Below are 121,896 nucleotides of genomic sequence, written 5' to 3' on the forward strand. Positions count from 1 at the left end.
TAAGTAACTTTCTTTGACATTTACCAAGTGTGAGAAACTGTGCTAAGTACTTTGCAGTGATAACTCATGTGCACTTTATAAGGCTATAAGGTGAATGTTGACTTGCCCATTTCACAGATGAACAAACTAAGCCCTAGAGAAAGGCAGTAATCTGCCTGAAGTCTTCCAGGAAGTAGAGTATCGTCTCAAACTCAGGTCCATCTGATTCTCTGTATCCCTCACCCAGGAAAGGCTTTTCAGAGGAGATGTGTGGCCTTGAAGGATGGATACAGATTAATGGGAGGGGAATTTTAGGCAGTGAGAAGAAAATTAACAAAGTCATGGAAGAGACCAGTATGGGGAGTGTCAGAAAATCCACCTGATGGAACAAAGGGTGTGCATAGAAAGAAGAGGAAAATGAGCTCAAAAGCCTTGGTTAGATCTTAAAAGTTTTCATTGTCTGAGTGTTCAGTCTTGTTGATTCTTTGTGACCCCATAGACTGTAGCCCACCAAGTTCCTCCGTCCATGGGATTCTCCAGGCAAGAATACTGGAGTGGGTTACCATTTCCTTCTCCAGATGATCTTCCTGACCCAGGGATCAAACCCTCATCTCTTGAGTCTCCTGAATTAGCAGGTGGATTCTTTACCATTTTGGCACCTATAAGAACAAAAATTTGATGTTTGGTGGTGGATGTTAACTAGACTTACTGTGGTGAGTATTCCACAACACATACAAATGTTGAATCATTATGTTGTACACCTAAAGCTAATAGAATGTTCTATGTTAATTGTATCTGAACTAAAAAACAGAAAAAAATAATAAAATTCTAAAAAAGAAAAAAAAAAGTTAGCTAGAAAATGCTCAAAAAGACATTACAAAAATGTTGGCAAATGCTGTTATAGAAATGTGTAATTGATGAAAATTTATGTTATTTTCTGGGAAAAAAAAAAAAAAGACTTGGTTGGGAAAAAAAAAAAAAAAAGACGTGTTTGGAATCAGATCATAGAAAGCCTTGAATGCCAAACCACAAAGTTTGGATTTCTTTAATAGAGGAATCATTAAAACTTTGTAAACAAGAAAGTAACAGCCTGGCAGTGCTTTAGAGCAAATAACTAAAGAGGATTAGTGCAGCGGGGGCAAAGAGGAAACCTCCAGTTACTGGGAAGCCATGTTTGTCCAGGTGGGAGACAGCAGTTGTTTGCTCCCACAATCCCTAAGGGATGCGGATGCTCGTCAGACCCAGGCTCCTAATTCTGCTACCCCAAAGCCATGACCACCACAGTGATCTTTCCAAGCAACGACCTTGAGGCCTTACTGCATCCAGATTTAACCCTTACAACAACAGGGGGTGGAATGGAAGGAGCAAGAGGGGCAGGCGGACCTCTGAGGGCCTTCTCAGCTTTCAGACTCCACGGAGCTAAAAACTCCGAGTGCTTTTATGGACATCATTACCCATACATTTCACCATTCAGTCACCAGTTTCCAGACTTGTTCCTACAAACAGGCCTGTTTCCAAAAGAACTTGAGAGTCTACAAAATTTTTATGAGTTTACAGCTATAGCAATTGCATAATAATGAGATTGGCGTGCAGGGATTACAGGAGGATTTCTTTTCGTATATTCCTTCAGGATAAATTTTTATCCATCTTCTTGGCTGTCTGCCTTTTGCAAAAATTCAGCTGTCCCCCCCTTATGTCCGAGAACACTTATTGTGGTGCGATACCACCCCAGGATCTTGTGCGGGATTGGGGATTTTTTTTTTTTTGCTGTGCTGAGTCTTTGTTGCTGTGAGGCCTTTTCCCTAGCTGCGGGGAGCAGGGGCTACACTTCAGTTGCAGGACACAGGCTTCTCGTTGCAGTGGCTACTCTTATTGTGGCCTTCCCTGACGGCTCAGACGGTGAAGAATCTCCCCACAATGCAGGAGACCAGGGTTCTCTTATTGAGGAGCACAGGCGCTAGGGTGCTTCGGTTTCAGTAGTTCGTACATGGGCTCAGTAGTTGCAATTTGTGAGCTGTAGCTCAGTCTCAATAGTTGTGGTTCACAGGCTTAGTTGCTCCACAGCATGTGGGATCTTCCCAGGTGGCAGGAGGATTCTTTACCGCTGAGCCACCAGGGGAGCCCCCTTGCGGTGCTTTGAATAATAGTTATTCGTACTGAGGTCCTATGACTCCCACCAGCTCCCACATGGGAAATGGCAGCCCACTCCAGTACTCTTTGCCTGAAGAATCCCATGGGCAGAGAAGCCTGGTGGGATGGGGGCCACAGGGTTGCAAAGAGTTGAACATGACTGAAGCGACTTAGCACTCAGCACTCAGCTCCCACAGAGGGTGAGCTTCAGAGAGCAGGAATGAAATCATGTAGATTTTCCAGTGCCTTACAACTCTAGTAGATCTGAATCAATCTACAAACACAGGTCTGCAGGAAATCTCACATTTTTCCATTTTATTTCGTACAACATAAATCTGATTCCAAGAGTTCGTGACAGCAGGAAGTTTAGTTTCAAAACTGATCAGGCTCCTACCCCCACTGTCACCAGAACTGGGGAGGTCTTCCTTCAGATCACTGTGCCCTCTCTTATAAATTGTCTGTCCCTTTGATGTCTGTGTACTCGGCTTTCCAGCCCTGCTTAGGAAGTGAGGATCACTGTCCAGCCGGGAAGCTGGGGTCCAAGTGGTCCTCAGCTGTCCTGTCCTCTGCAGTCTGGCCACAATGTTTCCACTTCTCACGGATGCCCTGGTGCCCTGGGGAAGTCGCCCACCAAAAGCCCTGCATTCTTGCCTTTCCCAGTGTCTACTCTTGGACTTGGGTTTAGGAAAGAAAGGAAGAAATATTATTTTCAAGAAATGTCTGCTTCCTGCTCTGCCTGTATAACCTTGAAACAAAGGAGCCCAAAGAGCCAGGCAACCTTCTTGCGATAAGTTGGGAGTAGAGAACAGACATGAATAGGTATTTCCCTAAGTTATTTTGACACATAACCCAACAGGCATTCAGCAGTGGTAGTGGAGTACATCTTCCGATAACTGATGAAACGGCATCTCCAAAGTTGCTCAGTTGATCACCAGAGCTTATCAGGCTTTTTATTAAGAAGCTACTATGTACCGGTACCTTGCCTATATTGTCTACATGTCCCCATTTTTCAGATGAGAGAGGTGGATCACTTACTTAACACCCTACAAGCACTGTAGGGCAGCATAGGTAGTTAAATTCCAGTTGTACTCATCTCCAAAACCCACACCCTTCCGACCCTGCCACATGGACTCTGGCAAGGATTCCTAATTCTCTAACTAGCAGTTCAGAGCCCTGGTATTGACTCATCCTAGAGTAGACATTTCCAATTAACATTTTTTTTAATTTATTTTGGTAAAGTAAAGTTGATTTACAATGCTGTGCCAATTTCTGCTGTATAGCAAAGTGATCAGTTATGCATACACACACATACATATAAACATTTTTCATATTCTTTTCCATGGTGATTTATCACAAGGTGTTGGGTCTAGTTCCCTGTGCCTTACGGCAGTGAGACCTTGTTGTTTATCCATCCTCTGTATAATAGTTGCCTCTGCTAACGCCAAACTCCTAATCTATTCCTCCCCAACCTCCTCCCCCTTGGCAACTTATAGATCTGTTCTCTACAACATTTGTTTGAAGTGGAGAGTTTTTTCTCCACGAACATAGTCTGACTCTGTTTGAAATACTGACAATCTCATGGAATGGCTTTATGCCCCATCTCATCAGCCATCTGTGAGGCAGCAGGGATGGAGACTTAATCCTATTTGAAAGATGAGAGCAAGGCAAAGTGACCTGTGCATAGCCAAAGGACTAGACGGGAGCTCAAAGTCCCACATGCATTTCTCAGTCTGTCTCCCCAGCAAGGGGGGGAGTTAGTCCTAATTAATCAGAAGTCATCTATAAGACAGCGTTAAATATTTGCACGTTTAGTGCCTGCTCATACGGCCTGTAACAGAAAATCATAGCTGACACTGTTGCCTTAAAACACATCCTGCTAGATGTACACAAATGATATTTGAGAGGTGTCATTAAAACTTCACTTGGTGGCCTTGCCAATTGCCAGCATCCTCAAACCAGTTTACTCTCTTAAACTAGTAAGTTATTTTTTTCAGTTTCTTTCTTGCACCCTTAAATTTTTTTGGAAAAAGACTTCTTTAGGTAATTTTGACCCCAGGCTGCTGTAAAATCTAATTTGAAATCGGTAGCTTCTCAGTGTAGGGATCCTTTGAGTTACCAACCCATTTTATTTTATCACGGGTGTTCATACCCATTCCTCCGATCCTTCGCCTCACCTCTTTTCCTTTCCGATAAAGACCACGTTCCTTGATATGATCCTGGATGGGGGGGGGGGAGGGTCTTGAAAATCTGTCTCTTGCCCCCTTCCTCATCCCCTTTACCCCTACTGCTGGCCTCCATATACCCATGTATACCAAATACCAGAGACTGGGTGCTTTAAACAACAGAAATTGATTTTCTCACAGTTCTGGAAGCTAGAAGTTCAAGACCAAGGTGCCATAGGTTTGATACCTTCTGAGGCCTCTCTCCTTGGCTTGCAGACAGCCGCTTTTTCACCGTGTCCTCATGTCCATTTTTCTGTAGAGAGCATGTGGTCAAGTTCCCCCTCTTACAAGAACACTGGTCAGATCAGATTAGGGCCCATCCTCAGGCCCTCATTTTATCTTGATCACTCCTTTAAAGGCCTTATCTCCAAGTACAGTCAGCTGGTGAGGTACGTCAACAGGTGACTTTCAGGGAAGCCCAGTTCTCTGCAGAACACCCCGAAAGCTATGCACAGTGAAGTCATCACAGGTTCCCAGGCCTTCCTTCTCTCTGTGTGACGCAGGTTTAAAGAGTCACGTCTATCCCTTTTGCATGAATTATGTTGAACCATATGCAACGGCTGACCTCCAACCATTCTATTGCGTGCGTGCTGTGAGCTAATCGTGTCTGATTCTTTGTGACCCTTTGGACAATAGTCTGCCAGATTCCTCAGTCCATGGGATTCCCCGGACAAGGATACTGGAATGAGCTGCCACGCCCTTCTCTAAGGGACCTTCCCAACCCAGGGATCAAACCTGCCTTGGCAGGCTCTTCACCGCTAGTGCCACCTGGGAAACCCTACACAAAATGGCAATTTTATATAACTCCAGTACAACCTAGAGACATAAAAACTCTCACTTCCTGAAAACAATTTAGGGACAAAGTCCTTATAATATTACAGAAATTATCATATTTCCATCCTCCTGTCTTTTCTTGAGTCTGAGATGAAATGGTCCCAGACAAACTCTGAGAATTTATCCACACTACAAACTCCACCTTCAGCTTCAACACCAATCATAGCAAAATGTTCATTTTTTGTAAGGCAGCCCTGGGCTTCCCTGGCTCAGCGGTAAAGAACTCACCTGTAATGCGGGAGACCTGGGTTCTCTCCCTGGGTCGGGAAGATCCCCTGGAGAAGGGAAAGGCTACCCACTCCAGTATTCTTGGGCTTCCCTTGTGGCTCAGCTGATACAGAATCTGCCTGCTGTGCAGGAGACCTCAGTTTGATCCCTGGGTTGGGAATATCCCTGGAGAAGGGAAAGGCTACCCACTCCAGTATTCTGGCCTGGAGAATTCCGTGGACTGTATAGTCCATGGGGTCACAAAGAATTGGATACTCTTTGCTACTTTCACTTTCCATTAAAATACCACCAGTCACCAGAAAGTTCTTTCTTATGCCAGAATCTTACCCTTTTAAATGTTTCTCCACTGGTCTTGTTCTATTTTTAGAAGTAGCAGGAATCCCACCACTTTCCTCTGGCTTCTTAAACATTTAAAGACCGTCACCATCTGCCTACCTAACCCTCTCCAGGGTCTCCCTGGATTTGCAGGGAGAAATTTCCCTGACACTATGTGGTTCACCAAACATACCCACGCCCCTCTGGAAATAACGTCCAGACCTCGACACCGGATACCAGATGACTTTCACAGTCAGTGCTAACTCCACATCAGTTTCCTGGGATGGGTGGCAGCTATGCAGAAACCTGTATGGAGAAATAATCTGAACCCAATCTAGGGTTCGCAGGAAAGAATGTAAAATTCAATTAGCGATAGCTTAAGGAGAAGCAGATACTCTCCAGAACTGCTTTAACTATTAATACTACACTGGACACTGTCTGACAGTCCAGGTCACAGGGAAGCTATGACTCTGTGATTTAAATACTCCATTTTCCTTAATGCTAAATTTGCATCAGCTTTGCTAGTCAGCCCATTTTGGAAAAAAAAGAAAAGATCAAGTATGTTGCTCGGATTATTTCTTTTCAGCACCGTCTCTTGCTATGTGGCACGGGCTCTAGGGTGTGGGTTTCATTAGTTACAGTTCCTAGGCTCTGGAGCACAGACTCCGTAAATGTGGCGCACGGGCTTAGTTGTCTGGAATATATGAGATCTTCCCAATCAGGGATCGAATTCATGTCTCCTGTGTTGGCAGGCAGATTCTTTACCACTGAGCCACCAGGGAAGCCCCAGATTATTTTTTCAATTTAGTTGTAGCAAAGCCGATTTTCATCCCTGCTGCGGTTCTGCTTTTCTTCCTGCTGCTACTGCTAAGTCGCTTCAGTCGTGTCCGACTCTGTGCGACCCCAGAGACGGCAGCCCACCCGGCTCTCCCATCCCTGGGATTCTCCAGACAAGAATGCTGGAGTGGGTTGCCATTTCCTTCTTCTATGTATGAAAGTGAAAAGTGAAAGTGAAGTCGTGTCCGACTCCTAGCGATCCCGTGGACTGCAGACTACCAGGCTCCTCCATCCATGGGACCTTCCCGGCAAGAGTACTAGAGTAGGTTGCCATTGCCTTCTCCGTAGTTAGCTAAAAAGAATGAGGAATCGGAAATTGTGACCTGCGGGTATGACATGTTCAGTCCTAATCCTTCCTGGCTGTGTGATTGTGGGCAAGTTATCTGAACACTCTGAGCCTCCATTCATCATTGAAAATGAGAAAAATAAGTACCTACTCCAGCGGATCCACTGGTATCTTAAGTAAAATAGTACTTGAGAAAACGATTGTAAGTCAGAAGATGAAATACACATACTAGTCAGTGTCAGGAGCTGTTGCTTTTGGCCAGCCAGCTCATTTTTGACCTCGGCCTCTTTGAGGGGATTTCTTCTCAATGGACAAACTGACAGCTTCTCTTGTTGCTGTTCAGTCACTCAGTAGTCTCCGACTCTTTGCGACCCCATGGACTGCAGCATGCCAGGCTCCTCTGTCCTTCTCTATCTCTTGTATTTTGCTCAGATTCATGTCCACTGTGTAGGTGATGCCATCCAACTATCTCATCCTCTACCGCCCGCCTCTTCTATAGCCTTCAATCTTTCCCAGCATCAGGGTCTTTTCTAATGAGTCGACTTTTGGGGATTAAAAACAAAAGTATAAGCAAGAGGCGTGGACACACACTAGGTACTCAGTGAATGGACTTGCGTGAGAATATATACTTGTCAAGGGAAAGAATTTTGGCCAAGACCGAAGTGTTTCCACTGAGTTGTCAAAGTGAAATCCAGAGTGCCTTTCCCTTGTTGTTTTGATTATTCAAGGTCAAAGATGTTTGGTTTGGGATGATTTGTGCTTGCCATCTGCTTACACAAATCGACATTGATGACCTAATGCTTTGCCAGAAAAGAAAATATACCCATCTTTCTGGATGTTGTCAGCCACACGTTATCATAACTCTATACCATACACTCCATCAGGGGCCACACCCGAAATCTACAATGTGGCCGAGACCCAGGGGGCCTGAAACCACACTCTCCAAACAACATGGGCGGTCATCATCCACCCCCATAGGGCTCTCCAGGGTTATTGTAGTTCTAAGGTACCAGATTTTCAAAAAAAATTTTTTGCAGGAAAATCCATGTACCTGGGGTTTTATGTGGCATGTTCCCATTTTAAAAACAATTGCTGTGAACTGTTACATCTGGAATGGATAAACAACAAGGTTTTAATTGATAGCACAGGGAACTGTATTCAATATCCTATGATAAGCTATAATGGGAAAGAACCTTAAAAAGAAGAATGTGTACAAGTGGAAAAAAAAATTTGATGTGTCTTAGACCTATAGAAAAGACAATGTCATATTGTTCCATTTAATACAATCTAGAGGCATAAAACGAGTTCCCATTTTCTTCTAAGCAAACCTTCATCAAATCTTCCCAACACACCAGTCAGGCTGGTAAGGTGTTTAACCCTATTTTACAAATGAGACCCAAAGCCTCGACATCAGTTAGCAGTGACACATATGTGGCTTCCCTGGGGCTCAGACAGTAAAGAATCTGCCTGCAAAGCAGGAGACCCAGTTTCAATCCCTGGGTAGGGAAGATCCCCTGGAGAAGGGAATGGCTATCCACTCCACCATTCTTGCCTGGAGAATTCTATGGACAGAGGAGCCTGAAGGGCTACAGTCTATAAGGTTGTAGAGTCAGACATGACTGATTTACAAGTAAAATCCAAAGCCTCACCATCAGTTAGCAGTGACGCACATGTACGTGAATACATGATCCCCTTGCCAACAGAGCCGAAGTCTTCCACCTCCTGAATTTCAGGAAGAAATTTAAAGTGTGTGTGGCTGCTCACATGCCCAGAGATGGGCAGATTGGGGTGAACAATGATTCTCCTGGCCTCTTCTGGTGACTTGAAAGCTCCATATGCCTCGTGGCGGTCCACTCAGGCAGTCACAACAGGGTAACACCATTGACTGAGGGCTTAAACAACAGAAATGTATTTCCTTGTGGTTCTGGAAGAGGGAAGTCCAAAACTCTCTTTCTGGCTTGCAAGTGATCACCTTCCCACTGTATCTTCATGTGGTGCAGAGAGAGAAAAAGAGAGAGAAATCTGCTGTGATGTCTCTTCCTCTTCTTGTAAGGACATAAGTTCTGTTGGATCAGGGCCCCATCTTTATGACCTCATTTAACCTTAATGACTTTCTTAAAGGTCTTGCCTCCAAGTTTAGTCACACTGAAGATTTTACGTTTCAACCTATGAATTTGGGGTGGGGGCACAACTAAATCCATAACACCCAACCTTCTTCTGTGGATAATCAGCCTCTCCTGCCTTTTTCTCTTTTCTACCCTCACCCTAAATCTTCCTAAATCCACCCAGCCTACATCATTCAGCCATTTCCCTCTTTCAACCCCATTCTTTGAGTCCTGCAATCCATTATTCAACACAGCTTCTCACTTGCTTAACCCCTCTTCACTCATTCTCTCTCTCTCTTTTTTTTTTTTTTGGCCCAACAGCATGTGGGATCTGTTCCCCAACCAGAGACTGAACCCACATTTCCTGCATTGGAAGTGCAGAGTCTTCACCACTGGACCACCAGGGAAGTCCTCACGCCTTCTCCACTTGTTTCTCTCTTCTTCTTTCTCAGCCTTTCTCTTTAATCCCAGCTATCGCCTTCTCCAAAGTCCTCCTTCCTCTTCATTTTCTTCTCCAGAACAACCCCCAGAGTGTAAATTCTGTGCTTTTGCCTGCTTGCCTCTGCACTTCAGACCCTGCAGTACGTGCACACCCTGAGTGGACTGCCCTTGCTACTGAGTCCAAGTCCTTGATCTTCTTACCATCCGAAAGGCTAATGAATAGGAGAGGAGATGTGGGGGCAAAGAATAGAGACTTTATTCCGAAAAACAGCTGACAGAGAAGGTGGCAGAAAATGTCTCAAAATAACCATCTTATTGGGGTCTGGACGCCAGGTTCTTTTACAGAACCGGAGAGAAGAGCAGTGAGGAACTGAAGTCAAAAGGCAATATAAAGAGGGCGAGGCGATGAGGAAGTCAAGTAAAAAGAGCCATCTGTCTTGCAAAACATCTCCAGGAATGACCAGCCTCTGGGAAGGGATGTGTTAACCTCATCTTTCTTGCAGCCATACACAGGCGGGCAGGGTCAGATTATCTCTCTGTGAGCCGAACAAAAGCATTGTAACAGTCAGGAAGAGGGGCAGGGTCCTCCGAGGCAGGCCATTATCCATGATTATAACAACAGAGCTCTGAAGCTTTGGCCGTCTGATGAGAAGAACTGATTCATCGGAAAAGACCTTGATTCTGGGAAAGATTGAGGGCAGGAAAAGAAGGGAGGGACAGAAGATGAAATGGTTGGATGGTCTCATGGACTTAATGGACATGAGTTTGAGCAAACTCCGGGAGATAGTGAAGGACAGGGAAGCCTGACGTGCTGCAGTTCATGGGTTCACAAACAGGCAGACATGACTCAGCGACTGAACAACAACAATGACAACAATAACACAAGCAACACACAGCAAGCCAAAGAAACAGTTCCAACGTGGAATCAGAATTGGTCCTTCTCTGCAACACCCTGAGCAGTGTCTGGGACGTAGCAGAAACCTTGTAAATGTCAGAATGCTCCAGCTATACAGGATTTGAGGCAAGCTAAAAGAATTGTGCAAAATGAAGCAGTTTAAGTGGAAATTAAAAAATCAAAGCCATGAGACAAAAGAAAACAAACTATGTGAACCATAAGGCCCAATCTGGTTATTGTGATTGAGCGTGAAATTTCACTTCCTGGCAGCCAAACCCAGAGTCCTTTCAGACTTCAAGTGACCCATGTGTTCTCTGAAGAAAGGAAATGAATTCCGTCCCTCCTGCCCTGACCCACGTCCTGCCCTGGAACAACTGTTTTCTCTATATCTCAGCTTTCCTTTCAACATTCCATTCATCTCGCACTGACTATCCAGCCCCGTATGGTGTTAAAAGCTCGCTCCAGTCCTGTTTAGAATGTTGTTTTGTGTCGTAAGGAATGCAAACCTGATAATGAAGGCAATTTGGCGTTGAAGTGGTTGCTAGGAGGTTCCTAAAGGAAAGCTGCAATCTTGGGTTGACCAGAAAGCTTACTGAATGAGGGTTCAAGCAACAGCTGTGTGATTCACAGAAGAAAAATATCAGATAAAGGAAAGAAGGGAGGGAAGAGAGGGCGGGAGGATAGGGTTCTCCAAATCCTCTTTTGAAAAGATTTATATTTATTTACTTTTGGCTTTTGGTTGGGCTGGTCTTCATTGCTGCATGCTAGCTTTTCTCTAGTTGGGCCGAGTGGGGGCTACTCTCTAGTTGGTGATGTACAGGCTTCTCACTGCCATGCTTTCTCTTGTTGTCCAGCACGGACTCTGGAACTCGGGCTTCAGTAGTTGCAACACAAGGGCTTTGTTGCTCCAAGGCATGTGGGATCTTCCCAGACCAGGGATCAAATCAGTGTCCTTTGCATTGCAAGGAGGATTCTTAACTATCCTACTACCAGGGAAGCCTCGGTCTCTGAATCCTTTTCTATTTTCCTCTAAAGATATTCAGTTTCCACATTTTCACTCCTGGTCCTTTTCTATGATTGTCACTTTCACTCTTAACACCTACAGAAAAACCCTTATTTCCATCTCAGACTACCCTCGCACCCCACCCCCACCTCTCATGAAAACCTAGTCCTTTATTTCTAGCACTTTCTCCTGAACATAGAATGTAAGTTCAGGTCAGTTCAATTGCTCAGTCGTGTCCATCTCTTTGTGACCCCATGGACTGCAGCACACCAGGTCTCCCTGTCCATCACCAACACCTGGAGTTTACCCAAACTCATGTCCATTGAGTCGGTGATGCCATCCAGCCATCTCATCCTCTGTCGTACCCTTCTCCTCCTGCCCTCAATCTTTCCCAGCATCAGGGTTTTTCCAATGAGTCAACTCGTCGCATCAGGTGGTCAAAGTATTGGAGTTTCAGCTTCAACATCAGTTCTTCCAATAAATATTCGGGACTGATTTCTTTTAGGATGGACTGGTTGGATTTCTTTGCACTCCAAGGGATTCTCAAGAGTCTTCTCCAACACCACAGTTCAAAAGCATCAATTCTTGGGTGCTCAGCTTTCTTTAGGGTCAACTCTCACTTCTATACATGACTACTGGAAAAACCGTAGGCTTGACTAGAAGGACCTTTGTTGGCAAAGTAATGTCTCTTTTTAACTTGTTTTAATGTCTTTTTAATATGCTGTCTAGGTTGGTCATAACTTTCCTTCCAAGGAGTAAGCATCTTTTAATTTCATGGCTGCAGTCACCATCTGGAGCGATTTTGGAGCCCAAAATAATAAAGCCTGCCACTGCTTCCACTGTTTCTCCATCTGTTTGCCATGAAGTGATGGGACCAGATGCCATCATCTTTGTTTTCTGAATGTTGAGCTTTAAGCCAACTTTTTCACTCTCCTCTTTCACTTTTATCAAGAGGCTTTTTAGTTCCTCTTCACCTTCTGCCATAACGGTGGTGTCATCTGCATATCTGAGGTTGTTGTTATTTCTCCCAGCAATTTGATTCCAGCTGTGCTTCTTCCAGCCTGGCATTTTGCATAATATACTCTGCATATAAGTTAAATAAGCAGGGTGACAATATACAGCCTTGATGTACCCCTTTTTCCTATTTGGAACCAGTCTGTTGTTCCATGTCCAGTTCTAACTGCTGCTTCCTGACCTGCATACAGATTTCTCACAGGAGGCAGGTCAGGTGGTCTGGTATTCCCATCTCTTTCAGAATTTTCCACAGTTTATTGTGATCCACACAGTGAAAGGCTTTGGCATAGTCAATGAAGCAGAAATAGATGTTTTTCTGGAATTCTCTTCCTTTTTGGATGGTCCAGCGGATGTTCGCAATTTGATCTCTGGTTCCTCTGCCTTTTCTGAAACCAGCTTGAACATCAGGAAGTTCACAGTTCACGTATTGCTGAAGCCTGGCTTGGAGAATTTTGAGCACTACTTTACTAGTGTGTGGGATGAGTGCGATTGTGTGGTAGTTTGAGCATTCTTTGGCATTGCCTTTCTTTGGGATTGGAATGAAAACTGACCTTTTCCAGTCCTGTGGCCACTGCTGAGTTTTCGAAATTTGCTGACATATTGAGTGCAGCACTTTCACAGCATCATCTTTCAGGATTTGAAATAGCTCAACTGGAATTCCATCACCTCAACTAGCTTTATTTGTAGTGATGTTTTATAAGGCTCACTTGACTTCACATTCCAGGATGTCTGGCTCTAGGTGAGTGATCACACCATCATGATCATCTGGGTCATGAGGATTTTTTTGTACAGTTCTTCCATGTATTCTTGCCACCTCTTCTTAATATCTTCTGCTTCTGTTAGGTCCATATCATTTCTGTCCTTTATTGAACCCATCTACCATCATCACAAAGATTCTGTGTTGTTACTAACTTAGCCATGACCCCAGGACATGTGTGATAACTGGTCAGTGCCTAAGACTATCACTGTTACTCTAGACTTTGGACAACATGTGTCAGTAGGGTCACTGTCAAGCTGAAATGGAGGTGGCATGACTGACCAGAGGATGAGAAGCATTAGACGAAAGCGCACAGACAAGGATGAAAAGCCTCACCCTGGAGACGGCAAAACTGATGGGAGATGTGAGAATGATTTCAGGTGTTTGTCAGTCTCCCTCAAGTAAGATTTTGGAAGCAATTCTCCAAGAAAAATCACTGCAGATGGTGATTGCAGCCATGAAATTAAAAGATGCTTACTCCTTGGAAGGAAAGTTATGACCAACCTAGACAGCATATTCAAAAGCAGAGACATTACTTTGCCAACAAAGGTCCATCTAGTCAAGGCTATGGTTTTTCCTGTGGTCATGTATGGATGTGAGACTTGGACTGTGAAGAAAGCTGAGCACCAAAGAATTGATGCTTTTGAACTGTGGTGCTGGAGAAGACTCTTGAGAGTCCCTTGGACTGCAAGGAGATCCAACCAGTGCATTATAAGGAGACTAGTCCTGGGTGTTCATTGGAAGGAATGATGTTGAGGCTGAAACTCCAATATTTTGGCCACTTCGTGCCAAGAGTTGACTCATTGGAAAAGACCCTGATGCTGGGAAGGATTGGAAGCAGGAGGAGAAGGGGATGACAGAAGATGAGCTGGCTGGATGGCTTCACCACATCGATGGATGTGAGTCTGAGTGAACTCCGGGAGATGGTGATGGACAGGGAGGCCTGGCGTGCTGCGATTCATGGGGTCGCAAAGAGTTGGACACGACTGAGCGACTGAACTGAACTGAACTGGCATCAATTTCTTCAGTTTCTAATCCAAGGAGGGTTTGACCTGAGTTAAAATCATAGTTCTGTCATTTTTCTAGGCTTGGGTCCTTGGGGAAGGAACTCTGTCCATCTCCACTTTTTTGATGTGAACAATTATGATAATAGCATACATCTGGCCGAGGTTGCCATGACCACATGATGTGGTGGTAAATCAGTCATAGCTAAGATGAGTATTCTTGGTACTTTTGTTGGAATACAATAGAAGAGAAAGCATTAGATAGAGAGGGCTATTATTTGGATCATAAGATCCAACGATTTCTTTCCTTTTCTCCTTCCCTCATTCTTTATGCATCATATCCATATTCAGTCATACCTTCAATTTCCATTCAGTAAGCTTTCTGATTAACCAGGAGTGGCGGATTTCCTTTAGCGATGCCAAAACAAAAGCTCCAGCTATAAATTGCCTTAATTACAGCACTTACATCCTTTATTACCTAAAGCCACACTCTAAAAGCAAGATTTGAATGAGACCCCAAAAGATATTCAGAAGATATGAAACAGAGCTTTGAAAAATTATGTAAATAAAAGAGAGAGGGAGAGAGTCCTAGCTGTGGTTCTCAACCTTCACTGCACCTTCATCACCCGCAAGGGAGCTTTGAAAAATCCCAGCGCCCAGACTGCAACCCAGACCATTACCTCAGAACCCCTGATGCTGGAATTTGGGCATAAATTATTTTTAAAGTCCCTCCGTTGATTCTAATGTGCAGCCAAGGTTGAGAACTGTTGTTTTAGAGAAAGTTAGTGGCCAGTGGTGTAGAAAGCGGCAGTTGCCAAGACTGGATGTGTACGCAAAGTGTGAGCACATCGATAACGTCCTAGACGCTGGCGAGACCTTTCAGGAGAGCTCTGGGGTCAGAAATCAGGCTTGAAAGGAAGGAGTGAGTGGCCAAGAAGAGTACACAGCAGGCGCAGCTTCATCCTTCCGCAAATGTGGTGGAACCCAGAAAGGGAGAGGGAGGAAGGTGGCTTGAGGAGTGAGCAGCAGCAAGACAAGTTTTTTCCAGAGAAGGGGAGATGTAAACAAGTTTCAGTCAAAGATGAGCCTACCACATCTTATACATTTGCAATTTAAGTTTGGGGATATCTTTAAGAAAATGCAAATAAAACTGCTATGCTGCTGCTAAGTCATTTCAGTCATGTCCAACTCTGTGCGACCCCATAGACAGCAGCCCACCAAGCTTCCCCGTCTCTGGGGTTCTCCAGGCAAGAACACTGGAGTGGGTTGCCATTTCCTTCTCCAATGCATGAAAGTGAAAAGTGAAAGTGAAGTCGCTCAGTCATGTCTGACTCTAGCGACACATGGACTGCAGCCTACCAGGCTCCTCCGTCCATGGGATTTTCAAGGCAAGAGTACCGGAGTGGGGTGCCATTGCCTTCTCTGAAAACTGCTATATGAGCCAGCAACCCCACTCCTGGGTGTATACCCCGAGACAATCATAAGTCAAAGACACATGTACTCCAATGTTCATTTCAGCACTATTTACAATAACCAGGAAGCGTCTTAGATGGCCATTGATAGAGGAATGGATAAAGAAGATGTGTGTATACACACACACACACACACACACACACAAAATAGAATGGAATACTGGAATATTACTTGGCGACAGGAATGAAATCCAGTCATTTGAAGAGATGTGGGTGAACCTAGAATCTGTCATACAGGAATAGAGATGCAGACATTGAGAACAGACTTGTTGACATGGGGAGGAGAGAGCAGGATAAACTGCGAGAGAAGCACTGACATTTATACGCCACCACGTGTAAACTAGACTGTGAGCAGGGAGCTTCTGTACAGTACCTGGAGCTCAGCTTGGCACTCTGTGATGACCCAGAGGGGCAGGACGGGGGGTAGTGGGATGGAGGCCCTAGAAGAAGGGCATATAAGTATACTGATAGCTGATGCACATTGTGGTTCAGCAAACACTGTACAACCCACTGCAGAAATCATGGGCTAGTCCATGGTGCTGCAAAGAGCTGACCATGCCTGAGTGGCCAAACAACAATATCAACAACTGCAAAGCCTAGCACAACATTGTAAAGCAATTATGGTCCAATTAGAAAGTCAGTACATTTTTAAAAAGTGAAATATAAATTTGGGAAAATAGTGAAAACATATTTACATCGACCCGGTAGATTTGATTTTGATGATTTCAGATACATCGCAGGCTCTTGACCAAGCATGCACTCTGCTTTATGCCTCGTGACTCCTTTCATTTTAATTGTCATTTGTTCAACTTTCTGCTTTCTGGTCAAACATGTCACTTGATGGCTTCTGTTAATCCTCACAGGAGCCCATAAAGAGGCTTCCTCACACTTTACAGATGAGGAAGCTTTCCAGATGAGGAACTGAGACTCAGAGAGGCCCCCTCCATTTCTCCAGAGTCATTAAGTGACAAACAGATTCACACTTGAATCTGAGTGACCCCAAAGCCCACGGCCTTTGTACCTCGCTTCTGTACTTCCAGAAAAAGCACAAATTGAATCCTTGGAGAATTGCATGCTTCCTTTGAAACCTACAAAAAGACAAAAACTATGCCCTGAAAGACTCTTGTGAAGAGTCTGGAGGAGACTCTTGCGAGTCCCTTGGACAGCAAGGAGATTAAACCAGTCCATCCTAAAGGAAATCAACCTGAATGTTAATTGGGAGGACTGATGCTGAAGCTGAAACTCCAATACTTTGGCCACCTCATGAAAAGAGCTGACTCATTGGAAAAGACCCTGATGCTGGGAAAGATTGAGGGCAGGAGGAGAAGGGGACAACAGAGGATGAGATGGTTGGATGGCATCACCAACTCAATGGACATGAATTTGAGAAAACTCTGGGAAATGGTGAAGGACAAGGAAGCCTGGAGTGCTGCAGTCCATGGGGTCACAAAGAGCTGGACATAATGAGCGACTGAAAATACAATGCCCAGAAGGGTGGTGTCCCAGCACCAGGGCCTCTGGATGAAATCAATGGAAAGTATATCAGAGGTTGCAGAAGCACTTGAGCAGGGTACAAAGCACTCCAGAGAGAGGCAGGCATGAGGTCTGTGCCATCAGTGACACAGGTGCCCAGGAAGATAGCTGAGGGGCAGCCAGAATTGGGGTTGCCCACAACTGACACGAACCTGAAAACACCGTGCCCTGAGCCCTGTGCTCAAGTGCAGCAGAGTTTGGGCAGGAACGGCCACTCTTAACATCGTTTTCCTCCACCATCTGTCCACGCCTTCCTCCTCCCCTGGACTTGTCATCCTTGCTAATTTCTGCCTACCGAATCATCCAACTTGCACCCACTCATTTGGCCACCTTCTCTTGCTGAAACTGAATCTCCACATCCCCTGATTATCCCTGGAAACTGATTAGTTTGCATTTGCAAGCAATATTTTCCTCCTAGTACATCCAGGGGCTTTCCAGATGGCTCAGAGGTAAAGAATTCACCTGCCAATGCAGGAGACTCAGGTTCTACCCTTGAATCAAGAAGATCCCCTGGAGGAGGGCATGGCAACCCACTCCAGTATTCTTGCCTGGAGAATCCTATGGACAGGGGAGCCTGGAGGGCTATAGTCCATGGGGTCGCAAAGAGTCAGACTGAACAACTGAACATCAATAAAAGTACGTCCAGGTATCTGGGGTCCAGAGGACTGCTTTGATTTCTGGGATCTTAGCTTAGAGGGGAATGGAATGTAATAAAAAGTATAATATGAGTTCCAAATAGCTGCATCATCTGTGTCAAAGAGATGCTTTCCATTTGGGCTGCCATCTGTAGATATTATTACCAGTTATCCTTATGCTCAGATGGGGGAGAGAGCAAAATATTGTTTTTCCTTCCAATCCAAAGGCCTGGAAATTGCTGATGCAATGTCCGGCAGGAAAGAGCCAGCAACATTTTGTGCTGCCTTTTTCAAACATATTTTAATATTGTATTTTAAAGGAAACTGGCCAGCAAGGTCATTCAAGGACACATTTTAGACTCTTTGAGAATCAAGTTGGGCAAGACCATAACAGACTGTTTAGTTTGGACAGACAAATTGCCAACATGTCCATAAAAGGAAGGGTTGGCTGAATATTTTCTTTTGGCTCTTATTTTCAGATTTTCTTCAAAAGTTAGTCTGACAAAAATTGAAGAGAAGCCATGCAATACACCCATGAAAACAAACACTTCAAATAGAGCTTGTATCTCAGAACAAATCATTCTGGGGAATTTGTGCTAATTTGGACGAGATTCTTGTATGTGAGGTGCCAGATTGATTACAAAATTCACTGAAAGGAAAGATGGGGCATTTTCTCAGTGTCCGCTGTGTGTCTAGAACGTGCCCAGCATCCTAACAGGTACTGGACAAGCACTGTACCAGTCAGTCCTCACAATTACACCTTCAGAATGGTTTTAGTCCCATTTGGGTGCATGCATGCTCAGTTCAATCACTCGCTCATGTCCCACTCTTTGCAACCCCATGAACTGTAGCCTGCCAGGCTCCTCTGTCTATGAGATTATCTGGGTACGATCCCTGGGGTGGGTTGCCATTTCCTCCTCCAGGGGATCTTCCCAACCCAGGAATCGAACCCACATCTTCTGTGTCTCCTGCATTGGCAGGTGAATTCTACACCACTGAGCCACCTGGGAAGCCCCATTAGCTCCATTTATCAAGAGAGAAAAATAAGTATGGCTAGTGTATGGGCGAGATATGAGCTGAAGAATTCAGACTGAAACTACTATTTATTCAAAATGTGTCTGAATCAATAAATGAATGAACCTTACAAAGTAACAAAAAAGAAGAGAAATATACAAGGACTCAATAAGCCCTGTATCCATTTCAACCCTTGGAAACTGGAAGCTGATGTCTCCTGCGAACCTAAACCTTCAGTCAAGGCACATCCCAATATGCATGGATCTCCCTTGAGAAGAGGCGCCAGCCCCTCTTCCTCCACAGCTGTTTTGTGGTGGACTAGTTAAGTGAGCTTAATGCTCATCACAACCCACTTTGCAACTAGGGACAATGAGTGTCAGAAGCCTTAAACATCAGAAGAGAGAAGGCTGGACAAGGTCTGGAAATGATAGGGACCCACACACCCAGTGGAGAACAGGAGAAAAAAAGATTTGCAGATGGAATCCCTTAGCCATGGTCAAGTAGCCCTGTTTGATCAGAGAAGAATATTCCGGAAGGAAAGTAATGAGATGCAAGTCAGACAAGGGCTGGATAGGGTTCAAACCGTGAAGGACTCAGAATATAGTAAGCCCCCTACATACTAAAATGTTTCATTCTGCAAGCATGTTTTTAAGTCCCATTTGTTCATAAGTCCAACCAAGTGAGCCCAGGTACCCAACTAGCGCAATCAGCTACGGAGCACTGCACTGTAATAAGTCCATAATACTTTTCACACAAATAATACATCAAAACACAAAAATGAAGAAAGCAATTTTAATCTTATGGTACAGTATCTTAAAAGTTCAGTGGTACAGGACAACAGCTCTCATACAGGGTCTGGCATTCGGTGATCAGGCAAGAAGAATTGCTGGCCAGAAGAGGGAAAGGAGACGGGGGCTGGTAGAGCTGAAGGATCGCCAGCAATAGGAGACGGAGGGTAAGCTGTGATTTCACTCACGCCTAACGTTTATGAAACTAGTGTTTGAAAGTTCACGACTTGAAGGTTCATATGTAGGGAACTTACTGTATGGGAGAGGTGATTTTGACTTTATTTTCAAAGAACTGGGACCCCATCAAAGGCTTCTGAGTGAGGGAGGCACATGGGGAACAGAGTTTGAGAAGAATTAAGCTGGCCATATGGGACTTCCCTGGTGGCTCAGACAGTAAAGAATCTTCCTGCAAAGCTGGAGACCCAGGTTCGATCCTTGGATAGGGAAGATTCCCTGGAGAAGGAAATGGCAACCCACTCCAGCATTCTTGCCTAGAGAATCCCATGGATAGAGGAACCTGGCTGGCTACAGTCAAAGAGTTGGACATGACTGAGCAACTTCACTTTCACTTTCTTTCACTTTCAAGCTGGCCATATGGGACTTCTCTGGTGGCTCGGACAGCAAAGAATCTGCCTGCGACGCAGGAGACCCAGGATCGATCCCTGGGCTGGGGAGATACTCTGGGGAAGAGAATGGCCACCGACTCCAGTATTCTTGCCTGGAGAATCCCACGGACAGAGGAGCCTGGAGGGCTACAGTCCACATGGTCACAAAGACTCAGACATGACTGAGTGACCAACACTAGCGCTTCAAGTTGGCCATGGTTTGAGAGAGGGACTGGAAGTGGGGAGGCCAGCCTGGGGACTTTCCTGAGAAGAATTCCGTGACACTCAAGGCTGAAGTCGTTGGGAGGCTCTGCGTGCCCTGCGTGCTGTGCCGTGCGCTGCTCGGTCCCATCATGCAACTTCAGGCTGTTTGTGCTCTAATGTGCTCCCGTGGAATGGCCTAATTACCCAGGCCTTTGATGTGGAAATGTCATCCTGACAGTGAGTGAATTCCAGGAACTCTTCCAACAGAGATCACCCACTAAAGAGAGAGGACCCCATGACCGGCATATTTACCTTAGGAAGTAAGGAGATGGTGATGAGAAGCAAACTGCTTGGGGGAAAAAATGTGCTTGCTTCTTTTTTTTTTTTTTTTTTTTGTAAAATGTTTATTTCATGTATTTATTTGGCTGCACTAGGTCTTCATTGCAGCACATGAGATCTTTCTTAGCTGTGGCATGCACACTCTTAGTTGTGGCCTGTGGGGTCTAGTTCTCTGACCAGGGACCCAACCTAGGGCCCCTGTGTTGGGAGCTCAGAGTCTTAGTCACTGTACTACTGGGGAAAGAATTCTTTTCCATAGAGACACTGTTGTTTCACCGCACCCCTGCTCACGTCTGCACCACTGAATTCTTGCTTTGCTCAGAGCTATCTCCAGAGACCCTTGAACTAGAAACATCCTAACTAAGCCTTGCTTATGGGGGCTGAGTGGATCTATGCATCTTGCAGGTTGTAAAAATACAATATGGGAGAAAAGCCTGGAGAAGATTGCATCTCAGCTCACTTAGACATCTGATCTTGGGCAAATTCATTTGGCTGCAGAACAGCCATAAGAGCATGAAGGTCGGATGAAATAATACAGATGACAGCGTTACAAAGTAAGGGGCTGACTACAGAGGTCCGCACGTGCCTCTCTCCAAGGCCAGGCAGGGAATGCAAATGAATGCAGGGGGCTGAGGGAAGACCTGAAAACCAGAGCTTCCATGCCCAGCCCAAACAGGGTACCAACTTCTCAGTCACACTCAATTTGCTCCCGAATGTAAAAATAATAACTAATTCAGATCATGTATAAAACCCCAAACAAAGCTGTGGATCAAACTTGGCTGCCAGTTTGCAGACATGGATCAGCTGATTGCAAACAGTTAAGCACAAATCCCAGCTCTGCCACGTGCTAGTTGTGTGTGTTTAGACACCTTTCGCACCTTCTCTAAATCTTACTTTTCTCATCAAAGAAACATGGATAAGAAGGGCAATGCAGAGAGCAACGGTGGAGATTAACTGAGATGGTGCACAGGGCTCCACAGTCAGCAGGTTAGAGCTGGGTATGGAAGCCCCTTGCTGTGCCAGACATTAACCCTTTAGTTACAGGTCTTCAGGGAGGTCTAGGGGGTGAGAGGTAGGCAGCACGGCTTTCACCAAAGCCTGTCATCCAGCTCTCTATCTCTTTAATGTTCAACAAGTGACCACAGTAATTTTTAATAACTGAAGTATAGCTGATTTGGAGAAGGCAATGGCACCCCACTCCAGTACTCTTGCCTGGAAAATCCCGTGGATGGAGGAGCCTGGTAGGCTGCAGTCCATGAGGTAGCGAAGATTTGGACACGACTGAGCGACTTCACTTTCACTTTTCACTTTCATGCATTGGAGAAGGAAATGGCAACCCACTCCAGTGTTCTTGCCTGGAGAATCCCAGGGACGGGGGAGCCCAGTGGGCTGCCGTCTATGGGGTCACACAGAGTCAGGCACCACTGAAGCGACTTGGCAACCGCAGCAGCATAGCTGGTTTACAATGCTATAGTAGTTCTGGGGGTATAGCAAAGTGATTCAGTGTTCTTTTTCAGATTCTTTTCCATCATAGGCTATCACAAGATGTTGAATATAGTTCTCTGTTCCATAGAGCAGGTCCTTGTTGTTTATCTGTTTTATATATAGCAGATTGTATCTGTTAATCCTAAGCTCCTAATTTATGCTTCACCCCCTTTCCCCTTTGGTAATCATAAGTTTGTTTCCTCTGTCTGTGAGTCTGTTTCTGTTCTGTAAATAAATTCATTCGTATCATTTTTTTAGATTCCACAAATAAGTAATAGTATAAGATATTCATCTTCCTTTGTCTGACATTCACTTAACATGATGATCTCAAGGTCATCCATGTTGCTGTGCAAACAGCATTATTTCATGCTTTGGTATGGCTGCGTAGTATTCCGTTTTGTATATGTATCCTATCTTCTTTATCCATTCGTCTGTTGATGGACACTCAGGTTGCTCACGTCTTAGCTATTGCAGATAGTGCTGCTATGGACATTGGGGGACATGCATCTTTTCAAATGAAAGTTTTGGTCTTTTCACATCAGTTGATTTTAAGGCTCCATTAAGGTTCACTCTGCTCCCCATCCAGAAAGACTTTCGTGTCACTCGAAACCGTGCTCTGTGTTAAGGGGGATAAAATATGAGGAAAACACAGGTCGTGACTACCAGAGGACGGACAGTATTTAAATGTCCAATTCTTTGCGACCCCATGGACTTCTGCCTGTCAGGCTCCTCTGTCCGTGGGATTCTCTAGGCAGGAATACTGGAGAGGGTTGCCATTCTCTTCTCCAGGGACTCTTCTCGATCCAGGGATCAAACCCACATCTCTTGTATCTCCTGCATTGGCAGGCGGATTCTTTACCACTATGCCACCTCAAAGCCCTCCGTCACAGCAAAGAGCAAGATCGCTAGACTTGGGTTGTCCCTGAGCCCTGACCTGGTTGGGTTTGGCCTCTTTCATCAAGGTCTGGCAGATGTAGGAGGGTGGTCTGGACCCTCTGAAAAGCCTCAGATATTCCACTTGGACAGCCAGCTCTCCTCTGAATCATCAGGGCTTTGGGGCTGAAGTGGGTGACCAGGCATATGAGAGCTGGGTTCTATGAACAAAAGCAATCCATCAGTCTTTTGTGAACATAGTATAGTCAGTTCTTGCTGTTCACAGTAGCTGTGTTCTATTTCAGGTCATTCCAAAGACTGAATTAGCAAGTTCATTACTCCTCGGGGAAAAACAGAGTTAGGTTCTTGCAAGCCTCTGGTCACAGCATTTTCAGCAATTGACCTACACATACCCTGGTGCGACATGTGTTTCTGTTTAAAGACACTTTATTTAGTACATATTGTTGATTCATTAGCATTGGATGCACAGCCACAGAGCTGTAACTCATGCCTGAAAGATGATTACCTAACACACATATTTTCCCCGTAAGGCATATCACAGCCTTCCTGCATTCAGGCACCACCAGACAGCGCTCCTCTGCTTGGGGACCATTTTAAACAGCAAAATCTCCAACAAAAACCAAAGAGCGTGGCAGCACAGACTGTAAAACACATACTCGTTTACAGTATGAGAGCTGACCTCCGCTGAGAACATGCATGTCAGGTGACTCAGATATTTTGCAGTTTTGTGCGTGTCTGAAAATGACCAAGAAAGCACTCTTGGTATTGATTTGCGAGTTGCAAACAAATACCAGCAAGTAGGTGAATTTGCAAATGAGGAATTAATACATAATGAGTATTGACTGTATCTAAAAGTTATTCACACACATCATTTGCATTTAAACTCAGCCTGGCAAGACTCTGGTCAATTTCTAACAACTCAATTTGTTGTTAAGATCTATGAGTACTAGCCTGGAGGACATCATGGCGATTATAAAAGATACAATGTTTGCAGTGTAGAATTGGTTTTTGTTGTTGTTGTTTCCCTCGAAAGGACACAGACACCAAACGAAATTATCCCTGTGGCATCTTAGCAAGATACTACATCAGCCCTTTGTTTATTTTAGCATGAAATTGATTTTGAAAAAAACTTCTTCCTATTAAGGCAGACTCTCTCCCTGGAACTTCTACAAATCGATCCTAGTTCTTGTGGCTCAGGAGGTAAAGAATCTACCTGCAATGCAGGAGACCTAGGTTTGATACCTGGCTTGGGAAGATACCCTGGAGAAGTAAATGGCAACCCACTCCAGTATTCTTGCTTGGAGAATTCTATGGACAGAGGAGACTGGCGGGCTACAGTTCTTGGGGTCACAAAGAATCAGACACGACTGAGCGACTCACACTTTCACTAACTAGCTGTGCTTGAGAACTTAGGATGGAGCCAAGCCTCCTTCTACACGGTGGTGTCTCAAATATCTGAAGATACAACCAGCTCCCTTTCAAGATGCACTTTCCCACTGCTGGCATCCCCATTTCTCCCAGTTACTCCAATTTCACCCTCTCTGTTGTTTTCTTTGAACAGTGTGTCTAATCTATCAGAAATCAACTGCCATGTCCTCCTTAGGCTCTAGAGTGAAATGAGTAGCCTAAACTCTGCTGTTAAAGTTGTTAATTTAAACAGCTTCTCTGATGAATACCATAGCAATCTATGTGAAACTTTTCAAAATAAGGACACTATTCCACGTCTTGAAATTTATACTAAGGAAATTTATACTAAGGAAATGTATATGCTCAATCACTAAGTTGAGTCTGACCCTTTTGCAACCTCATGGACTATAGCCCGCCAGGCTCCTCTGTCCATGGGATTTTTCAGGCAAGAATACTGGGATGGGTTACCATTTCCTACTCCAGGGAATCTTCCCAACCCAGAGATTGTACCCATGTCTCTCGCCTCTCCTGCATTGGCAGGCAGGTTCTTTACCACTGAGCCACCTTGGGAGTCTAAGGAAATTATTATGGACATGTGCTAACATTTAGTTATAGGGGATTCCCTGCAGTCCAGTAGTTAGGACTCTGCACTTTCACTGCCAAGGGCCAGGTTCAATCCCTGATCAGCGAACTAAAATCCCACAAGCCATGCAGGAGGACCAAAAATACACACACACACACACAAATTAAAAATAAGGTAAAACTTAGTTATGAAAAGATGTTCATTACAGGAACCTTTACTATCCCAACATATGGAAACAGCCAAGAATAGAACAATATTAAAGAAATTATGGCATATCCATACAACCATTAAAATGACAATATGAATAAATCTACATTGACTTACATAGGTACTTACATAATTGTAATACAAAAGATTGTAAAAGAGTGGTTATAACCTGGTTACATGTTATTAAAACATCCATCTATAAGAAAGGAGAACATTCCCAGGAATTTAGTAAAAGCTCTCGAAATTCAAAGTATTTCCCTTCTTCTTTATTTCTTCCTACACTATGTTATTACATTCATAGTAAGGAAAAACAATTCTGTTCAGTGTTCCAAAAGACTGCAATTAAAACAACACTTTGGTATTTCCCTGTTGCATTCAGAAAAAGGTCCAAACATCTGGCTTGGGACATAAGACTTCTTATGATCTTATCTCTCAGGTTCCATAAACTACCTGGCCTTACAAGTATTGATACTTTCCACATTGACCATAATGAACCACTTAAATGATGCCCAATTTTTATCCCTGCTTTCCGCCTTATGCCTTCTGCTTTGAGATATACTCTATTCCCCATCTCCCCAACTGGTCTGGGGAGATGGGGCTTCCCTGGTGGCTCAGATGGTAAAGAATCTGCCTGCAAGGAGACCTGGGTCTGATCCCTGGGTCAGGAATATCCCTTGGAGAAGAAAAAGGATACCCATGCCAGTATTCTTGCCTGGAGAATCCTCATGGACAGAGGAGCCGGGCAGGCTACAGTCCACGGGGGCTCAAAGAGTCAGACATGACTGGGCGACTAACACTTGAGCTTTCTTCCTTTGACGAGATTACCCAAATATTTTACTACTGGTAAAACCAGTCCTGGCTGGCTGACTCTGAAACCCACATTGCCTCCTCTGGATCCGAATGAAAAACTGAGACAGTCAATGTGATATTTTTCTAATTGTCTTGGTGCCATATTTAATCTCAGCATTGGCAAGTGAATTATTAATACTTGAGCATCTACAGTGTTGTCTGGAAGAGAAAGAAAACCCTAACATACAGTCCATTCCATTGACATATATACAGAGAGTTAAAATGATTTTTAAAATGTGGACTTTTTCCTTTTAAAGACAAAAGGTCCAGGGTATTTGGAGCTATATTTTACCCAGACATTAAAGTCTAGTTCTCAAGCCTACGTCCTGTGTGTCACGCTTCACTAATCTGGCCCACTCTGACTTCTTTGTCTCTTTTCATTATAAGAAGTTAATATTGAATTTCAAAACCCAAACATCATAAATAAATTCCAGATGCCTTCTCAAATCCCTAAATCTCCCATTAAAATAAGGAGAAACTTTGCTGTATGTGCGTTGTGGGTTACATTTTAATTCACTGAAATGCTGAAAGGATCGCTGAACAAGTCTTCAGCCTTTATTTCACCAAGAAAACACACGAACTTTTTGGACTTGCATCTGGTCCCATCACTTCATGGGAAATAGACGGGGAAACAGTGGAAACAGTGTCAGACTTTATTTTTCTGGGCTCCAGAATTACTGCAGATGGTGACTGCAGCCATGAAATTAAAAGACGCTTACTCCTTGGAAGGAAAGTTATGACCAACCTAGATAGCACATTGAAAAGCAGAGATATTACTTTACCAACAAAGGTCCATCTAGTCAAGGCTATGGTTTTTTCCTGTGGTCATGTATGGATGTGAGAGTTGGACTGTGAAGAAAGCTGAGCACCAAAGAATTGATGCTTTTGAACTGTGGTGTTGGAGAAGACTCTTGAGAGTCCCTTGGACTGCAAGGAGATCCAACCAGTCTATTCTAAAGGAGATCAGTCCTGGGTGTTCATTGGAAGGACTGATGCTGAAGCTGAAACTCCAATACTTTGGCCACCTCATGCAAAGAGTTGACTCATTGGAAAAGACTGATTCTGGGAGGGATTGGGGGCAGGAGGAGAAGGGGACAACAGAGGATGAGCTGGCTGGATGGCCTCACCAACTAGATGGACGTGAGTCTGAGTGGACTCCGGGAGTTGGTGATGGACAGGGAGGCCTGGCGTGCTACGATTCATGGGGTCACAAAGAGTCGGACACGACTGAGCGACTGAACTGAACTGACTGAAGGAGCAGAGTTCTCAAGATCCACAGCACAGCTGTCTGACATATGTTCTACTTTATTTCTCCCCTGAAGAGGTAAAATAACATCATCATTAAAGGTGGGGCCCCCAGAGTCAGGCTGCCTAGATTCCAATCCAACTGGGTGATTTGGGACAAGTCATTTAACCTCTCTGTTCCTCAGTTTTCTCATCTGAAAAATGGGGATAATCATCATACCCACCTCACAGGGTTGTTGAAGAGATAAGTGACTTAATAATTTGAAGTATTCAGCACAGTGCCAGCCACACAGCAAATTGTTTGCACCCATTATTACCTAGAGGTATATGGCAAGCTGATGGAACAGGTCTCTATGGCTAGAAATTTTTTTCCCTTCTTTTCCTCCTGATGAGCAGGGCTTAATCCAAGGTTAAGGAGGCTCTCATCTTTCCGTGAGTGCCTAATAAGGTAACTTCAGATCCCAGACCTTTCACCTAAGCCTGGTCCAGACCCGGACCTCCTTTCTTGTGTCCGCATCCCTGAACCTTGTGTCTTAGTCAAGCTATCCCACCAACTTTGCATCCAGGATAACTCCATTTTTGTAAATTGGAAAGCTCTGTACTAAGGAGAACCTAGCCTATAGCGCAGGGAACTCTAGTCAATGCTCTGCGGTGACCTCAAGGGGAAGGAAATCTAAAACAAAGGGGATATGTGCATAACTAATTCACTTTACTGTAGAGCAGAAACTAACAGCATCGTAAAGCAACTGTATGCAACGAAAATTAACTGAAAATGGAACTCCGTCCTCAGAGGATTTGCAGATGCAGTTCCACATCTCCAGTTAGTTCTAGGAGATCACGTATGTAAGATACCAGAGGCCAGTGCGTGCGTGTGTCACTGTGTGCTCGACCCCTGCACAGAGCACTGTGTGCTCGACCCCATGCACAGAGTCATGTCGACTCTGCAACACCGTGGACCCTGGCCGACCAGGCTCCACTGCCCATGTGTTTCTCTGCGCAAGAATACTGGAGTGGCTCTGACATGAAGCACAGCAGGGTCCTCTATGACCCACTTCCCCGAGTAATGGAAATAAAAGCAAAATAAACAAATGGGACCTAATTAAACTTAAAAGCTTTTGCACAACAAAGGAAACTATAAGGTGAAAAGACAACCTTCAGAATGGGAGAAAATAATAGCAAATGAAGCAACTGACAAAGAATTAATCTCAAAAATATACAAGCAGCACATGCAGCTCAATACCAGAAAAATAAATAACCCAATCAAAAAATGGGCCAAAGAACTAAACAGACATTTCTCCAAAGAAGATGTACAGATGGCTAACAAACACACGAAAGATGCTCAACATCACTCATTATCAGGGAAATGCAAATCAAAACCGCAATGAGGTACCACCTCACGCCTGTCAGAATGGCTGCGATTCAAAAGCCTACAAGCAATAAATGCTGGAGAGGGTGCGGAGAAAAGGGAACCCTCTTACTCTGTTGGTGGGAAAGAAAACTAGTACAGCCACTATGGAGAACAGTGTGGAGATTCCTTAAAAAACTGGAAATAGAACTGCCATACGACTCAGCAATCCCACTGCTGGACATTGCTGGAAACCAGAATTGAAAGAGACACGTGCATCCCAATGTTCACCGCAGCACTGTTTATAATAGCCTGGACATGGAAGCAACCTAGATGTACACTGGCAGATGAATGGATAAGAAAGCTGCGGTACATATATACAATGGAATATTACTCAGCTATTAAAAAGAACACGTTTGAATCAGTTCTAATGAGGTGGATGAAACTGGAGCCTACTATACAGAGTGAAGTAAGCCAGAAAGAAAAACACCAGTAAAGTATATTAACACATATATATAGAATTTATAAAGATGATAACAATGACCCTATACGCAAGACAGCAAAAGAGACACAGATATAAAGAACAGACTCTTGGGCTCTGTGGGAGAAGGCGAGGATGGGATGATTTGAGAGAATAGCATTGAAACATGTATATTACCATATGTGAAACAGATCGCCAGTCCAGGTTCAATGCCGGAGACAGGGCACTCAGGGCTGGTGCACTGGGATGACCCTGAAGGATGGGATGGGAAGGGAGGTGGGAGGGGGATTCAGGATGGGGGACACACGTACACCAATGACTGATTCATGTCAATGTATGGCAAAAAAATACCACAATATTGTAAAGTAATTAACTTCCAATTAAAATAAATTAATTTTAAAAAAAAGAATACTGGGGTGGGGCGCCATTGCCTCCTCCAGGAAATCTTTCCAACCCAGGGATCAAACCCAAGTCTCCTGTGTCTCCTGCATTGGCAGCCAGATTCCTTATAGCTTGAGCCATCAGAGAAGCCCCACCAAAGTGCCATAAGTGCTCAAAGCTGTTCGTTTTCTTCCTTCCTTTCCCTGCTGACGTCAATAATGATGCCTGTGTTTGCAAGAAGCATTTAATTATAACCATGAAAGACCTACCTGCACTGCTCACATTCAACAGAGAATCTACACGCCATATACCCTTCAGCATCTCAGCTTCACACCTCTAGACCTTGCATCCAGGGCAGAAGGCAGCTAGGCAATTTTGGTGCTACTCCACACTTAAGGTATCTTTTCACCTCTCAGTAGCAATGAAAGTTTGTGTCATATTTTAGTACCTACAGATCCCTTTCACATATTTCCCCTTTCTTTTGTATCGATTCTTTACGGAGGTATTTTTGTTGTTGCCATTGTCATCACTATTATAGCAATTTTGCAATGTAGAAAACCAAAGCCTAAAGAGATGAAAAGTGAATGTGACAGCCGCTCAGCCATGTCCAATTCTTTGTGACCCCATGAACTATACAGTCTATGGAGTTCTCCAGGCAGAATACTAGAGTGGTAGCCTTTCCCTTCTCCAGGGAATCTTCTCAATCCCAGATCTTCCCAGTCTGCCTGCATTGCAGGTGGATTCTTTACCAGCTGAGCCACAAGGAAGAGACTTTGTCAAACTCTACAGCTGGTAAGGGATCAGTGGGGATTTGAACCTGGATTCTCTGCCCTGAAAGTCTTTGCTTTTCTTCTACCAAATTTCACTGCTGACATAACAGGAGTGCAAGTCTCAAAAGAAGCCTCATGAATTCTTGGCTTATATCAGTTCCATTGGATGTCCTATTTTATTTTAAATTCTGATTTTTTTCTTCTGTTTTCTCTGATGTTGCCATGGTTGGCAAAACCAAGCTCAGCACAGTCATTTAGCCAGGTTGGAGCTGTTTTTGTAGGCTATCATAATTGTGTATTGGATGGCTGGTTTTAAAAAAAAGACATGTTTAATTGCTGTTTTCTTTCGAGCAGAATTCTGTTATACTGGCAGCCAAATAATGCCTCATCTAGAAAGAAAAATGAGCTATTCCAGAAAGTTTGTTCAAAGAGAGGCTGCATCTTTTGCAACCATGAAGTACAATACGCAAATGTGAAGGTTGTCCATATTCAGAACAGGACGAGGAGGGGCAGAAAAGCTGGGCTGTTAGAAAATGTTTGACCTCATGTAGCAGAAATGCAACTTCAGTGACCTGACTCAACAGTGGCTTGCTTATGGTACACCTATTTTTAAACAGAAGTGAGTTTAGAGATATGCAGTCACGGGTTGGTACAATGGCTTCACAAGGTCATCAGAGACCCAGGTTACTACTGCCTTTCTGCTCTTCCATCTTGGCCTATGGAACTCTTTATCACAATCACAAAATGTCAAGTTTACATCAATGTCATGACTGCCTTCTGCATGAAGGCAAAACACAAAGAGCAAAATCTGAACATGTGGCACCAGCTGTCTTTCTCCTTTAGGAGGTTTCCTGGCAACCTCTTCCATCAACCCTGCTGGGTGCATCATTGTTCCTGCTGGGTGGCTCACATGACCTTCCCTGGTCGCAGGGAGTCTGGGAAGATGGGTATTACTGGGTGCCATTTCTGCCCCCAAACAGACAAGGCCTCCGTTAGTAAAAACAAATAGCGAAATCGACACGGGGAATCAACTAAGAGTTTGCCAGGAGGATGACCATTGATTGGAGATCTGCAGTGCGTCAGACACAAACTAAGACAACGCTGATGCTGAGGCTCCAATACTCTGGCCACCTGATGCCGAGAGCCAGCTCATTGGAAAGGGCCCTGATGCTGGGAAAGACTGAAGGCAAGAGGAGAAGGGGGCCACAGGATGAGATGGTTGCATAGCATCACTGACTCAATGCACATGAATTTGCGCAAACTCCAGGAGATCGTGAAGGACAGGAAAGCCTGGTGTGCTGAAGTCCGTGGGGTCACAAAAAGTCAGACACGATATAGCAACTGAACAACAACAACACAATGCTAAGACAGAAAGAACATTATTCTTGCATTAGACCTAAAGAAAATTATATCCAGAGAGATGTAAAATGTGAAATGACATGCCTTTTCCTCAGAGGATCTCCATGTGAATTTTTCTCATGTGACAATGCCTGGCTCAGAAGAGATGCTCGAAAACGATTTCAAACGTTCCCCTTCTCTTTGTCCTCTTTCACAGATGAAATTAGAAACGCAGTACCAGCTTTCTCTTGGAGTGCTTTCATATGTGCATTGTCTAATTGGTCTTACTATGATCTAACTTGGGCTGCTGTTCTGGCCAGTGTGTCCATATCCGCAACTTCTGGCAAACAGCACTGCTGACGTTATTAGATCATGTCAGATCTTATCCTGCTTGATATAGTCCCTCTTTTGAATTTTCTCTCCAGAGCTGTCATGATATTGTTTTCACTTGTAACTTAATCAGCTAAGACATAAATAGCCTTTGGTTGGATTTTTAATCAGCATCTTCTGATTGGCACTTAGGAGCTCAATGTTATCTGTTGAACGAGTGAATCTCAGTTTCCTTGTTTGCCAGCTGCATGAGCTTGGGCATTTCAAACCTGCCGTGATGAGTTAAAAGAAAGGCTTGTTTTGAGGTTGCTGACCGTGCTTCAGCATTATAGCTGCGGTAGCTGAAGACTGCAGCCCACAGCCAGGGAGTGCATACCTTCACTCAGTCGTGTCTGACTCTTTGCGGCCCCACGGACTGTAACCTGCCAGGTTCCTCAGTCAATGGAATTTTCCAGGCAAAAATATTGGAGCAAGTGGGCATTCTCTCCTCTGGGGGATCTACCTGGCTCAGGAATCCAAACTGCACCTCTTGCATCTCTTGGATTGGCAGGCGGATTACCACTAGTGCCACCTGCGAAGAAGCAGGTAGTGAGGGAGGGAAATTCTTGCAAAAGAGACGATCAGCAGATAATGTCAAAGACAGGTACTATAGAATAGCATCCATGCTCTAACAAGCTTTGTTTTCTATGACTTGTTAAAATTAACAGACAATCCTGAATTGTGATAACCTCACATACAGTAAATGCTAAAAAGTGACACAGGAGCTTCTCCCAACACTACTCGGAGGTTTTTAGAGCATGCAGAACACCACCATGGAAAGAAACGTTTTCTGGGCAAAGCATCATTTTGTTGTATCAGCGGGCAAACACATAGGGTGCCTACCATAAAAGAAAATAACCAGAACGCTTTTCTCACTGACGAATGCATGACAAATGCATTAGGTTTGACTTATGGGAAGCAATTAAGCAACCTCTGTAGGGTAAAGAATTTTTCCTTTGTCAAAAATTGCATCTCTTGATTGTCAGTGAAAACCAAAGCTGGAGTAAATTTGGAAATCTGATATGTGGTCTCCTGGAGACCAGAATGTAAATTCACACCAGTGTAGTATGGGATTTCTGTCTTTCTTGATACATTTAGGTATCTGACCTCTCTTTACAATACATTCAGTGAAATGAATTTGGGACGCAGCAAGTAGGTGTTTGGCACCACATACAGCTTCCTACACACGGGGTATGAGTCATAACACAGTGTCTTTTCAAGGCATTTGTTAGGTAGCAAAGGGCAACTCTCAAGAGATTTCTTTTTGTCCGGCAGCATAAACAACTGGAAATGTATTCATGTACTTTAGAATCAAACAGACTTGGATTTGATTCCAGGTCTGCTATAGAATAAATGTGCAACAGGAGGCATACTACTTACCACCACTGAGTTTTTTCCTTATCTACAAAATGAAAATACTTAAATTGAACCAAGTGAAATTGCCATATTTGAAGTCAAGAGAAGTCAAATATCCATGATCTCATATGGTTCCTCCTATACCTGTGTCACAGGACCGAGTCCAGAATAGAAGACTAAGTCCATGTAAGTTTATGAGTCACAACTCTACTGTTATATGTGGGAGGCACCCAACTCAGACTAGCTTTAGAAAAGGGAATATATATCAAATCACCACAGTGTACACTGTAAATGTCTTTTGATTTTATTGGTCAATTATACATCAATAAAGCTAGAAGGTCTTTAAAAGGGGAGAGAATGCATTAGCTCATAAAATTGGACCATCTAGGGATGGTGTCGGCTTCAGGCATGGCAGGATCCAGGGGCTCAAAGGATGCTCTGTATCCCCATTCTCTCTGCTGCTCCACTTCCTTCGCATCTGTTGACCTGGTCATACATGATGGGCAGGATGACCAAAGATAGTCTTCACCAGAAGCAAAAGGAACTGTTCTCTCCCAAAGGCTGTCTTTCTTGTGTGACATGTTCGGCCCTCAACTAATCACCATTTCCATTGTGTCTGGTGCCAACTACTAGGCTTGGTCCAGCCTGGTTGACTTTCTCACTTCCAGAGAGATGACAGGAGCAAAGGGACCCATACACGAAGCCTGGTTAGAGCCACAGAAGTTAGGGAAACAGTTCCCAAAGAACACTGGAGTGCTAGGCAGGCAGGGGAAGAAAGTCCTCTACAGTATGTACAGCACTTAGTGCAGACGCTGGCAAGCAGAAGATGCCCTAAAATTAACTGGAGAGTTTCCTACACTACAGTCAGAGACACAAGACAAAGTGACCAACTTTTCTCAATTTGCCCACCACTTTCTTGGTATTAACACTCTAAATTTCACCCTGGAAAATTCCTCAGGCCCATGCAAAACATTTCAGTTCATCTGGACTATGCTTGGTTTAAAACAGAAAATCCCACAACTGGGGAATCTCCATAGTCCCAGGAAGACCTGCACAGCTGGTCACCCTGCTCCAAGATGGCACTTGTAAAGCGTAAATCTTAGCTGCAGTTGAGGTCTTGTTGGTACATACACAGTGGAATATTGCCTGCATTAATGCATGCTCAATCACTCAGTCGTGTTCAACTCTTTGGAACCCCATGGACTGTGTAGCCCACCAGGTTCCTCTGTCCATGGAATTTTCCAAGCAAGAATACTGGAGTGAGTTGCCATGCCCTCCTCCAGGGGATCTTCCCAACCCAGGGCTCAAACCTGAGTCTCCTGCATTGCAGAGGGTCTCCTGCACTACAGATGGCCTCCTGCATTGCAGGCAAATTCTTTACCATCTGAGCCACCAGGGAAGCCCTGTTAGGTCAGTTTCTTAGTTCTTGCATCAGCAGAAGAGTGATGTGGGTGGTACATCCAAACCATTGAAATTGTAGGTAGATAGTCCCATGGAAAAATGCAACTTCAAATTTTTATTTAAAGTTACAGCATCTGCCCCCTTTTCTGTGCCTTTCCTCTTCTGCTTTCTTCATTTCTTTTAGTGCTTTTCTTTCCCCCTTTCCTCTTCCCTTTCTTTCTTTCCTTTCTTCCCATCTTCCCTCTTTCTGGCCTTCCTCCCTTCTCTCTCTTATTTTCTTCATTTTCTTTTCCTTTCTTGTTTGGCAATATAGTCACCTTTCAAATAACATGTGATTTAGATTTTGTTTCTGATCTTCAGAGGAGCTGCTATGTGTTGTTTGACTGAAACATGCCAGCCTCAGTAAATACATTTATTGTGGTTAATCCACTAAGTGGAAACTTCCCTGTTGATTAGGACAAGAAGTACATGTGCAATTACCGTGGACTGGCTGAGACAGCATGGGCATGATGCTGAACGTGGAGAATGAGAAAACCAGGGGTCGAGGGAAGCAAAGCAAAGCAAAGCAGAGGGTGATGCTTGTGAAATAAGGAGCTTGAGATTGAATTCTTTCAAGGGACATTTTGGTTTATCTGTTTACACAGGAGTTACATCTACCACTAATGGAAATTGCTGAGATTTGGAAACTCTTTCTTCTTTCAAATCAATATTATCATTAATTAAGCAATGTAAACCAGGAAATCCTTCTTGGTTACAAACTATGCTTTGAAGCCAGGCCTGCATTTGAATGTCTTCAATCAAAACCTTAAAAGTAAGCTTAGGAAGAAAGCAATGTCTAGTCTTTGAAGGAGAGCTATCATTGGGGAAAACAAAGCCTTCTCAATTAAACTTTGGCAAGGAATGAGAGTTTTGTTATCCTTATTAAAGTGCTGAGGTTCTAAAGAATTAACTCCAATTTTGGAAGCAAATCCAAACGGTCCCTCGTGACAGGGCTTCCACCTACAGATCAGGATCATAGCCTTGGGACTTCCACTTTTACATTTGGGTTTTCCAGATAACAGCCTTCACATCACTTTCACAGTTTTTGTCATTATGTAGTACCACTAGTACCATTTATTTACAAAACATTTTCCTACAATTTTACTTTTTAAATTAGTTAGAATAAGATGATGTCGCCAATGCAGTTCATTAGGGCTCGTGCACAGCAGCATCCACTTAAGAAGGCTTTCTCATCTCTCCTTGCTATTCTTTGGAACTCTGCATTCAGATGGGCCTATCCATTCTTTTCTCTTCTGCCTTTCACTTCTCTTCTTTTCTCAGCTATTTGAGAGCTAAAAGTGCATTGCAGTAAATGATGTAATGTGACAAAGCCCTGGGCAAAGACAATGGATAGAAAAACAGGCAGAAAAAAACTACCATCGAGCAATATTTTTTTCTGGAGTATGGTTAATTTGCAGTGTTGTGTTACAGGGAGCCTAGCCTGGTGCTCTGTGATGACCTAGAGGGGTGAAATGGTGGGGCAGGAGGGAGGTTCAAGAGGGAGGGGATATAATTATATGTATGTAACTGACTCACATTGTTGTAAAATGAAAACAAACACTACATTGTACAGCAATTATCCTCCAATTAAAAAATTAATCAATTAAAAATGTGTTAATTTCTGCTGTATAGTAAAGTGGTTCAGTTCAGTTCAGTTCACTCACTCAGTCGTGTCTGACTCTTTGCTACCCCATGAATTGCAGCACGCCAGGCCTCCCTGTCCATCACCAACTCCCAGAGTTCACTCAGACTCACGTCCATCGAGTCAGTGATGCCATCCAGCCATCTCATCCTCGGTCGGCCCCTTCTCCTCCTGCCCCCAGTCCCTCCCAGCATCAAAGTCTTTTCCAATGAGTCAACTCTTCGCATGAGGTGGCCAAAGTACTGGAGTTTCAGCTTTAGCATCATTCCTTCCAAAGAAATCCCAGGGCTGATCTCCTTCAGAATGGACTGGTTGGATCTCCTTGCAGTCCAAGGGACTCTCAAGAGTCTTCTCCAACACCACAGTTCAAAAGCATCAATTCTTCAGTGCTCAGCCTTCTTCACAGTCCAACTCTCACATCCATACATGACCACTGGAAAAACCATAGCCTTGACTAGACAGACCTTAGTCCAGTTTCATATATACATATAGTGAACAAAGATGCTATGAAGATAGGGGTGCATCTATCTTTTAGATGTATAGTTTTGTATGGATATATGCAAGTGGGGTAGCTAGATCATATTTTTAGTTTTCTGAGAAACCTCTATACAGTTTTCCACAGTGGCTGCACCAGTTTACATTCCCACTAACAGAGAAGGAGCGTTGCCTTTTCCCACACCCTATCCAGTGTTTGTTATTTGTAGACTTTTCAATTATGGCCATTCTGACAAGTGTGAGGTGGTACCCCAGTGAACAACATTTTAGTTGAGTAAATGAATGAACATAATGGAATGTAAGAAATAAAACTTAACCACAAGGCTTTAAATATGAAATAAAACCAGAAAATTATCCATCAAACCAATCACAACCAATTGGGAAAAATCACTCCAGGTAGGAATTTAGGATGAAAAATCCAAGTCTTAAACAATCACTGAAAGAACTGTAGAGAATATATATGTAGGGTCAAATTTCACTGGTGGCTCAGACGGTAAAGCATCTGCCTACAATACGGGAGACCTGGGTTCAATCCCTGGGTTGGGAAGATCTCCTAGAAAAGGAAATGGCAACCCACTCCAGTATTCTTCCCTGGAAAATCCCATGGACGGAGGAGCCTGGCAAGCTACAGTCCATGGGGTCACAAAGAGTTGGACATGACTGAGGGACTCCACTTTCACTTTCATACAATATGCAAAGGAATCCATGAAAAAAAACTGTGCTCTGAATAAGTTCTGTAGTCTAGTTAATAGAGCACTGATGCCAGTTTCCAGTTGTGATACCCTATTACAGGGATGTATGTTGTCCTTGGGCTTCCCAAGTGGCTCAGTGGGTAGAGAATCCACCCGCAGTGCAGGAGATGCAGGTGATGCAGGAGGTGCAGGAGATGCGGGAGATGCAGGAGATGCAGGTCCAGTCCCTGGGTTGGGAAGATCCCCTGGAGGAGGGCATGGCAGCCCACTCCAGTATTCTTGCCTGGAGAATCCCATGGACAGAGGAGCCTGGTGAGCTACAGGGTTGCAAAGGGTAAGACATGACTAAGCAATTGAACACATATGCACACAAGATGTCCCTATTGAGGGAGGTTAGTTTTTGCTTTATTTGGGTTTTTACGTAGCTTTTCTCCTCACTTCCTCTGAATTAAAATCATCATTGTAAATGATTGCTTTACATTAGTTATTTATCATAACATTGATTATTACATAGTATGTTAGTTATAGTATATACACTGATTTGTGTATAATTATTTCTAAATAAAAAAGTTTTTTTACAAGGGGGCTGTGGAACCAGCTTAGAGGAAGAACATGCTGTTTTGCTGGAAACCCAGGAGGGCAGGAGTGCTAAGAAGCCACACTGATGTATGAGTAGAAAGGTCCAAGGGTGGATGATGCCAAGCTAAAATCATACACCCCAGACCACTGATATTCATAATAACAGATACCATAGATCCATAGATTTATAATCTAATCTTTGGAAAGGGGATTAGAAAAAGGAAATTAGACAAAATTTTCAGTTTATAAATAAAATAAATTCATAAATAATTCAAGTTCCCAGCATAGTTTCTTGGTATCTCTTCTAAGGTATCTTCACCCAAAAGAATTTATAGTAAGCAAGTTTTCATAGGATTTTTCCAGTTTATAAAACAATTCCACATGAATGCTTTTACTCACCCACCAAACCATGTTGAAATAGAAATAGATAATAATGAAAACACTGAATATTCGTCTAACTCTTTCATTTACGTTATCACATTTCCAGGCAACTCACCAGTAAAAGTGTGCATTTTGTAGTTCTCTGAAGAAAAATCACCATCTTTTCATGTCTTCGTGTATGTGGCTTCTTTAGCTGTTACAAATGTCTCCTGGAAGGCCCTGTGCCTCTTCATACTCTGTTCCACCAAGATGTTGCTTCCTCCTTTTCCTGAAAGAGACTGAGTCTGATAAGATATAAACAGGCATCCCCAGATGTGCTGCCCTTGGGAGAGTCCAGAGCTGACCAGCACACCAAGATCTATTCCTCAGCCGCCTCTCCCTACTCTAAGGACTTAATCCTTGGCCAGCCAAATCTAGCGCCCCCATGCCAAATAAAAAGGAGAAGAATAAAGTTGGTGGTAGGCAAGGACTTAATAAAGGTCCCAGTTAGAAGGAGCTCTCTCTCAGGCTTATTTGTGCCTGTCACACAACTGTAAATGAATTTGGTAGATTATTTCTACCATTAACTTTCCTTGAGTCACCTTTCCCTCCCCTGTAGGTCTTCATTTCAGTGTCCTGATGGCCACAGATATTTCAAGGGGCAAAACCTTGCTGCTCTCAGGGAGTTTACAGACCAGTAGGGAAACAAACTTTATGCAGATTATCTTAGAACTACTACATTTATGAAGCAACATTTATAAAGTTTTACAAAAGGGAAAAAACCATGAAAGGGCAATTTAGGATAATGTATAAGAGAGAGTAGAGAGAGCTAAGGCAGGTGAAGGGCAAATCAAAGAAAGCATCCTTGAGGGAGGAACACAAGTTGACTTTGAAGTGATGAGGGAGAAAATGTATCAATCTAGAGACTTCCCTGGTGGTCCAGTATTTAAGCCTCTACGCTCTCAATGCAGAGGGGCCAGGTTCAAACCCTGGTCAGGGAACTAGATCTTGCATCCACCAACTAAGACCTGGTACAGCCAACTTTTTTTTAAGTATCAACATAAAGGAGGCTGAGAAGAAAGAGAGAGAACCTTCTGGGCAGGCTTTCCAGAGCAGTCAGTCTAAACTCCATGGGGATCCCAAGGGAATCCTCAGAGCTGCCTCTACACTGCTGTCCTTCACAGAGTGCTATGGGTGACAATGTCATCTTTCCGGGCAACTGAGCTGGGAACTAGCAGGAAGGAGAAATGGAGGTTCATGGCCCTGAATCAAGGAGAGAAACAGAGATGGAGGCAGAATGTGTCATGGAAAGAGCAGGGCTTTGGTTACCAGAGTTCACACTTGGACACGGCCAACATCTTAGCTTTGTGACCTTGGAAAAGGTGCTATGACATCTCATAGTTGTTGTGAGGATTGACTGAGAATAGAAACAAACAGGACACTGTATCCAGTGCTGAAAAAACTTGTACAATGTGAGAGTTGCAAGTTAAGCTTTATTTGGGACAAAATGAGAACTGAAGCCCAGGAGACAGTGTTTCAGACAGCTTTGAGAAACTGCTCTGAGGAGGTGAGGGGAGGAGTTAGGACATATAAGGGTTTTGCAACAAAGAGTAAATAGTCAGAAACATCCAAAGAATACCTTTAATTAAACTGAAACCAGATATGTCAAGTTAAAGAATTTAGTGCTTTTCTACGTATGGGAAGGCGCAGGAGTCTGGGCTCACCGAGCTCATCCCTTGGATATTCACCTCAGTTACTGGGGTCAGTGTCCTGTATCTTCACATCCTGAGTTTCCTCAGGGCTCACCATTGGGAGTGGCTGCAGTCTGACGGCCGCCAGACGGCAGGTATTCTTCTCCTTCCTGAGTTCCCTCAGGGCTCACCAGCTCACCCTGATGATGGTGACATCCTTGTTTACTGATACAGCAGGAAATATTTTATTTCTTGAAATACTCCATTTCTCACCAGTAAGGACTCAATAAATGTTTGCTCTCTTCTCTCACTTTCTCCAGCTTCCATATGCACTGAATATATCCCCTGCCCTACAATCTACACACTGAAGCCCTAACCTCCAATGTGGCTGTATCTGGTGTATCTAGAGATAGGTCTTTAGGAGGTAATTAAGGTTAAATGAGGTCATAAGGGCTGGATGGGGGGCTGATCCAAAAGTGCCATGGCCTTATAAAAGAGAAAGAGAGAGAAAGGTCTCTCCCTTTCTCCTGTGTGAGCAGACACAGGAAGAGGCAGCCATCTTCAACTACAGTTGGGTTCCCATGAGAACCTGACTATGCAGGCACCTTGATCTCAAGTTTTCAGCCTCTTGAGCTGGAATGTCAATTGTCAGTTGACATTGTCAATTGCTGGACTTCCCATGTAGTCCAGAGGTTAAGAGTCCACCTGCCAATGCAGGGGACACAGGTTCGATCCCTAGACTGGAAAGATCCCAAATGCCTTGGAGCAACTAAGCTTGAGCACCACAGCTGCTGAAGCCAGTACATGTAAAGCTCATGCTCCGTAACAAGAGAAGCCGCCTCAGTGAGAAGCCCATGCGTTGCACCTAGAGAGTAGGCCACGCCTGTCGCAACTAGAGCAAGCCAGCACGCAGCAGCAAAAACCCAGTAGAGCCAGAAATAAATTAATAAAGAAAAATTTTTTTAATTCTGTTGTTGAAGCCACTAGCTTATGAAATTTTGTTATGGCAGCCGAAGCCAACTAAAACAAGTCTCCATTAGAAACTTGCTCTTAACAGATCATCAAGTTCAGATCATAACTGCAATGACATCCAACGAATGGATTTCTGAAAGGGCAAAAGAAGTGAGTGTAATCATTAAACTTGAGCTGGCTTCAGGCTTGAGCATTTTCCAAAGGTAAACATGAAAGTGATGGTCGTTCAGTCATTTCCTACTCTTTTCGACCCCATGACTGTATGTTCATGGAATTCTCCAGGCCAGAATACTGGAGTGAGTAGCCTTTCCTGTCTCCAGGGGATCTTCCAAACCCAGGGATCGAACCCAGGTCTTCCGCATTGCAGGCAGATTCATTGCCAGCTGAGCCACAGGGGAAGCTTCAATTCATTTGGTATTTGGCTGTGATGACTTCCAAAATAAAGACCCAATCTGGGTCAAGACTACAGATGATGCTTTCCTATCTGGTTGAACAGAAATGTTTTCTCCTTGTTTTTATTCTTACTGTTGCATGTGAAATGGAAATACACTTAGACTCTAAGAAAACAAGCAGTGGCCAGCATGGGGAGACAAGCATCAAGAGATGGGATGATGAGGGGAAAGGAGAAATATACTCCTTAAAAGGAGAAAAACAAAAAGTCAAGGGCCTGGGATCCCAGGCACTAAGAAGTGTGAACTGATCCAACAGATGAATGGGATGTGACTGTGGGACCATACCACTGTCAGTGTGTTCTCTGTAAAGTGCTGTGTTGGACACTGGCAAATACTGCTTTCCAATTCCAAAGCCTGCACAGGCTGACATGTAGCAGCTCAGTGAGGACCTCATTTGAATCTCACCACAGCCTACAGAGGCGAGCACAGCAGAGAGGTATCCTGTCCTCAGGGATGGAACTATGGTTGGAAATACTTAAATGAGGGTCCCATGGCTAATATGGCTGCCAGGGTGGCTTGGTGGTAAAGAATCTGCCTGCCAAGCAGGATGTGTGGGTTGGATCCCTGGGTTGGGAAGACCCCCACAAGAAGGAAATGGCAACCCACACCCAGTATTCTTGCCTGGGAAATTCCATGGACAGAGGAGCCTGGCAGGATACAATCCATGGGATTGCAAAGGGTCAGATGCAACTTAGCAACTAAATCACCACCACCCCTGGCTGGCAAGTGTAGAGGCAGCGGCCAGGCCCTGCTTTTCTGATTTCAGAACCAGCATCCTTTCCACGGCAAATGTTAAACTTTGCTCTACCTTGTCGTCTGATCTTGACCTGATTTTCCGAATCAAAAGTTTTCTCCATGCTCCATCCCATTTTCCAACCTATATTCTCCTCCCTCCAAGTCACTCGACGGCTTCTTCTAGCACAGAAAGTAATTTTGGTGGAACATGAGCATCACAAGATGAGAAGCATGTAATGTGGGCCAGGTTGGTAAAAATCCATCATATAGTGTAATTGCTTTCTTCCTTGATGAAGCTTATTCACAGTGATCACCATAGTAGTGGGTTGACCAAAAGGTTCATTCAGATTTTTCTGTAAGATGTTATAGAAAAACCTGAACAAAACTTTTGGCCAGCCCAACATATGACCAAGCAGGGAGAGCTGTTATTAGGATCCCCATTTTGTAGCTGGGAAAAGTGAGACAGAAAAACTAAGGACAGAAGTATCCAGTGACGTGTGCTAAACATCAAGTAAGCGAAAAAAAGTGAAAATGCTGGTCATTTAGTGGTGCCTGACGCTTCAGGACCCTGTGGACTGTAGCCTGCCAGGCTCCCCTGTCCATGGAATTCTCCAGGCAGAGTCTCCAGTCTCCGTGGTGGCTTTGAAGGTAAAGAATCTGCCTGCAATGTGGGAGACCTAGGTTTGACCCCTGTGTTGGGAAGGTCCCCTGGAGAAATGAATCACTAATCACTCCAGTATTCTTGCCTGGATGATTCCATAGACAGAGGAGCCTCGTGGGCTACAGTCCGTGGGGTCTCATGGTAAACATCAAGAGCCAGATTTCAAACCTTTGTATCTGTCTTCACCTCCAAACAGGGGACAGAGCTCTGGTTTGACCACCAGGAAGTCCTTTGGTTCCATTCCATCCCCTCACCACCCATGTGGTCCTAGTTTAGACTTGTTACCCCTCGATTTGATCTCCTCCCTCTGTAAACTAAAGGGGCTTGGTGGCCTGGTCTCCAAGAACAATCTCTAAAGAGGTTTGTGAGAAAACACTCACCACTCACCCTGAAGACTTGTCAAAGGTGCCCCCGGTTTTTCCCCAGCAAGAAACGTGAGACACCATTTCACTTGAATTTTACATTGTAGAGCAAATATCGTCTGGACTCTGCTGTTTCTCAAGTGCGATTCGGGGAGTGAGCCAACGGAGAGAGGAGGAGATTTGTTTTTGTTTGTGAGATTCACAAACCCTTCTTTCAGGCTCAGTCAAACCATTGGGAGGTCTGTGTAGGCCGCAGCATCTCCGCGTTGCGTGGGGCTGGCTGGTCTCTCTCTCCCCCTGCCTCTGCTCAAAGTCTGGGAAGATGCTTTGGAAATAAACCAGGAAATTACTTATCAATCTAAAGCCCCAAAGAGCTATGCGTCCTCCTCACTGCCAACGGGAAAAGGATTTCACGGGAAAGCTCCGCATCTGTGTGCAGTAGAGTTCAAAGACGCCAGCTGCCGGAAGGTCTTGCAAGGGATGTAAGTACAGCGTCCGCTCTTGCGATTCAAATGAACAACTGTAGGCATTTTTTCTCCCAGAGATGAGTCTTTTTTGGCTCGGGCGGGTGTTTCTCTTTCTCTGCTCTACTCTGAGGGTGAGAGGGTGTTTACTGACCCGGACTTACTCAATGACACATCTCCTCTGAGGGCTGCTCCTGCGGAACCGAAGAAAGCAAGCAAAAGTCGTCAGAATCGGCTTTGCTGGCTTCATTTTGCAAAAAACCCTGACTGGGTAGACATCCTCCCTCGTGGTTATAGATCCATAAACAAGAGGAGTGTGAGCTGCATGTGTGCACTTGTGGAACGAACGGAAGGGGCTCCATTGCCTCCCCCGAAACACAAAATTGTCACCGCCTCTGAGCCTAAATAATTTGAGTGAAAGGCGCTCCCTTTGTGTTGTAGGCTTTTGAGTACAGGAGAAAGAAAACGTTAGCCCTTTTATTCTCCTGTGGAGATTGCCTTGTGGCAGTATAAACTGTGTGCTCAATTTATGTTTGCAGACAAATGCTATACCACTGCGCTTATACCCTCCTCAATTTATTTTGGGCTAAGGGTACTGATTTATTTACTTTTATTTGTGTATTTACTTGTATTACTTTTATTTTATTACTAAAATAAATAATAAATGCATTATTATTTATTTTATTAAATAAATGTGCCTGTCTGCACGCGGCTGTAAGGGAGAGAATACATTCATCGCAATATATGAATGTAAATATCTAGCTTGCGTTAGTAAAACCATGGGTTTGTATAAATGTAATTGCATGAATGGATCATGTAGTTTCATAAATAACACATGGCTTTCAATCAGACTGTGGTTAGGATCTGAGAAGTCATTGACAGAATGTAGTTCTTTTAAAAGAAATAGCTCTGTTCTGATGGGCCTTTTTCCATGAGTTCCCACAGCTTTCCCTGGGACCTCATGTCCTTTTCCAGGGTCCCTCATCAAGAACCCCATGGCTGCGGGAACATATGTGGTGCAGGGAGTCATGAGATGGACGGCTGCACGCTTGGAATGTGAAAGGAAATTCTTCAAATATGGGGAACCGTGTACTGAGGCTTTGCCATGCATTTGGCACACTGCTTGCCATGTGTCTCGTGGTCTGCGGAGCAGGTGGCTCTGGTGAAAAGCGGTGTGTTTGGAACCAGAGCACTTGGCAGCTTGTCCCCAGTTAGCCTCTGTGTGACCCACTGTCAGTTATCTAACTCGTCTGTGCCTGAATGTCCTGTCCATAAAATAAAGGTAATGACAGTGGAGAACCCAAGTTTGATACTTGGATCAAAGGAAGATCCCCTGGAGAAGGGAATGGCAACCCACCCCTGTATTCTTGCTTGGAAAATTCCATGGACAGGAGAGCCTGGTAGGCAATGGTCCATGGGGTTGCAAAGAGTCGGGCATGACTGAGCAACTAACCTTAATTGATTAATTAATTAGTAGCATACAGAGAAGGCAATGACAACCCACTCCAGTACTCTTGCCTGGAAAATTCCATGGATGGAGGAGCCTGGTAGGCCACAGTCCATTGGGTCGCTAAGAGTCGGGCACGACAGCGACTTCACTTCACTTTCACTTTCACTATTCATGTGAAGCTTGAGAATGAATGGAAGTAATGTTTTCGTCTCTGTCATACACGAGCTACTGTTTTGTTGTTGTTCAGTCGCACAGTTGTGTCCAAATCTTTGTGACCCCATGGATTGTAGCCCACCAGGCTCCTCTGTCCATGGGATTCTACAGGCAAGGATACTGGGGTAGATAGATCCCTTCTCCAGGGGATCTTCCCAACCCAGGGATGGAACCCAGGTCTCCTGAGTTGCAGGCAGATGCTTTACCAGCTGAGCCACCAGGGAAGCCCAGTGAAAGATGGTGATGGTTATCCTCTAGAAGGCTCTCCCTGTATGCCTATTAACTAAGGCAGGTCCCCAGGTCCCTGCGTTAATAGTTCTTCAGAAGGTTTGGATGCATCCAAGCTGAGCACTTGCTGTCCTCAACATGTTTTGTAAACTGGACAACAATGGATCCCCACATCTCATACAAACTTCACCTGAAGGAGGTGAAAAGTTCTGTTAAGGACAAGAGAGCTCTTTTCCCCATTCAAATTTATGGATTACCCTGTGGTCAGAATCAATGTTATTTACTGCCTTGTTTCTATCCCAGTGTTTTCCTCATGTCTTGGCACACGTCACCTTCTAAGCCGTGACCATCTGAACTGCTTGTCATCAACCCCTCTGATTGCATCAGTCTCTGATGATTAGCAGAAGATACATTTCTTTCCCTTTGGAGGCTTTTTGTCACAAGTCAGTACAACTTGGTGGAATTCACCACCATATTCGAGTAGCATGAGCTGTGTCCATAATATGAGAAAATGATTTGATCAGCTTTACACAGAGAACCAGCAACATAGAATGTTTACTGTGCTGAATAAAGTATCATCAGATTGATTCCTCTGGAGACTAAGGGAGCACAGAAAGATACAAGCCAACAACAGGGGGATGTCATAACCCAGTCTGGGAGCTTCAGATGCCTCAGAAAGAGGCCGCAGAGGGCATGGGAGAACAGGAACCACTGAACGTTGAAAATAATTTCTGGTGATGGCAAACTTCAAGGTGTGAAGCAACATGTCCCTGGCTTTGTATTCTGGCTTCACCACTTTCTAACTCCAAGACTCGCTGGTGTGTCATCTCTCATGAGTGTGCAACAGACATAAACATCTCAGCATAGAACCCAGCATAGTAGGTGCTCAACGAACAGGGGTTCCTTTCCTCTCCATTGTGGTCCACTCAAGCCACAAATATTTATTGAGCACTTCAGTTCAGTTCAGTTCAGTTCAATTCAGTCGCTCAGTTGCATCTGACTCTTTGAGATTCCATGAACCGCAGCACGCCAGGCCTCCTTGTCCATCACCAACTCCTGGAGTCTACCCAAACTTCTGCCCATTGGGTCAGTGATGCCATCCAACCATCTCATCCTCTGTCGTCCCCTTCTCCTCCTGCCCTCAATCTTTCCCAGCATCAGGGTCTTTTCCAGTGAGTCAGCTCTTTGCATCAGGTGGCCAAAGTATTGGAGTTTCAGTTTCAACATCAGTCCTTCCAATGAACACCCAGGACTGATGTTCTTTAGGATGGACTGGTTGGATCTCCTATTGAGCACTTACTATGTGCCAAGTATTATTGTAGATAGAACAGTAAACAACAGCCTAAGCTTATGCCTCCGTATCTTTAGACGAGGAGATGACAGAATTACAAATCATAATGTAATTTGGGAAACTGAAAAGTGCTATGAAAAAAATAAAATCTGATCATGAGACAGACTAGCAAGGGCAGAAATGGGGCTATTTCTTCACCTAAGGTGGTCAGGCATTGCCTCACTGAGGAAGTGGTAGTTAGCATAGTCTGGAATCTTAAGGAAAACACCAAAGCCATGTTAGGCCACTAACTCACCACGTGACACCAGACAAGTCACTGAAACTTGTTAGGTCTGGGCTTCATGACCTACAAACTGCAGAGCTGGAGGAAACCTACGGGGCTTCTGTTAGTCCTGAAAGTCTGTTTTGTCGTTTTCTTTGCCTGTCTTGGGATCCTATGCCATGAGTAATTGTATGGGAAAAAAAAAGTCATTGAACTAAACTATACTACAGTTATTTCATTCTTTCATTCCATCTCCTGGGGATTTTTTCAGAAAGTTTTTCCTAACATAGATAAATGAGTAGGTCCTCAATGAATGAAGATTAATTAATGATTCTTTTCATAAAGCTCAAATCATCACAATTCCTAGGGATTACATTGCTGGAAAAGACAAGAACCACCGTATGGCAGATTTTTAGGGATGAATTGTGCAGCTTCCCAATGACTTCATGTGTGGCTTCAAGTCTGAAATCGCACACATGTCAGTGCAGCCAAGACGCGAAGCTGCCAGAAGTTGGTTGATCCAGCGCTCTACTAGCCAAGAGTCATGTGCATGGCTTTAAAAAACAATGCCTGGTCTGAAACATTTCCTTTCTTAAAATGGTGCAGCAGACCTCCTGTGGGGCTGAGACGGCATCCATCCAAAGCGAAGGTCACGGTGCAGATAACCTGTACCCGAGGAGTCATTGTCTCTAAATTCGCCAAATATTTGTGGCCAGAGTATTCTTGGCTGTAGTGATCCAGATGACTGTCTCATTACTCCACTTTACTGTGAGCACCACAGGATAAACCCCAACACGGGTCAACGGCTTAGAACGAGAGTTTTGTGTTCATAGCTAAAATGTACATGTCAATATTTTCGATTCTCAAACGCTGATATTTGGCGCTCAATTTATAAAATTGTGATCTGTCCAAATTGCAAACACATTTTTAAAAGTTGTTTTGAAGACACGGTCCAATATTAGAAAATCCAAAGTTAGAATCAAAAAGCTGAAGTATTAGAGCAAAGAGGATGAGACTGGGACATTGGAGTTAATTAACTGGTAGAGAGAGAGAAAGTCACTCAGTCGTGTCCAACTCTTTGCGACCCCATGGACTATACAGTCCATGGAATTTTCCAGGCCAGAGTACTGGAGTGGGTAGCCTTTCCCTTCTCCAAAGGATCTTCCCAACTCAGGCAGTGAACCCACGTCTCCTGCATTGCAGGCAGATTCTTTACCAGCTGAGCCGCAGGGAAGCCCTTGTAGCAGAGAGAGTTGTGGGCAACTTTGTGATGTTCCTTGAAGCTCTAAAATGATCGTAAGCAGGGAACTGCTGTCCAGTAGGGAGAGCAATGGGGTGGGGAACTGCTACTGTGCACTTACTTTTCTCAAATTCATTTTTATTGCAGTGTAGTTATTTTACAATGCTGTGTTAATATCTGCTGTACAGCAACGTGAATCAGCTATGCTTGTACATATATCCCCTCTTTTTCGGATTTCTTTCTCATTTAGGTCTCCATGGAGCACTGAGTAGAGTTCCCTGAGCTATAAAGTAGGTTCTCGTTAGTTATCTATTTTACGTTGTTGTTTAGTCACTAAGTTTTATCTGACTCTTTTGTGACCCTATGAACTATAGCCTGCCAGGCTTCTCTGTCCATGGGATTTCCCAGGCAAGAATACTGGAGTGGGTTGCCATTTCCTTCTTTAGAGGGTCTTTCTGACACAGGGATTGAACTGGCATCTCCTACCTTGACAGATGGGCTCCTTACCACTGAGCAACCAGGGAAACCCTATCTATTTTATACAGATTAAAAATGTCAATAGTGTATATGGGGCTTCCCAGGTGGTGCTAGTGATAAAGAATCCACCTGCCAATGCCGGAGATGCAAGAGACAAGGGTTTGATCCCTGGGTCGGGAAAATCCTCTGGAGTAGGGAAATGGCATTCCACTCATATTCTTGCCTGGAAAATTCCATGGGCAAAGGAGCCTGGCAGACTACAGTTCATGGAGTTGCAAAAAGTCAGACAACTGAGTGACTGAGCGCGCATGCACGCACGCACACACACACGCACCCACACAATTGTGTATATGTGTCAGTGCCAATCTCCTACTTCATCCCACCCTCCCTTCACCTCCTTGTGCACTTATGTTTAATGCGAATGATATTTCAGCCTTTTACGTACATTAGCTCCTTGCCACGATTCTACCATAGTGTGGCTTTGTCTCTGCTTACTTTACAGATGAGACTCTGAGACACAGCGTAGTTGAGTAACAGTAGTTAAGTTCATCAGCCAGTAAATGGTGGAACTACGACTTGAATCTAGGGCTGCCTTAGTCCGCAGCCAATCAGCATGCCACTTGACTACTCTGCTTCAGAAAGATAAAGGACTTTTTAATTCCCACATGCACTACACATCCTATTTAAGTTAAAAACAGAATTTACTGCAAGTTTTTAAACGTTGAAATGGCCTCCTGAGGGAAGAGGCAGAGGATTTGTCTTCTTTGGAGGTCTATTAAAACCAGATCAGTTAGCATATACATCTGGTATGACTCCAGTGTGGTCCTTTCCCAAGGTGAAAAGATAACAAAATGATTTCCCAAGTTTCCTTCTCGTTTTCCCATCCGAAGATGAACTCTATCACTTCAAGGCAGAAATGGGGGTGACAGGTTTAGTCCCCACTTCCTGCTCTCCCTCTCCTGCTCCATGCCAATGGCTTTGGCTAAAGGGATGGCTAGACTTTCTGGAAGAACTGTAGCCACTCAGTCACTGCTAGTCCTTTTCCCACAATTAGGGACAGATCTCAGCTCTCTCCTACTTTGTGCCCAACTAAATGAACACCATTCCAATGAATCTATTACCTAATTTGAGCCTGTGCTTCCAATGCTTCAGAACTATAAATCAGGACCAAAGTTGGAACATTGTTGGAAAGCAAGACTGTCTTTTAAAATTCTAGCTATTATGTATATCGGGTAGAATTGCATTTGTGAGTATTATAAAACCCAGTTTCTTTCACATGGAAGAGGTTTGTTTTTCTCACATAAGAAGAAGCTGAGAAGTAGGGGATCAAAAGATGGTGTAACATTCACTCATCACCAAGAAACCAGGATCCTTTTATATTCCTGTTTCATCAGTGTGAGCAGGTGGCTTTCATCCTCCTGAGAGCAAGATGGCTGCTGCAGCTCCAGGCATTGAGTGCATATCCCAGACAAGAAAGCAAAAACCTTCTTGTCAAACTTTGGCTTTTATTTGGGAAGGAAAACCCTCTTCTGGGACTTTTGTACTGTTTCCAGTCTTCCATGTAGAAAAAAGGCAGGGGAGAAGTGGATTAGGATGGGTTGCAAGTGAGCCAACCTAGAGTATTTGTCAAAATATGCTATAACTATGTTTGTAATTTGATACTACATTACATAAAAATTTTAGCTGCGTCTATTTTAGTATTCCACTGGAAGCATGAAAATAGTTTTTGAAAAAAAGTGGTAAGAAGTAGGTGGGGACAGCATTCTATCTGAAGTACTACAAAGTAATGGAAAGAAGTGGATTGGATGTCAGACCAAAGTGTGAATCCCAGCTCAATAAATAGTTAGATGTGGAATGTCTCTGGACCTCAATTTCTTTTATTCAAAATAAGAGTAATAATAGCTACCCATAGGATTGAATTAGAATTAAATTAAATAATATATAAGGAGTCTGACAGGTAATAGGCATTCAAGAAATAGTCGTTCTCTTCTCTTTTGCTTTGCACCGTTTATTCTGCAAGTGCAAAAACCTTTATAAAACCCAACTCAGCCAAGAGCTGACAGTTGAAGGCTCAACCCTTTGATTGCAAGAAATTAGAACAAAGCCGCTGAATGGTGTGTAGGCTTTCTCGATCAACACAGGCCAAGATTCTTTCATTTTGGGCTTCATCACATTATCTTAGCAAACCAGACAAAAATGTCTAAGCAATTTTGTTTTTCAAGCTGCTTCGTTTGCTTCAAAGTGCCATCTGCTTGTGACATGTTACAAAACCGAGTCAATAGAGCCATTTGGTGACCTTTTAAAAAGTGACTTCAGTGTTTGTTACCCAGGGATATGGTTCCTAGAATTTGTGCAGTTTGTTCTGTGTTATCGAGATGTGAACTAAAACCTTCACAGAGACGTTCAGCTGTTTCAATACATTACCCCCAGGAAGCCAGGTTTTAAATTGACTTTCTTTCTGTTTTAATTATCTGCCCATGTCACTCCAACCTTTCCAGTCAAAGATGGATGATTAGAGCTTATCACCTCATAGTCACCGCTGTGAAATTAAAACGAGGAAACGAAACAAACCGAAAAGAGCTCACAGATTTGCAGAGCCGGAATCTAGCCATCAGCCAAAGTCTGATTTCTGCACTATTTTAAGGCAGGGAAAAATGAGAGAATGCAATTTGAAGCCACAGATTCTTGTTCACATATGAATTCTGTGACTTTTAACAATCTATTTAAACTTATTTTTTGGATTCTTAGCTGGAAAAACAAAAAAGTGAACATGCTTGCCCCTCCTATCTCACCTGTTGATAAGATCAACTAGCAATGTGCTAGCTGCTGTCATTTAGTTGCTCAGTTGTGTCCTACTCTGTGACCTCATGGACTGTAGACCACCAGGCTCCTCTGTCCACGGAATTTCCCAGGTGAGAGTACTGGAAAGGGTTGCCATTTCCTTCTCCAGGTGATCTTCCTGACTCAGGGATCAAATCCACATCTCCTGCATTGCAGGCAGATTCTTTAGCATCTGAGCCACCAGGGAGACAACCATGTCCACACGTTGGGTCGCCTGGCCCCATAGTAGCTGTGCTTATACTCGAAAACTCCAGTCTTTACTGGAAATGTCCTCCTGAAAAGTTTTCCTGGAAACACTCCTTTCAAACCCTCCTGACACGGATTACTCAGTCCATAGAGCCTCAAAACCAGAACAGAAACCATGGAGACCCTCCACTGTCCTTATATGATCCCTGCCCTATTTAGATATTTCTGCAGACACCTCCCCCAAGCCTCTCACCCTTAATTAGGTCAGGCTCTAATTTCTAGCTGGTCTTGGCTAGAACACTCTAGAAACCAAGGAGATCTGGGAAATTTTTCACAAGGTTTGGGCCTTCACTTCGATGTAGTTAGGAAATAGTCATTACCACCTACTCCCAAGCACAGGACGGCTGGACGTACATAGATGCTTTTAGGGAGTAACCTCTGAAAAGTAGGTTTGCCCCCTTCACCCCTTCTGGTATAGTTCAGTCGCTAAGTCATCTCCTCTTGGGGTCTACAATATGCCATTAACCAACAAATTTTGTTTTCCTTAGAAGAACAGAGAGGCATGGTGGTTAGAGGTGGGTCACGGGAGCCAGGTCAAGGTTATTTCAAGGGCAGAAAGAGACTTGTGCCTTAGTACAGGCTGAGAGCAACCAGCCAGTGGTGGAAGTTGAAGATACAAGAGAATGAGAGAAGGTCATCCAGGTAAAGTGAGAGGTGGGTTCAAACAACCACCCCTGAAAGGCTTTGCTGTTGCAGTTGTTCAGTCACTAAGTTGTGTCTGACTCTTTGCAACCCTATGGACTATAGTATGCTAGGCTTCCCTGTCCTTCACTATGTCCAAGAGTTTGCTCAGATTTATGTCCACTGAGTCGGTGATGCCATCCAACCCTCTCATCCTCTGCCACCCTCTTCTCTCCCTGCCTTCAATCTTTTCCAGCGCCAGGGTCTTTTCCAGTGAGTCGGCTCTTTGCATCAGGTGGCCAAGTAGTGGAGCTTCAGCTTCTGCATCAGTCCTTCCAATAGATATTCAGGGTTGATTTCCTTTAGGATTAACTGGGAAAGGCTTGGGATTGAACAATCAGGAGTCCTGAGTCACACCTGTGTCCACTGAGACAGGCAGGAAGCAAGAGAGGATAGATGGGAATGTGAATAAATTAGGAAGGTCCTCTGTGTGTGTGTGTGTGTGTGTGTGTGTGTGTGCGCACACACATGCATGCACGTAGTCTCATCAGTCGTGTCTGACTCTTTGTGACCCCATGGACTGTAGACCACCAAGCTTCTCTGTGCATGGGATTTTCCCAGCAAGAATACTGGAGTGGGTTGCCATGCCCTTCTCCAGGGGATCTTCCTGACTCAGGGATCAAACCTTGGTCTCCTGCATTGCAGGTAGATTCTTTACTGACTGAGCCACCAGGGAAGCCCAAATTAAGGATAGGAGGGAAATTGAAGGAATCATGATGATACTCTTTGTTCTTCTCTAGAAGGTTGGAACTGGGACCATTGCTTAAGATCAGGACAGTGAGCTAGTTAAGTGTGTATTGCAAGCATCCAGACAAGTTATTGTAAGAAAGCAAATAAGCACAAGAAAAAAATTATAGTCCCTTCTTTCCCCTTGGCAGGTTGAAATCGATAGCAAATGTTTGTCTACAAAAGGCCTCGTATAAAAATAGCCACCACGACACCATCCATATATTCTGCATTTTAAGTGAAACACATGAACCTTCCCTAAACTTTTAAACTAGGAACTATAAAGACCTCTCTAAACTCATCTCAGTTTTAGAAATAACTTGGACCAAGTGCAGCTTGTGTCAGAGAGGCCCTGTGACCACACGTATTCTCTCTCCGTGACCCGCGAGTCTGGAGAATGTTCTGGAACTTCTCCAGCAAAGAGGTGCGTGCAGGAGGAGACGTGCTCTCTTGAAGCTTTGGATTTTAGTGCTGTGGAAATTGCTGCCGACATGACAAACGAGAGGGGGATAATTTAAAACACGGGCTGTTCGCCTGTTTGTCCTTTGAAGATCTTAATAAGCATCAGCTTTCCCGAGCCAGATCAGGTTCTTTGCTCCCAAACGTTTCAGATTTAGACTGTCTCCCTTGGATTATTTAAAATCGTAAGGGTTAGTTAGGGGAAGTTTTGTGCTCAGACTTGAGGGGCAGCCGGTGGAAGAAATGGAGCAGGCGGTGGCCTCTGCTGGGAGCTCTGGCTTCTCCTTTCCTGGCCCGCCCTCCCCTCACCCACATTATGATGGGAAGAGCACAGACCAGAGAGAACCAGGTCTAGACTCAGCCAGGGTTTCACAAATCCCAGGAGAATTCTCTCGTGAGGACAAGGGAAGGAGTTTCGGGTTTCTTGAGCAGTGATTTCCTCAGCCTCTCTCTTTGTCTCTCTGTCCCTCCATCTCAGTCTCCTTCTCTCTCCCCTCCCCGCCTCTTTTTCCCTTTCTCTATTCCCCTCTCTTTCATCTCTTTTTAGAATTTCTGTTTAATTTGTTTTTGGCTGTGCTGGGTCTTTGTGCCGTGATGGTTTCCTCCAGTGCGCAGGCGTCTCATTATGGCGGCCTCTCTTGTTGCGGAAACACGGCCTCGCCAGGCCCTCCAGCTTCAGTAGCTGAGGCTCACAGGCTCAGCAGTTGCGTTCCCCCAGGCTCCAGAGCACAGGCTCAGTAGTTGTGAGGCATGGGCTTAGTTGCTCTATGGCAAGGGGAATCTTCCTGGATCAGAGTTTGAACCCACGTCCCCTGTATTGGCAAGTGGACCCTCCACCCTCCCATCACTGAGCCACCAGAGGAGCCCCTCTTTCATCTCATGTAACTAATTACTGATCTCTCTGGCTTGCCTGTTAGCTTCTGTGGTAGCTCATATGGTAAAGAATCTACCCACAATGCAGGAGACCCGGGTTCAATCCCTGGGTCAGGAAGATCCCCTGGAAAAGGCAATGGCCACCCACTCCAGCATTCTTGCCTGGGAAATCCCATGGACAGAGGGGCCTGGTGGGCTACAGTCCATGGGACTGCAAAGAGTCAGACCCAACTGAGCAGCTGACACTTGGCTTTGCCTGTTAGGACTTTTGGTTACCACAAAACCACTGGAGTCATAGGGAAACAGGATTAAGAATCTATAAAGGGCTGGCACTATTCTAGGCACTTGGGACAGACCTGTGATGAAAATAAACTCCCTCCTGGCAGAGCCCATTTGAAGGATAGACAAAGAAAACACAGAGGTAGGTGTGTGTGTGTGTGTGTGTGTGTGTGTGTGTGTGTGTGTGTGTGTGCCACAAGTGATGGGGACCATGAAGAAGTGAAGCAAGAGGGGGCAGGTGTGCTGTTTAGACAGATGGGTCAGAGAAGCTGGGGTCATGGAAAGCCACCATCTGAGCTGAGACTTGAAGGCAGAGGAATGAGCCCACCAGCACCTGGGCTGGGCTGTAATGAGCAGGAGAGGAGGCAGGACTGATGATGCTTGGCTTGTTGCAGGAACATGAGGATGCCAGGTGACTGGAAAGAAGCACATGAGGTGGACACGTGAGGTCAGAAGGGAGTGGAGGTCCAAAGCATCTCAGACCTAGGGCTTTGAGCTTCATCCTGAGGGATGCTCGAAGCTCTTCCCGGGTTGTGAACAGGAGAGTGCTGACAGGTTCAGACTTAAGTTCCAAGACCACTAGGACCTTTGTTCTGAAAATGGACTGTCGGGTGGCCAGGCTAGAGAGATGATGTCATCCTCACTCTGGCACTCAGTAGACTTGCCAGGACACTTGTGGTTTCAATGCCAATCGCAGGCTCCCTTGACAAACAATTCACAATAAAGTGGACATACATTGAAAGTCTGACAACCTTTACCTTACAGATTACATCTTACATTAAGCTGTTCTGCCTAAGGACTGGAGAAGGAAATGGCAACCCACTCCAGTGCTCTTGCCTGGAGAATCCCAGGGAAGGCAGAGCCTGGTGGGCTGGTGTCTACGGGGTTGCTCAGAGTCGGACACGACTGAAGTGACTTAGCAGCAGCCTAAGGACAGACAGACCCCATCATAAGCCCAATCATAAAGTGTAATGAAGTTGACTAAGGACATTCTATTTGTGGCATTTTATTTCACCAGCCAAAAAGCTTAAATACCAGACTGTTATGTTCAAACCCAGACCTAGAAGCCAAAGGAAAAAGCTGTCTGTTTGTTTTTGTTTTCCCTGGACCTGCCTTTGCTGGCAATGGGAGTAATATCTGCAGAGAGCACGAACCGTGCCTGAGTCCCAGCCAAACCCACCAGGGTTCTGGGGTCCTTCTTCCGTGTTTGTGACCCAAGCACCAGCTCTAACAAAATCTTCCTTTGCTTGGCCTGTCTCTTTCCCTTGAGACTCCTCCAGGGCCCATGTGGAGGGAGGCTGACTACAGAAACTGTATAATTAAAGACTTAGATGTGTGTAAGCACTCATGGGTCCCCATTAAATAGTGTTTATCAACACTGCTAGCTTTTTTAAAATTAACTTTCATTGGAAAGACTGATGCTGAAGCTGAAGCTCCAATACTTTGACCACTTGATGCAAAGAACTGATTCACTGGAATAGAGTGATACTGGGAAAGATGGAAGCCAAAAGGAGAAGAGGGTGGCAGAGGATGAGATGGTTGGATGGCACTGCTGACTCAATGGACATGAATTTGAGCAAACTATGGAAGGTAATGAAGGACAGGGAAGCCTGGCGTGCTGCAGTCCATGGGGTCATAAAGAGCCAGGCAGAATTTAGCAACTGAACAGCAATGGTTGCTTTATGGGGTGGTGTTAACTTCTTCTGTACAGCAAAGCGAATCAGCTCTATGTAGACATATAGCCCCTCTTTTTAGATTCCTTTCCATGTAGGTCACCACAGAGCATGAAGTAAATGTCCCTGTGTTGTACATTAAGTTCTTGTTAATTATCTATTTTATGCATAGTATCAATAGTGCTAGCTTGAATTATTTCATCAACCTATACACATCCCTAAAACTCACCAGATATTGTTCTAAATGCTCTGTACTCAGCAACCAAAAGCATGAATGAAAGTACCTACCCTCAAGCATCTTACATCTTATGAGGAGAAAAGGTGATACAAATTTAAATAAGTAATCATGCAGTGTCAATGCAAAAAATGAACAATCTAAGAGTTGCAAGTTACATTTTATTCAGAGAACTTGCTAAGGGCTATAGCCCAAGAGACAAACTCTCAGATAATTCTGAGGAACTGTTCACAGAGGGAAAGAGGGAGCCGGGATATATAGGAGTTTTTGCTGTAATCAAACATCAAAAGATTACTGCTAATCACAAACAAACAACTTAATGACTTTACTGCTGTCCTATGTACTGGAAGATGCAAGTGTCTGTCCTCATTGAAACCAGTTCTGAGCTACGCATCTTAACTGTCTAGGGCCAGCGGCCTGTTTTTCTCCATGCTGAATCCTCTCAGGGTGTGCCGTCTGTGGTGGCTGCAGTGGCTGAGAGCTTATTGACCACAACATCCTCTGTTTACAGGAATGGCAGGCAACCTTCTTTGTTTACTGAAGTGGCAGGCCACATTTTTTGTCCACAATAGCATGTTAGATGATGACACATGTGATGGAGAAAACAAAGTTTAAAAGGGTGTGGAATAGTTGGATTTGCAATTTTTAGAATAATGGTCCAGAGAGGCTTCATTGACCAACTGCAGCTTGAGAGCAGATCGTTAAAAAGTGGTAGAAAATGATGATACAAGTGCAGATACAGGTGCAGACGTCAATGTAAGCGTTGGTGTAGATGGAGTTACAGGTAAGTACAGATGATAAACGTAGAGAATAAATGTAAAAAACTAATAAACAGAAACCTCAGTTAAATAAAATTAGGAGACTAGAAGGGGAAGCTCTCATGCCCTGCGATCAAAGACTCCTCTTCCTTCCTGGCAAGGGCTCAGCCAGTTAAAAGCCACCGACTCTTTACCAGAGCCCTCCCAACTTCCTCTTCCTCTGACCTGTAGACTCATACAGAGGGAAGTCAGAAAGAGAAAAGCAAATATCGTATATTAACACACATATGTGGAATCTAGAAAAATGGTACAGATGAACCTATTCACAGAGCAGGAATGGAGACACAAACATAGAGAACAAACATTTGGGCATCAAAGAGGGACAGGGAGGTGGGATGAGTTGGGAGATTGGGATTCGCATATATACAGTACTATGTATAGAACAGACAACTAATGAGCACCTACTCAATGTCCTGGGCTGACCTAAATGGGAAAGAAATTTTTAAAAGAGGGGATATATGTATACAAATAGCTGACTCACTTTGCCACAGAGTAGAAACTAATACAACATTATAAAGCAACCATACTCCAATAAAATTTTTTAAAAAGAAGAGAAAATTTCTTTCCTCGCTGTACAGGGGCTTGCACATAGCTCAGTGTGGTTTTGCAGAGCACAGATGGCAATTCTCTGTTGATCCTGAATAAACCTTAGCTACTAAACAACAACAATAACATAACAGAAGATACCTTTATGGGTCTCATCACTTAGGAAATCCCAAGAGTTTTAGAAGCTCTGTGTCAGAACCTAATGGAAGACCAAATATACATACATCACAATATCACAATGACATAGAAATAGAGATGCAATAGAGATAGAGACAGAGACACACATCTGAGGGGAGTCTTTCCAGGCAGGAAGAAGAATGTAAGCAATCTTTCTGGGACAGGAATACGCTTCAGGAGCAGCACAGAGGCAGTATGGCTGGAGCCGCAATGAGTGAAGCAGAGAGAAGTACACTATGAGGTAACGTGGTGGAGAAGGGCAGACCTGTGGTTCATTCTAGGCCTTTCATTTCAATCTGGGAATCATAACAATATTTCTCTGCAAGTGGCTTCCCACTCACACAGCAAGAAGTGAAGCAAAGTCGCTCAGTCGTGTCCGACTCTTTGCCACCCCGTGGACTGTAGCCTACCAGGCTCCTTGGTCTATGGGATTTTCTAGGCAAGAGTACTGGAGTGGGTTGCCATTCCCTTCTCCAGGAGATCTTCCTGACCCAGGAATAGAACCCGGGTCTCCCTCATTGTAGCCAGATGCTTTACTGTCTTAGCTACCAGGGAAGCGCAGGAGCAAGAAGTCCAGATCAATCACTAATTCAGGCAGGAGAATCTGTTGATAAGGGCAAAGGTGGCAGCCATAGAGATGCTGAGCAGTGGTGAGATGCCTGAGATAACATTAAGGAGACTCAGAAGGATTCATGGGTAAGAAGAGCATCAAAGGGTCTCCAAGTTATTTGGCCTGGACATCTGAGTTTGTTATCAACCAGGGATCTGGAGAAGCAACAACAATTGGGGAAGCAGACATCAGGAGCTCCTTGTTGCACACGTTAGGGTCGTGGAATCTATTAGACACACACGTGTAGATGTCTAGGGGTGATTGGATGTGAGTCCAGAGTTCAGGAGGAAGCTCTGAACTGGAAATAGACATCTCAAGTCATGTGACTGGATAGGCTCACCAAGCGAGAGAATGTCTATAGAGACGAGGAGGGATCTGAGGACTGAGCCTGGGTTTCCACATTTATGGGTTAGGAGGAGTAGCAAACCCAGGAAGGGAGGCAATGAAAAACAAAAGACAAGAGGAAAACAAAGAGACAGTGGCTCCTCAGGACGAGTGAGGAAAGAAAGGAAGAGCAGTAAGTCAAGCACCGAAAGGACTGAGAAGGGACCACTGATTTAGACAGGTGGGATTGTTGATGACCTTGACAAAGGTGATTTCAGAAGAGTGGTGGGCTGAAGCCAGGCGGGGTAGGTTTGGGAGAGAATGTGAGGGCTGAAATTGTAGATAGGCGTAGAGATCATTTGGAAGGAATGATGCTAAAGCTGAAACTCCAGTACTTTGGCCACCTCATCGATGAGTTGACTCATTGGAAAAGACTTTGATGCTGGGAGGGATTGGGGGCAGGAGGAGAAGGGGACGACCAAGGATGAAAAGGCTGGATGGCATCACTGACTCGATGGACGTGAGTCTGAGTGAACTCCGGGAGTTGGTGATGGACAGGGAGGCCTGGCGTGCTGTGAAGAGTCGGACATGACTGAGCAGCTGAACTGAACTGAACTGAACAATAAAGAAGACCAGTGAAATGGGGCAGTGACTGGAGAGGAAATGTCTGAAGAAGCTAACTCATGAGTAATGTACCTAGTATATAGAGTAATATATATTACTACATATATAAAATTTATATATTTCTATACATTATTGTATGATTATATATGTATATATAACCACCCAGATAATTTCTATTTCTATACAATGTATGTTGTGTATTTATTACACTCCAACAGAAACTCTGAAGCCAGGGTAGGTGATGGATTTTCTAAGTAGATACAGAAGCCACTGAGAATTGTAACAGTGATGTTGGAGAGAGTGATGGGGCCAGGAGCCAACATATCCAAAAAGGAGGCATGCAGTATAAGTTAGGAGATGACTGGCGGATGGCATGGACTAATGACATGAGACTCAGTGCTGGAGGGATACTATAAGGCAGGAGAATGAACGATCTGGAAAGAGCAGGAAGGAGCAAAGAGGTGACCCACTTCACCTCCAAGCCCAGTGGAATGAGGAGTGAGGTAGGAAGCAGCTACCATTTGAGTGGGTTTCAGTGACCTCAGTGGAGACCTGGGCTTTGGTCAGAGCAAGGAAGTGAAAGGACATCCACAAAGGAGGAGGAGGATACAGAGGACTTTGCTGGTATGAGTGGAACTTGTGTTCCAAGGGAAACCAGAGAAGGACATCTGGTCTACCCCTGGAAGGAGTGGGAGCTGGGCTGCAGAAGTGAGTGAAGATGCTCAGTCGTGTCCAACTCTTTATGACCCCATGGACTGTAGCCTACTAGGCTCCTCCATCCATGGGATTTTCCAGGCAATAGTCCTGGAGTGGGTTGCCATTTCCTTCTCCAGGGGGTCTTCCCAACCCAGGGATCAAACCCGGGTCTCCCGCATTGTAGACAGACGCTTTACCATCTGAGCCACCAGTGCTGCAGAAGGGGCCATCAGAATGAGAGTCCGTGGGATGAGTGATGACCTGGGACCATGAAGGACATTAAGTTGCATAAAGGATGTAATGAGGCTTCCCTGAAGGTCTCAAGGCAGAGTGGTGGTGAGTGAGGCTGGCGAGGAAAGAGAAGCAAGAACCTTGACAGATCCTCAGAGGCTTGGAGCTGAGAGAGTGGGAAGCCTTACCTGAAGCACCCAGGAAGTTCTGAGATGCCTTCCTTGCTCCCAACATAGATTTTCCTGAACCCTCTAGAGAGGCCCAGCTGCACTGGTAACCCTGGCTGAGATGTGAAAAGGCTGGGGAGGCAGGAAATTGGGCTGATGGGGTCGGCAGAGGCAGGTTATGGAGAACTGTGCATCATGTTGAAAACTTCAGCCTTTATCAAATAGACTTGGTCTTTGTGACGGAACAAGGGCCCTTATGAACATGATGGCTTTATTTCTCCTCCCACATAACTATTTGGGGAGTGAGGGGTTTACCAGTTGTATATGTCAGTGTTCAACCAGAGAAACAGAACCAGTTGGAGGTAATATGTATTAAGAAATGTATTGGGAAACACTGGACTTTGTGGTTGGGAAGATTGTCTGGAGAGTCTGAAATCTGTCAGGGAGACCTCCAGGAAAGGCAGACTAGAATTGTCAGGGATGAGCTGATGCTAAGGTCTGTCTGTGGAATTTCTTCTTTCTCAGGGAAGCCCCAGCTCTGTGCTTAAGACCTTTAAACTGATCGATTCATGCCCACCCAGATTATCTAGGAAACCCTCCCTTACTTAAAGTCAACCAGTTACAGATTCTAATCACATCTACAAAATACCCTCTGTGCAACAGCTAGATGAGTGTTTGGTGAAAAACTGGGAACTGAACTGTAACCAAATTGATATATCAAACTGAGCATGACATCAGCATATTCCTTAAAGTCTATAGATTCATTTTGGGGGTTCCTTCTGTAAACAAGAATTCATGGAACACTATACAAAGAGGAGCGAGATGGTCCACCTTGTACTTCAGAAAAATCAGATCTTTGGGCTTAAGTGGTAAAAAGTCTTAGGAAGGAATTTGAGCACACCATACTAAAAATAAAATATGACTTTCTCCAGTGTAAATCCATGTGAATTATGGTTGATCTCAGAGGGAAATAAAGCAAGTTGGAAAGAACCCCAAAGAAAATTATTCCAAATTTCTCTGGATATTTCAAGAAAGGTCAAATTTGCCCAGTGTGCAAAGATTTTTAAGCAATAGTTCAAAATTCCCATCTTCTGCTAAACTTATGATTAATGAATTGATGGATATTTATGGGCACCTAATCAGTATCAGGCATTCTAATGAAAATAGAGGAAAAATAATTAAATCATAAAATTAAATAATGCCCTGAGAAGCAATTTCTCTGGAAAAGCTATTAGCTTGCACTCTCTCAACTTAAAGTGAGAGAGGACCCAATTCAAATGCTTCAAAGCAAAAAAAAAAAAAAATGGGGAGGAGGAATTCACTGATGCATAAGTCTGGGGTAGATGTCCAACTTCAGGTTCGGGTGGATCCAGGTACTCTAAGGAATACAGACTGAACTCCTGTCCTTTCTGCATCTCTTAGTTCTGCTTTTCTCTGAGATGGTTTTGTGGTTGATCAGGTCTCTCGAGTCAGCAACAGTACCAGGCTCACATCTTAGAGCAGTCATCCCAGTGTTGAGTGTCCCTGGACTCATGTAAGTCACTAGCACTTCCCCACCCCCAGGAATGAATCACTGTGACCAGAGCAATGTAATAACCTGGAAAGGCTGGAACATGGGTGGAGAGAGAAAAAGGCCCCCAGTGGAAAATCAAGAGGCCCTTCCAGAAGCAGGAACAGATAGCGGGTAGACAGTAAAAAGCAGGGCTCTCTGTAGGAACATTACAACTCACAGTCCAGAAACCAGTACCAGTCAGAAGAGAGCTGAGAATCCCACTGGGTGTCCTGCCCTAAGGACAGGCTCCTTTGAGGCTCCATTTCCTCATCTCCAAATAAGGGCTCATAACAACCCCTACTGTGTCTCATGGCTACAAGTGTTACTAAAAATCAAGTATAATCTATGCAAATATGCCTTATAAATAAAAACCATTTGAAAATAAGATATGGAGAGAGCTTTATCCATGTGGTGGGACTTAAGTTTGTATTGCAAAGGGGATGCGGGAAGAAAAAAAGCTAGCAGGAAAAAGTATCACTATCTGGGCAAAATTACCCACAAGTTGAGAGACTTGTTCTCTTCTGTTAACATAGTCAATGCAGGTGATCCTTTACATTCAGAATTTTTATCTGAGAAAACAAATTGAAATAGTGAGAACTGGGCTTCCCAGGTAGTTCAGTGGTAAAGCATCTGCCTGCCAATGCAGGAGACATGGGTTTGATCCCTAAGTCAGAAAGATCCCCAGGAGGAGGAAATGGCCATCCACTCCTGTATTCTTGCCTGGAAAATTCCATGGTCAGAGGAGCCTGGCAGCCTACAGTCCATGGAGTTGTAAAAGTCTGGACACGACTGAGCACACACACTAGTGAGAACTGTGGATTTGTTCCTTACTAGTGTATGACTTCAGAGAAGGCGATGGCAGCCCACTCCAGTACTCTTGCCTGGAAAATCCCATGGGTGGAGGAGCCTGGTGGGCGGCAGTCCATGGGGTCGCAAAGAATCTGACACAACTGAGCGACTTCACTTTTACTTTTCACTTTCATGCATTGGAGAAGGAAATGGCAACCCACTCCAGTGTTCTTGCCTGGAGAATCCCAGGGACGGGGGAGCCTGGTGAGCTGCCGTCTATGGGGTCGCACAGAGTTGGACACAACTGAAGCGACTTAGCAGCAGCAGCAGTGTATGACTTTGGGCAAGTTTTTAATCTCTCACTCTCTCAGTCTTCTCATCTGCAAAATGGGATCACAGTAGTACCTGCCTCATAGGATAACTATAAAGACTGAATGTGCCAATACAGGTAAGGCACTGGGCATACACTCGTGTTCAATCATGTCCGACTCTTTGAGACCCCATGGACTGTAGCCCGACAGGCTCCTCTGCCCATGGGACTTTTCCAGGCAAAAATACTGGAGTGGGTTGCCATTTCCTTCTCCAGGGGGCATATACAAAGTGTCTTATAAATATCAGCAATTGTTAGTGGCCCTCAAAATCATCTGGATTAGTAGGTACTTTAATTCTCTTTTTTTTTTCCTGGATTAAAAAGCTGATGCATAAAGAAATTGAGTAGATAAGGTAAGACTTGAACCCTGATCTTACAGACTTCAACTCTCAACTTCACCAGGGTCCCACACACACAGGCAGGGAGGGCGGGAGGCAAGAGACCACGGAGGGAAGGAGGGGTAGGAGGAAGTATTCATGATGTCTAGATTATCGCCTGGACTGACTTTAAGCAGGAGTAAACCAGGTCTTCTAGAATATTTCTTTTTGCCTTGGATTGAATGATAGTGTTTGAACGGCTTTGTTAGAGAAAGTTTTCAGTTCAGTTCAGTTCAGTTGCTCAGTCATGTCTGACTCTGAGACCCCATGGACTGCAGCATGCCAGGCCTCCCTGTCCATCACCAACTCCCAGAGTTTACTCAAACTCATGTCCATTGAGTCAGTGATGCCATCCAACCATCTCATCCTCTGTCTCATCCACATGGCATTTAAATGCTCTTCTGATCAAAATCCCTAGACTCCACTCCAGAGATGGAGAAACCCAGCTCCATTTTCTCCCAGGAGACTAAAATTGCACATTCATCCCATCGCGGTCCATGCCATGTGTATCTCTGTATCTAGAAGCACTTACCTTACCTCATCTCATTCACTCCTCACCCCAGTGGCCTAGCATGGATCCAACCTTCACGTCAGCCCCACAGGGCCGAAAAGGAAGGAGGGGCAGGCCCTGTAGGTGAACGGAACCTTCTCTCCCAAGCCCAGTGCCCCTTCAGCTCCATTACACACATCTGACCCAGAGAGCCCCCCAGCCCAGGGATGTGAGCCCTGCCTTGCACAGTCCACGAGTCCTGCGGGACCTCCCTGAGAGGCAGGCTCCTTCCCAGAGTGTGAAGTGAGATCATGAGGCTCCCAGGGAGGGGAGATTAGAGGGTATAATGGGAGAGGTGTCTGAGCCAGGAATTCCTTATGAAGTTGCTCTGTCTCCTTGTCAACATACGTCCTTTCTCCATCTCCTAGCAAGAAACTACATTAATTCTCATTCTTAAAAAAAAAAAAGCATTAAGGGCACTTTCAGGAGGGATTTCAGTGAAAGTACAGAGTGAAAGAAACCAGGAAGAGAGGTGAAAGTCAAAGTCTGGGCACCTGCTAACCTCTAGCAAGTGAGGATCATATGTGAAAGTCGCTCAGTCATGTCCAACTCTTCGTGACCCCATGGACTATGCAGTCCGTGCAATTCTCCAGGCCAGAACACTGGAGTGGGCCTTTCCCTTCTCCAGGGGATCTTCCCAACCCAGGGGTGGAACCCAGGTCTCCCGCATTGCAGGCTGATTCTTTACCAGCTGAGCTACAAGGTGTCATAACAATGGCAGAAAAAGCTCAGAAATAAGACTGTCAGTTTGCCTGGAGACACAGTCTCCCTAACTGGACACTCATCCTTTGGGCCCACTCTGCAGGACTCTCCTACATTGTCTGCGAGAGGGGAAAGCTAACATGTGTTTTAGAACAGTGGGTTCTCAGTCAGACCTTCCCCAGAATCACCTGGGAGCTTGTTAAAATGCAGACTCCCAAGCCCTACCCCTAAAGATCCTGCTTCTGAACCAGTGGGGTGGAGTCTGGGCATCTGTGGTTTTAAGAGGGCCCCCTGAAAATTCTGATGAGTTTGAGAACCATCACTCCTGGTCACTCCCTTGCTGTGTGACCTAGGGCAAGGCAGGTCACCTCTCTGAGCTTGGGGCATAGAGAGAGCTCATAAGAAATCGCTGAATTCCCTAAAAGGAATAAATTTGAGTCCGTTTTAGGGAGGGGGCTGAACCTAGAGCCTGTTATGCAGAGTGAAGTAAGTCAGAAAGAGAAAAACAAATACTGTATATCAACACACATATATGGAATCCAGAAAAAATGGTGCTGATGAACCCATTTGCAGGGCAGGAGTGGAGACACAGACATAGAGAACAGACTTGCGGACCCAGCAGAGGAGGGAGAAGGTGGGGCGAATTGGGAGAGCAGCAGGGAAGCATACACATTGCCATGTGTAAAGCAGATACCTAGCAGAACGTTCCTGTATAACTCAGGAAGCTCAACCTGGGGCTCTGCGATGACCCAGAGGGGTGGGAAGAGGGCATGCAGTGGGAGGGAGGTTCAAGACGGGGGAGGACGTATGCATTCCAATGGCTGACTCGTGTTGTATGGCAGAAATCAACACGACATTGTAAAGCAATGAACTTCCAATTTTTAATAAAATTTCTTTAAAAGAAATAGCTGAATTGACAAAACTCGGCAGCCTGATGTGTATCCTTAGGGGAATGTCTGGATGACTCAGACTCCTCTCAGACCACAGAACCTCAGACTCGAGGGCAGGGACGGACACTCACTGAACACCATGGAGTAAAACACCAAGTTGTAGGAAACAAACATCCAGCTTTCTGAAGAAAATTATCATAGTATGTGCACGTGTTTGTGCAGAGTTTGGAAAAAACAGAAAAGTGTGGAGTGTTGTGCCTATGGGTCTGTTAATGGGAATCTTGGAGAACTAGGATTCAAAGGAGGGGGTTTCTGAAAAAGGGGTTCACAGTTTTCTTTCTATACCTCTAGACTGTTTTAACGGAGAAGGCAATGGCAACCCACTCCAGTACTCTCGCCTGGAAAATCCTATCGACGGAAGAGCCTGGTAGGCTGCAGTCCATGGGGTCGCTAGGAGTTGGACACGACTGAGCAACTTCATTTTCAGTTTTCACTTTCATGCGTTGGAGAAGGAAATGGCAACCCACTCCAATGTTCTTGCCTGGAGAATCCCAGGGACGGGGAAGCCTGGCGGGCTGCCATCTATGGGGTCGCACAGAGTCAGACACGACTGACGCGACTTAGCAGCAGCAGCAGCAGCAGATCGTTTTAATTTTCACAACAAAAACGCTGACTGGGGGCTTCTCAGGTGGCTCAGTGGGTAAAGAATCCACCTGCAATGCAGGATTCACAGGAGTCTCAGGTTCAATTCCTGGGCCAGGAAAATCCCCTGCAGGAGAGCATGGCAATTCACTCCAGTATTCTTGCCTGGAGAATCCCACGGACAGAGGAGTCTGGTGGGTTACAGTCCATGGGGTCACAAAGAGTCGGACAGAACTGAAGCAACTAAGCTCACACACGCACCCATGCAGCTGTTTGATCCAAACTGAATAGGAATTCACATTTCAGCAATCACAGATGAGATGGTGAAGAACCTCACTGGTCATGAGACCTGGTTCTAGCACTCTCTTACCTAGAACTGCCTAAAGGGCCTTGGGAAAGAAATCTGCACCCAAGGGATTTCTAATCATTAATAACAATCTGAACACTCCATCAGTTTCCCCAAAGTAAAAGTGCCTCAAAATGGACCCACAGGATTTTAAGTTATGGACCTGTTTGACGATGACACAGAGAGGTCATGACCCCAGGGCCACCTGAGGAAGCCCCTGGCTGGTCAGGAGGCTGAAGGAGAGAGAAAACCCTAGACCAGGACCTTTATTGCGTTTTCCGCAGAACAGGATAAAGAGGATTGGCTGGTTTCAAAACTTCTAGCCAGCTTAGGGGCCAAGGGACTGCCCCCAGCTGCCTGGCACCTGTCCCTGGGTGATTCAGGACAGGGAGAATGTTGGCTTGGTATGTTAGCTAGATAAAGGAGCTGCTTGAGGTTCTGGGCTCTGGATTGGACTTTGAATGGAGAGGCACCTTTCCAGGCCAGCCCTTTGCTATCTCCACAAACTGGAGACCTTTGGGAGGAAAATCCACGGGGCCGCGAATGAGTTGGACATGACTGAGTGACTAAACAACAACGAAAGCAAAGCCTAAGTCGAAGGTTTGGCAGCATAAAGCAGGAAGTGAGGGAGAACGGGATAAGAAAGCCAGAAAATGGCGTGTTGTTGAATAGATTAACCCTGTGAGTAGCTGAGGCTCCATCCCTCCAGGGATCCTAAGGAGTCACACAGAACATGCCTCAGAGTGGTCTCATCGAACATGGCAGGCTGGCTATTTATTTATATTCACCATCTGGTATCTTACAAGGCCTGAGTTTCTCCTCTGGGCTTCCCATCTCCAGTACCTCCTGGCAGCTCACAGTCTGGCTGAAAAGGCCTGAAAGTAGGCCCCTCGGGCAAGGAAGCAGAGCCCCATGAGCAGCTCTGGGGCAGTTGGCAGGGTAGGTTTGGTTGAGGGCCATGGGGAAGGGCAAGCCCATCTTCTGATCATCAGAAAGCCCTTGCAGACTCTGTGCTTCCACGCTGACCTGTCTGCAATTACCTGGCACACCAGCTCAGCACGCAGGCCCTCATCTGATTGGGAATTCGCTCGTCACACTTCAGGACTGATCTCAGGCATCCCTTTCTCCAGAAAGCCTTTAGCGACCATCCCTGCTCAGGTGACCGTCTGCTCCCAGTTCCTCCAGGCATCACTAGAGGCTCCACAGATATGCTGTGAGCCACACTGGGCTTGAGGACACCAAGGCATGGCCCTTACCTTCAAGGGGCTCACAGTCACGAGAGGGAAACAATCTTAGCCCTCCAGTCCACGAACATGCCCAAGAGTCGTGACGGCTCCATAGGCTGAGAAACGTGGTTCCTGAGAAATGAAAACAAGTAGCATCCTTTGCAATCAGCTTCCCCCTAGATTCTAGATAGTCACAGGGCACCTGGCAGCCCGCCTAAAAAAGCCCCACCCATATGGTGACTCAGACGGTTACACATCGCCCCAGTGGCTAACACACCTCTATCATTAGTCTCGTAAATGTCCAAGCTCCTTTATTTGATGTCTTGATCAGATTCCTGCCTGCTATTCCAGGCTTCTCCTTCAAAGCTGACCTTTGAAAACTCTGCTTTCAGCATTTCTGTTCCGTGACCACCTTCACCCAAGCTCAGGTCTCTACTGAGTGGGCACCTCCTACACACACTTCAGGCCTGAGCTCACCCAGCCATTTCTCCAGAAGACCTCTGGTGACACCCGCCCATCCACCCGGAGGCAGCAGTCAGCTTCCAGGGTCTGTGGTATCTCTGTAAGCGCTCTAGATAAGCACACACATTCTGAGTGTCACTGCCTGCACTGACCATCCCAACTCTATGTGACCGGCTTCTATGTGACCTGCACCTGTCCCTTCATGTTCCTAAGGCTTGGTTTCCTTCTGTCTAGAATGAAGGGGCTTCCCTCATAGCCCAGACAGTAAAGAATCTGCCTGCAATGCAGGACACCCAGGTTCAATTCCTTTGTTGGGGAGATCCCCTGGTGAAGGAAATGGCAATCCACTCCAGTGTTCTTGCCTGGAGAATCCCATGGACGGAGAAACCTGATAAGCTATAGTCCATGGGGCCGCAAAGAGTCAGACATGACTTAGAGACTAATAAAAAAAAAAAAAGAATGAAGATTATGATAGTAATACATGTAGAGTTGTCATATGGATTGAATGAAATAGTCCACATAAAGACTTAGCCTGGAGCTTGAGCACAGAATAATCACTCAAATGTCAGCTGCTGGAATCTCAGAATACATATCCTTGACTTTAACTGGTACCTTAATTTGACTATCAACTCCTTGCATGCGTGCATGCTCAGTTGCTCAGTCAGGTCCGACTCTGCAACTCCATGGACCGTAGCCTGTCAGGCTGCTGTGTCCATGAAATTTCCCAGGCAAGAATACTGGTGTAGGTTGCCATTGCCTACTCCAGGAGAGCTTCCTGACCCAGGGACTGAACCCACGTCTCAAGTATCTTTTGCACTGGCAGGCATATTCTTGACCACCTGGGAAGCCTCGTCACCTCCTTATGTTACTATAAATAATTATATAGGTGTTGAGTATATAAATGAATCAATTGATACACCACTTGCAAACCTTGAAAGATGCTTTCAAGTAATCTGTCCTGAGTACCCACTTGGGACCAGGCACTGCTCCAGGGGTTTTCCCAGGTATCAGCTCATCTACTCTCCACAATACTCCTGAGGGATGAAAAAGTCCACTGCTATGATCACATTGTTACAGATGAGAGAAATAAGCCCAGAAAGTGTATGCAATTTTTCCAGGGCTGTGCCATTAAAGAATGGCAAGACAGGGGTTTGAGCCCAGATTGCCTGGCTCCAGGAACCAGATATGACTGTGGTCTAACATGCATGCTGGAGTTTAGGGAAATGAGACTGAGCCAAGACCACCATCTCTAGGCACAATAGTAAATCAAAGATGTAATCCTCTCTTCTTAGAGAATGTCTAGGATTGCACACTCATTTTTAATTGTGGCAAGGAGCAATACTTTATTTAAAAAAAGAAGAAGGAATTTACAGATGGCAAATGGCAGGAAGACTTGAAGACAACAGTTCCCATGGCTCTCACAGGGTTAGATGATCAGGGGAGCCCGTCAGAAATCAGCCAAGTTTGTTCGGAGGTAGTAAATATCGCTGTCAACGGCACTAAATTCAGCGCACAAGAAGATATATGAAAGTAAGCAGAGAGAAACAGAAAAGGGCTAGGCTCTATTGTTTCGTTTCCTGGTGAACACAGGAAATCTGAAACCCTCTGCAACAAGAGACGCTCCTCTGCAGAGTCTACAAGATTCCCCCTCCGACACTAGGGAAACCACGAAGCTGGTCAGAGTCCAGGGCGGGTGATGGATGGTGTGCTGTGATGCACACCTTTCCAACCAGCCCTTCCAACCTCTTCAGTGTCTGCACGTCCTAACATTTCACGCAGAAATTGCTGGCTTTTCTCTCCCTTTATTAGTCGAAGAGGCTAGGCTATGCAGGAGTAACAAATAGCAGACCTCAGTGGCTTAAGACCGCAAAGTTTATACATGGTTTACTGCTGTTGTTATTACTGCTACATTTTGTTGTTGCCACAATGCTGTGATAGCTACAAGCTCATGGGCGATTACAGAGTAGGCACGCAGGGCCTGCCCATCTCCACCATCCTCCTGTATCACCATCATATCATGAGTCTTCACAGCTCACTGTGGAAGGAGAGAGCATGTAGATTTGACTCATGTCACTTCCGCTCACATTTTGCTGGCCAGACCATCCATCTGGCCACGTCTAGCTTTGAAAATGGAGGAAGGGGGTGTCTCCAAAGAGGATAGAAATGGAGATACTGGTGGGCACCAGTGCTGTGTACCTCACGAAGGAGAAGTCAGAACATCTGTGTAAACATACATTGTGAAAATCTATCTCCACATTGCAGACAGCTGCAGGGGAAGGGAATGGCAAATAAATGAAAAGGAACCAGGAAGACGCACCATGTTTGTTGTTTAGGAAAAGTCTCTGGTTAGGAAATCCTGGTTGGCATGCAAAGGGGTAAGAAGGTCAGAGAAGAGACAGCCCTGGAGTCATAGCTGTAAGTCTTTTGAGCTACACTGACCCTCTGGAGACCAAAGCCTGAAGGAGGCAACTCACCAGGGCCTGTTGGGTAGACGGGCAGAGACCATAACCAAATTTTGAGCCCAGTTAACCATGCCCCCTGTGCCCCTTCCACACAACTGTCGATCAAAAAGCTAGGTGCCCCTATTCCTATTTGAGTAACACCGAGAAATAAACCAGGAAGCAAGGACCCCAGCACGGGTATTGCAAGAAGAAGGAAGAAACGAATACAGAAGGCAGATGACAAATATATACGGCACAAATGATCTGTTTCATAGAACAGAGTTTAGTCCTCATCTGTCTTCAAGGAACTGGCGGTACAGTTTTTCAGAAAGAAAGTTCAAAGAAGCAATAGAAATGATCAAACAAGAAATAAGAAGAAAACCAGTTGAAAAGTGAGCTGGTAGAGCTCAGGAAATAGACGGAAGATGAAAAATAAAGCAATTAGAAAGATGAAACAACTTAGAAGTGACAGAAAATAGATAAATACTGTTGAAAGCACAGGCCAAGCAAGTGAAAGAAATCACACAAAACGAAATAGAAAGAACAGTGAGATATAAATGATGACAGACGAGACAATACAAAACTGACGGACACAAATTGGTGTTCTGAACGGGGGTGAGAAAGGAACAGGAATAAACTTAAAAGACTCTTAAAAAATTAAAAATAACTATGTCTCCAAATTTAAAGCATACACCATATGCTAGGGGGAAAAACGTAGAGTTGGGAATGTAGGGATATGCACTGTGAAGACACTGACATTCAAGGGGAAGTGTTCCATCTGCATTGTGCAAAGAACAGAAATCACACAATTTTTCTCAGTCCCATACAACACTCGACACAAGAAAACAGAATCGCATCTACCCGTTCTAAGGGGAGAAGGGTGACCCACGAGCTTTGCACTCAGCCAAATTCTGCTGTGACTATAAAAGAAACAGGCAAATGTTCTTAAGCATTCAGGAATTCAAGGACTATGGTAACAAAGTGCTTCTTGAGAAATAGCTGATGATGAAATCCAGAGTACAAGGCTTGATTCAAAATTAAACACCCAGCCGTGGAGAAAAGGACAACAGTAAGCACTGGATTCATTTAATCACAGAACTGAGGATAAGGAACAGTGGGAATCCGCTGGCAGAACAGAATATAAACATGATAACTCTAGGCAATCCAAAACTAATAATGAAACTAACCAAAAATCAGGAGACTGGAGATAGAAGGGAGCAGGAAGTACATAAAATCCTCCCCCTTCATGGCAGAAAGTAAGTATGTATCATATAAAGTGGAAACACACAAGAGTTTGTTTGTTTTTTTAAGCAAAATAATAATATGCTCTTTATATTTTCTCAAAATTGTCTTTGAACCTTAGAGGCTTCTTTTAGGCATTAATCTCAGTCGTTACGAACAAGTGTTTATCAGAAGTTCGGCATTCCTTCAGTTCGATCCTAGTTTATTTTTCTTCAGGTCGTTTCAGGTAGACATTAAGTTTAGCATGGAGACCACAGACTCCAACCCACAGCACTCAGGGTTCCCAAGCTGGGCTCAGTAATTGTCTCAATTTAATACACATTGAATTATTTGGAATTTTAATGATTTGCATATTATTCTGGGGAGTTACTAATGGAGTCAGCGCCCACTTTTTCTCAGTGATAAATGCATCAGTTAGGAATGCGTTGGCTGCAACCAGCAGCATATCCAAGGAACCAGCAGCTTAAACTAGGGAGGGTTTTTATTTTTTCACATAACAAAAAGTCAGAGGGTCGCTGGCATGGGTTCAGCTGCTCATTAAAGTCACTGAGACCCAGGCTGCTTCTCTTTTCCCACCACTGCACCCTTAACACGTTATCTTTCATCCCTGAGCTTGTCATCAAGATGACTCTGCACTTGAGACGTGACCTCTGTGCTCCTCACAGGACAGGCAGAGGAGAAAGTGAGGAGGCACCAATTGTGTCTGGAGCTTTCATCAGGAAAGCAAACATTTCCAGACTTCTCCATTCAATGTTTTCTTATACCTGATTGGCTAAAGTCATGTCACATGTCTCCCAAACCCAGCTGCAAATGAAGCTATGTAATGGGCTTATATTGCCATCTGACAAAATTGGAATTCTGGCAGCAAAAGTAGATGGGGGACAAATATTGATTTCACAACAGTATCAACCACAAAAAGAAATGTGGAAAGCTCAGGAAACTGAAAATTCAGAAATCCCTGTTCCTTTCTCCTAGCTAATATCTGCTGAGGAGTTATCATTCTCCCTGCTGAGTGTTTTGTTTTCTCGGTAATGACAAAATTGATGTAGGATACGTTTTGAACAGAGCAATCTTTTGAAAATGAAAACCGGAACATGTCCCTCTCCTGCTTCCTTCAAGATCTTACCATTGAACTTCAAATATGACTAAACTCCTCCGCATGACCTCCAGGAGAGGGCAATGGCACCCCACTCCAGCACACTTGCCTGGAAAATCCCATGGGTGGAGGAGCCTGGTAGGCTGTAGTCCATGGGGTCGCTGGGAGTCGGACACGACTGAGTGACTTCGCTTTCACTTTTCACTTTCATGCATTGGAGAAGGAGGTGGCAACCCACTCCAGTGTTCTTGCCTGGAGAATCCCAGGGACAGGGGAGCCTGGTGGGCTGCCGTCTTTTGGGTGGCACAGAGTCGGACATGACTGAAGCATCTTAGCAGCAGCATGACCTCCAAGACCCAGCACGATGTAGCCCGGCAAAATCCAGCTCATCTTGTTTTGTTCTCACTTCCGGTCATCTTGTGTCCTTCCTGCCGCAGTGTCCTGGCAGTGGCTAAGCCTCTGCAGGGCTGCTCATCCCCCCAGATTCATAGGTCTCATCTTCGCTTCATTTAGGTCTCTAGTCTGTCACTGCCTCCTCAGGGAAGCCTACTTGATCTCCTCCCCAAGACGTGCCATCCTCCTAAGTGTTTTCTAGTCTTCCCAGCACTTCCTGCTGTTTGAGGTTATCACTGGATTTGTTCCATCAACTGATGTCTGCCTTCCACTCTACCACACCACTCCCCAAGAGCCAGACCATTTTCTGTTGAATTAGCCCTGTTTTCCCAGAGTCTGGATCCCTGCTTTGCACATCTTAGGTTCTCAACTGATCTCTATTGAATGAGTAAAAGGATGGACCAGAGTTAAGAGTCCAGACAACAATATTGCCACTTTATTAAAAAAAACACAATGTCAGGGTTGAGAGTTAAGTTTTTGTTTTTAAAACTTTAAACTTTTTATTTTCTGTTGGCGTATGGCCAATTAACAATGTTGTGGTGATATCAGATAGACAGCAAAGGGACTCAGCCATACATATACATGTATCCTTTCTCCCCAAAGTCCCCTCCCACCCAGGCTGCCGCGTAACATTGAGCAGAGTTTCATGTTCTCTACAATAGGTCCTTGTTGGTTATCCATTTTGTGAGTTAAGTTTTATTGGGGGAAATGAGGACTATAGCCTGGGAGACAGCCTCTCAGATAGCTCTGAGAAACTGCCTCGAAGAGGCAGAAGGGAACATCAGTATAGACATGATTTTGGTGATGGGGAATACATGCAATCAAGCACATGTTTTTCCAGAAAGTTTCTCCTAGTCTTGTGAAGCTTTGCTTGTCACGAGGAGCAGTTGTCACTGTGAAGGTTTTGATGCTTTTCTAGATATGAAGGGATGCAAGAATAGGGCTGATACAATCTGCTCCTAAAAATATATAACTATCTGAAGATCTCTTCTGCCAATTTTTCCCAGAGAACAAAATGTCTCATTTCTGCTTCTCCACCCTGAACTTATTCTGGGGAGGGCTGAAAATCAGCAGCTACAGCAGCACATGATTTAATCTTGTAGCAGTAGATGCCAGGTGCCCGTGGCAAGTGCCAATTTGTAGTTGACATTATCCAGACAAAACCAGCAACAGCAACATGCATTCAGGGTAGCAGATAGGGGAGGAACACAGGGAGAGCCCGTAATGGTGCCATAAAAAAGAAAAGAAGAAGATGGATAACATGCTCACTGCCCTCAAAGGAGCAAACCTCCACTGCACACATAACAAACCATCCAGGGAACTCTGCAGAGGAAAGCAAGAGGAAAGGAGGGTGTGGGCTGAGTATGACAGCCGCCAGCTTCAAATTTCCAAACTGGAGAATGGTGCACAAAGATCTCACCAGATTGATGTATTGCAATGTTACTGGCAAAAGCCAAAGTTAAAAACAACCAAACCCTCCAACAATGGGGAGCGAGTTAAGACAATTTCCATACATACTTATAATTTTAAATTACATTGCAGAATTATCTTCTATTATATGCAAATATAACACAAATATAATGCAAATATAGTACGTGAACCGTGAACTTCCAGATGTTCAAGCTGGTTTTAGAAAAGGCAGAGGAACCAGAGATCAAATTGCCAACATCCGCTGGATCATCAAAAAAGCAAGAGTGTTCCAGAAAAACATCTATTTCTGTTTTACTGACTATGCCAAAGCCTTTGACTGTGTGGATCACAATAAACTGTGGAAAATTCTGAAAGAGGTGGGAATACCAGACCACCTGACCTGCCTCTTGATAAACCTGTATGCAGGTCAGGAAGCAACAGTTAGAACTGGACATGGAACAACAGACTGGTTCCAAATAGGAAAAGCAGTACGTCAAGGCTATATATTGTCACCCTGCTTATTTAACTTCTATGCAGAGTACATCATGAGAAACACTGGGCTGGAAGAAGCACAAGCTGGAATCAAGATTGCCAGGAGAAAAATCAATAACCTCAGATATGCAGATGACACCACCCTTATGGCAGAAAGTGAAGAGGAACTCAAAAGCCTCTTGATGAAAGTGAAAGTGGAGAGTGAAAAAGTTGACTTAAAGCTCAGTATTCAGAAATGAAGATCATGGCATCCGGTCCCATCACTTCATGGGAAATGTATGGGGAAACAGTGGAAACAGTGTCAGACTTTATTTTTGGGGGCTCCAAAATCACTGCAGATGGTGACTGCAGCCATGAAATTAAAAGATGCTTACTCCTTGGAAGAAAAGTTATGACCAACCTAGATACCATTTTGAAGAGCAGAGACATTACTTTACCAACAAAGGTCCATCTAGTCAAGGCTATGGTTTTTCCAGTGGTTATGTATGGATGTGAGAGTTGGACTGTGAAGAAAACTGGGCACTGAAGAATTGATGCTTTTGAACTGTGGTGTTGGAGAAGATGCTTGAGAGTCCTTTGGACTGCAAGGAGATCCAACCAGTCCATTCTGAAGGAGATTGGTCCTGGGATTTCTTTGGAAGGAATGATGCCAAAGCTGAAACTCCAATACTTTGGCCCTCATGCAAAGAGTTGACTCATTGGAAAAGACTGCTGCTGGGAGGGATTGGGGGCAGGAGGAGAAGTGGACGACAGAGGATGAGATGGCTGAATGGCATCACTGACTCGATGGACGTGAATCTGAGTGAACTCCAGGAGTTGGTGATGGACAGGGAGGCCTGGCGTGCTGTGATTCATGGGGTCGCCAAGAGTCGGACATGACTGAGCGACTGAACTAAACTGAACTCATGTGCAAATATGAGTAAATATAGAGTATGTGACACAAAGGTTCCCCCAAAAAAACATAATGCATAGAACAATGGTAATTTAAAAGAGAGAAAGAATATGTGTTTTTCCAGATGTAGATGCCAAAATGATAACAGGATTATTTCTGGGTGGTCTGATTAACAGCTGATTTCTATTTTCTCTTCTGTTGTTGTTTATCTGTATAGTCTAATTTTCCCATGATTAATAGATATTAATTGGGCAATTTTTTTCCTACTTTCAAATAACCAAATCAGGATGCATGCTTTAAAGCCCATCTTAACAGCATGAAGAAGCGCTAGGTATCAGAAGGCCTTTCCTTGGAGCAGAACAGCCCGCTGTTAAATATTCTTCCAGCCGCATGCACACATTTAGAAGGCTTGGCTGAGATGGGGCAGAAGTGTCAGTAGGGCAACACCAAGGATCCAGCCAGGAGGTGGCCTTGCAGCACTGAAAGTGAGGGCCAGCAACACCATACAGACCTGGGAAATAGCCCCCAGAGTCAAAATGTCACTTAGAGTTGCATCTTGTGTCAGACTCACTTTATCCTCAGGATGTGCAACTCAGGTGTTACCCAGTTTATAGATGAGAATTCTGGAGCTCAGTGAATTGTTCAGTGTCTTCCAAGGTAAAAGCTAGACTGATTCCAAAGACCTTGCTTATTTCTGTGCATCAATTCATCTTCATATGTGTCAACCTCTACCCCAAACAAGTGGAAAACCCCTAGTGTGCAGTTTACCCAGTGGAGATAAAATATTTCATGTTGCTATTCTGTAACTCTTAGTTTGAATAAAATCTAATCAGAGGCAAAATCAAATAAAACAATAACTGCAATGTGGTATCCTGGGTTGGGTCCCAGAAAAGACAAAGAGCATTAGTGATAAAATCTGAACAGTCTGAAGTTTAACCTAAACTAGCTTCCCTAGTGGCTCAGTTGGTAACAAATCTGCCGGCAATGCAGGACACCCGGTTTCAGTCCCTGGGTCGGGAAGATCCCCTGGAGAAGGAAATGGCAACCCACTCCGGTATACTTGCCTGGAGAATTCCATGGACAGAGGAGCTGGGCAGGCTACCATCCATGAGATTGCAGTCAGACATGACTGTATGACTAACTTTCACTTTTCAAAAAGATGATAAATAGGTAGGTAGAAAAAAGATAAATGAGTAGATGGTTAGCTAGCTAGCTAGATGATAGATAAATGATTAGATAGCTAATAGATGGATGTGCTAAGTCACTTCAGTCGTGTCTGACTCTTTGCGACGCTATGGACCGCAGCCTTCCAGACTCCTCTGTCTATGGGATCCTCAAGGCAACAATACTGGAGTGTGTTGCCATTTTCTCCCCCAGGGGATCTTCCCAACCCAGGGATCAAACAAGCATCTCTTATGTCTCCTGCGTTGGCAGGCAGGCTCTTTAGCACTAGTGCCACCTGGGAAGCCCAATAGATGGATAGAGGATAGATTAGATAGATAAATGATTAGACAGATATTTAGATAGATAGGTAGATAAGTGGATAGATGATAGATGGATAAATGGATAGGTAGGTAGATAGATAAAGAGGCCGGTGCTCTTGAGGAATGATGAGGATGAAGAGGGGACTAATCAAATAAGGTAGAAACCTACCTACTCAATTGCCACCACTTCCCTCCATCTCAACCTCAAAGAGAGCTCCAGATCTCCCTCCAGACCACTTTGGAAACCCTTGAGCTGGTCCAGTTAGCTTAGCTTATAAGTGAGGAAACAAGCCCGACAATCAGAGTAACGTGGTTAAGAGCCCTTGCCCAGCCATTGGCAGAGTGGACTGGAAGCCTAGTATGCTGGACTGAATGTTTGTCCTTCAAAATTCGCAGGTTGAAGCCCTAATTCTCAATGTGATAGCATTTGGAGGTGGGGCATCTGGGAAGTAATTAAGTTTACTTGCAGTCTCGTGGATGGGACCCCCTTGCTAGGATTAGTGTCCCTATAAGTAAAGGAGAGGCCAGAGCTCTCTCTCTCCATCATATGAGGATGCAACAGGAAGGCATCATCTGTAAGCCAGGGAGGGGCTCTCACCAGGAACAAGCTGTCTGGGATCTTCACTAGGGGCTTCCCAGTCTTAGGAGCTGCGAGAGATAAATGTCTGTTCTTTAAGCCACCCAGTGTGTGCCATTTTGTTACCCACCAGCTTGAGCTGACCAAGACACCCAGTCTCCCCTAGGTGAGTACTCCTTCCAGGACGCCAGCTGGGGTCTGAGGACACATGGAATCCTGAGATCATTTTCAGTTCCACGTCTGCTCAGAAACATTTCCAACTAAAATGTACCACTCTAAAATTGCTGGATTGCACAAATCCAAGAAAAGTTGAACTCATTTTTATCAAACATCTATATTCCCAAAAGACTGTATGCAAGTGAAATATTATTATTTGCTATTAGCTTTTTTTTACTTGATTAGGCATCACTGCATCCATGGAACAATAATCCTTAGCCCCAGGCCCTTCATCCAGATTATCTGGAAAGCTGGCTAAAAATCCAGGTTGCCGGGTGAACCTAGATTTTACATCATTAAAACTTAAAAATGGGTCCCTGATACCCGTATTTATTTAGTGCTCCCCGTTTGCAATGATTTTCTCAGAAAAGACGAACTGGAGAATGAGGAATGAATGTGGAAAGGAGACATTGTCATTATACATGCTTTTATTGTATGAATTTTTCAAACACTGTCGCATGTTGCCTATCTGAAATTAAACTTAAAAATTCCCCTTGCATAGCCACACTAGGGAACCACAGACCTAGTGAGACACCATTGCATCTCGTGAAACTAGAGCAGATGTAGAGAATGGACTGTGGGCACAGTAGGGGAAGCAGAGGGTGGGACGAATGGAGAGAGTAGCGTTAACAAGCATACATTACCGTGTGTGAAACAGCTGACTAGTGGGAAGCTGCTGTAAGTGCAGGAAGCTCAGCTCAGTGCTCAGGGATGACCTAGAGGGGTACGATGGGGGGTGGGAGAGGCTCAAGAGGGAGGGAATATATGTATGCACATAGCCAATTCACTTCATTGTACAGCAGAAACTAAGACAACATTGTACAGCAATTATACTCCAATTTTAAAAAAATTAAAAATAGGGCATTATGCAAAATCAGCTTTAGGGTCTTGGGCAGCCTAGTTCGGTCAAGTCCTCAGTTGAGCTAATGAGCTTAGGAGTCCGACAGCCCAGGTCTGAACCTGCCCCTGACCCAACGAGTATTCCCTGTTCTGAGCATCTCATCTGTAAAATCCATGTGGGCGGACCCGCCTAGCACACCTGTGAGAACGAGTGAAAGCAACGACTGCACAGTGCTCAGCACAGAGCTCGGCACACAGCCAGACCGCAGGAAATAATCGCTATTCTTTCTCTTCCTTTTCTCTACAACCCCCGCACTGGAATGGGGATACTGATATGATCAGAACTGAATTATTTTGGAAAGAAAAGCTCTTCTTTGTTTCATGAAACCAAATCAGTTGACTTTAAGCTAGAAACCTAGCATATGTGCCAAAATAAAAGGTCCCCGCCTGCCCTGCTAAGTGCCAATGGCCATGATTTCTCACCCCAGTTTTCTTGTCATCAGTACTGATCTAAGAAATCAGAGCTCTTGAGACATTTTCATTTAGATGAGCGTGAGTATTTATAATTTTCTTGGGCCTCTTCCATACCATTTTGAAGCTTTGGCTTATTACATTTTTAAACTAATTCTTTCCCTTAGATATGTAAATAACTTTTATTAGATATGTGGAAAATAAAGAGAAGAGGGGAAAAAAACAATTCAAAATTTTATCACCTTAACACAATGGATGACAATATTTTGGTATATTTCCTGCTAGGTTGCTAATGTGTGAGTTATAATCATAAAAAGTGTTATATCCACACCAAACAAACCTCATCTTCTGATTTTTCTTTTAACAGTGTATTCCAAATATTTTCCTTATTATAACCATACTTTCAACTAACTGCCTGGTATTCCCCTGAGTGACTATCCCATAACACATTTAACAATTCTATTGTGTTACATTATGGTTTATTCTGATTTTTTTTCTGGTTGTTTTTAATGCTGCAATGAACATCTTTCTGTGTAGATGTTTTTATTGAATCAAGAACTATTTCCTTAGGCTAATTTCACACAAATGATGCCTTCTGTTTTTCAAAAATAAAACTGCATTAAAGAACAGTATGAGTCTAACTAGATAAACCTAGAGAAATTACAGCCATTTCATGTGAACGTGCTATCTCCCTGGTTTTCAGAGTGATCAGGGGAATTAATTTTTGCAGAGCAGAAACGCGGCAGCCTGTGATCTACCAGAGACAAACGGAATTGCAAACAGTTCAAAGGGCAACATTTTATTTGGTAGCTCTATCTTCAAAATCAATTCTGAATTTAAGAAAGAGACAAAACAGAGTTTTGAGAAATATCAACACCTGTTACCAGTTTGCAACCCTTTCCATACATGAACAATAAGAGAAAGGCACCGCCGTTGGCCCCCACGGAGAGAAACTTGCTAAGGAAATGAACATATGTCCACGCGCTCGGTCTCTAAGTTGTATCCGACTTCTTGTGACCCCATGGACTGTAGCCCGCCAGGTTCCTCTCTCCATGAAATTTTCCAGGCAAAGAATACTGGAGCAAGGTTGCCATTTCTTCCTCCAGGCGATCTTCCAGACCCAGAAATTGAACTCAAATCTCCTGTGGCTCCTGCTTTGGCAGGTGGATTCTTTCTTAACTGCTGAGCCACCTGGGAAGCCCAATGAACATATATACTAACTAAAATCATTTTTCATACCATTCAAACAGCTGGAGAGTTTCAACTAGCACCTTGAAAACAACAGTTCATTCATCCTCCACTGTTCCAGGGAGACAGTCATTCATTTCAGTAAGAACTCATTTATTCCAACCATTTTTGTTGATTGAGTGCTCACCATGTACAAATGGGCTAATATATTTTCTAAACGAATGCTAAGTTTCATCCCATTGTATAGAAGGCACACTGAGGCTCAGAGAGACTGTCACATTCTCAAGACCACACTATTAGTGGGTGGTAGGGTTGAACTTCAAATCATACATTCTAGCTTCAGAAACCATGTTAAGAAGCCCAGCCCCAGAGACCCCTACTCTCGCTGTTGCCTGCGGCTCAGGCCTGGTCTCCTGGTGTCACTCGTGTCCATTTTCTGTCGCCGCTGTAACAAATTACCACAAACTCAGTGGCTTAATACAACCAGTCATCAGTCCTGCAGTCTGGAGGCCAGGAGTCTGAAACGGGCATGGCCTGTGCTCCTTTCGGAGGCTCTAGAGGAGCAGCTGCTTCCTTGCCTGTTCTGTGTCCTCGAGCTCACCTCCATTTCACCTCTCCTGGTCCCCTTCTCCATCTTCAAAGCCATCGAAGCACCTTCTCCCTCCAGTTCTACTTTCCTCAGCCTCTGTCTGAACACCGCCTTCTCTCTACATCTCTGACCCCCCTGCCTCCTTCTTCTCAGGACCCTGGCAATGAATGACTCGGTGGCCGATGTGATCAACTGAGGATACTCTTCCCTCTCTCAAGACCCTGAACTTAAGCACATCTGCTAAGCCCCTTCTCTGTATTCACAGGTGCAGGGGGTGAGGGCGTGAACATCTTTGGGGGACATTATTCAGCTTACGATCAGCAATGAGAGCTAAATGGCAGTTGGAAAAGTCACAAGTATACCTGCAGAGTTAGTTTTCAGGAGATGACACAATCAGGGAAAGCTGTTGAATGTAGGATTCCAGTGGTCCCAGCAGAACCAGCAATAGGAGATGGAGAGAGTGTAAAAAGAGCAGGTATCACATCACCGTATATGAAACAGATGACCAACAAGGACCTACTGTGAGGCCCAGGGGACTCTACTCTTTACTCTCTAATGACCCATGTGGGAATGAGTGGCTTTATGTAAACTATTTACTTTCCTGTATGGCAGAAACTAACACAACACTGTAAATCAACTATGTCCAATAAAAACTAATTTCAAAAAACTTTTTAAATAAAAAACAGCAAGTATCTCAGTTTTGAGCACCATGAACCATGTACTTCACTTCCCTTAACCTATTTCATCTTCACAACAACGCTGATGCGGAGTATCCTTGTCCCCATAATAGAAGTGAAAAAAAACTGAGGCTCAGAGTAAAGTAACTCTCCTGAGGTCACACAGCTAGCAATGGTGTTGGGCACCAGGCCTGTGATTAGGACTCAGGTGACTCCGACCCCAAAGTCCAGGTGTTGTTCACTCTGCCCTGACAGTTGACACCAAAATTTATCAAAATGAACACCGCCAGCAACAAGGATCTATCAAGGGCAGCCCTCTGTGCACCACCCCTCTGTTACCCACTTCCTTATTATTTGTCTTTGTCTTTATTATCTATCGCTCCACAAAGGTAAGGATCTTGTCTGTTTCTGACTGCTATCCCGTCAGCTCTGTGACAGGCCAGAACAGAGCAGACACTAAAGAAATATTTCTGTGATAAATTAATAATAGTCCTTTGATGCAGAGATAACCAGTTTGAGCAAACTCAACCACTTACAACACGGATGGGATGCTAAAGATTAACCAAAACCCCCCATAAGAGTTCTCAGCTGCCAAAATAAACAGCTCTCAATCCAAGTTAATGCTCTGTCTCTTTGGGAAACCCCTGGAGACCTAATGCAGAGCCTGTGCTCTCATTCTGAAAAGCGATTTCTAACCGATTTGTTGAGTTCTTTATCACTCTACTTCCTGCATAAAAGGATACACTTCAGTTATAGTCAAAATAGTAAAGGAAGGTTATCCATCTAAAACCCCGGAGCCAAAGGAGCAAGGTAACTGTACTTCACTGTTATAATATTCAAGAGACACATCATTAAACGTACAGCCTCTGTTGATGGAGACAGAGATCTGAGAGACTAATTCATGACATTTTCCTCAATCTGACAAGTTGCCAAGCTTCAGCTCCAGCATTTGTGTGATTCACTCAGCCCCCTGCACAATGGACCACCTCAGACATGAGGTTCCACACTCTCAAATACACACAACTAGAATGACCCAGAGTCACAGAGATTATGTGCTTTCACACATAGAGAACTGTGTCTTATGGTCAAGTCATGTCCATTCGTTTATTGTAGACTTTTGATTCTGCACACAAGTATAATGGCCACTGGCTTCATAATTCCCACTTTGACCTCAAATACACATCCTTCATGGCAGCTCTTCATTTCTTTCCTATCTGTCTCTTTCCCCGCGGGTGCTACAACCTTCTTCATGACAGATCCATGACTTAGTTATCTTTGAATCTCTAATCTTAGTGATTGGCATTTGTCTGTTGGCTAAATGGATAAGTCTCTTATTATTAAAAACAAATCCCTGATCATTAGGAATGCCAGAAAATAGAGAAAGGTAGAGAGCAACAAACACAGTTCCAGATCATAAAAAAAATTTCTTACATTTCTTTCTGATCTTTTTTAAAAATATAAAATGTTTTTTCTTTCTTTCTATTTTCTTCCTATAAAATCTTATGCATGCATTTCTGTGTTGGAACTTTCTTACTAAACATTACAACATAAGCATTGCCACGTGCCATCTCATACTTCTGAGCCCTGATGAAGATAAAGAATTGTCTAACATGTTTCTTGGAGGCACAAAATAATTTAATGTCATTGAGCACATTATTAACCACAATTCTGGTGCAATCCAAAGGGAATTTCACCTGCATTCCAACTATTATAAATCAGGCTTCAGATCTTCAGCTCTCAGGAAAAATCCCTTTGTCTCACCTCCTCTACCTTTTAGAATCCATGACCCAAATGAAGATGCTGTCATGATTTCTGGGTATGGTGAGCAGGAACAGCCATTCAAATCTATCCCTAAAACCCTCCAGCAGGAGTTTTTTGGTAAAATGTGGTGTTGGGCACTTCTGGTTCTAGTACTATTCTATTGAGGCTTTTCCTATTAAAATAAATGTTTTCATGAACTTACAAAATGTGTTAGTCATAACCATCACACAGTTCCAGTCGATGATTAAAAAGCAAACTAGGTTTGGGAAAAAATTCAAGATGCCTTCCATACTCCAAATTTGTTCCTAGTAAACAGAGAACAGGGGCCAATGCCTTGAAACTAAACATATTTTTATGAAACCAAACACTATAAAACACGAGTGAGCGTACACTTACATCACTCAGGCCCCTAAGATTAACAGACACGCTGAAAGCATTTGCTTCACACTTGCTCAAATGAACAAATACATCGTTTCACAAAACAAATCCAAAATCGTGGCCTTTCCCAGATGTCTAAAATTCAAGACCCTTTGCTCTCAAATTCACCAATGAAGAAGTGTAGAAGAGAATTTGGGACTTTAACCAAATGTTTAAATCTGGTATCATGAAGAGAAAAAGTTCAAATTATACATTAAGTAGCCAAAAAAAAAAAAAAGAAGAAGAAGATAAAATACACTGAGGTAAACATCTGCAAATGATCTTTTATATTACCAACTTTCTATTTCTTTGAGAAAAAGGACTTTCTTATCATCTACACAGGATACTGGCCATTGTGTGGGCAAAGTGAGTTTTTGTTTCTATGTAGTGTTTATTGCCTTTGTAAAAACCAAAAGGAATATGCTTATTGCCCCTCATAGAAAGCCTGAAAAACACACTAGAAATAAAAGTAGAAAATACAAATCATCCATAACCCCTCCACAGGCACATTAGTATTTCAGAATTGAGGCATCTCATGGTTTTGATACATATATTATTTTGCAAATCAAAATGAGTGTTCTAACACTAGAGACAGTATTTGGTAGCCTACTCTTTTTTTCTTTTAAATAAATGAGTTCCCTATAGCTCAGACAGTAAAGAATAGCAATCTACTGCTGTATTCTTGGCTGGAGAATCCCATGGACAGAGGATCCTGGTGGGCTACAGTCCATGGGATCAAATGGAGTCAGACACAACTGAGCAACTAACACTACACTAGTCTTTTTTTCTTTTAAGTAATAGATTGTGATCATTTGCGTTTGTTATTAAATGTTCTTACAGAACATAGATTTTAATGGCTGCAAAGTGGTCCTTTTGCTGATGCGCCATTGACTTAACCAATCTATAATTGTAGAACAAGTAACTTAAAATGACGAAAAAGAAAGGTATTTCATTCTATGATCATCATCATCACAGGTATAGATTTGCCTACAATTTTTTAAAATTAAGTCCTAAGAGTAGAAATGTTGAGACAAAGGTTGTAAAATTTCAGACTCTTTGTATATCTTTGTCAATATAAATATGGTACCACTAAGTGTATCACTTCATATTTGCACAAACAACCTATGAACAACCCTGCCTCCTGGCAGGTTTGGATTCTTTGCATCTTTACCAAGCTATTGGATCATTAGAAAGGGTACCTTGTTTTGCTGCCATTCATTCATTCATTGAACAAATGTTGACTCAGCACCTTCTACGTGCCAGGGGTTTTCTCAGGCTGGAGGCACTGCAGTGAACACAGGCTCTCTCTTTGAATCCCATCCCTGTCTTGTTCCCCTGTTACCCTGAGAATGGTTCTCATCTGAGCCTTCATCTTCTCAGCTACAAAACGCAGGCAAATACAACCTACCCAAGAGGTGGCTCTGAAAGTTAGCCATGTTGGCACGTGTTCAGTGGTGGGATCCAGGAGGGGTCCTGGGGGCTCTCAGTAAGTGTTGGTGCCTGAATCCCGCTCCCCTACAAGCCTGAGCAGCACCAGCTCTATCCACGCCATTGGATTTGGCTTCAGGTGGGGAGACTCAACCTTCCACTCACGTGCCTGGGTGCCTCGACAGCTCCTCTTCCACTGGAAAGAAGAGAGGCTAGTGGTGGGAAGCTGATCCCTGCCATTGGTTAGGTCTCACCTCAACCCTGCATTCATCCTGCGACAGGAACTGTGGCCACAACACACAGTGTGAACTCCCTCCTTTTACACTGAAGTCAGAGGCTTCGACGGAAAGAGAATTGGGCTGAGCTGTGGCCAACTCTGCTTCTCTCTCAGCTGCTGCACTGTCTTTAAGCTCCGTTTCTCTATATGAAAGAATTTCCAGCAACCACTTAAGGAATGGCAGATTTTTTTTTTTTGCTTCAGATCTTTTATAAAGAAATTTAAAGATTATTTATAAAGAAATAAAAAATGATAGGTTTAGCTAAAATCCCAGTTTTGATCCTTTTTTGCTCCTAGGTTAACTACTAACTGGAAGCTAGTGCATTTCATTCCAATGCATGTTTTATCAAGGTGAAACTTACATAACTTAAAATTAACCATCTTGATTCAGTGGCATCCACTGTGTTAACAATGTTTACAGCCACCACTTCTATTAAGATCTGGAATATTTTCATCATCCCCAGAGAAATCTCTGAACCCATTTAGTAGTCATTCCCCATGTCTCACTCCCAACTCCAGCCCTTGGCAATTCCCAATCTGCTTTCTGTCTCTATGAGTTTATCTATTCTGGATATTTCGTACAAATGAACTCATATAATGCATGGCCTTTTGTGTCTAGCTTCTTTCAATCAGAGCAATGTTTTCAAGGTTCATCCATGTTGTAAGAAGTATCAGCACTCCATCCCTTGTAATGGCTAAACAATGTTCCATTGCATGTTGACGCTGTCTAATTAGGTTTGGTTGAGTACCATGCTTCCCCCAGTGGCTCAGCTGGTAAAGAATTCATCTGCAGTGCAGGAGACACAGGCCTGATCCTGGGTCAGAAAGATCCCCTGAGGAGGGAATGGCAACCCACTCCAGTATTCTTGCCGGGAAAATTCCAAGGACAGAGGAGCCTGGAGGGCTATAGTCCCTGGGGTCACGGAGTCAGACATAACTGAGCAAGGACACAAGCACTGAGTGCCATGCACACCTCCGTGGTGCCTCCTGCCCTGGGCCGGGTTGTCTAATGTGATGGCAGTCCAAGGAAGGCCCTGCTTTCCTGATGGGTGCACCTGGGGGAGGTGCAAGCAGGAAGCGTAGCTGGGTGACCCACATCGGGTCTTTGTCACCAGCACACTTGCATTCCAGCCTTGGCTCTACACCTCACAGTACATGAATGTGGACAAGGCAGTTGGCACTGTATGCCTTTGCTTCCTCATCTGTAAAATGGAGATGAAATAGTAACCACCCCATATGAGGTTGCTGAGCCTAGTACACAAGATGATACATATGAATCTTTGCTCAGAGATGGCACACAGTAAATGACCCATTCAGCACATTTTAAAAACGTTTATCAACCACCGACCATGCTCTAGAGTAGGGGTACAGCCGTGAACAGAACAATCAACACCAGATAGTTCACAGCCCAGAGAGGAAGCAGAGGAGATAAGATGCAGAGCTTCACCCCTGTGGCAAGAGGCTGATTAGAGAGTGAGGTCCCCTGGGAGCAGAGAGACTGTGCTGGGGCCCACTGGTATTGAGGAGTGCAGAAGGGGCTTCCCCCAGGACACCCTGTCTGATCCTCCAGGACTTAAGCATATGTTCAAAAATCTCTCCTATTCAAAAATCTCTCCTTTTCTCTATCTCCTACCACCACAGTGACCAACATAACCATCTCTTGCCTGCTTATCTGCATCAGCCTCCCAACTGATCAGAAATCTCCCCAGCCTAGCCCCCTTGGACCCATTCCCCACACAACTAGAGCCTCATTTTCAGCATGATAGAGATGATAGTTTCCCCCTGACTAATGGTTCACATTGCTCCTATAAAAGTCAAGCTTTTCAAGCTCTGAAATGACATCACCTTGCCAATTTCTCTGACCTTTTCTCTTGCAGGCTATCTTATCATATAAGCTCCAACTCGCTGTTCTTTTATTTCCTAGAGTTCCCAAAGCCCTCTCCTGCCACAAGACCTTTATACATGCTTGTCTCCCTTCCTGGAAGGCTATTTTCTGGTCTTTACCTACTGAAGTCACCCCTAGGAATCCTCTTGAGCATTAGAGTTGTCTGCCTTGATCCCTCAAACTAGTTTCCCTGTTTTTCATCTCTGTCACCAGCCTCTCTTCTTTTGCTTTGTAGCTCTTGCTGTCTTCAGCATATGTAGCTACTAGAAGGGGGCAGTAAAATATAGTGGCTAAGAGTCTAAGACTGTTCAGCCTCAGATGAGAAACTCACCTCTTACAGCTTTTTCCTGTATAAAATGAATATACTGGTAACAGTAACTACCTTCCAAGGTTGTAAGAAGAGGAAGTGACCAAGTGTTGACCAATGCCTGGGCACAGAGCTGAATATTAATGAAGATTTTTTGAATGAATGTGGGGGTGAATCAGGCAAGGAAACAGAGAAAAAGATCTCGCAGGTCGAAAGAGAGGAGCAATGTGCAAAGTCACAGAGTGTGAAGAGAATCAAGTGTATACAAGGACTAGAGTGGGCTTGTCCACCCCCCACCCTGAGCACATGGCCAGTGGCTGTTCCTGGGGGTGCTGGGTAGATCTCCATGGAATGAGTCAACTGCCAGGAGTTGGCAGAGCCAGCTTCCAGCAGGATCTGGAAAAGTGACGGGTTCTAAATAGCTTGTAAGTCGAGGGAAGGCCAGGTTTAAAGGCCTGATTAGGGTGAAAGTCATGGCTAGGTCCAAGTCAGGACAGAACCTTGAGAGGAGGGCCAGGAAGGCCTGACACCTTGAGTGCAGAAGACATAGAAATGGAGTCTACGTCCCTGGTCACGTGATTCCTCCCTGGTCAGGTGATTCCTCCCTGATCATGGGACTCTTTGAGCAAGGATCCCTAGAAAGCTTTTTAAGAGTGTCCCATACTACCAAGACCCCTTAGAAGAGGAGTCTTGGGGACTTAAGGTCTCTAGTGCCCTTGAGCTCTGGCCATACCAGGGGCAACTGTTCAGTCCCGACACAAAAATGCCGCTAGTGTCTTGCCAGTGCTGTCTACCTGGGGGGATAATGAGAGGGCTTCAATCAGGCTTTGAGCCTCTTATCTCATCTGCCCAGATGGATAGAGTGCCCACTGTGTGCCCATCATGAGACTCAATTCAGCTCAGTTCAATTCAGTCGCTCAGTCGTGTCCGACTCTTTGCGATCATGGGACTAGTTCTACAAAATTACAAAGACCAGGGCTTAGCCCTAGGCTGAGGTTGTGTAAAGACTCTGGGGCCACCCATCCCAGAGAGGGTACAATTACCAACAATGCTGTGAAGCAAATTTGGACTTTCTCTCCACAAAACACACCTCTAGGATTGAGTCTCAGTGGAGGTCAGATTTGCTGACCTTTAGCGTTACTTCCAAATGAGAGATTCTTGGCTCTGCCTGTGTTCCAGGGCCTATCAGTGCCTGGCTGTGAAGGGGCTTACATTCCCGTGCCTTTGTTTTCATAAAGGGATGGGGCAGTATAAATTCACACAGCCTTTTGGAAGGCAGTTTGTCAGCGTGTACCAAGAGAGACATAAAACATCCAAAATTTTTGACCCAGTAATTCCATTTCTGGGAATCTATCCTAAGGAAATAATCCTAAATAGGGATGAAGGCTTTTGCACAAAAATTTTCAATATAATCTCATTTATTATAGGAAAAAATGGAAACAGTTTAATTGTCTAATAAAAGGGGGCAGAGATTAAATGATGGTACAGTTTCTGGATGGATATTCTTTGGCTGTTAATGGTTCCAAAGAATAACAGAGGAGAAATGCTTATGATATAATACTGGGTTAAAGAAAAAACAAGTAGATGACCCAGCAATCCCACTTCTGGGTATTGATCCAAAGGAAAGGAAAACAGGATCTCAAAGAGAGATCTGCCTTTTCATGTTCATTGCAGCATTATTCACAACAGCCAAAATATGCAAACAACCTAAGTGCCCATCAAAGGTTGAATGGATAAGGAAGAGATGGTATACATAATGAAATATTATTCAGCCATTAGAAAGAAGAAAATCTTGCCATTTGAGACAACAGGGATGGAACCTGAGTGCATTTTGTTGTTGTTAAGTCGCTGAGTCATGTTTGACTCTTTGCAACCCCATGGACTGCAGCACACCAGGCTTCCCTGTCTTTCGCCATCTCCCAGAGTTCACTCAAACTCACATCCATTGAGTAAGTCATGCTATCTAACTATCTCATCCTCTGCTGCCCCCTTCTCATTTGCCTATGATCTTTTCCAGCATCAAGGTCTTTTCCAATCGGTTGGCTCTTTCCATCAGGTGGCCAAAGTATTGGGGCTTCAGCTCAGTCCTTCCAGTGAATATTCAGGGTTGATTTCCTTTAGGATTGAATGGTTTGATCTCCTTGCTGTCCAAGGGACTCTCAAGAGCCTTCTCCAACACCACAGTTCAAAAGCATCCACATTTATTGAGGACTGTAATAAACCGTACCCATGTTCCCTGCCAGAGCTTTATGGAAACTGAGAAATAAACAAAGCATTGTTGGCATTCACTTTGTGAAAATAAATGAAGACCAAGTGAGAAGAACAGGCTATTTATTCAGAGCTTGCTCTAGCAAGGGAGTCAGCTACCAACACTTGAATTTTGGCAGAGATTCAAAGGCTGGAAGAGAAGTGGAAAAGTTTATGGTGGGAGACAGAGGGGGCTTCAGGCATGCCCCGATTGCATAGGAGAGTTGCAGGTGGGGTAATTAGAAGTGGGGCATTCTATATGACTGGTTGCAGTGTATATTTGGCTTTCTCTGGCTGGACTTTAAGTTGGAAGTAGAGATAATAACTAGGGAAGCTGTCAGTTGTTAATAAAGTTCTGTACATTTGAGGCTGACTGTTGCAGAGGTTATTGTTTATTTCCTGGATTGTTGCTGGAAATAGCAGTCTGACTTCCCATGAATCTAGTATATAACAGACCTGCTTTCTTGGCGGTCATGGTAGGTAAGAGGGTTGGTTTCCTGGGCAGGTTGCCTCAGGTTGTGGGTCAAAGTCCATTGTAAATATGGTCTGGCCATTCTCCAGGTATTCACAAAAAAATAAAAACTTGACCCTTAATGTGCAAAGAAATAAAAACTTCACCCTTGCCTTACCCCATATAAAAAAATTGAAAGGGATCATAAACATGAATGTAAAAACCAAAACTGTAAAATTTCTAGGAGGATATATTTATGACCTTGATTTGGGCAAAGATTTCTTAAATAGGATATATAAACACTAACTATAAAAGAAAGAAGTTCATAAACTCTATTTGAAATGCTTCCCTTCAAAAGACATAGTCAATAAAAGCAAATCACGGACTAGGGAAACTATTTGTAAAACACACATCTGATTTATATCTAGATACATACATTTTTACAACCAATGATAAACAGATAACCCAAAATGAAAAAATATTTTAAATGATTCTTCAACAAGGAAGATATACAGATGGCAAATAAGTACATGAAGAGATGTTCAACATCATTAGGGAAATGCAAATTAAAACCACAGCGCAATGCCATTTGGACATGTGTGCTAAGTCACTTCAGTCGTGTCCAACTTAACCCTGTGGACAATAGTCCTCCAGGTTCCTCTGCCCATGGGATTCTCCAGGCCTGAACACTGGAGTGGGTTCCCATGCTCTCCCCCACAGGATCTTCTCTACCCAGAGATCCAACCTGTGTCTCCTGTGACTCCTGCACTGCAGGCGAGTTATTTTCCACTGAGCCACCAGGCAAGCCCAGGGTAGTGCCACCACATACAAATTAGAACGGCTAAAATTTGAATGCAAAACCTGTAATACCAAGTGCTGGCAAGGATGTGGAGATAAGAACTTACATCCATTGCTGCTGAAATACAAAATAGCATCGGCTCTTTGGAAAAGAGTTCTGCAGTTTCCTATGAAGTAAAATATACACTTAAGGTTCAGTTCAGTTCAGTCGCTCAGTCATGTCTGACTCTTTGTGATCCCATGGCCAGGCTTCCCTGTCCAGCACCAACTCCCTGAGCTTGCTGAAACTCATGTCCATCGAGCCAGCGATGCCATCCAACCATCTCATCCTCTGTTGTCCCCTTCTCCTCCTGCTGTCAATCTTTCCCAGAATCAGGGTCTTTTCCAATGAATCAGTTAAACGAATCAGGTGGCCAAAGTATTGGAGCTTCAGCTTCAGCATCAGTCCTTCCAATGTATATCCAGGACTGATTTCCTTTAGGATGGACTGGTTTGACCTCCTTGCAGTCCAAGGGACTCTCAAAGAGTCTTTTCCAGCACCACAGTTCAAAAGCATCAGTTCTTTGGCACTCAGCTATCTTTCCGGTCCAACTCTCAATACACTTAATACACTTAAGGTATTCACCAGCAATCTAGGTATTTAGCCAAGAGAAATGGAAATATGTGTCCACACAAAGACCAATGAAAGAGAAATGGAAAGACCATACAAAGATCAGTGCATGAATGTTTATTGCAGCTTTAATTTAGAAGAGTCAAACACTGGAGCAAAGTCTAACATCCCTTAGCTGGTACATAGACAAACCAACCGTGGTGCTCCCATATAGCAGAATAGTCCTCTGGAGGGAAAGGAACGTGAATGACTCTCAAAAGCTTACACTCAGTGAAAGAGAGAATACAGACTCGAGAGCCCACATGTTGTATGACTCCATTTCTATGACATCCTGGAAAAGGCAAAATTGTAGGGGCAGAAATAAGATCAGTTCCTGCCAGTGGTTAGAAAGGGGGAGAGTTCTTACTACAGGGGGACATGAAGAAACATTTAGGAAGGGATGGAACTGCCCTGTCTTTAATCTGTGACTTACACCACTATATACATTGGTCAAAACTCATTGGACAGTACACAGAAAAGAGTGACTTATACTCTCTATAAATTATACCTTTTTAGGAATATTGCTTTGGTGTGATGGCAAAGGAGCTTCTTAATCAAGATTCCCTGAAACTGAGCAGATTTTTATCCCCAGTCAATTGAGTGGAGTACAACCTAGTTTTTCCCAAATGTCCCAAATCCATCTATACCCCTTCTGTGGGGTAGAATAAATGAAGGGGTGGAGTGTTTGGGGGAAATCCCTCCTCCTGAAGACAGAAGGAGCAGGGGCAAGGCTGTCTCCTCCACCGTCACCCCGTCTCCTTTCTGCGCCTAATTCTGAAGCAGCACATTTTAATAGAAGCTTCCCACTCTCATTGCTGTTGAGCGTGTTGAATGTCATGAAAGACAGACTCCTAATCCAAAATTTGAGCAATCCTTGGATTTTACCCATATGGATGAGGTGATCACTAGTGAAGGTGAGGGTTTTGGAGTCCAGCTCTGCCCCTTACCAGCCTTGCCCACCTGACCCTAGCCTCAGCCCTCCTCCCTTATTGTGAGGAAATCATAGTTGCTCTTGGTAAAGAATAAAGAAGAAATGCACAGAAAACACTTAGGACAGTGCCTCGCCCTAATAAACTCTTGATGAATGGTAACTATATTTTATTGTCTATTGCTCAAAGATATGGCATCTCAGCAACCACTTTGAGTGTTCATCAATGGATGAATGAATAAAGAAAATCTAGTGTATACATGCATTTATACAATGGGACATTATTTAGCCTTATAAAAATGAAGGCAATCGTACCATTTGCCATAACATGAATGAAACTTGAGGACATTTTGCTAAATTAAATAGGCAAGACAGAAAATAAAACACCTTATCACCTCATGTCTATATGGAATATTAAAAAAAAATGGTGAGATCACAGACACAGAGATCAGATTGTTGGTGGCCAGAGGTGGGGGCAGGAGGTAGGTGAAATGAGTGAAGACGGTCAAAAGGTACAAACCTCCAGTTATAAGATAAATAGGTCCTGGGATATAACATATAGCATGGCGACCATAATTAATCATACTGTATTGTATATTTGACAGTGGCTAAGAGAGTAAAAAGATTGGGGGCAGGAGGAGAAGGGGACGACAGAGGATGAGACGGTTGGATGGCATCACCGACTCAATGGACACGAGTTTGGGTAAACTCCAGGAGTTGGTGATGGACAGGGAGGCCTGGCGTGTTGCAGTCCATGAGGTTGCAAAGAGTCGGACACAACTGATCAACTGAACTGAACTGCAAAGAGTAAATCTTGAAAGTTCTCATTACAAGAAAAAAAAAGAAAACAGTTTGTAACTACATGCGGTGTTAGATGTCAACTAGACCTGTGATCATTTCGCAATATTGCATATATGAAACCATTATTTGGTACATCTCTAACTAATAAAATGTCATATGTCAGCTAATGTCAATTTAAAAAAGAACACACACACCAGAATATAAAAATTAAAAAAAAAAAGATGCAGAATCTCTCATATGCCAAATCTTTCTCAGGGAGATGTTCGAATTGAAGTCAGTGCTACAGGAAGCACAAACGTGGTTATGCAAAGGCGCGGAGTTCTAGTTCCTGTGGTCCGCCTTCCAGGTCAGCGTTTCCCCGGTCTCTCTTTTCTGTCTGCACCACTGCAGGGATGGAGGAGGCCTGTCCAGCCCCACTGAGATCCCTCCCCAGGGCTGACAGGCTCCATTCTGTGCCTGCCAACTCTGATTAAATTCCCGAGGCAATGCACACCACTCTGTTGGCCTTTGCATCCCAAGATCCCAGGACTCCCTAACATTTTAAGGACGGTGCTAGTTCTATTGTGTTTCCTAAGCAATCTTCGGACGGCATGACAGGTTACATTAGCAAAAGCCAAGACCCAGAGCAGCTGGCAGCAGCCTCACCTCTCCTGCACGTGCAGCAGGACCAAAGGCCAGCCCTGAACTGTGTTCTTTCCCAAAACCCAGGGGCCCACAGACAGGCCTTTAAAGAGCTCAAACCTTCTTGGAATTTCTGTAACAAGTCATCAGAGAGCTCCCCGTGAACTCTGAAAACTTCACTGAGAAAGCCTGACAGCTGCATAAAATTATATTTCGGAACTTTTAGTGTGCAATCTAACAGTTTGTGCGTAAAGTGCTTTTAAGACATTTTTGAATTGCCTAAAGAATGCCTTTTTTTGTTGTTGTTGTTAAAAGGTCTCCAGGGCCGACAAGGCTGCATGGTGTCAATCGCTCTGTTATTATCCAAGATGATAAAAATTCCTAGGTTTTCCTGAAATAGTTAGATAATATGATATGTGGCATTTGCTTCCAAACATACCAAATGCAGGGGTGGGGGACCAGTGAGTTAGGGGTGTTGATGAAATAATATTCCCCCTGGGAACCATTGAGCTGGAGTAGTGGGTGTGCTGCAAGTCATTTTCCATTTGATCTCTTACTTTTCTGTACGTTCAATATTTTCTGTAATTTTTATGAATTTTCTTATGACTTAAAATATAAGAAGCGACGTTTGGGGCAGAAAGGTGAGAATAAAGTATTATGATCTGGGATAATATCTTTATGTTAATTCTCAGTTATCCATAATAATAGGTATTTATGTATGAAAAATACTGCTGTGTCTTCTCCAGTCAGGAACTCAGGAATCAGGTCCTGGTGATCGGCGATGCTGTCTACCCAGAGGAGTTATTGTTGTTCAGTTTCTAAGTCATGTCCGACTATTTGTGAGCCCATACACTGCAGCATGCCAGGCTTCCCTGTCCTTCACTATCTCTCAGAGTTTGCTCAAGTTCATGTTCATTGAATCGGGGATGCTATCTAACCATCTCATCCTCTGCCACCCTCTTCTCCTTTTGCCTTCAATCTTTCCCAACGTCAGGGTCTTTTCCAATGAATCAGTTCTTCTCATCATGTGGCCAAAGTATTGGAGCTCCCACTTAACCATCAGTCCTTCCAATGGGTTTCGTTTTATTTTTTAATTAATTTTCTTGTCATATAACTGCTTTACAATGTGTTAGCTTCTGCCGTACAAGAAAATGAGTCAGCCATATATATACATATACATCCACCCCCTCTTTTTTGGATTTCCTTCCCACTTAGGTCACCACAGAGCTTGAGTAGAGATCCGGGTGCTACACAGTAGGTTCTCATTAGTTATCTATTTTATACATAGTATCAGTAGTATATAGGCTTCTGATATGGGTGATAGCATCACAGACTCAGTGGACATGAATTTGAGCAAACTCCAGGAGACAGTTAAGGATAGAGGAGCCTGGCATGCTGCAGTGCAGACTCTTTGCTGGCGTCTCAAAGAGACAGACAGGCCTTAGGGACTGATCAACAACAACAATGGGTGATAGACTTCTGGAAGGATGCCCTGAGTTGTCCCCACACCAGCCTCAGCTTCTGCACTTGGTGATACACTACATGGCTTCTTCTTGGCCTCCTCATCCCAGGAGAACACCCTCCTGGCTCAAGAGTTCCCACTGAAGTGCTCCATTTCCAGCTGCCATCCTTACTACCTTGTATCTCTAGGGAAATGCATACATCCTTGCCTCTTTAATAGCTGCTTCTACACTGCTCTCTCTTGTCCAAATAGCCTTCTGCCTTCAGAATTCCCTAGTTTCAAACATTGGGGGTGGGTGAAGCTCCCTCACATTTCTCTGATCCCATAAGAGCTGAACGGCTTTCAGGTTCAAACTCAGTACACATCCACCTGGAGAACAGATGGTTTCTTTCTTGCAGTCACCTCTGACACTCTCAGTGATGTCCTGAGGACCATGCCACCAGGTTAGGAGCTGGACAGTATTATTCCTCCCTCCCCTCCCACATACAAAGGGAAGGGAGAGGGCATTCCCTTATCAACTAATACCTCTCTACCTTGATGACTTGCTTCAACCATTCATTCGGTTTGAATTTCTAGTTTTCTCTTATAAAAAGTGGTAAAAATGGGAGATGGCTAGTATCAGATCCAACTTCTGGCAAGTCTTAAATGAATGTATGGGCACAGATTGCCCATTATTCTCTGCCTTGAGTCCTCAACTGAGACTCCAAGAGGATGGAAATTCTCTGTTAACATCTGTTCAACACAGTCTTGTGATTATTTGATGGATGTCTGTCTTCCCCCCCTAGACTTTTTGTCTCCAAGGACTCCATGTTTGCTCGCCATTGAATACCAAGATCAAACACTCAGTATCTGGCATATGATAGGAGCTCAATAAATATGTGATAAGGTGATGAATTAAAAACAAAACAGGATGAAAGAGTGAGAAGACCAGATCAGATTTACATCACTAACATTCCCTGGTTTGGAAAGTTGTGCAGAAGTAGATAAGGGAAAGATTCCCGATACCTGGCCACTGAGGCTTTCAGAATTGCCCGTACAGTCTTTGAAAAAAGTTAAGTACCTCCACCCAATCTACTGGTGTGCAGATGCCATAGATCCAGTTAAGAACCCATGAGTTAAGAAGCATAAGAGAAATCTAAACAATATGGTGAGAGGGTTCAAGGGAAGGAAAGGCTGCACCTGCTGAGAGCATCAGGGAGGCTCTCTGGAGAATGTGATGTGTACGGAGGACAAAAGCGAGGAGATGAAGGAAAGGACATTGGACAGACATGGCTAGCAGGGACTTGCAAGCCAGAGAAAGTGACATAAGCAAGGCTCTGAGGCTAAAAGCACTAGATTCCCACCCGAATCTAGAGCTGTGGGGAAGAGAAGAGGGGATCAGGAGAGTCAGGTGTGTAAGACAGACTCCAGCTGAGCGTGTGGATTCAGGAACCTGGTCTTGTAAAGTCAGTGAGCCCTTAGGGCACATGGCTGAAGGGTTACGTGGGCCCATGGTGGGTCAGCCTGCCTAAATTCCTCATCTTCAAAAGGATGATAAAATTAATCACCTTAAGAGGTTATGGTGAACTTCCCCAGTGGTCCAGTGGCTAAGAATCTGCCTGGCAATGCAGGGGACACTAGTTCGATCTCTGGTCCTAGAAGATCCAGCGTGCCGTGGGGTAACTAAACCCCTGCATCACAATTACAGAAGCAACAAGAGAAGCCACTACGATGAGACGTCCGTGCACCGCAGCTAGAGAAAAGCCCATACACAGCCCCAAAGACCCAGTACAGCCAAAAATAAATGAATATTTTTTAAAAAGAGGTTAGGGTGAGGATTAAAGGAGAAAATGATGTAATGTCTTCACACATAAGCTGAGAAACTGAAAGTCGTTCTGCCAAGTCCAACTCTTTGCGAACTCATGGACTGTACAGTCCATGGAATTCTCCAGGCCAGAATACTGTAATGGGTAGCCTTTCTCTTCTGCAGATCTGCAGGGGTTCTTCCCTACCCAGGGATCAAACCCAGGTCTCCCACATTGCAGGCAGATTCTTTACCTGCTGAGCCACAAGGGAAGCCCTAGCACATAAGCTAGGATCTTCTTTTTAAAATAATTCTAGTACCTAGAATCGACATATAGACATGTATGTATGTACGTATTCTCAGTGTTGTGCTGAATTCGCTGAGACCAGCAAGCAATGGGCAATTCTTCACAGCTTTGCTTTCAGTAAATCAGATTGGTAGCTGGAAACTGGCTCTGATGGGAATATTTACACCAAGGAAATTGATAAAACTACCAATCTGAGCCATTTTCTTGAGAGCTGTTTCACCAGCACACTGTGAAATGCTGCATGAGCATTGATTGGACTGGTCTAGATTGAACTGAATTCAGTTGAAAACTGAGTTAAGCCACAGGAGAAAAAAAAAATCACAAGCTGAAAGGAAAAAAAAATCTGCCTTTGAAAGACAGAATAAGACCTTGGCCTGAGCATGGGTGGCAGGTGAAAATAGAACCCCACTTCTTACCCTCAGTCCCTCTCTCCTCCGTGGCTCATCAGTAAAGAATCCGCCTGTCAACACAGGAGACTTTCAGGAAGCCTGGGTTCAATCCCTGGGTCGAGAAAATCCCCTACAGAAGGAACTGGCAACTCACTCCAGTATTCTTGCCTGGAAAATCCCATGGACAGAGGAGCCTGGTGGGCTATTGTCCATGGGGGTTGCAAACAGTCAAACACAACTTAGCAACTAAACAACAACAACCATACTCCCTTCAGCATATTTTTCTACCCATCATTTTTTTGCCTCTGTCTCTAAAATTAGAGTGAAAATAGCTGAGTGAAATAGGCAATAACAAGCTTTAATTCTGTCAAGGTCTGAACACTAGGAGATTATTTCAATGAATTGTTCTCTCTGTGAAGAAGCATAAATCCAGGAAAACAGATTATAAAAAGTTATCTGAGATGAAAAATAATGAAGAAAAAATCACATATTGCAGAATGAAAAAAATACTGTGATTTTAATAATATAAGAAACCTTGCCATCAAACACTATAGGGAATTTAAGTAAATTATGAATGATACTGAAAAGCAAATATGAACACCCATCAGTTCAGTTCAGTTCAGTTCAGTTCAGTTCAGTCGCTCAGTCATGTTCGACTCTTTGGGACCCCATGAATCGCAGCATGCCATGCCTCCCTGTCCATCACCAACTCCAGGAGTTCACTCAAACTCATGTCCATTGAGTCAGTGATGCCATCCATAAACTGTATCAAAACGTGGCCAAGCTAAAACAGAAAAATAAGAACATGTCTATCTCTCTGGTAGTCAACAAATTCATCCATTTCTAAGCTATTTGGCAGAGGCGGTGTCAACACAAAGAGAAGTAAATGAGAAAAGCCCTTTAAGAAATCATCACTTACATGCACCCCAATGTTCATAGCAATGTTATATTGTTATTATAAACAATAACCAAAACATGGAAGCAACTCAAGTGCCCATCAGCTGATGAATAGATAAAGATGTGGTGCATATATACAATGGACTATTACTCAGCCATTAAAAATGAAGGAAATAATGCCATTGGTAGCACCATGGATGGACCCAGAAATTATCATATTGAGTAAATCAGAGAAAGACAAATATCATAGAATAGCACTTATTTAAATTTTTTAAGAATATAAAAAAAATACAAATGAACTTATTTACAAAACAGAAACAGGCAAAAAATAGAAACAAACTCACAGATATAGAAAATAAACTTACGGTTATCAAAGGGGAAAGGGAGGGAAGGGAATAATTAGGAGTTTGGGATTAGCAGATATATATTCTTTTACATGAGGCTTTCTAGGTGGTGTGAATGGTAAAGAACCCAACTGCCATTGGAGGAGATGTAAGAGACATGTACTCATTTATATGCAGAGTACATCGTGTGAAACACCTTGCTAGATGAGTCACAAGCTGGAATCAAGATTGCTGAGAGAAATAGCAACAATCTCAGATATGCAGATAATACCACTCCAACGGCAGAAAGTGAAGAAGACCTAAACAGCCTTTTGATGAGGGTGAAAGAGGAGAGTGAAAGCTGGCTTGAAGCTCAATACGCATAAAAGATCATGGCATCTGGTCCCATCACTTCATGGCAAATAGAAGGGGAGAAAGTGGAAGCAGTGACAGATTTTCTTTTCTTGGGCTCCAAAATCACTGTGGATGGTGACTGCAGCCATGAAATTAAAAGATACTTTCTCCTTGGCAGGAAGGCTGTGAAAACATAGACAGCATATTAAAAAGCAAAAATATCACTTTGCCAACAAATGTCCTTATAGTCAAAGCTATGGTTTTTTCCAGTGTTCATTAAAGATATGAGAGTTGGACCATAAAGAAGGCTGAGTGCCAAAGAATTGATTCTTTCAAATTGTAGTGCTAGAAAAGACTCTTGAGAGTCCCTTGGACTGCAAGGAAATCAAACCAGTCAATCCTAAAGGAAATCAACTCTGAATATTCATTGGAAAGACTGATGCTAAAACTGAAACTCTGATACTTTGGCCACCTGATGCGAAGAACTGACTCATTGGAAGAGTTTGAAAAAAACTCATGGGAAAGTTAAAAAAAAAAAAAAAGGAGGAGGAGGAGGCGGCAGAGGATGAGATTGTTGGATAGCATCACCAACTCAATGGACATGAATTTGAGGAAACTCCAGGAGATAGTGGAGGACAAAGGAGCCTGGTATGCTGTAGTACATGGGGTCACAAAGAGTCAGATACGACTTAGCAACTGAAAAACAACAACCACTTCACATAAAATGTTTTAATAAATGGACAACAAGATCTTACTGTATAGCACTATATTCAGTATCTTGTCAGAAACTATAAAGGAAAATATATGTATAACTGAGTCAATTTGCTGTATACCAGAAGCCAATCAGTTCAGTTGAGTTCAGTTCAGTCGCTCAGTCGTGTCCGACTCTTTGCGACCCCATGAATCGCAGCACGCCAGGCCTCCCTGTTCATCACCATCTCCCGGAGTTCACGCAGACTCACATCCATCGAGTCCGTGATGCCATCCAGCCATCTCATCCTCGGTCATCCCCTTCTCCTCCTGCCCCCAATCCCTCCCAGCATCAGAGTCTTTTCCAATGAGTCAACTCTTGAGATGAGGTAGCCAAAGTACTGGAGCTTCAGCTTTAGCATCATTCCTTCCAAAGAAATCCCAGGGTTGATCTCCTTCAGAATGGACTGGTTGGATCTCCTTGCAGTTCAAGGGACTCTCAAGAGTCTTCTCCAACACCACAGTTCAAAAGCATCAATTCTTCAGCACTCAGCCTTCTTCACAGTCCAACTCTCACATCCATACATGACCACAGAAAAAACCATAGCCTTGACTAGACGGACCTTAGTAAATCAACTATAGTTCAATAGAAATAAAGTCATCACTTGTATACAAATGTATCTATACATATCCACAGGCTGGCATTCTGGTAATTACGATTATAAGGACTGAAATTCCAGCCCAGGCTTTTAGAAGGCCTCAGAGGGGAGTGTGAGGAGATTCCTTTAAGTTCAGATAGTCCAGGTTTTCTTACATATGACAGTGAGTTGTTTTGTGGTGCGACCCTAGGAGTGAAGTAATGAAAACATTCAGCCTCTAGATCTAGGTGCCAATTCAAGGTCAAATACAGTCATGCCATTTTTTTCTTCCAATTGCTTTTCAGGTTTCCATTTGCTTTTATTAGCAGGTAGACTAGTCAAGGGACTTCCCAGGTAGCTCAGCTGATACAGAATCTGCCTACAATCCATGAGTCCCCAGTTCGACCCTTGGGTCAGGACAATCCCCTGGAGAAGGGCATGGCAACCCACTCCAGTATTCTTGCCTGGAGAATCCCCATGGACAGAGGAACCTGGCAGGCTACAGTGGACTACAGTCCATGGGATCGCAAAGAGTGGGACACGACTGAGTGACTAAGTTCACACATACGCTAGTCAAGATCTAAATTCTCTCCCTCCGTGAACAATTTAAGAAGTCTAAGGGCTTTCTTGGTTTGAATGGGGTCATTTCTACTTCTAACTCAGGCAGAAAGTGAGAAAAAAAAAACCTCTGATGGTCCACTTGCCTTGTTGTTTTAGCTTCTACCAAACTGCCTCACTCTGTGCAGAGTCCGGTGGATGCTTGTCCATTTGCAGGAGATGGTTCTAGCCGACATTATTACTCACTCACCAGGCTTCAATATAATGACCCTCTTAATTCACCGTGGTGTGTTCAACCGCTGTTTCCTAAAGAAGAGCCGCCATGACAGAATGACTGAAGACAGATAAACAGTCAGCCTTATCCGCGTATTCTTCCAAAACCAGCCAACTACAAATCCTTTAGGCTTTTTGGCCCAGATTCCCACATATCACCAGCTCAGGTGCATCCTCTGGTCCACAGTGTACTTTCTTCACAGCAGACTTTGGATCAGGCCAATCCTGTCGTCCATGACTACTCTTTAAATTTGCATCATGGAGAGAAGGAACTGGGCCCTTGATTCCTTCCTTTCCAAGTAAACACCCTTGATTCCTTCCTTTCCTGAAGGCTGTGGAGGCTTTAAGTAAACAATCTCAACCCCTCTCCTTCCAAGGGTCCCTGAGAGGCAAGTCTTCATCAAGCCACTATCAAGCCATCCCTTTATGCACTAACAGGGTCACCTGAGAGACTTCTGTCAATAACAAGTATCTCCTTCCAAGTGACCTGTATCTCTACCTGCATGTATGCTGAAGCTGACATTCATTTTTAAGTTCCACCTTATTAATCATGAGATGAAACAATTTTAAAAACTATGAGAAAACTTAGGAATAATCAAACCCAACCATCTTATTTTGAGGATGAGAAAAATAAACCCAGGGATTCTCTCTGATTAACAAAAACTCTGTTTCATGTCTGTGCTCAAGGCATTGATTTTGTGACCCTATGTTAGCACTCAGATTTTGCACACCCAACAAATTCAAAAGACTGTTTTTTTCAGATTGTGGGGTGATGGTGGATGCGCATGTTTGCTTATTCGCTCAGTCATGTCCGACTCTTTGAGACCTCAAAGACCTTAGCCTGTCAGGCTCCTCTGTCCATGGGATTCTCCAGGCAAGAATACTGGAGCAGGTTGCCATTCCCTTCTCCGGGGGATCTTTCCAACCTGGGGATTGAACCCATATCTCCTGTGTCTCCTGCATTGCAGGCAGATTCTTTACCCACTGAGCAATTAACCCAAATGTAGGAGGACAGATAGCCAAGGCAAAATAAACCTTCTCAGAGTAAGGAGTCCACCAGTCTTCTTGGTCAAATTTGTGACTTGTGCCCACTTCCCCAACCAGAAGTACTTCTTCCAGTTTGCATTCTAAGTAGCTTGAAAAGTAGAGTGGGGAAAGCAAGATAAAAAACAAAATTTTTCAGTGACTTATTTTCTATAAATGCCATCATAAATTACATACTACTTTTGCTGAGAAGATACGTGAAGTTTGTACCAAAAGGACCAAAGGAGACTAATTGCTGTAACGGCAAATCGTCATAGGGTTTGGAGAACCATCTGCCTTTTTGAGTTGTTGTGATCAGTTCTCTACAGGAACAAAGACTATTCGTCTTCTAAAAATACCCAATCATTTATCCATTCAGCAGAGAACAAAGAAAACAGCAGTGCAGGATTCGTCCCCCTCTTTCACTTTGCAGCGTGCAGAATGAGGGACCATTTTCCTGCCATATTTACCCAGACTAGGGACCACTCCCCTTGCTATCCCAGGAGACACAAGCCAAGTCCAGAATCTGAAGATTCTACGTTGAAAATGCTCAAATAGGACGTAACTGTTCTAAGTTAACAACTAATTTCCAGTCAGTGAGTAATTTTTTTCCTGAAACATCCACTCGGTGGAAAACAAATGAAGAGGGGAAAAAATTAAGTAAACAAATCTGAAAACGAGGCCACGACACACAAGAGATGGAGGCGCCTCTACACTTAACAGGCGAGAGAAGACGGCGCTCCCAGGTTTATATCAAACAAAACTGTGGTTTCAACTGGCCCTGACTGAGCCTCACCCGATGAATGACTTCCAGTGCCTCTGTCTCTCTGGGACCAAAGGAGAGAATTATTTTTAGCACAACTATTTGAAAATCTCTGAGAACTTGGATCTGTTTTTCTGTCTGGTACCAAAGCAAGATTTTCTCTGAGCTCTCATGAAAGATCCTCAGTCTATTGTGGATTTAGAATTCTGGAGCAACCCCCACCCCAGAGCAAGGTATGGTGTTTACTCTTTTTTTAGAATCTTGGCAGATGGCAGCTGCAACATCTTGTTTCATTAGGGTAGCTTTTAAGTTTATGAATCAAACAGCTCTGGGAGAAGAATCCATGAAACTGAAGACCTGGGTTCAAATTCCCAGTGTAGCGCTAGCTTTGTGACTGCAGACAAGTCACCTGACTTCTCTGCACATGGCTTCTCTATCTGACCTACCAGGAGAGGGTCTTTGGGAAGACTGGGCTTCACGTGTCAAACAGACAACAAACTGTTTGACAAATGTCAGCACTGATTATTGCTGTAGCATCATTGCCTTTTATATAAAGCAGCCAGAGCTTTATGAATCAGAAGCTGTTGATAAGAATAAATATCGATTAACTCTTTTCCTCCACTCAACCCTTGTTGAGCCTCTGCGGTAGAGGCTCAACAAGGTTTTTGCCCTAAGGGTCAGTGATGGAGTTTACATTCTGGTGGAGAAAAGCCAATAGTCAGCCAACACACCATGTGGCTGCGCGATCATGGAGGGTGGAGTAGAGACAGGAGAGGGAGGGGCTTCATGGTCAACAGAAGAAGGCGGTCTGAGAAGGAAAACCCAGGCCCCCAAGGCAGAGCTGAGGAATCACAGACAGAAGGCTCTAGGGTGTGAGCACCTCAGTTCCTGTCCTGTCCTGCTCACAGCCCAGAGGAGGACACAGCCCACTGTTGTGAAATCCCTTCCCCTGTAAGCCAAGGATGTGTCTCGCTTTGGCAGCCATGCTTACCTATCCTAATGACTTCCAGGCAAAGCACATTTTCAAACTGAATTAGTAATCGAGCCCTTTGCCATGAAGCCATGCTACAGTTTCCCTCACATGACGTCAGGAAGAAACCCAAGTGTTCAGAGACAAAAGAGCTCGGTTCACATCCTACCTACCTGGGCTGGTTTTAGGGCTGTGTGCACTTGAGCCCCCAGGCTCTCCAAGTGGTCACAAATGGCAGAGTTTCCTTTCTTGTGAATAATATTACCCTGTATATTCTATATATTTCCTTTCTCATTCATATATTTCCCTTATCCATTCATCTGTCAATGGAAACAGGTGGCACCCATGTCTTGGCTAGTGTGAATGATGCTGCTACGAATCCTGGGGTGGATATACTTTTTGAATTAGATTTTTTGTAGGAATTCAGATATCTCTTCAAGGTAATGATTTTCATTTCCTTCAGATATATACCCCAAAAGTGGGCTTGCTGAGTCATATGGTAGTTCTCATTTTAATTTCTTGAGGAATCTCCATACTGTCTCTTCTAACGGCTATACACGTTCATATTCTCATCAAGGTTCTCATCCCTTGTTTTCTCTTTTCGATGACAATCATTCTAATAGATGTGATAGCTCAATGTGTTTCTGATCTGCATTTTCCTGATGACTGGTGACGTTGAGCATCTTTCATGTATCCGTCGTCCATTCATATGTCTTCTTTGGGAAAAACCAACTGCCTATTCAGATCCTTTGCTCATTTTTAATTGGATTATTTGGTTTTTACTATTGAATTATATGAGCTCATTGTGTATTTTGGATATTAACCCCTTATCAGATACATGATTGGCAAATATTTTCTCTCCCATATTTGCCTCTTCATTTTGTTTGTCATTTCTTTTGCTGTGCAGAAACTTTTTAATTTGATGTAGTCCCATTTGTTTATTTTGGCTGTTGTTGCTTATGCTTTTGGTACTATATCCCCAAAACTGTTGCCAAGACCAATGTTACTGTGCTTTTTTCCTATGTGTTCTTCCAGAGGTTTTATGATGTTCGGCCTTACATTTAAGTCTTTAACCCATTTTGAGTTATTTTTCTGAGTGATGTGAGACACGATTCCAGTTTCTTTTCTTTTTTTGGGGGGGGGGGGCCGGTGAGAATATCTAGTTTTTCCAACATCATTTATTATTGAAGAGACTACATTTTGCCTTGTGAGTATTCTTGGCTCCCTTGTCAAGTATTAGTTGACCATGTATGCATGAGTTTATTTTATTTTACAATAAAGGAAGACCATGCTATTTACAGAAAGATCTCCAACTGTGGACAGATGTTCCAAAAGTTGAAACTTTGCTCTAATTTATCCAGTGTTTTTCCAAGCATTTTACATAGCTAGTTTAACAAAAAACAAAGGGTTCTATGACCAAGAAGATTTGTAAAACACTGCATACTACATTCCTACATTACAGATTCAAAATGCACATTAACATGAAGGTTTTGAAATCTACAGTACCACAGAGTAATTTTTAAAATATATGTTTGAAAGAATTAAAGTTCTGTTACTTTGTAATCCTTACAGAAAAATTGCATAGAGAGTCATTTAAAGATCATTTACAGGACAGATCTGTTCAAATTAACAATAGTTCCAGATTTTTAATTTTATAACTCCAAAGGAGCACAATAGTGGGGAAAAAATACGTTTTAACACAAATTCTACATAAATTTACATAATTCAGTGCAATCTTTCAGGATACTTTGTATGAGGAGTCAGTGCTAATGTGTATAAGGTTTCCTTTTGTAGTATTGAAAATGTTCTGAAGTAGATTGTGGTGTACATTGAATTGTATGTTTTAAATTGATCAGTTTTATGATGCTCACATTAAACCTCAAAAAACTTTGAAAATATTGCAATGTGTATAGAGTCATGACTCACATAGTTTATTCTCATCCAAAATAACCAAATTCACTGCAAACCAATGGGTGAAGGATGGATCATTTAATACAAAGTGTTGAAATACAATGGTGCATCCCTACCTCAAACTTTTTATCAGAAAAACTTCCAGTAACTCAAATTTTAAACATGAAAAATGAAACAAAGATGAAGGAAATGGCAACACACTCCAGTATCCTTCCCTGGGAAATTCTGGTGGGAGCCTGGTGGGCTACAGTCCATGAGGTCGCAAAGAGCTGGACACAACTGAGCAACTAAAATTTTTCCATATATAAATGAAACAAAAAGCTAAAAGAAAAGAATTATTCTTGTTATCTTGAAATGGGAATGGCCTTCTAAGCATAAGAAATTAAACTTCAAAGAATACTTTCACAATAAAAGATTTTTAAAAATACACAGATGAAGTGAAAAAACAAACTGGGAAAAGCTATTGCTGCTCGTGTTATAAACCACATGCAAAGAAACATATATATAAATATCCATTGCACTATTGTTTGTAACAGCACAAGGATAAAAATATCCCAAATATTCATCAGTAGGTGACCTGTTAAATATAATACACCTTTATGATGGATATTCTATACCCACTAAAAAAAGAATGAGGCAGCTTTATCTATATACTGATATGGAAAGATCTCCAAGCTAGGTGAAAAAACAAGTTGCAAGAATTTGCATACAGTACTTTTATAAGGGGCAGGACATAGAAGTCACAAGCAACAGGGATTGCCTCTAGAGAGGGAACCTGGGTGTCTGGGAGACAGTGGGGAAGGAGAAGAGATTTCCTTTTTATTGCACATCTCTTTTTTTTTACTTTTATGAAGGTGCATGTTTTAGCTATACAAAAAAATAAATATTTTTAAAACTATAGACTATACACAATTAAAACAACTTAAGTCCTTTATCTGTATTTCTCAAACACTGCAAAAGGAACCCACAGACTCCAGGAATATTTCTTTAAGTCCTCTCTTTCCTCTTCCTTTTGTAATATTCTCATATTCTATAATTCCTCTCGTTTTTCTTCCCCCCCCAAAATCACACCTCTCTCCTCTGCCCCAACCTGAGGTTTTTTTGTGTGTGTGCCAAGCACTATTCTAGACATCAGTGGCTAAAGCAAAGATCCTTGCCCTCATGGAGTTTGCATTCTATCAGAAAGAGATATTAAAAATTTTTTATAAATAAAAATTTTAATAAAATATTTCATATAACAATCTGTTGCTAATAATAAACAAAATAAGAATATTTAAGACTAATCTAATAATGATGAGAACAATGGACAAGAGAAATATCAGAGCAGCATGAGGCAGGTCAGGGAGTAGGAGATGGTTTGTGATGTTAGATAAGGAGATAGGTTTAATGAAAGGGAAGCAGCTGAGCAAAGACACAAGCAGATGAGGAGATGAGACACGTGGGCGTCCTGGAGAAGAGAGATCCAGACAGGGAAAGAGGCAGTGTGGAGGTCCTATGGCAGAGCATAGCTGGTATCTTCGAGAAACATCAAGCAATACAGTTTGTGGTTGAAGCTGGGGGAATGGGAAGGAGAGTAGAAGAAGACGAGGTCAGAGAAGTAAGGAAAGTGGACAAGGTAGGTACATGTAGACCATGTACCACAAAGCTTTTGACTTTTAAATGAAGGACAATTACAAAGTGATCCCACAGTGTATATGTGTATGTGTGTGTGTGTGTGTGTGTGTGTGTGTGTGTGTGTTAGTCACTCAGTGGTGTCTGACTCTTTGCAACTGTAGCCTGCCAGGTTCCTTTGTCTCCGGAATTCTCCAGGCAAGAACACTGGAATGAGTAGCCAGTCCCTTCTTCAGGGGGATCTTCCTGACCTAGGGATTGAAGCCAGGTCTCCTGCATTGCAGGTAGGTTCCTCACTGTCTGAGCTACCAGGGAAGCCCCTGTAGTTTTCTGTTATAACCCACATTCCCTTGTTATCCTGATGACTCAAGTCCCAAGCATTGAGTAGGCACTCATCATCGTGTTATCATCATTCATCAGGTACCACAACTGTATTGCTTGATGTTTCTCGAAGATACCAGCTATGCTCTGCCATAGGACCTTCACACTGCCTCTTCCCCCTGTCTGGATCAGTTTTAGTTTTCATTTATCCTTCCTTTGAGCACCGTGGTCTGCTTGTTGCTTTTGCTGTTGTTAAGTCACTCAGTCATGTCTGACTCTTTGTGACCCCATGAACTGTAGCCCACCAGTCTCCTCTGTCCATGGGACTTTTGAGGCAAGAATACTGGAGCAGGTTGCCATTATCTTCTCCAGAGATTCTTCCTCACCCAGGGATCAAATTCACATCTCCTGGGTCTCCTGCACTGGCAAGAGGATTCTTCACCATTGAGGAAATATTAATATCCTTTCTTCTGAGCACATATTTAAAATGTCTACACCCTCTATCCATCATAACCTCAACTCTGACCACATGCTTCTCCATAGACTGATCCCCAATGATGGACATGTGTGTTTCAGCATCTCAATCAGGGTCTGAGATGCCATTGCCCAAAGCATCTTCCCTTCAGATCATTTCAGGTCCCTCCTAAGACCAGCTACTGGGCTCAGCTACAACAATCCATTCCAGGTCTGATTAAAATCTTCCTTATAAGTACCTGTTCTTCTCTTTCAAATCCCTTCTCAAAGCTTCCTCTAATCAGTTTTCTACAAAGGGGAAGAAAGTAGCAATTTAATAACCATGTCTTGTTTTAACTGACAAGGGTTTGGATAAAAAGATTCTTTCCATTTTCTCTCATCTGAGGCACCTTTGGAAAGACTGGTATGTTTATCTGATCTGTTGGGGTTTTCAGAAAGTGCCTTAATTCCAGTAAAGTAATAGGATAAATAATTTTGAGTTTGTGCTCTAAACAGAGCATAGCAAAAATACTCGCTTTCTTTCTTTTTTTTTTGATGAAGGGCAGGGGCACTGGGAACATGGAGATTTGGTCAAAGATACAGAGCCTATATTTGGATAAGTTGCTTCAGTTTTTCATTAAATAAGATTTCTAGGAATCAGACTTATTTCAAACCACATGTACACTCTGTGTTTTTCTCAGTTTGTCATTCCTAGGCTCTGGCAAATTTCTGGATGTGATTCCAAGATGTTGCAATTTCCCCATGGGTGCCATAAAAGTGGTACAGTGTGCTGGTTAATTTTCTAATGTGGCTGTCAAAAAATAAAGGAACTCTATCCAATTGCTTTTCTCATAAGCTATGATTATTTCCTTTGGACAAGTATATTCCAGGCATAGACATCAGGCATTGTACAGATTTCTTATTAAAGCGCAGGTCCAACCACACAAAAACAACTCATTTACACCATTCCAAATACACGTGTATACTTCCCCCACCCAAGAGGCAGACACCTCTAAGGCCGTTAGCCTAGAAAATCAACTGTCCCCAGCCTAACTACCCACCACTCCGTCTATATGCCAAATGTGATGCTAATAGATGATCCATCATTGTCAGCATCCAGGCACTGTGGAGAAAAAAAAAAAAAATCCTATTAAATCAGAGCTGATGAGACCTGTTGCCTATTTCACTCAGGGCACATGGCAACTTGCATGGTTTAATTTCACGCAGCTATTTAATTGAGCCCCAAGACTAACAGCTTAATGGGACACTGAAGTATTCTATCCTGCAGATTTTAAATTAAAGTTTGAGACACCCTCCACTCAGGACATGCAAAGAACTCCAATTAACACTAATTGGCATTACACATTATTCGCAAGTGGAAAACATGATTTTTCTGAAAATGTCACTTCCCTTCTCTTACTTTAAAAAGTCTATAAATTCTCAAAAAACAACCATGGATGCATACAAAGATTAGACATAAAGGTGTCTATCTAGCATGGTGCTTATCCTGGCCAAAAAAAAAAAAAAACTGGAAACAAAGATCTATAAGGGAAAATGGTGTACATGAAAGATGACAGAGACAAATGCAAAAATGTTTTCAATGTTATGAAAATTTCTGACATGGGGAGATACTCCTTACATATTGTTCAGTGAAAGAAAGTTAAAAACTACCAGGAATGTCATAATATCACTTTTCTTCATAGTACAGGAAAAAAAAAAAAAAAAGACCAGAAGAACATATACATCAAAGTATAAACAGTAATTATCTCTGCATGGTGAGAATAATGTTGATGTTTATCTTATTCATTTGCATTTCTTTTTATTTTTTAAAATGCATGTTGTTCAGTCACTCAGTCGTGTCTAACTCTTTTGCAACCCTATGGATTGTAACCCACCAGGCTTCTCGGTCCATGGTAAGAAGACTGGATGGGTTGCTATTTCCTTCTCCAGGGGATCTTTCCAACATAGGGATTGAACCCAAGTCTCCTGCTTGGCAGGGAGATTCTTTACCGCAGAACTACCAGGGAAGCTAAAAAATGCATACTTCTGCAACAACAACAAAAAAAAAACATTATTTTTCAAAGTCCATCATTAATTCCAGCAGGGAAAAAATGCAACAAAGTGATTTATTTTGGAATTTTAAAAATCAGTGCTTCATCTCCACCAACTGAAAACTATCAGTAATGTGCTAATTCAGACAATGTTTTCTGAGTCACCAGGAATTTTACAAAAGCATTCCACCAAAGTAATTTTGTTCAGTAAATACATTTTTCTTCCTTCTGATTTAAGATAATATTGTGCTTTTACAATAAAGCTTATTAATAAAAAGAGTAATATATACAATATGTAAAACAGATAGCCAATGGGAATTTGCTGTATGATGCAGGAAACTCAACTGAGGGGTGGGATGGGGAGGGAGGTGGGAGAGAGGTTCAAAAGGGAAGGAACATAGGTATCCCTATGGCTGATTCTTGTTGATGTTTGGCAGAAACCAGCACAATAAAGTAAAGTAATTATCCTTCAATTAAAGGTAAATAAATTTAATTATAATAAGGAATAATGTGCCAATAAACATCAAGTGGAATTATGAGGGCAAACACGGCATTTAGCCACCCGTAATGAGGGGGTCCCTGGGGTGAATTGTTGACAATGCCCACTCTCCTGTTCCTTTATCCTGAAACCCCCACCTAAGAGGGTACACTGATGTCCGTGTGTTTCTCTTTCAGAGCCAAAGATGTTTGTCTTGCTCTATGTTACAAGTTTTGCCATTTGCGCCAGTGGACAACCGCGGGGTAATCAGTTCAAAGGAGAGAGCTACTCCCCAAGGTATATCTGTAGCATTCCTGGCCTGCCTGGGCCTCCAGGCCCCCCTGGAGCGAATGGTTCCCCCGGGCCCCATGGTCGGATCGGCCTTCCAGGACGAGATGGTAGAGACGGCAGGAAAGGAGAGAAAGGTGAAAAGGGGGCTGCAGGTAATGAATGAAGTTCCGTAAAAACCCTCTGTCGCCCCCACCTTAAGATGACTCCCTTGCTTTGCTGCTTTTTCAAATAAGAAGCACCCTTTCAGTCCTTTCCTGACCTCACCTTCATTAATCAGAACCATTTATTGAGTCCTTGCTATGCCGCAGTTGCTGCTCTAAACCCTCTAACAGCAATCTCACTGCAGCTTCCCCATGACAGCTCTTTCAGGGGGATGTGGTCCCGTTTATAAATGAGAATGCAGAGTGGTAGATGATTCAATAAGTTAAGGAGGATGGAAGGGCAGGGTAATGCCTGGCAGAGCTGAATTCACCTGGAACATCTGATACCCACGACCTCTGGGCTGGTACAGTGGCTGCCTGTGAGAGGGGGAATGGATGGATAGACAGACAGATGGCTGGGGACGAGACGGGCGGATGAAGCAGGGGGCAGGAATTAGGAGCCAGAGGCACAAGGACCATCCTCTCTGCACTTAGAGCCTCAAAAAGACACAAAAAGCTTCTAGATTTTACTTCTCAAACAGGTGAAATGACAGTACTACTGTATAACCTTTGTTGATCTTTCTTAGTTCAACACTCTCCCACCTGTCCTATAGCAGCTAAAACTCTAGATTTCTTACAGCTCTATACAGCAAGACGATTGTCCCCTACTCTTTCAGTAATTGTCACTTTTCCCCCCCCCACAAATAAGTCGGCTCATGAAGCTTGCCAGATTCTGCAATGCTTCAACATAAACCAAATTAAAATTCTAGTGAGACTGTGTTAATGATAAAAAATAAAAGGAAGTTTTGGATGGAATCAATCTCTGAAAACAAGTTTCCGAGTGTAAAATGTGGGACAAAGATAGGAAGAAAAAAATCAATAGATCTAACCATATGTCTCTAGTCACTGCAAGTGATTTACTGATGTTATGGGAAACAATATCATTATAGATATATTCAAGTGATTAGATAATAATTCTTTGCTGAATTTCTTATGCAGAAAATATTTGGCAAATCAGCAGCTACTGAATCTATGGCCCTTAATCAACACTAGATAAAGTATCTTTAGGTGAAGTTTCAACATCAGATAAACTTTCATTTGGAGCTCTCGCGTCATCTTTCAATGTCTTCTATTTGGTAACACCTGTGAACACACTACTGTGTCGTGAATATGCTTGAAATTCTATAATGACACCGTGATCATAGTTAGATATTACTGGCCTTTTTAGCTTACTGTGTCTGGAAATAGTAATGCAGTGGTCACACAAAAATGCATTGGAGTCAGAAAGATGTGATTCTTTCAATTACTAACTTTGCATCCTTGGGGGAGAAAAAACTTTTGAATCTCAGTTTCCTCTTGGAAAATTGGAGTTATTAAGTGTGATTGTGAAGATAAAGAAAAATAATACATACAAAGTGCTCAAGAATAAGTGCCATGTGATAAGCATTCTGTAAATGTTTGCTGTTATTATCTATTACACTGTGATCTGCGAATATTAGTCATAGCTACATTTGTGAATATCCAAGTTCAGTTCAGTTCAGTCGCTCAGTCGTGTCCGACTCTTTGCAACCCCATGAATCACAGCACGCCAGGCCTCCCTGTCCATCACCAACTCCCGGAGTTCACTCAGACTCACATCCACCGAGTCAGTGATGCCATCCAGCCATCTCATCCTCTGTCGTCCCCTTCTCCTCCTGCCCCCATCCCTCCCAGCATCAAAGTCTTTTCCAATGAGTCAACTCTTCGCATGAGGTGGCCAAAGTACTGGAGTTTCAGCTTTAGCATCATTCCTTCCAAAGAAATCCCAGGGTTGATCTCCTTCAGAATGGACTGGTTGGATCTCCTTGCAGTCCAAGGGACTCTCAAGAGTCTTCTCCAAAGCCATATAATAAACTAGAAATGACCTATCTGTTTCATGAGGTAACTGTAGTGCTATTTAAACATATGGATATGCATTCAGAGTAAACTGAATGTTAGTAATTGACCCTGGTGCTGAAATAGAATGTTAGTAGTTAGATCCTGGGGGCTTCCCAGATGGCACGGTGGTAAAGAATCTGCCTGCAATGCAGGAGATGCAAGAGATGTGGTGACCTACTCCAGGACTCTTGCCTGGAAAATTCCATGGACAGAAAAGCTTGGCAGGTTACAGTCCAGGGGTTGCAAAGAGTTGGCACGACTGAGTGACTGAGTAGACCCTGATGCTGGGAAAGTTTGAAGGCATAAGGCGAAGAAGGCAGCAGAGGATGATATGGTTAGATAACATCACCGCTTCAGTGAACATGATTTTGAGCATAATCTGGAAGATAGTGGAGGACAGGGGAGTCTGGCGTGCTCCAGTCCATGGGGTCCCAAAGAATCAGACACGACTTAGCAACTGAACAACAACAATTGCTACAATTTTAACCATATATGAGATCAGGTAACCCCCATATTCATCAGACCATTCACTCATCCATCCATTCATGCATTTTTCATTCAACAAACTTTTTGTACACCTCTTGCTCTCCAGTATTATTCTAAACCAAAGTTCCTCAACCTCCACACTAATAATATCTGGATCCAAATAATTGTTGCCATGGGATGGCTATCTCGTGCGTTGAATGACATTTAGCTACATCTCATTTGATGCCAGGGCATTCCCCACCAGTTGTGACAACCAACAATGTCTCCTGGCATTGCCAGTTTTCCCTGGGTGCTGAATTGCACCTGGTTGAGAACCCCGTTCTAGGGAATGTGAGCATGAACACAACATTACTGCAATCTTGATAAGCAAACATTGGGTAGGGCAGGCCAACGGGAGCACAGGATCACAATATGTCATCATCATCATCACTATTAATTAAGAATTTACTGTACCAGTGATTTTTACATTAGGTACTTAATTTCAACTGTAACCTTCTTAGCAAAAATCATAATCAATAATAATGTTACAAAAGACAAAATTGATATTCAAAAGTAAAAAGACTTTCCCAGTTTTATTTAAATCCAGTGTATACGTACGTATAGGTACGGGTATAAGAAAAGCAAGAATGTCTGTGTGGTCAGTGAAGGCACATCTCATTTACAAACAATAAGGACAGAACCCTGGGGCTTTGAGGATTAGCTTTTAATGTGTCTGGAACTGGACACAAAGAGGCTGGAAGCTTCTGCTTCCTGTTTTCCCTTTAATACTGTGTATGTCTTCTTATTTATCCCCACCACATCCACCTCAACCCCCTGGCACCGTCAAGTATATGCTCTGTCCAGCTTCCCTACTCTAAATTACAGAGTCTGAATTATTAACCTTCCATTAAAATATGTCTCCCTCACTGTGAACAGAAAGTGTTAGTCCCTCAGGCATGTCTGATTCTTTGTGACCCCATGGACTATAGTCCACCAGACTCTTCTGTCCATGGAATTCTCCGAGCAGGAATACTAGCGTGGGTGGCCATTTCCTTCTCCAGAGGATCTTCCTGACACAGGGACAGGTCTTCTACATTGTAGGCTGATTATTGACTATCTGAGTCACCAAGGAAGCCCATCTCCCTCACTGCTGTACAGCAATTATTGTGGTAGCATATTTTTTTAATTAATATAATGTGAAATCACATCCCCCGGAGGAGGGAATGGCAACATACTCCAGTATTCTTGCCTGCAAACTTTCATGGACAGAGGAAACACTAGAACCACCTTGTGGAGAGATCATTCTGTTTTACTATACTGCTTTGGATGTTTATGAACTTAGTTATGACCCATATTTGCAGATCACAATGTAACGTCATAATAGCTAACTTGGGAATAAGACAGTTGTCATTCAAGTCAAGGGCACTCAGACCCAGCACAGCACCTAGCCTGTAGCGGATGCTCAATCAGTATTAGATGGTTTAGATGGATCTATGCCTGTGCACATACAGGTATGATGAGTGCATGGGTGGATGGATCGAAAAAAAAATAGCACTAAAGAAAAAAATCCTTATAAGCTCATTTCATGGAGGACCAAGAAGAAATCCATTCTCTCCAAGTTTCAGTATCTAAGCGTAGACTAACACTCCATAATTCTCCTCTCTACCGAGCATATGTCTGACTGAATAGGGAGGGGAGAGTGATTTATCCCTTCATTCCATTCTTCATTAATTGGCCCTTATCACAGAGCAAATCCTTCAAGCACACAGGAAGAGTTACCATAAATTATTACAGCTAGTCCCTGGTTATCTAACTCCCAGCAGTTCAAAATATTCAATAACTATAGAGATCCAAGTGTTGAGATTATAAAGACCTTTTTTGGCGTTGTAAAACTGTATCTTAGTATTTATGGTCTGGTCGCTAAGATTTTCAAGAGAATAAGACTTCAAGAAATCTAGTCCAAAACCTTCATTTCAAGGACTGAGAAACTAAAGTTGTAGAGATAAAGCCCCTTCTTCGCACTCACCCAACTAATCCACAGCTGAACCAGAGCTTATCGGGTCTGCTGAGTCACCGTTTGCTACTTTCCCCACCGGGTTTAGAGTGGATTTAGATCCAATATTTTCATAGTATAAACGTGGCATTTGAAATTCAGACAAGAGTTGACTTGCCCAAAGTTATAGGGGCAGAGGAATTTTAGTACATAATGAAATTTAGTGGTAGGAATTGCTACTGATGCAAAAATGTTTTTTTATTGATACATCAAAGTCATGTATAAAGACAGCTCCTATTGAAAATAAAATAGCAATGTGTAACTTGTAGTCCTTGATTCATAAGTTAATTTCACAGTAAAATAGTATTCATATTCCTTTTCTACCAAAGAGAAACAAACATCAAAAGATCGGACTATCATGGCCTTATTTCAAGAAATAAATACTAGTTTGTTTTGGCTGGGGCTAGTGGAATTGTTACCAAGTCCAAGCTTGCTCTGCTTACCTTACAACAGGCCAAGGAATCGGAGACAAGGTGTTGAGGCAAGAAATACGACGTTATTTGGAGGACAGCTGATTGAGGAGATGTTAGATTAATGTCTCAAAATAACCATGTATGGGGTCTGGATTTCAGGTTCTTTTATAGATCAGAGAGGAGGGAAGATGAGGAAACAAAGTAAAAAGGCCATTAATCTTGCAAATATCTCCTGGAATGGCAAGCCTCAGGCAGGAGATGTGTTAATTTCTTTCTTCCTGCCTTCTACAGATGGACTGGGTGTTAAACAAGGCACTTTAACATTCAGGCAGAGGGGCAGGCTTCTCTGAGATGGGCCGTTATGTATGATTATAATAAGAAAAGTAATAAAAAATGAGTCAGAGAAACAGTTCCAACATGGAGTCAGAACTGGCTTTTCCCTGCAACAGAATTTTAACTTAACAGCAAAGGTCATCCAGAGCTGGAGAACAGCCCTATGATCAATAACAATGCTGACTGTGCTGTTGCTGCTGTATCCGGTTGTTGCTGTTGTCAAGTCACTAAGTTGTGTCCAGCTCTTCACAACCCCATGTTGCCAAAAAAGGGTTGCATTCATTATTAGCATTTTTCTATGCATCATAAATTACTAAACAACTTCTTTGTCAAATCATTGAGACAAAATACCTGATGCTTTAAGAGTATAGCTTTAATTCTCCTGAAACTTGTATTATCCAGAACACTTCATTGCTAAATTTGCCAAATAACTGAAAAAAAATTAATAATCAAAACTCATAAATTGATGTATGTGTAATAGCCAAGTAAGTGATATCAAAGTACTATCTAGATAAAGTGAAGTGAAGTGAAGTCACTTAGTCGTGTCTGACTCTTTGCAACCCCATGGACTGTGGCCCACTAGGCTCCTTGGTCCATGGGATTTTCCAGGCATGAATACTGGAGTGGGTTGCCATTTCCTTCTCCATCAAGATAAAAGACCTAGCTTAATAAAATTCCTGAGAACAGATACATAGTTAAGAGTAAATATACACAGTATAACAATAATATACTTTCTCTGACTATAAAAATGTATTACAAATTACCAATAATCTGGATACTTTTCAAGAAGCTATTTATGAAGTGGATTTGGCCATAGCACTGAATGACATTTTTTATACTTTTAGGTCACTGTTATTTTTCACAGCCTTTATGTCTTTCCTACATATATGGAGACCCAGAGAAATTAAAGGACTTGACTAAAATAATACATTTATGTTTGGGATCGCATGTACACCCGTGGTGGATTCATGTCAATGTATGGCAAAACCAATACAGTATTATAAAGTAAAATAAAGTAAAAATAAAAAGTTTAAAAAAAATAAAAATAATACATCCACTTAGCTGTAGAGTCAACAAAAAAAGTTTTTTTCTTTTAATTTCAGCCCCAAAGGTAAAAGGCATTGTGATGAAGGGAGAACATCATTAAGCTTGACATCCAGTCCTAGTCTTGCTACTGACGCAAGTTTCTTTCCCTCTCTGGGACTCAGCTTTCTCCACCAAAAAGAACTCCCACACAGTGGTGGCAGTCACAGCTGTCTGGTTATCGTGACATATTGAAGAGCCCTCTGTGTTGCACTTCACAATTTACACATCTCTCAAGAGATGTCCAGGTGCTAGAGGTAGGCAGGCTGGAGTTCCGATCACCTCTCCATCCTTCACTGACTCTGTTCCTTCAAACCAACTAACGTCTCCATGGCTCAGTTTTTTCATCTACGGTTAGAAGTAATAATAATTCCTAGTTAACAAAGCTGTTGCAAGACTTAAAGCAGATGATGCATCCACATAAGGCATTGCAGCTGGGACATTGTAGATGTTTAATAAATATGAGCTAATCTAACTTGAATTAACTTTTTATTAATAATACTGATAAAAGCTGAATGGGGCATGGAACTAAGTAGCCTCTAGGATTCATCTTGTCCTGCCTACCTGCATGACCCCACTCTGGGGAATAATATCATCATGCTTTTGAATTCCTCCAGTAATGATGAGTGTCTGTGTGTATCTAATTTAGCAGCAGGGGATTCATCCTCAAAATGATGGTTAATTTTTTTTTAATTAGTAAGTTTTAGATGATTTCTCATATAATCAGGAAAATTTTCTTGATATTTTGATGAAATTTTTCTGTCTTCATTGCAGCACATCAGTGATTTTTTTAAAAAAATATATGAATTATTCAGTATTATTCTGTTGAAAGTTGAGAAGACAAACTTGCGGTGTGTGGGCATGTTGTTTGTGACTCTATATTTACAGGAACTATTAACTAAACTTTAAACTCTTTTTGAAGGTTTGAGAGGTAAGGCTGGACCCCTGGGCCTTGCTGGAGAGAAAGGGGACCAAGGAGAGACTGGGAAGAAGGGACCCATAGGACCTGAGGGAGAGAAAGGAGAAGTAGGTCCTCCTGGGCCTCCTGGACCAAAAGGAGACAGAGGAGAGCAAGGGGACCCGGGGCTGCCTGGAGTGTGTAGGTGTGGAAGCATCGTGCTCAAATCTGCCTTTTCTGTTGGCATCACAACCAGCTACCCAGAAGAAAGGCTGCCAATTATATTTAACAAGGTCCTCTTCAACGAAGGAGAACACTACAACCCTGCAACGGGAAAGTTCATCTGTGCCTTCCCAGGGATCTATTATTTTTCTTATGATATCACATTGGCAAATAAACACCTGGCCATTGGGCTGGTACACAATGGGCAGTATCGGATAAAGACCTTTGATGCCAACACAGGAAACCATGATGTGGCTTCAGGGTCCACAGTCATCTATCTGCAGCCAGAAGATGAAGTCTGGCTGGAGATATTCTTCACTGACCAGAATGGGCTCTTCTCAGACCCAGGTTGGGCTGACAGCTTGTTCTCTGGATTTCTCCTGTATGTTGACACGGATTATCTAGACGCCATATCAGAAGACGATGAGCTCTGATGAGGACTGCTGGTCTGAAATGTCCCAAGATCCTTATGGCAGACACTTTGATTTAATCTGGGGCCCTGGAAGTTGGAAGGAGCGGAAATGAGATCCAGAAAGACACCCACTCAGATTCCAGAGCATTTACAGACAATTCTAGCAGAATCTGTTAACACAAGTTGAACCAGCAAACCATTGAAACCACACTAAAATGAATTATATAAAAAAAACCCACATATGTTCTCTCAAAAGTGATGTTCATAAATATTTAAACAAATTAAAGACAATGTTACAAATTTTCTATTAAATTTCTTGAGTCCTAAAACCAGCTGGCGATGATATTGTCTCATTAAATGCTCATAAAATTGCATTTTTGCCTGATCAAAACATGCCAAAGTCCTTGACAATTCTCAAAAGACTGTAATAAGTAAAAACACAAAGGTGAGAGATGACAAGTAATTTCAAACAAACTAAAGTGATTATTTTGCTGTATTATTTTTTCCTTCATGCTTATATATGCAGTATACTCAATAATTCTTTCATGAGACTGTAGGATCCAGACACTGTATTGCTGGGTCAGATTTAATAATGAGTTAAGACAAAATCCCTAGGCTAATGTGTATTGAGTATTGAGTATACTGTCACAGTTCAGTATGATAAGTGC

General features: G+C 43.5%; 1 protein-coding gene across 1 annotated transcript; it reads left to right on the forward strand.

Annotated features, from left to right (window-relative positions):
• Positions 1 to 58,808: 58,808 nt before the first annotated feature.
• On the forward strand, positions 58,809 to 121,250 carry C1QTNF7 (C1q and TNF related 7). Its single transcript, XM_068975575.1, has 3 exons — positions 58,809 to 58,851; positions 113,199 to 113,444; positions 120,619 to 121,250. The coding sequence occupies exons 2-3, from the start codon at positions 113,207 to 113,209 to the stop codon at positions 121,248 to 121,250; spliced, it is 870 nt and encodes a 289-aa protein (XP_068831676.1). The 5' UTR covers positions 58,809 to 58,851; positions 113,199 to 113,206.
• Positions 121,251 to 121,896: the final 646 nt, after the last annotated feature.

The sequence above is a fragment of the Capricornis sumatraensis genome, chromosome 7, assembly GCF_032405125.1.
Source record: "Capricornis sumatraensis isolate serow.1 chromosome 7, serow.2, whole genome shotgun sequence".
Classification (NCBI taxonomy): domain Eukaryota; kingdom Metazoa; phylum Chordata; class Mammalia; order Artiodactyla; family Bovidae; genus Capricornis; species Capricornis sumatraensis.

What these genes read in the sequence shown, in the direction of transcription:
- C1QTNF7 (XM_068975575.1), top strand. Translation starts at nt 113,207, where the DNA reads ATGTTTGTCTTGCTCTATGTTACAAGTTTTGCCATTTGCGCCAGTGGA. An exon ending in AGGTGAAAAGGGGGCTGCAG is followed by an intron (nt 113,445 to 120,618) that starts GTAATGAATGAA and finishes CTCTTTTTGAAG; the next exon opens with GTTTGAGAGGTAAGGCTGGA.